Raw genomic sequence first — 136,753 nt, 5'->3', positions numbered from 1 at the left:
ATCATTTGCGGCACCTTCTACAACTTCTTTGGCTCCGGCGAGCGTCAGTTCTGGGACAATCCGGAGAACGATGAGCACAAGCCGAGTCTGGGGAACGGTAACAGTGCCAGCAGCACGAACAACCCACCAACCGCAAGGCTGAGCAATGGCAATACGGCGACGCTGGCCATCACAGCCAGCGAGTCTAGGCAGTAATTACCATTACACTATACTACACACAAGCTAGTTTAAGTTATTGTTTTAGTTCATCATACTCTAAGCCAAAAGTTGTTATTAGCGCATTAGTATTGCCCCAGCCTCAGAATCCGAATACAGAACGTATAAAAGACAATAATCAGTCAGCCAGCAAAAAAATATAAACTAACGAGCACAAAATAAAATTAAAGTCACATTTTGTTAACGTAGTTAAACAATTTTTGGCAGTGCAGTGCCTGAGAAGGGTATTCAATTGTCTACCATTTAAAATGCGTAGTTTCTTATTGTGATAGCAGAGAGTTTAGTTTTTCTTTTTACATAAATAATGTCAATTCAATTGAAGTGAATTAAGTAATAACATTGTTGAACCATGAATAAAATATTATATACTTTACTATACATACATATATATTGATATGCATATATCGTTATGTATAAGCAAACGATTCAACGTACAAGCAAAAAGACACCAAAAGTTTGCAAATAAAATTTATAACTGCTAAAAACCAATTTACAAATGTTTTCTTCTCTCGATTGGCAGCTTTAGGTCAAACTATTTGGGCAATCGAACTTCTATAAGTATTGTAATACCAGGTGACTCAGATCATTGGGCTACTTCGAATCAGGGCGTTAAGGGTGTCCTGAGCCACCGGCTACATTAATTTGATATTAATACACAGTTGTTCAAATGTCAATTGTCAATTGCAACCACGCCCACTTAAGCAGCATATAAAAAGGGAGAGGAATGTCGAGGCTCAAAGCATTCTAGATACAGCAATTGTCAGAGAGAATGGTTCACGAGGAGGAACTTAGGTCGGACCAAATCAATCCAAAAATTTCGCCTTTGCACGGCGCACTGAGGCGCACCTGGTGCGATTTCTGTGCCACGAGCAGCATACACGGATTGAAGTACACACGCGACAAGGACACGAATCGTCTGGTGCAATTTGTCTGGATACTCATCTCGCTGGTCATGTTCATATGCGCCATTGTCATGACGCACACCTTCTATGTGGACTATCGGAGCAGTCCGACTCGCATGAATGTGGAGAGCGATCACACGCCCGTTAGCAAGCTCTACTTTCCGCCCATCACCATCTGCCCCGAGGTGCTGTTCAACATGGACAAGTCCAAGGCTTACATTGAGACACTGTGGGTAAACGCAGACATGCTGCACTGCATCATCTCTATAGCAAACTTCCACTTTTAGCCAGCTACCGGAGGGTGTCCAGGTGGCGGATGTGCTGCAGCATTTGCACATCTTTAGCGGCTTCATGCTGGACGATGCTCGCTTCTCGCCCGCAGAGATTGAACTGATGGAATCTGTGCTGCTGGACAATAATTTGACCATGGTGCAGTTTGTGGATCGACTGCGCTGGGATTGCCATGAGCTACTGCATCGTTGTCGTTATCATGGAGACATTATGGACTGCACGCAACTTTTTCAGCTATCGAAGACCTTCTTTGGGCACTGCTGCTCCTTCAATCTGCGACAGCACGGGTAAGCCTACAAAAAACCGCTTATCGAATGGTTTTGCAATGCTTTCCACCCCATCAGCCTCGATTTCACTGCCCAAGCGGCGGCTGGCGGTCTGGACAATGGGCTATCCTTAATATTGCGCTACAAGGATGAAAATTATGATGCACTGCAATCCTATTCACATGGCTTTAAGCTGCTCATCCAGGAGACAGACGCCTTTCCCAGCGCCCATGCCGATTGCAAGTTTCTTGGTCTCAACACGGAATCCTTTGCCACGCTGCGTGTTGTGGAGACCTTCTGTTCAGAGGCGGTCAAGGCACTGCCCATTGCGCAGAGGAACTGCGTCTTTCGCCAAGAGTTTCGTTTGCGCTACTTTTCGGATTATGTTTATCCCAACTGTGAGCTCAACTGTCGCGCTAAAAATATGGTCAAGCTCTGCGGTTGTCACACCTATTTCTTTGAGTTCAATCGCACCAAAGATCGCGTTTGCACCTTTCGCGATATACCCTGCCTGGTGGATAATTTTCGTAGGTATCTCAAACTAGATTACAGGTATTTGCCACTTGTTTTCTACTTTCACAGTGAAAGCTCACAATCGCTTAGATTAATTAACTCCTTTGCTTTCCTATAGCCGATATCATAACACGGAGGAAAAAGACACAGTGCAATTGTCCTTTAACCTGTGAGCACTTTGACTACGATGTCCAAATGTCGAACTTCGCTCTGATGCTGAATATGCCCGTGGTTGATCCTTTCTAGTGAGTACTTGCTCGGTACTGATTGATCCAATCTTCTATAAGCACTCCGATTCACAGCACCGGCATCGAGAAAAACGATGCCATCGTTCACATTTTTCTCAATTCGCAAGTTTATCGACGTGTGCGCGTCGATTTGCTCTCAAATATGGTCACCCTAGTCTGTAAGTTAAGTTTTGGATAACACTTGACTGTGTAAAAACTCGATCTCTTCCCCGCCAGCAAATCTGGGCAGCGCATTCAGCCTATTTGTGGGCATGAGCATGCTATCCCTGGTGGAGATCATTTACTATTTCACGGTTATACTGCGCAGAAATTATGTTCAGGAATGTCGTGCACGCCAGAAGTTACAAACCTTGCACAGGCGTCCGAACTTTGGCTGGCCAGGTGACAAAAATAGCAATCAGCAGAAATCTGTTTTCTATATCAGAGGTCGTAACTAATCAGCGCGGTTATTGATAAGCATTTTGAACATCAACCATAAATTACAGAAATTAAATAAACTACTCCGGAAAATTAACGCCCAAATACCGAAATTTAAATACGCTTTCGCCAATTTTTGTGGGCGACATTTTATTTTTACAACATTTCAGTATCGGCTCGCAACATTAAGCTAACTCTGCAACAAATTCAACACAGATACATTGTTCGGAGCTTTGCAACATTTTTCTTACCTTAGCAACATTTTCTCCGCTCAGCAACATTTGGCGCGCTTCGATTGCATTTCAGGGTTTAAACTTAAGCACACAATTTAACACACTAAACAAAACAGCTAATTGTTGCTTTCGTTTGCCGCTAACGCACAATACATTTATTTATGGTTTTAAGACAATATTTGTTAAACAAGAGAATGTAAAAACTACTTTTATAAATGTGAATGAGTGATTGTGAATGAATGATTGTATCTCGATATATCGTTAAGGCTGTGCGTGATAAATATATCGCAAGACAGACGCTTGTTGCTATCGATTACAATTATGTCGAACTAAAATTCGATTAAGGCCGTTTGCTGTTTTAAATGTACTGGTAAATTGAAAAATAAACATATATACATAATACATAAACAAATACATTAAGCAGGTATTGAATTACCAAATGTGCGAATTCAAGTCTGCGAATCAGCTCATTTATTAGGTAAGTGCAGAGTATGAAGTGCATAGAGTATATTCTATTCGATTCTGAAGTGTTTATAATTGAAAAGATTGCTAATATAAATGTAACCATGCATAATACAAACTAAAATGTTTTTACTTTATATTTGGGGTATTTTTCTGAGTAATGTTTTGCGCTATTATTAACATAGGTCAACACGCCAGTTGGTTGGGCCTATCATAAATTCGCATAATATTCGCAATTGGCCCGGCTGTAAATTGGTACCACACGAAGCTAACAAATCCCGCAGTCAAGTGATGATTAGATTAGGTCCCACTATAAAAGTGAAGTGTCGCGTGGCATCCACTCACAGTTTCTTGGGACATGCTTAAGTTAACGTTAGTCTGTATGTTGGCCAGCTTGGCGCTGGCCCAGCACAATCCACAATGGTGGGGTAATCGCAACACCATTGTCCATCTGTTTGAATGGAAATGGGCAGACATTGCGCAGGAGTGCGAGAATTTCCTGGCGCCGCATGGCTATGCGGGCGTACAGGTGAGCCCCGTTGCCGAGAACATCATATCCGAGGGTCGGCCATGGTGGGAACGCTACCAGCCCATCTCCTACAAGCTAATCACACGCTCCGGCAACGAGCTGGAGTTCGCCGACATGGTGCGCCGCTGCAATGATGTGGGTGTGCGCATCTATGTGGATGTTCTGCTCAATCACATGTCCGGCGACTGGGTGGGCACTGCCCACGGCACTGGCGGCTCTGTGGCCGAGCCCAGCAGTAAGTCCTTCCCGGCTGTGCCCTATACAGCGCAGGATTTCCATCCCAGCTGTGAGATATACGACTGGAACGATCGCTTCCAAGTGCAGCAATGTGAGCTGGTGGGCCTCAAGGATCTGGATCAGAGCAGTGATTATGTGCGCAAGCAACTTATTGAAGTGCTGGATCATCTAATTACGCTTGGCGTAGCCGGTTTCCGAGTAGATGCAGCCAAACACATGGCTGCCGCCGATTTGGATGTAAGATCGCGAGTCCTTGGAGCTAGAACCCTTGGCTAAACCACCTTTTATAGTATATTTACAGCAACGTGCGTAACCTGAATACCGACCACGGCTTTCCCAACAACGCTCGCCCCTTCATCTACCAGGAAGTCATCGACCACGGTCATGAGACAGTCTCACGCGATGAGTACACACCCCTTGGTGCCGTCACCGAGTTCCGTTTTTCGGAGGAAATTGGCAAGGCTTTCCGTGGCAACAATGCGCTGAAATGGCTCCAAAGCTGGGGCACCGATTGGGGCTTCTTGCCCTCGGACCAGGCACTGACCTTTGTGGACAATCATGACAATCAGCGTGACGGTGGGCAGGAGCTCAATTACAAGTCGCCTAAGCAGTACAAAATGGCCACCGCCTTCCATTTGGCCTACCCATACGGCATCAGTCAGGTGATGAGCTCTTTTGGCTTCGATAATCGCGATCAGGCGCCGCCACAGGATGCCCAGGAGCGCATTATCTCGCCGGAATTCGATGCGGATGGCGCCTGCACCAACGGCTGGATCTGTGAGCATCGCTGGCGTCAGATCTACAATATGGTGGGCTTCAAGAACACCGTGCGTGGCACCGTTTTGACCAACTGGTGGGACAATGGTGACAATCAGATTGCCTTCTGTCGCGGCTCCAAGGGCTTTGTGGCCTTCAATAATAATCTGTACAATTTGTCCGAGCATTTGCAAACGTGCCTGCCAGCTGGCGAATACTGTGACGTCATCTCCGGCAGTCTGGTGAATGGCGCCTGTACAGGCAAATCGGTGACTGTGGATGACAATGGCTATGGCTACATTAGCATTGGCGCCGAGGACTTTGACGGAGTCCTGGCCTTGCACACGGATGCGCGTTTGTAAAATATCAAAAAGAATTTTCACATTTATATGTTTTTCTTCATTTTTTTTTCAAATAACGACATTGAATCGGGATTTATTTCTCAATAATACAATAAAACGCACATAAACCATAATTTGGCTAAACGAATGTTGCGTCCTCAAATACACATACATATGCTTATGTTAGGTTCGATAATTCGATAACTGTAACGATAACGATAGAAACGGTACAAATGCAAAGTATAAACTTGAACTATAGAACACGTTTCCCAACTGCAACTGGAAGAAGACTGGACTTAAATTTGAACTGGGACAATTATTTGTATCTCTCTCTCCCTCTCTCTCTCTCTCTTTCTCAATCCAATATATATAAATTTTTGATTGCTAAGCGTATGATAAAAATGCTTATGGACACGCCTGTGCATCCCACATCCAATAAATCCGCTAGATAAAATGTCTGTAAATAGAAGAAAGTCGCATTTGTGAAATTGTAGTTGGGTGCTTTCTCGGCTCGATCTCCCCTCAGATCTCACTCCAGGCATTCACAGGCAAATCAAAATTTAGATCAGATATCTTATCGCTCTCGAGGACTACGGATTTGTCAAGCGTTTAGTTTTAGTTTTCAAAATCAAGCAACTACAAATCAAAATAGCAACATTTCAACTACTTGCATTCATGTTAGTCATACGAAAAAATTGTTCTACATTTGCATAGGATGGTGTACCATATAGAGTATATAAAATGGATATACCATCATATGCATATGTGGCTCATGTTGATGCATCATGATGTCGTGTAAATACATATGTGTATATATAACTAGAATTAAATGCTTTATATGCGTAAATACCTGTAAAATGTTGATATCTTTTTCATTTCTTTTCTGTCTCATTTCTGACTATTTTAAAAATTATGCTGACAGAGTTGATCATTGTTATTAACTAACATTGATTGCTTAAATGTAGAGTTTTCTTATTTTAGCAAGCAAACACGAAGTCAAAAAACCGCTCGAACAACATGAAATATTATAATTTTATGTTTTGTTGCTCTTTTAAATACATCATTTTCTTTCTAACAATTTTCGGCACAAAAGTTTTTTTTTTTAAGATTTAAGTACGGCCCCAAACCCAGCTTTAAATGTACCTAAACATATACATATATGTATATAGAGCAAATAGCATAGATTAGTTATGCTTAATTCAATTTGTCAGATTTTGTTTGTTTAGTCTTAAGTTTAAATAATAAACGTTGTCCCTTGCAATAGCAGCACTTAAATAGCTTTATAGAATTGATCATTTTGTCTTTTAACAATATTAGTTTTATATATATATAGCTAGTCCATCAAAAATTTGTAATACATAATATATCTATATAACAGGAACCACGTAAAATGCGCACATACTCGTAATATTTGTTTATAATATACCACAAACATTACAACATTTAGTTATCAACTTTAATGCAAGTATAGATCATATATCATATATATGATGTTCTTCTCTCTATTGTTTAATTAGTAATCAGGTAAATCGTGGGAGGAATTATTGTTTCACATATATTTTGTAGATCTTTAGAATATTTTGTGTGTTTTTCTTTTTTGTTCTTTCTATTTTTGCAACAAATTTCTTGTGTAAATTTTAATTTGTACCTTGCAAGCATTGAACCAAACTTTTTTTTCATTTAATCTTTTAATCCTTGAAGATGATAATAATGAAGAATAACTAGCCTAAATATGAAAATGATCTGTCTTAGCCTATATATATATATAAATATTTATTCAAGAGCTTTTGTCATTACAAATACTTAGCATTGAGTTTTGAAACGGCCTAAAACCAGAACCATTTTATAAAGTTTGATGTTCGCATTTTGAGTTTTTAAGATTTTCAAATAACTTACGACTAGAGGCGAGTTGTTGGAAAACTCTTGGATTCAATAACATTTAGATTGTCAAAAATATGTACGCCCTGCTAAATGAATATATTTCCGGCAGGACATACTGAGATTGCTGCCTGGGAATAGTTGATCATAAGATAGGAATGGGTTGTTCGCTTCGTTCGGAAGTCGAACTTTAATTACTTTAAGAATGATTTCAAAATTTCTCTCTCAAAACTTAGCAAGTACGTCTATTAACTAGGCACACAAAACTTTAAGCATTTTGGTTCACTTCGTGCCCCCGATCCGCCGCCTAGAAACTCTTGCCCGCATCTTGGATGCGCTTGCGGCGACTGTCGCGGCGCCGATAGCGATCGATGATGCGGGAACGATGCCGCTCCGGGCACAGCGCCTCCGGTGAGCTGTCAACCTTTTTCATCACGATGCGGAATGTGAAAGTATGCTTGGGCGAGGCGCTCGCGGCTCGTCGCGGTGAGGGAGGCTCGAATTCGCTGCCGCTGGAAAAGCCGCAGGAGCCACGCGAGGCATTTGCATGGGTAATGCCAACACCGACAGCGACGCCAACGCCGACGCCGACACCGACACCGACGCCAACACCAATGGCGGGCAACGGGGCGCCCATAGCACTAGATATGCGCGGTGCATTGGTGTAGCCGGAGGCTGAAGGCGTGGACATGGAGCCCGTGGAGAGTTGCTGTGTGAGCACAGAGCTGGGACGCGGCTCGAAGATCGAGGCGCAGCGCAAATCGGTGCAGAGAAAAGTCTTGACCTCCTCCTCGCGCTGCTTGATGGTCAGCGGAAAGTGCTTCTTGCTGGGATCAGCGTAAGGGCTGCGCTGCGGCTCATGACCATGCGGATACGATGAGCTGGAATCGTAACTATCGCGCGAGCTGTAATTGGAGGAGGTCTGCTGTGAGAGCGGGCTGCGTGCCCGCGAGAAGGCACTGAAGGGCGAGATGTGCAGCTGGCGGAAATGTTCGGCCTTCTGCTTTTTGGTCATGGGAAAATTTGGTGAACGGGCCGGCGTGATGCCGCTCGTCTCCGAAGGCGTGTAGTCGAAGTGCGTCTCAAGCGAAGACTTGCGGCCGCAGGAAGAGCCCGAACGCTGAAAGGTCTCCGCATCGACCAGCTCAATGGAGCTCTTGCGCAGATCGATGTGTCGCCGGCGATCGTCCGTGTCGACAATCTCAAAGCTTGAGGTCTGATCCTCGTAACTGGTGGACTGATAGCGCGATATGGACACATCGAAGCTGGTGTCACGCGAGGAATAGGGGCAATCGAAACTGGATTCGGCCCGACTGGATTTCCGATCGCCCTCAACCATCTCGAAACTGTCGCCGCCGGAGTCAAGGCGCTGCAGATTGATCAGATCTGTATCCGTATCGACGCCCGGACTGCGTAGCTGTTCCAGGAACGGCGAACGCGGCGGATCGAAAGACGAACGACGCGATGGCGGCTCAAACTCAATAGTAGGACACTGCAGCGGTAGCTTCTCGGGCGCCGGCGGCACCGTTGCAGCTGCAGCAGCTTCGGCAGCCGCTGCCACAGCAGCAGCTGCCTCTGCAACGGCACGTGCCACCGCCTCTGCCTCCTCGGTTTCACGCCGCAGCGCCTGCAGATTAACATAAACTGGCTCTGGTGCATAGGCCTTCAAAATCTCCACAAGCTCCGCGCGCAGCTCCTCGGGTATAATCAGATCATTCGAATCGGATTCACGCTCCTCGCTAATCCGCGGCTCAATGGGCTCCCGGCTCTCGGAGCGACGCGTAAAATGATGCACGGCCGGCACACCACCATCGCCATTGAGTGCGACTACTTTGAGGGAATTGGTCACCTCCTCGACAAACTGTGCCATGGCGGCATCCGTTTGCTCAGGCTCGCCATCTTCTGTTTCGTCTTCTGGCTCCAGTTCGGGCTCGACCAGTTCGCGGAGTCGCTCATGCTTGATATAGGACTCACCTACCTTCTCAAAGTGCACATTCGCCAGCTCGAATGGCAGCTCCTCCTCTACTTCAATGGCACCTACCTGCTCCTGTGCATTTCCCGCATTGGAATCCGTGCTAGCACGCTTCGAGCCCGCCGCCGAGCTGACTGTCGATGACTTTTGCTGCTGCTGTTGCTGCTGCTGCTGCTTCTCCTCCTCCTCCCGGCGCGCCAGGCGACGCAACTTCAGCGACATCTTCGTGTAGTGGGCAAACTTAAGTGACATTTTCGGCTCAAAGCCCACCTCGGACATTTGTTTCTGCACGGCACTCTTGGCGGCCGTCGACGAGGCAGCCGGACTGGCCGAGAAGGTGCTCTGTCGTATGAGCGGTCCGCTTGAGGAGCCGGACTCTGCACGCGTGAATGCATTCGCGAAGCGATTGGTGCGCGTGGTTATATGCTTGGAGGGCTTGCGCACGAAGGCCAGTATTTCGCGCATTACGCTCTTCTTTTCGGGCTGCGGCTGTGCCTGGGCAGCTTCCTTTTCCCGCTCCCGAGCTGCCGCCTCGGCTGCTTCACGTTCGCGCTCCGCACTCTTGTAGGTCTCGGCGGGGTTGGACACCGTAATGGGTGGTATAAAACCCATCGGACTACGTTTCTCACTGGCAAAATAGATGGGCGTAAAGAGACTTATCGACGGCCGTTTCATTCCGCTGAAGCCGGATTCCTCCGGCTCTGTGGCCATGTCCTGCACATGCACGGTGGATGTCGGACTGCGTCTGGTATTGGATGGCCCTGCCTGGCAACTAAAGTCCGTGGGTGCCACAGCGCCCAGTGGCGAGCGACGCTCCTGCGTATGTATCTGTATGCTGAAGGTTGGACTGCGACGCTGTGAATCACCCGTTGGACTTCTCGCCGTCGGACTGGGCTGGTCATTGGGCGATCTCAGGCCGCTGCTGGGAAAGAGCGGGCTGCGTCTGCCCTGTGGGCTGCGATCATTCAGACCCACTGGACTACGCCGGCCCTGATTTTGGGCACTCAACGAAATGGTCAACTGGCCGCTGTTCTTGCGTCGACTGGAGGTGCGCAGGGTGCCTTGACGGGAGAGCGTGGTGGGCGTCTTCTGTGAACTGCTTCCGGGACTTTTGGACTCTGGCTGCGGCAACACCGGGCTCTTGGGTGTCAATGGACTGCGTTTCTTCTCACCATTAAGCGCGCTCGTATTCAGTGTGAGCGTAGGTACATTGGGGCTACGGCGTTCGGAGGGGCTGCGGCGCGTGCGGAACGATTGTGACTTGGCCTTGCGTATCTTGGGCAGGGACTGGTGATGGTGGCGATGGCGGTGCTGCTGGTTATGGGACGAGGAGGAGGAGGAGGGGCCGTTCAACCTATGTTAGTTGCTGTGATGCGGCCCACTGGTGGGGTCGCTGCTGCCGCTGGAGCTAAGCGTGGTATTGGAGCCATATGGATCCAGGGAGCTTTGCACGGACATCGATCTGCCTTGATTCTGACGGGCACGCCTTACTCGGCTAGAGTTGGGAGACAGCTTTCCGGGGTCGATGCTTTCTGGGTCTGCCTGCAAGTTGTAGAATCAGACATAAAGGGGGACAACAGGATGGATAGCATGGGCGATGGGTGATAGATGGATAAATAGAACAGATAGACAGATAGATAGAAGCAGATGGATAGATAAATGATGCAGCATGAATGATACTGAGTTAAACACCAAAGCAGCCAACAGCAAATGGACGATTAAGCACACAACCCACCTGGTAGGCCAGAGCATTCATTATGATCGCGTACGGTACAAGATTTAATGGATGGATTTCACGCATCAGTACATTGGCGGGTATCTTATGGAACTGTATGTACTCCAGAAATGTGCCCAGTATCTCCTTGATGTCAATGTTCTAAAAGTCATAAATATATTAGATAATTCGTAAATAGTTCGAAACACGCTTTGAACTTGGGCCCTGCTTTCGAGTATCGCACTGCTTGAGTCAGCCAACATGTTCGGGCTAATACAATCGAAATGAAACTCAAACAGCTCAAGCCAAAACATAGTTCGAGCGGATGTATTGGTTCAAACCCTATAAATAATTTAGGGAATTTTCGCCCACTTACTGGATTGTTGTCAAAATACTTTTTACTCCACATCAGCGCCGCCTGAAACTTGGTAAACTCGTCGGCCCGCAGCTCCTCCCGTGCGAGAATCAAACGGACCACATGCTGTGGAAGCAGCGTGAAGCTGCCCAGATTCAAAACCTCATTGCCATGCTCGTCCACAAACTCCAGCACCTTCTGCACCAGAGTCTTGGTGCACTTGTATTGAATATAGCGCTCGGCGGAGGCCAGCAGGGCGCATACGGTGTCCACATTAATGCAGCACTGCACAAAGCCAGCGCAGGCGCGACGCAGTTCCTCCAGGCCATAATAATCAGCCGCATTCATGACGCCTGAAAGAAACACATTTAGGTAAGGATCCTCAGGGAACACCATCCAGTACTTACCCAGCAGAGTGCGCGGCTGCAGGGTCACACAGCCCGTGTGAATGTACTCGATGAGCTGACGGAAGACATCCGGTTCGAATTCCTCAATGATCAGCGTTTGATGCTGCTGACCAGAGGGCTGCAACGACGGGGTGAGATAAGCAAGAGGCTAGCTAGAGAGCTGTTTATTGACTACGGCCTACAACATACTGATAAGACAGCTAATAAAACTATAAACTTTTAATAGAAGGCAAGTTTCATGTCTGGATTTGGTTGAAAAGTAACCAAACATGAGCTCTCCAAAAGAATGTGGATTATAACGCGGTGTATTTATAGAACTTCATTAAAAGTTGTAGTGCACACGGCAAGCGACACAAAGCAAACGGGACACATACATATTTATTTTTAATAGTAGGTAGATTTAGAAGATATAGAAGGTTTATTTCAGCAGATCAGAGAGAGGTTTTCAAAAGAGCAATAGCAAATCGGAAAAGTCATTTAAAGGAGCTACGTAGAGAATACAAACAAATTAAGTCAAATAACTTTTAAGACAAATATGAGAAGGCGGACTTAATAATGCGGACAACTTTTTCTTAGTTAAAGATAAATCAAATTTGAAATATTTGTAAATTGAAGAGCAATATTTGCTTTCAGTTTACATTTGAGTAACAATTTAATGCACCAAATCTTTATGTGCAATTCAAAGTCAAAATTTAAAATCAGTCAAAATTAATAAATCCACAGCCTTAATTTTTGGAGTCTTCGAGTCTTTATTTAAAAAAATACATAAGGAATCATAATCATAATCAAACATGTATTTGTTTTGTGTCCGATTTTTTTTAAGAGAGTTAATGGACACATATAAATAAATATAATTTATAATGCAGTTCAATAAGTCTCTACTCATATTACTTGCCATTAAGCATATACACACATACTATATACAACATATACACGCACAGCATGTACAGTGAACGCTCGCAAAGTAGACTTTCATTTGCCGAGAGAAAAGCAAAGTAAATAATTGTAACTTTATTAAATAATAATATTATGATTATTTCATTACTTGATATCACAAAGATAAATTGCATTGAATATATAGATTTAAATTTCCAGAAATTTATTAATTTAGCAAGTTCTAATTTCTGAGCGTTTACTGTACTAAGTAGTTACTAGGACACATTGGTAATAACAACTATTTACATTACACACACACACACATACACATACTAGGCGTTTACCTCGGGTATCGGAGCTAATTGTTGGGTGAAACCGGTTCTCTATTATAATGGGTTTTATATTTTTGTATATATGTGTTTGGATGTTTGGGAATGGAGTCACAACAGAGAATGCACAAAAAAATTACATGAATATTATTAAACGTATATTTGTTTCTTCTTCATTTTGTGAATATTTACAGCAATGTACAAAACAATATATTAAAATATAATACCAATTGGGAAAATAACTGAAAAGCTTAACATTATAAATATTCAAAAGATGCCCCAATCAGCCCACACATACACACACACACACACATACACAGCCCATATGCACATACACATACACAGACACATCCGCATACACATGGGCATTATTGTCCCACTCACACAAGCAGCCGACCGCCCACTCTAGCCCCCCGTCAACGTTAATCGATTATGAATACGAACCTGTTGTGCCGCATTCTGTAGATTCAGCAGGGGCTCCGAGGAGCGCTTGAGGAAGAGTCGCAGCTTGTTCTCCTTGGTGGTGGTTTCCCTCTTCCGCTGCGGCGATGGTGCGGCATACAGCATTTTGGCAAAAACGCGCGAACGCGACGCCAGCACAGCCTGCGGGCAGAAGGAGTAAAAGGGGAAGAAGGCAGAGTGGAGAACTGTAATTAAGGGCTCTGATAAACATGGATGCTACGTCGATTACGCAGTGACCTGATTTTCAGCACGCCCGCACATCCATTTACCACCAACCTGCCCACTGACACACACGCACGCACTCACACACACACACACCTACCTTGACGGCGCAGACGGGCTCGCGGGTGTCACCAACGAGGAAGGTAACATCGCATAGCTCGGGCATGGACGCCAGAAACTTCATGTCCTCGGCGAGTCCCGTTTTATTCTCGAACGTTGATAGGTCCGGCTCTGCGTCAGCCATGCCGGGTAATATCAATGCCTCTGGCATTTGGGTTTACTGCAACGAGAGAGAAGGTGAGTCAGAGGGAGAGGCGCCAGTTGACATTTAAGCATTGACTTGCCCAAGCGAGGCGCGTGGGTCGGAAATTGAGCATGAGCCGTGGGTTTAATTGTTGGCCAAAGCGCAATTTAATTGAAAAAAGGAAATATGCTATAAATATACGAGCCTGATTCAACGCAGCTCGCGTTGATCCTTTAAGTCAACGAGGATTTCCAAAGTAATTAAATTGTAATTCAGGCGCACAGACAACTACAGCCACCCGCACAACCACACACTCACAACGAGACACAACACACTGTTGGCAGTTGTCGTCTCTAGCTGTCTGTGTGCTGTCGTGCGTGTAGCACCTGCACTGGATATGTCCTTGAGAGCAGCAAAGTCAAATAAATTACAATTACAATGGCGAGAAGAGCCATGATACAAGGACCACAACAACAACAAAAAGAACGACAGAGACAAGAACAACAATAGTTCCTACAACAACCAGTTAATAAATGTATGGTCAGTCAGTGGAAAGGGCACTCTCGCAGGGTTGTTTCACGTTACAACTTTTTGTGCCGAAAATTGTTGCACATTTTCAGGCTAACAAAACAGAGTGGAGAACATGCAGCATGATATAACTTCAAATTGGGGTCCAAAACTACGTATGATAGATAAGTGAATATAGTAAATATTTTTAAAATTCATGTTACCTGAATTTTCTTATTAAATAAACAACATTTTTGTTTATATTTTAAATTATTTAAAGAAATCTACAAAATGATAACATATTTTCTAATTAAAAAACTTTTCAAGCTTTTGCATTTTACCTGAATTTTGTTGATATTTTAAAAATGGTGAAAGTTTAAAAAAATATTTTTAATGAATGCAGGTTACCAAAAATTTAAAAAGAATATTCAAAGAAATTAATTTACAAAATATTTACCTGAAATTTTAATTAATTAATGATTGAAAACTATTAAAAATAACATTTTAGTTGCATTTTAATAAAAAAATATTTGAAAAGCTTAACATGCCATTTTAACTTTTGTATTACACCAAAAAGTAAATTTAAGTAGGCATATTATTAATCAAAAATTTTAATTTATTATTTAATTAAAGGAAAAGCCTTTAAGTGTTCCGAACATGAAAATTTCAGTCTTATCATAATAAAAATTGAAAATGGTGTAAAAATATTCCCAACAAAAAACATTGAAATTAAAATTATTTACTTACCTGTTGCAAAATGATTTTGATTTCTGGCCCAGTTGAAAAATGTAATAAAGTCTTTTTCCAACGGATTTCAAGATCCGTCAGCGTGCTTAATATTATATCATTTTGACTGCAAGAATTTGGAAAGTTCGACAGAAAATTTGCAAGGCCGCATACATATCGAGCGAAATGAAACATTAAATTTACAAAATCAGTTTAAAAAGATGTGAAGGAAATTAAGTACGTTATTGAATTTACAGCATGCGGGGGTATATATGTAGGAGCGAGGGGGGTTGGGGTGTAGCTGGACGGGGTGACTCCCAAATGTGCTGTGTATAAGTGTGTGCAAAACTTTGTATGTGCTACGCATAAATACGAGGGGGCGCCGAGCAGGGTGCTAGGACGAGGGCTGCTTGGATTAAGATTGGATTTAAAATTGAAATATGCTCAGCAAATGCTGGCCAAAATTTTAATTCTGGGCAAATTACTTTTCTAAGCGCGTTGGCGATGTCAAAAATATATGTATATAAGTATATATATGAATATATATATATATAGATGTATTCAAGGCTCGTCTCGTTCCTCCGAGTTGGGGCTTTCACTTTCACTTTTCACAAATGTGTGTACTTGGCTCTGTACTAGTATTGGTTTGCGTATGTGTCTATGTATGAGTGGGAGTGTTTGTGCGTGTTAGTCAAGCAAAGCAAAGAAAGCAACACACCCACATATACACACACACGGGCGCGTACACACACAGTCGATGACTCGCACACACAGTCAAGCAAATTATATGCAAAAAGCAAATTTATGTGTATGTAGATAATATTTTTAAGGACTATAATGCGACTACAAATGATGACAAATAAACGAGCAACAAATTTTGTTGTTAATTTTTAAATTTTTTTTTTTTATTAACAATTTCTCTTTAAGCACAGGCACACACAAACACACAGTGAAGCGCACTAAACTGTTGTGAACCGTTTCAGACGAAGCACGGGAACGTTCTGCACACGCAGCAGATACTTTTTCAGTGGCATGCCCCGTCGCTGTACGTTATGGCTCGTAATTATTGTGTCTACATCAAAAGGAGTTTCCTTCGATATGTCGGGCAGCAGCAGCAGTCAGCACTGGAGCCCATTGCGCATGTCCTGCCTCAATCGATATATTCAAAATGAGGGGCGCTGGGCAGTAGGTCCCCTTTACCCACGCCACCCCAACCGCAAGGGCAACAGTTTGTCGCGTGCTCGTGACAAGAACACGTGGTGCCCGCAGCCACTTGTTTGCATCCCATCATCACTGGCTGGTACAGGCTGCTCGGCTTGTTTATGTGTCCAGTGCGCAGGTGCCGCCACAAAACGTAAACAATGCTCACAATCTGACAGTTGACAGTTGACACAGGGACACCAGGATGCGGACTGGGTTTTGGGCAAGCGACTGCTTGGCCACTTGACATGCGCTCGACTCTGTGCGTTCTGGCGCCATAAGGCGTGTTTCACAGTTTTTAAGCCAACGCAAAACGATAACCGCAAAAACCAGGGGCGCAAAAAATAAACAAACAAATTGTTGGTGACAACACATGACCTGGCAGCTACTTGAAACGTGAACAGATCCAACACAAAACACAAACAACCCAAACGATCGGCGCACTGTGGGTGTGAATCAATCTAAACTGCACAAAAATAAAATGTGTATATATGGCAATTTCTAAAAAGAAAGACACGGAGCACATTAAAAACAATCTACAGCTCGAATTGTTATACAAATACATTTTTTACATTATGTATATATAAACATCTATAAATCAAACAAGCCGCTACTTCTGTTTAAATATGTAAAAAAAATACAATGAAAATGTTTATTTAAAAATTGAATTGGGTATATATACATTCTTTTCTCTTAATGAGCAAAATACGAAATTAAATAAAATGTGTTATTTATATATAATAGCTCACGGGAAAGGATCTTGGTATGCAACCTGTAATTTTTAATATTTACGAATTCGCTTGCAATTCTTAACTGGTTAAGGCTTTTAACGTGGGCAAAACGTTTTCGATTGCAAAGTTCGTTGGGAGGTACTTGAAAAATGCTAAATTGTTGCTAAATTGTTTGGTTTTCAGGTCTTCTTGTCTTTAGCTTATTAATTATTAAGAAGTTATTTAAAATCAATTCAATATTTATTTTCATATCCCGAACCGATTGCAAATCGGTAAAGAGGGTACAATATATTTGTGCATATATATACATATATGTAACAGGTAGACGAAAGCATCTCCCCGCAAAGTACATATATTCTCAACTGCATCAATAGACGAGTCGATCTACCGTCTGCCTATCCGTCCATCTGCCTGTCTTATATCAGGGTTCTGAATAGTCCATAATGTGCTTAGTATCTAAGTTAAATAAATATTTAGCTGCCAGAGTTGGCATTCCCTAAGCTAATGAGAATTGATTTTGAAAGCGCATTTCTAGTAATTAAGCACATGAACTAAAGGGGTTTTTTCATAAATAACACAGCAAATAAATCTATTTCTTCAGTTTGAGTACTAACTTGACTGAGCTTGATATAGATCACTCTGCAGGCAATATCTATCGTAGTTATTGCTCAATATCATATAGCTGCCATACTGGCTGCTCGTCAAAAAACAAATACATATAGTAGCAAACGATCGTATATCTCCCATATGAACAATCACTCGAAAACAAGCGTCATTATGAGCAAAATCTTATGAAACCGGACTAATATATTATTTACTTTATGGGAACAATCTTTTTTTAATAAATGGCCATGTATCCAAATATATTGCTGATCTGGTTTATGCAATAAATATATTATCTTTGACACTTCAATAATAATCCTACTTTCTCGTAACTCTACCTTTGGCTTTTTATGCACCAAAAACAGCACAGTGTCCACTGTAATTAGCTTCAATATTCAGCTGAGGCACACTTCCGCTTAAGCGGCGTTGGATATGGAGTTGGAGACGGAGCAGAGTGAGAAGTGCAGTTGTCGCCTTTGTGGCAGCAGCTCATTAATTACATTCGCAGCTACCACAAGAAATATTGTCGCAGGCAACACTAAAAATAACTCCGGAGGCTGCAACAATCAGCAACAGTTGCAACATAGTATAAATCTTATAGGGCATGCTTTGATCGCAGGCACAGGAATGCCATGAATTTTCGATGATAGACTCTGCGAGCAGGTAGAAATGTGAGACAAGGTAATGTGGCATTGTGGCACACCCGCTGTGTATGAGTGTGTGTGTGTGTGTGTGCAGACGCTCACAAGTCAATTGCGTTGAATCCACTTGACGCGACGCCAGTAAAAACAAACAAACAAACTAAAGGCACAGCGAGACGCAGCAGGGTTGAGGGTTAAATGACAAGCGGCAACAACAACAGACAAGGATGCTGGCGAGCGGCGCTGAGCGGCGGCGAGCGGCCGTGAGAAAAATCTGAGAAAAATTACAGAAAAACAGCAGAAACAACAACAGCGGCAGCAGCAGCAGCAGCAATAGCAGCAGAAAATCCAACGATTGGGATTTGTCTGGTCGTCTGGGGTCGATCTCGACGTGCTCGGCTCCTCAGTTGCCAGTCGACGGTTGCGTCTCTCAGTTGTCGCCGCAGCGCTGTCGCAAGATATACAAAAAGAATATAAATAAATATAAATATAATAAATAAATGCTTATTTTTATTTGAGCTACGTGCGCGGATTTAAGTGACTATAATTGAATTGAAAGTGCAAGCTGCGTCAGCCACAGATACAGATACATTAACGGCTACTGCTACAGATACAGATACATTAAGAGATTTGCCGTAGACTCGAAACGGATTGAAGGGCGCGTGTTGCACGCTGGCACGCGCCGTATGCCGCTGTGAGTTTTCCTCCCCCCCACTTCCCCCATTCCATGCAATTTTGTGTTTTATAAATAAGGCGTGTTATTTTTGTCGGCAACTGCAGCCGCTTAGTTGCCAAATGCTGTGTATCCATAAGATACACGCACTAAAAACAAAGACGTCGCCCAACTAGTGACGCTTTTATGTGCAATTCACATATTTACAATTTGCGCAGCTCTAAACATTTTACGGCCCCGTTTACGGGCGCAGTTTTTCGTGAAAAAAAATCAAAATAAAGCAAAACATCGGCAAGTACAAGCGAATTTTCCTTGCGATCGGTCTTTGACGTCGCGACTTCTGTTGTTGTTGTTGTTGTCGTCGCTTTTCTTGTCTGCGACACTCGCTAAATATATACTCATGTATAGATAGATAGTCTCTCAGTATATACGTGATTCTATATAAATACAAGCCTATATATCTGCGTGTGTATATACTATCTGTGACTTCCGTTTGCCGCGATCGTTCGAGTTGATGTTTTTTGCATTTTGACTTATTGCCGTGCCACTCAAAAGTGCTTGTACTGGGCGGAGGATTTTCTATTAAAAGCAACAAGAAATGTGCTTCTGATGGAACCTCTAATGAATGCTAATGTCCGCTTGTGTCGGTATGTGGATCAAGATATTAATGATGCGTGCCCAAATGGATTATTTAACTTGTTCTTGTTGTTGTTGTTCTAAAATTGCGGCGGTTGGGAATAGGAGATTATATTATTTTGAGTGGATAAATACGAAGGCATGCCAAGCACTTTAATAAACTGAATTGCATCAACTTCTGACCTTTGCGACTTTATAGTGTTCTTTGCAAACTGTTGATGTTGATAAATATGTAACTTCCGGCTTCGTTTTTGTTATTGTTTACTAGACTGCACTGCATGGTACTTTTGCCTAGGAGACAATTGATATACATACCTGTTTGTTAAGTCTACCTGTCGACATGTCGTCATACACACAATGTTCCAATTTGTCTCTGAATGACCTGTATCAGGTATTTGAAGCAGTCCATTTAACTAAGCCAAGGCTAACTAAACTTTTATTTATGATTCATTTTTTAAATTATTAATTTATTTAAATAATTTATTTTATTGTTATTATCATTATTATTATGATTGTTGGTTTTTTATAGTTTGTATATTCTTTGTTTTGATTTTCTGCAATAGAAATATATGCATGCCTGTCCATCCGTTCATATATATGAACGCGTCTCTCTCAGATAAGAAGTGGATTCTTGAAATTATTCACGAGCTCCACCTAGAGATTTTTTTATAACTTGTCCTGTTTCCATGAAATCGATCCAAATTGATATCGCCATACTTTTAATTGAGCATATGTCAGAGCTTAAAAGAGCTAGACAAATGAACTATTTCTTTCTCTTGAATAACTCCCCTCATTTTTGCAGAAAATTGTATAAGCTGTGCTATTTACACACATTGGGATACCATATCTATGTCTTGATAATTTCATAATGAGGGTATGCTAGTTTTTAAATAGAACTGACCTTTAACTTATATATAACAACTAGCTGGCGATTAGCTGTCAATAGAACTGTATGCAATATCCAATTACTTGCTGGGGGACAACTCGATTCATTGGTAAATTAATCAAATCCAATGAAGAGGCAACAGGATGCAGCAGCTGTTGAGCTGTTTGGCAATAACAAGAAAAACAAGCGTCAACCAGTTGCTAGGCCACAGATTATCCATGCGCGCGAGTTGGTAGCATGATAAATCCATTTATGCCGCATCCGTGCAACTGATTAGATGAAATTACAGACGCACGCGCCCAGGCAGCAGCAGGAGCAGCAGCAGGGGGAGTAGCAGCAGACGCAAGTGGCGGCGAGGACACAACTGAATCCAATACGTTGCCACCATTAAGTCTGAGACAGCCATGAGCATCCATAGCTATATCTTTGTCTGTGACTGTGGCACAAGGCAAGACGGGCCATCGGGCCAGCGGGCCAGCGGGCATTTGGGCCCACTTGCACTTGAGGCGCGTTGCAGGCGCAAATTGAAAAAGGAAACGTAATGCAGGCTAAGCTGACGCACGGCCATGCCCATAGCCAAACGCCCACTGCCGCCAATGGCACTGTTGCCATTTGCCATGCAGCTAAATTAAATTTCCAGCAGCTTGCATTAATTTCCCAAACGCCGACCGACAGAGCGCGCCACTGAGCCAGCATCACGCCCCACCCCACGCAGCGCCTCCGCCATGCGGAGCCAACAGCAACAGCTTTTGCCGCCATAACTTCTACAGCGAGAGTCCTTTAACAACGAGTAGGCAAACGTCTGTCTTTGCATCCTGCACACAGCTCGATTTCAGCGCAGGATATTCGTTTAACCTGCGCCCCGACGCTGCGATGCTGTGACGAGAGCCGTGAGCCGAAACGCTAGACGCTGGTCGTGTCGCTGGCCGACGTCTGCCGCTGGATGCTGCTTTGAAGCTGGGCAGCTCCGCACGAGAATTTCCCAATTTCAGTCATCGTTTGCCGAGCGTCGTGCGCGCAAGTATCCAACAGATACGGATACACCGCATCTTCAACAACTGCAACAACAACAACAACAAGAGCAGCAGTAGTAGCTAAAAAAAAAGAAAAGAAAAGAAAAAATTTTGTCCGCCGTAAGAGCATAGAAAATTTTAGTGAAAAAAAAGTGGTAAAAGGAAAAAGTGTCAAAACGCAAATGTGTGTTAAAGTGTTTTTCTTCCTCGGGAATAAAATTAGTTTAGATATCGGATAAAACAGCACTCAGTATCTGCTCATCTGGCGCGTTATGGTAATTGAAATGATATTTGGAAAAAGTTGCAAAAGGAAACTAAATTGAAAATCCTTTAAAATATGAAAAGAATAAGAAATTTTTGCGAGCTGTAGCAGAGAAAAATTCATTACTTTGCTGGTGTGTGTGCGCGTTGTGTTGTGGGAGTGTGTGAGTGCGTGTGTGGTGTATGCTATATGGTGTGTTTTTGTGTGTAGTATCTTTTGTGCGCCTCTGTATCTATGTATCTGTGAGATACGCAAAACAATTTGTCTGCGCCATTAGTAGCGAACGTTCCTCTTGACGTGTACATGTATGTGCGTGTGTTTGTGTGTGTGTTTGTGTGTGTGTGTGTGTGTGTGTGTGCATCTGTGTGTGTATATCCTGCGCACAGCAGCCGACGCCGACATAGCTGTGCGCTGCGTTTCGCGTTGGGGCTGGTGATGGCCCAGAGCCTTGGAGCTCTACAGGAGACACCACCAACAGTAGCTGCGGCAGCAGCAGCAGCAGCGCAACATTTGCGGCGTTGACGCAGCTTCAACTCGTCGCAGTTGTTGTTACCGCTGTGTGTGTATCTGCAAAATACGCTCACACACACACACACACACACACACACACTCATCAATTTCTAAGCTCGCAGATTTTTTTTGCAACCTTTTATGTTTGCTTTAAATACAAATAAAATAAACATAATTATGTTGCATATTTATATTATTTATTTATGTGCTTCTTATGGCCCAGTCAAAATTTTGCCAATATTAATTTTATAACAAATAAACTAAATCAAATGACTAATTAATGAGCCTACGATATGTAAGCTTTTTATAGTCAATGTCATTAGCTATGGGCCAAACAGACTTAATGAAAGGATAATTGCCAATAGTTTTTCTACAGCTTGTTGATGCAGCCATGACATGCATTATTAATTACATATAATTCCTGGAAAACCCAATCTGCTTTTTCCGATAAAATTGTAGAAGTTAAATGCATTTAATGCACATAATTATGAGAAATTGCTATTGGAATTGCGTTTATGGGAAATGAAATGTGTTCAAATTTTACGTTAATGTAAATTATACAGCTGATGGGCTAATCAGGTTGTTGGTCTCAAATTAACATTGAAACTGAATTCTAAATGTCATTTTTGTTTTTACTTGTATAGCCCCTGACAGACTTTTGATTATGATCTTGTATTAAATTTCGGTTTAAGCTAGGTTAAGGTGGCAAATCGATTCTGCTAAGAGCAGAAATATATATATATTCCGAGCGAGACACACTTTGTTGCGTGCTTCTAAGAATACACAACCAGCTTTCTGGCTGGAAAGTGGTAGGCAACTTCAATTTTTGTACAATTAATTTCCAAGCTTAAGCAATAATATTGAATACGTATTTTGATCAGCTTATGATAATGACGAAAACTATTTAAAGAATTCAACAATGCTTTGGTCGAGCAAAGCCGCATAATATTTGCTTGTGTACCAGCACACAGAACCTTGAGTTATTTTTAATCAACTGCTCTCTATTCTATTAGATTACGATTGTAGTTAATTAAAACTGAAAACCTAAAACCAAATATAATTATAGCGCAAGCCTCCCACCGTCCGCTTTAATTAAGTCGGAAAATCGCTGTAGTTGCAGCAGCAGCAGCAGCTCTGCAATATGCGCTCGAGTGAATTTTCCTTAGAATCAGCGCCAAGTGGCCGCTTCAGATAAACTGACGCTGCCAACTAACTAGGGAGGCGCGTGCGGAAAACTTTTCCGTCCGACCACACACACACACACATACATGCACACACAAAAAGATATAAATAAAATTGACATATTGCTGCAGTTCCTGTGGCCTGGTTGATGATCTCCTGTTCCACTTGACGGGAGCAGCGACAGCGACATGTCCCCAGCTCATGTGTACTTGTGCGTATTTTGAACCCGTTCCGCCTGCCTATCCCATTTTCAATTGCACGCCCACTCCCCATCCACTCCCTCACCCACTCCAACTCCAGCTGGCTGACGTGCTGCTTTGGCTAGTTAGCTCTAGAAAACTTTTTTGCTGCGCTTTGCTCAGCTTCTGCTCGCACAACTTTCAGCTTCAATTGCGTTTCCGTTTTGCACTCGCTGCGATGCGGGATTGCGTATACGCGCCGTGGCACCGAGTCTGAAGGCTCAACTCGCTGCTTTTGACAGATTTCGCCTTACTTCTACTACACATGTGTGTATATGTGTGTGTGTGTGATTGCAAGTTTTGTGTGTATTTACAAATCTGTTTTGTTGTTGTTTTCGTTGTGGTGCTGGTTGTACAACTGCGGCAGCCATTTTTTATAGCATACTTAGCGTACTATGAAGTTACACACAATCGCAGAAAGAAAGCAACTGAGAGAGAGAGAGAGAGAGGGAGAGAAAGCGAGTTAGTTGGCTAAAGCGAGAGAGAACGACAGGGAGAGAGAGAGAGTTATGCACACTCTCACGCATAGCGAGTGAAATTCGCTGTATTTTCTTGCAGATTTTCGGCAGCTACAAACAAATTTCCCAACTTTCTCGCATGTAATGTTTTATTTTGTCTCTTTTGCTGTTTGCCTCGCCAAAAGCAACGATTGCCACTGGACGAACGATAGCAGCAACAACAACAACATGAGGCTACAAGTACTATATACAGGCAACACGAAAATGGCTAAAAGAAAAATTTCAATTCCAAATACAACAAATGCACTTCTGCCTATATCTTAGCCCACCCCCCTCCCTCCCCCACAGCTACACAGGCCGCCAAGAAAGCAAAAAAAAAAACGAAAATGGCGATGTGTGTGTAAGAGTAGCTGCCTATGTGTGTCTCCCTGTGTGTGTGTGTGTGTGTGTGTGTGTGTGTGTGTGTGTGTGTGTGTGTGTGTGTGTGTGTGTGTGTGTGTGTGTGTGTGTGTGTGTGTGTGTGTGTGTGTGTGTGTGTGTGTGTGTGTGTGTGTGTGTGTGTGTGTGTGTGTGTGTGTGTACATGGCCAAAGTAAAATGTTAAAAGTGAAATTATACGACGCCCCAGGAATTGTGTGTAGTATTTGCAGCGAGTAGCTAAGTCAGCCCAAATAATACAAATATAGAACTAGCTGAATAGTTCGAGTCCCAAAAAATTAAATTGTTTTTTCTAGATCAATTATTACTATTATATACCATGGCAATCACATGTGTGTTCTGTTAGGAACAAAGATAAATACTTGAATATTTACAGAAATATGCGCCTTTCAAATTTTCCCAGAAAAAATGTACCCGAAACAAATGTATAATTTACAAAATCAATCACGGAAAGCAACAACATCTGAGAAATGTATGTGGCACATAGGGATTTTCAAATTCAAGAGGCATATTAAGATACCATATTAAATATTTGATAGATGTTTATTAGATTTGTTCATATATAAAGAAAGGAGTAAAGCTCATGTATGCTAATGTTGAGTATGAACAACTTAATGTATTCATATAAAAAACTCAAATTATGCCTGTGAAATTAATTTGTATACATTTTTTGCACACATCATGAAAATAACCTCTGAGAGAATTGCACTTTAATAAATATTTATTTAACGATTCAATGGCTTCAGGAATTATTCACAGAATTTTAAAGTATTCTGCAATTTTAAAAAACCATAAAAACTTTCACTTTTTATTTTCTGTAATATATTTTAGTTGTAATGGCATGTAAATAAATATAATTATTTGTGGGGTTCTCATAATTTTAATTTTGCAATTAACATGTATTTAATAACATTCTGGGAACATTTAACACACGTTTTTTGCTAGACCACAGATGTGTTCCGTTTTAAGATGTTTGCTCATGTGAAGCATAAAGTTTTTCAACAATATAAATTAGCTGAAAAGCTAACCACTGATTTTTGTGGTTGCTTTTTTTTGTTGCTAGCCAAATAAGAGAGATATTTTATATATTGTGAAAAATTTGATTTTGCACTCATGTGCAAGACTTGTTGTAGTTACAAGAAGTCTTTCCCCCCAGAAGGTAGGGGCATTTAAGAGCTTTATCATTGACCCATTTTCGGTTAGTTTTAGACTCCATTAACAATGCAGGCAGGCAGCTTGTGTGCTTGCTTGAGACAAATTACAAGCTGCACTCGGCAAATGTCAAACAAAACGAATTCCAGCATCGATTTTTATTTTATTTTTGTATTTTTGGCCAAATTGTGAGCCTTTGACCATGGGTAGATGGGTAGCAAGCAGCCCTTTTCGCTTACTTGCCGGGCCTTTATTGCATTTTTCGTGTTCTATTGTGCGAAAATTGTTCAATGCCTGGCGGCTGGGCTTAAAGTGCATTAGGCATTTGGCAGCTGACAGTTTCTGGATATTTGATGCTATTTGATGCACACATCCCCCCAGGCCTCGGAGGGGGTAACGGGATTGCAACAGCTGTATTGACTGTGGGCTGTATGCTGTGGGCGATTTGTTGTATTTCAATTGGATTTTTATGCTCTGTTCGCAAACTTACGAAGGGTATATCAAGTTGGAGCAAAGTTCGTCTGACCGTCTATATTTAGAAAATTTTCAAATATTAATTTTTAGAAAATATTTTCTTTTTTTCAGCAAATTTTTGTTTACATATTAGAAAAAGAAAGAAGAAGAAAATATATCTTTATAAAAAGACATTCTGATGGGAAATATGTTTTGAAAAGAACCAACCATTCTATGTCAATATGAATATGAACTGCTTAAAGTTTAAGAGTCACCGCCTTAGAGTAACAGTTTTAGAGTAACAAGCCCAATTATCAATAACGTTGTGCAGCCATCGTTAGGCTGAAAGCCGGGTCTATAAGCGCAGTCGTTGCTACCCGATGCAAGCACTGCGTTTCGCGTAGGTGACAGGTAATGAAAACAGGATGTTAAAGGGTTAACAACATGAAAATGTCAGAACGTGGGCAAATGTAACGGTATCTGTGGCACGTGCTAAAAGTCAAAAGTCATGAGCCGTTTTTAATTTGCATATTTGTTGCTCTTACTCTCATTTACAGATTGTCGCTCAAGTTGCCGAACCACAACAACAGCAAAGCCAACAAAGCACACATACACACGCACACTCCCACACGCTCATTAGCACACGCACATAAACACACGCCCACACACCCACATACACACTCGCATACACATACACATAATAGCGAGCAATGTGCTGCCTGCATCTAAAGAACTTTAAATGCGCGATTCGAGTGCCCGCCCAGCGGTCAGCAAAGACATTGCCCAAGTGCCATAAGAGTTAAGGCGGCAGCCAGTGGTGCCACTTACAGGTTAAAAGCAGCAGCTGCTGGACATAACCAGAAAGCAACAGCACTTATAAATTGTCGCAAATATTCACACACAAGTAAGCGCAACTCACTCGCGCACACACACACACGCAAACATTTTCGCACGCTTAAACAGCGTAAGCTGTACAGCATGCCTCGCCCACTGTTGCTGCTGCTCAGCCTGGTGCTGGTGCTGCTAAGCGGGCCAGTATGGGCGCAGCGTCCGCTGCTGAATCACACCTTCAACTCGCTGCCCATGTCGCAGCACCAGAGCAACAACTACAACAACTACAACTATCAGGGACCGGGCAAGCAGCTGCGGAATGGACGCCTGCACGAGCAGCCGCAGCCGTTGCCGCTGCCCACGCTGCCGGGCCTGGCACAGCCCGTCCATGTCTATGACGACTACGAGGGGGAGGCGAGCGCGGGCACCTTTGGTTCACGACCACCGCCGGGAAGCCGGCGCGATACACGTCGCCGCCTTAATCTGTCGCACGTGGGCGCTGGCGGTGCGCCACGCCCCGAGCGCGGTAACGGGCAGCGCGGTATTGAGTCACTGCGCAAGGAGCTGATGAAGCCATCGGTTGGCGGTCCCGGCGGCGGTATCTCCGGCAGCAGCGCCGGATATGCCTCCTACTCGGCCACCTCTTCCATTGGCAAGATCGATGGCCTGGGCGGCATCGGTTCCGCGGATCGTTACGGCGAGCGACTACGTCAGCCCACAGGTGCGGCGGCCATGACAGCTGGTCCGGCAACGGGGCCATATTCCACAAGATTTCCGCCGCTCTACGCGGGCTTGGATAGCCAGCCGATACGCACGTATCCGCGCAAGAATTCCATCAGCGAGCTGCTCAAGCTAAAGAAGAGCTTTAACCAGGCAGACGAACCGGCCGGTGGTGTCACCCACGGCAACATGGAGGGCGACACCGATGCCGATGTGGATCAAATTGATCCCATCCAACAAATCAAAGAGCGCATTCGGGACACAGCGCCAAAGCCGGTGAGTAGTGGGTAGAGGACTCGATACAGCGGTCGATTGGAAACTCAATCGAACTAAACATTTTTTTTTTTTCTGCTCCTGCGCCACCTTATGCAGAACACATATTCACCACACACGGAATCAACGCCATCTACGGAAATCGAAGATTTGCTGGGCGTCAAATGCAACTTTGAGACCCCCTGCGCCTGGATTTGGACAGAGAATCTGTCCGATGGTTTTCAGGTGCTTAGCGGCACAGAGCTGGCTAAGAAGAATATGACGGGTCTGTTGCCTGGACCCGTGGCGGATAGCATAGATGATGCCAATGGTCACTTTTTGTACGCCCGGGTGCAGCCCACCACAAAGCAGCTGAATCTGACCTCGCCGTCATTCAGCACCACTTTGGAGAAGTGCTATCTGGAGGTTTACATGCATCAAAGCGATATGAGTCATGGACTGTCGCGTGTGGTCGTAGAACCGTTGCATCCGCAGGAGAGCAGCTGGGTGCCGGCAGAAATACAGGGTGACAATTTTCGCTCGTGGACGCACAAGATATTTCGCCTCGGACGCATATCGCGTGATTTTCGCATCGTTTTCGAAATTGTGCCCGAACTGAAGCAGGGCCAGAAGGCGCATGTGGCACTGGATAATCTGCGCATGGTCAACTGTTTTCCGGAGGGCACCAAATCGGAGAAGTGCAGCACCTCACAGGTCAAGTGCATGATGAACAAAGTGCCCGTTTGTATACCCCTTCCACGGATTTGCGACATCACGCGCGACTGCGACGATGCCGAAGATGAGCTGCAGTCATGCGGTGAGTTTCCACAGATCATCTATCTTAAGCTCAATAGTTCAAGCTGTTATCTCTTCCAGACAAAATACCCTATGGCGGTCGCTGTGACTTTGAGGATGACTGGTGCGGCTGGCGCGACTCTGGCAGAACCACATTGATTTGGTCGCGACACACTGGCTCCTCGCCCACTCACGACACTGGACCCGATGGCGATCACACACAACAGCATCTGCTAAACACCACTGGGGGCTATTATATGCTCGTCAACATGAACCAGCACATCAACAACACTGAAAAGAGCTCGATTATTGGCTTTGCCAGCAATGCCATTATGCTCAGCAAGAACTTTAATCCGCCGCCCTCTGTGCACGGTAATCCTGACTCGCCCTATCGCAACTCGTGCGTGGTGCGTTTCTACATCCATCAGTTTGGCAAGAATCCAGGCAGCATTAATCTATCCGTTGTCGAAATGAAGGAGAAGGAGAATATAACCACCACGCTCTGGTGGAGCACCAAGAACCAGGGCAGCGACTGGCTGCGCGCCGAATATGTGCTGCCCAACATTACATCCAAGTAGGCCAAACATACTCATTAGCCCGCTGAAATTCTCCCATTAAACCTGAGATATTTCTCCACAGATACTACTTACAATTTGAGGCGCGCATGGGCATGCGCATCTTCTCGGATGTGGCTGTCGATGACTTTTCTCTAAGCCCCGAATGCTTTGGCCTCAACATACCTGAAGAGCATCTTAACGGATACAACTATTGGGACGTTAGACAAAATCTTAAGAGCCCGACACATCACGACTTTGACCATACCAACTGTAAGTGAAAGATCTTTGTATAGCTGGTAAAATTTTAATTGTACCCTGAATCCATTGAAAATATGTAAAAACGTGTAAAAGGGAAGATGAGGCACATTCGTGTGCGTTTTTGTCTATCTCTATATATTTGTCCTGACTGACAGACTGACTAAATGACTGACTGGCTGAATGACTGGTGATCAACAGCCCAAGCCGTAAAAGCTAGGAAGCTTAAGTTTTTACGTTAAGACGGGGTTTTGGAAAATTCTACCTGCATGTGTGGAAAAATCGCGAAAAACCTTTGTATGAAACGTTTTTGTTTACCATCCGATCGGCCTCAAACTCAACAAAGATCTTTGTTTAAATTAATTGAACTCTTTTCCAAAAATGCATTCCTGCTTGGTGGGAATGAGTGTCAAAGATTTGATAAGTGACGTTTCCTGTTCCAATTTGTTTTCATACAAAAAATCATTTGAGACGCTCCAAGAAACCAAGCTTCAGGATTCAACGATTTTTTGGGCGAAGTTTTAAGTTTTGTCCGATTTGCTTCAAACTTTTTTTCAAAGCTCTACGTAAGAAATTAATGAATACTTGTTTCAGCAATTTGGGAAATTAAACCCACAACAGTGGTAAATTGGCGAAAAACGGTTGTATGAAAGTTTTTTCCCTCAGCTTAAAAAACATTTTCAAAGAACCTTGTGAGAATTTATTTCTTACGTTCTTGGGTGGGTCAAATGATAATAAACGAAAGCTTATGCTTCAAAATTCTCACTGCAAGAATCCAACACTTGGTTCTCTATTCGATGCACTTGAAACATATTTTAAAATAGAATTTTGGATGAAGATGGGTAGATTGCAATTTTCCACGGAAGGGTGATGTCTAAAATTTTTAGCACAAAACGTTTCACGGGCAAGGCCGAGCAATATCCGTTAGTACATGTACATGTAACGCCGTCTCGGCGCTAAGTTCATACTAACTCCTAGTCGGGCACTCCCGACTAGTACACTCTGTTTTTTTTTTTTAAGAAGACCAAATCTAATATTTTATATCTACCACCATTACAGATCTAGAATTGACAACTTGCGACACAAGAGGCATGATAGGACCAACGCAAACGCAATGCGAAAGCGCCTACAAGGAGCAGAATCAGAGCCATGTGCTGCGCGAAGTCCACGTTGTGGAGGATCAGAGCACCTACAAAGGCATGCAAAAATGGAAGGTCCCCAACGAGGGTCACTACACGTAAGTTTTCTTATTCTTACCTAAACTCCAGTTCCTTAACTCAACCACCTCACTCATTGGTTGCATTGCAGCATTATTGCCAAGGGCGCAAGTGGTGGCCTGGGCTCTGGAGGCGTGGGTAGTTCGCGTGGTTCTGTGGCCGTCGCGGTGCTGGAACTGCTCAAAAACGAGGAGCTTTATTTCCTCGTTGGCCAGCAGGGCGAGAATGCCTGCATTAAGTCCATGGGAGTACACAAGGAGGCGGGCTGTGGCACGGAGCATGATCTGGATCTGGGACAATACAGTTTTCGCTCCAAGCAGGACATGGTGAAGAATATTTACATTGAGAATGGCGCTGGTGGCGGTGGCGGCGGCTCCTTTGTCTTTCTGCTCAATCAAGCCAAAAACGAGGCGGTGCCGCTGCTGGTTGCCGGCGGTGGCGGCGGCCTGGGCATTGGCCAGTACATTGACGAGGACTTTCAGCATGGCCAGAAGGCCAAGCCATTGCAGGCGCCCGAAAGTGGTCAGATCCATGGGGAGCAGCTAAACAAGAAAACCGCCGGACCTGGCGGCGGCTGGCGCGCCAAAGAGGATCAGGCGTTAAGTCCCACCTATGGCGCTGCGCTGCTGCAGGGCGGACGCGGCGGACACTCCTGCTACGTGGAGCTGGCTGACAATGGCACCACGGTGCATAGACATGGCCAGGGTGGCTTTGGCGGCGGCGGCGGTGGCTGCAACACCGGTGGCGGCGGAGGCGGCTACGCAGGCGGTGATGTGTACCTGAACGAGTCGAACGGCGAAGGTGGCAGCTCTTACATCAGCAACAGTCGCAGCCTAAGGGATGCCAGCGAGATATATGCGGGCGCCAGCAGCGGCTCAGGTGCCATTATCATAATTCCAGCCATTGAGGGTTGCGGTTGCGACTATCGCTGCGTGGCCCTGGATGAGTTTAGGTCTAAGGTGCGTTGCATCTGTCCGGATGGCTGGAGCCTGAAACGGGACAACAACACAGCCTGTGAGCGACAGGAGGAGGCCGGCAAGTCTTCCTTCCAGTATCTGGTCTCCATACTAATGATCTCCCTGGCCGTGCTCTTCATCTGCATAGCTGCGCTCATATTTATGCTATGTAAGTTGGCGCCTCTCCCCTTCGACAGTTCATTTCATGAAATCTTCTTCCGTTCCATGCAGACAATCGTTACCAGCGCAAAAAGCAGGCCAAGATGCGCCACAAGATGCTCGTCGAACAGGATCTGCAGCTAAGTCGCCTGCGCCACAACGCTGATGACTCCAATCTGAACAATTTTAATCCTAACTATGGCTGTGATGGCATACTAAATGGTCACATAGATGTCAACAGTCTGCCGCAGGTGGCACGCGAGAGCCTACAGCTGGTCAAGTGAGTATGCTTCAGTTTCCTAGCAACCACCTGGCTAACTTGCACTCTTTCTCCCATCTTACCCCAGTGCCTTAGGCAAGGGCGCCTTTGGTGAGGTTTACCTGGCGCTATATCGCCATCGCGATGGCGATGCTGTGGAAATGCCAGTGGCTGTGAAGACACTGCGTGAGGATCCCAAGCGTGAGAAAGAGGAGGATTTCCTTAAGGAAGCTGCAATTATGGCCAAGTTTAATCATCCGAATATGGTGCATCTAATCGGCGTCTGCTTCGATCGTCAACCCTACTATATTGTCCTAGAGCTGCTCGCCGGCGGTGATCTGCAAAAGTTTCTGCGCGAAAATCGCAACACACCCGAACGACCCTCGCTGTTAACCATGAAGGATCTGCTATTCTGCGCCCTGGATGTGGCCAAGGGCTGTCGTTACATGGAGAGCAAGCGGTTCATCCATCGCGATATTGCCGCTCGCAACTGTCTGCTGAGCAGCAAGGGACCGGGTCGTGTGGTGAAAATAGCTGACTTTGGCATGTCCCGGGACATATACCGATCCGATTATTATCGCAAAGGCGGCAAGGCTATGCTGCCTATTAAATGGATGCCGCCGGAGGCTTTCCTCGATGGCATATTCACATCGAAAACGGATGTCTGGTCCTTTGGCATACTGTTGTGGGAGGTGTTCAGCTTAGGCCGTTCGCCATATCCCGGCCAGCATAATACACAGGTCATGGAGCTGGTGGTGCGCGGTGGACGTCTTGGCTCGCCGACCGAATGTCCCGTGTCCATTTACAAGATCATGGCCGACTGCTGGAATCCCACGCCCGAGGATCGACCCACATTCACTAGTCTGTTGGAGCACTTAACCGCCTGCACACAGGATGCAAGCATTATGAATGCCCCGCTGCCCAATATACTGGGTCCCACGGCCTCTGAGCGTGATGAAACTGTTATACGGCCGCCAAATGGCGACGAGTTTTGCCTGGCTGTGCCGGACTATCTAGTGCCGCTGCCCGGCAACGGCATGCCACATGCACCCGGTAGTGTTGGTGGTTTCTATGCACCCACTGTTCAGCGCCAGCAAAACACCTGCACGCCGCCAGCTGTTACCTCGCCCGCCGCACCCAAGCCACCCGCAATGCCGGAACAACTGGAGGGCGCCGCTGCTCTTAACGGCGGCGGCAGCGATTGCTGGGAAACCTCCTTCATACTACCCAATTCGAAGAGCGATCAGCCGCTGCTCAGCGCCGGCGCCATCACAACGATGACCAGCGGCGACTCGCAACGCAACCTGCAAGCGGCTGCAGCCGTCGCATCCATGGCTGCCTCTGCCACGGCCACGCCCATACTACGTTCGCCCACGCACAGCGATGAAGCGAAGTTGATTAGCTTGGATACACCGCAGCCGACGCCGACGACCATACAACCGCCGCTGTCGTTTGCCTCACAACTGGACGGCATCACGCTAGATCCGGCGGCTTTGACCAAGAGCCTGAGCAACGGTGGTGCACACAATGGTGCTACTGGTCCCACAGGTGGTGCAGCTGGTGCTCTTGGTGTTGCTGCCAATGGCATCGCCAAGCAGTCCTATGCCAATGTACAGGTGCAGCTGAAGGGTGAACAGGAGCGGGAGTGCAGCAAACTGAATGGCAGCCTGCCCGCTGGCAATGGAGCGATTATCAATGGAGAGACAGCGACGGGCGGCGCCCATGCAAATGATTCACCCTTCACCATACAAGGCTATGCGGAGCGTTACAAGGACAACAACAATCATTCCGAAATCAGTTGTTAGAGCAGCATAGCAGAAAATGTTAAACACAGGGTGACTGTGTGTGTGAGTTTACCGCTACAGGGTGTCGCACGGCTGCAGGCTCAAAGCTTGCCCCAGGCCGAAGTTATCGATAATTTATCGCAGCTTGTGAATACGGATATGTCTTGTTTAGGGCCCCGGCCCCAGTCACATTTTGTTTGAGAGCTAAAACGCATTATGCATATTTATGGCAAAAACAAAAAAAAAAATAAAAAAAAATCGAGTGAGAAGTTCACCAAAATTGTATTGTAATTTATAATTAAAAATTTGTATGCGTCAAAGAACACACAAACATGATTACATATTTGAAACAAGAAAAGAAATAATAATGCAAATTAGTTGAAAATTAGTTTTAGTTTAGTTTTTGTAAGCCATTAGTTTGCCAATTGCAAGAGGTTGTATATAAGTATATTTGATGTATTTGAATATCTTGAGTTTGCCGCAATTTTTTATAATTGAATATTAATTTTATTTCTTAAGCTGCTGACTGAAATGCTAAACAATATTCCTAAACAACAAAATTGCTTATATTTTATACGTGTAAACCATGCAGTCGATGTGTGTCCAACAGGCAACAATAAAACATACCAACGCATAGCCATTTATTAATTTATTTTAGTTATTTTCCTTATTTATAATTTTTAATGCAACGTAGTCCATATACAAACAGCGAGCATATTTTTTATATATATATTTTTTAGTACCCTTTTGTTGATGTTTATTTCTTTTTACTTTTGTTTTCGTATTTACCTGTAAATAAAAGCTTCCGTCGTAGCATATGAACTTACGTATTTTATATCTAAGCTAAATTTAGCATGTAAAATATATTTATACATATATAAAGATTATAAAAACAAAAAAAAAGTAAAAACTACAATTTACAGGGTGATTTTTATGAAAATTCAGTTGTATGTTTGAAAAACAAAAATTAGCATTAACCAATTACGAAAACCAAAACAAAAACGTATTTTAATTTTAGTTAAAAAATTTTTTTTGGGCGCCATATTTAATTTTTAAAACAACATAAAATGGTTAATGAAATTGAGTGCAAGAAAATTTTTGTAAAATATATTATTTTATTTTTAATTTTTGCGTTGACCAACCGAAAGCGAGCAGCGGCTGCTTTAATTGTGCAACTCGCATTAGTTTAAATAATTAAGGAATAAAATAAAAACAAAAACAAAAAACGTTGTTTCTGCATGTGCTGAATTGCAATGCATTCAAAGGTCGAAGGTCGAGAGGCGGTTATTCAAATTTTTACATTTAGTTCAGACGTAACAAACAAGCTTTAAATTATATAATTTTTATAAAAATATATATACACATGGCATAAAATATACAACAAACAAAAAGAAAACAAAAATGAAAAAGCATACATATTTATATTTAACAATAAATGTATGCATTAAAAACCCAAAAACAAAAACTTGATAAATTATACAATACACACGAAGAAAAAGAATAACATTGAGCAAAAGTGTGCTAATTTGTGCGCCAGGCTTAGTAAAAATATATTAACGAAAAATTTAATTTATATGATGTATATGTACGTATGTATATTAAATGTAAGCATATTCAGTGTGTGTTAAAGCCGGCATATAGGTATATATGTATATGGATATGACATCTAAGAACACAAACCCAAATAAACAAAATGATAACGATATGTATGTGTATGTTTTGCTTATGTACAAGTCTACAGTTATATGCGCATACATCTATATAAATACATATATACTAACATATATAAAAATATGCATATATAAACATAATGTATCTAACTATATATACATACATATATGTATATATATATATATATATATATATATATATATATATATATATATATATGTAAGACAAAACAAATAAATTAATGCTGAATACGCAAAACAGAATACATAATATTCGAGTATGTAAATTACATTCAAATGCATAGGTAAAACATCAACATGGATGTGTACAAACAAAAATGAAAAGTTGAAAAAAAAATAACTTAAAAATAAATATGCAACACATTAAAACACAAAATGAAAAGAAACGAAAATATACTTCAAATATATCTCAACTTTCACAGCTAACAATTTAGAACTTAACTTAAAACTTACTTTTTGCTCAAATGTGAATCGCAAAAAATTGATTTGCATTCGATTCTTTGCGATTGAGAAACTAAATACATTGCATATTTATGTATGTCATGGAGTAACATTTATACTATATGTACTTACTTATATATGTGTATCTATTATGGTTGTGCCGAGGCATGTAAGGGCGTCTCTGAAAAAACCCCCAATACAAATACATACCTACCAAAACAAAAAGAAACAAAGAAAAAGAAAATATGCGTTAAATGTAAGCGGAATACAGAGTTCAGTAACTTGTATGATTATTTCACTTGTATTATGTGTGGTTGTAGTGGATGGGTCGAAATTGCGTATAGTAAGCACGATCATCATTTGAAGCTCCTCCATAGGTTCCCTTAGTTGGCCTCTGTGTGTCCACATTGTACCCTGATGATTCACCTTGTGTACCTAAGTCCAAAACCTGACAAGAGTTACATACATACATATTTATCGCAATTACCAAATACCATTGTTAATGTTGGCGCGCAGTTCATGATCCTTCTTTAAATAGTTTAATTCAATTGCAGACCATCCACTGCTGCCCTGGCCAGAGAACATATTTACATATAGTATATATCGAAAGTAGTTCTTGATCTTGATATCTATGATTTTCAGCGCATATGCCGCCAACCAAATATCAGTAGTTTTTTGGTACACTTCATTGCTCAACAATAATATGTCGCAACGAAATTTATGAAAACAAATATACAAAAACAAATACTATAACAGTGCGAATTATTTAAGCGGAAATAAAAATAATGATAAAGGTATATAAAAAACAATAAATAGTATTTTTTATATACTTAAAAATTAAAACAAAGAAAACGGAAGGAAATTGGAAAAAAATCCAGTTGAATGCAAAGTATAACAAATAAATAAAAAGAGACAAGCGTAAACTAGATCTAGCTATATAAATATTAAATCTAATAAAGTAAAATTGAAGGTTTTCATTTAAATGGTAATATTTATTTTGTTACATTTAAAACAAAACAAAACAAAACATAATAAAAATATAAAGATGATAATGTTGATGAAGAAAACAGAAACGTAAAGACTAGAAAAAAACATTTTGTACGCAAAAATGTGAGTTTAGACCGTGAGGCAGTTAGTGAAAAAGTGTGTGCTAATAAAAAATATTATGGAAATTATGAAAATTATTAACTGCGTGGATAATGGAGTGCTTGAGGGAGACAAATTGATAATTGAGTATTAAACAAATACAAAAATTAACGGCACAGCAAAAAGTCCATTTAGTGTTTACTAAAATTACACAATTCGCAGGCAGAGCACATAAAATAAAAAATGCATGAATACATTTTAAAAAAAAGGTTTTGCTGAAGCAAATTCTCAATTGAAATTCCGTTGAACGAAGGGCATAAAATTTATATTTCTTTTAAAAACCATAAGCTAAACAAAAAGAACTCTTCAAATATAAACAATATGTGCTTGCTTATTATGAAAACTATTTATGATTTTCGCAATTTTCACTGCAAAGTAAATACGAAATATATTTAAAAAAAAAAAAAAAAAAGAAAAACAAATGGTAACCACCCTTTCTCAAATACTCTACATGTCTCAATATCAAGCCCCTGTGAACCAGTTTGTGTGCAATTTAATTGAACACAAACCGAATTTCAATATATGTATGAGCTAAGTAAAGGCATTCTTTGTATGGAACATTATTAGTTTGTCCTGGTTTTGTCTATGCTGAGAATTAAAATGGCATTGCTCTTTTAATTCCATAATCACATCACAAACGCGACAAAGCTAAAATTAAAAAACCACAAAATAATTAAATTAAAAAATGGCATATGGCATATTTAAGTATATTGAGAAATCGCGAAAGCCAACGTAAAAGACAATTTTAAAGATGGTAGCGTGTAAGCGCATGAATTGTGAAAAGAATATATAATAATAAATGAGAATTCATGTGTACAAAAAAACATTGAACCGTGTTTTCATATCAGCCGAACCCATTGAAAAAAAGCCAGTATTTTCTTTTTACAATTTCCTTAATGGTTTTTATTTTTTATATATTTTTTCTTTAGTTTTTTGTTCAGTTTTCTGCATCTTCGTCTCTAATGAAAAATTACTAAATTTAATTATTTGCATGCCAATAAGAACTAAAACCGTTTAATAGCGTTTTACAATTGGTTGTATAGATTTTTTCTCGTATTATTTATTATAGTTTTAGTTTATATTTTCTCTAGGCTCTACTTTTTATAACTGTTATACAAAAAAAAAGAGGAATAAGTCGAGTTTTGTAAATGTAAAAAAACGTTTTGAGTGAACTTCAATCCGCAAAGATATTTTAGCAATAAAAAATTAAAGTTTATTCATTATATTGGAAGTGTTCTTGTTGTTGTTGCTTTCTTTTTTTTATTGATGCGCTCCAATTTACAAAACGTATTTATAATCGTTTAAAATAAAATTTAATAAATTCTAGGAGTAAGATAAAGATAATTAATTGCACGAGTTGTCTTTGTATAGGGCCAGACCCCAAACTTATGAGTTATATATCTTTTTACCCAATTCATAGTTCGGACAACAATTTTGCGTAGTTTGAGCTAATGAGAAGCGGAAACTGAATAGATCTAGTAGAGTTTCGGATGCCCCTGTTTTTGATACTAATTGGATGGAATGTTCTTACTATATGTTTCTCTGTGTTTCAATTTTAACTTTGCTGTGTTAGTTTTTTATTTAATTTTTAATATAAATTTAATAATGACGTTTCGCTAATTGTGTATACAATCTCATGTCAAAAACTTCGATCAGCTATATATATATATATATATATATATATATATATATATATATATATATATATATCTAATTGTATATATATTTTTGTTGTTTATTAACTTCACTTTGCGTTTTCTTTTTGCTTTTAGGCTGATTACGCTTAATTTGTAGGCTGCAAATGCTAAGAAATTATGTTTGATGTTTATATAAATATATTTTTCGTTTAATTATTTATTGTTTTGTTTTGTTTCATTTTCGCCATATTTTTCATAATATAGTACATATACATAAATTGAATTTTGTATATCTATAAACTGCATATTTTGTTTTTCAATTGTTTTTGTTGTTTTTTTTTTTTTTTTTTTTTTTTGTTGTATATAATTCTGTTTTTGCTTTGTGGGTTTTTGTAATATATAAATTGAAAACTTAATTGTAATTGTAAAAATGTTAAAACTAGTAATAATATTTATAATTAATTAATTAGCATAGTTTACGTTACGTTTATGTAATTTAAAGCAATAACAAGCCATTTTTATAGTTTTTTTCTTTTTTGTTCATTTTGTTTTCTCTCTAATCGTTTGTTTTTGTTTTTTTTTTTTTTTTAAATTTGCTAAATAGTTTTGTTTTCTTTGTTTTGTTGCAAAAGTATTCGGAATTACTAATTACTGCAAATTGCTTCATTATCTTTGACATAGATTTGTTTTGCCATATGCGTACGCATATATTCATAATTAATTTAATACGAATTTATCGTCATGCCAAGTGTTTGTTTTTGTGTTCGCGAAGGTGGAATATTTTATTTGTATATATTATATATACCTTTAATTTAATTTGTGTTATATTAGCTTTACTTTTACTTAGTTGACTGCACAAAATTTACAAAAATTACGTCTTTAACTCGCCAACGAGAGAACCGACACCCTGGAGAGAGGCATTTAAATATATCTCAAAAATTGCACAATTGAGTCACACCTGACAGCGGATAGCGGACAGTGGACACACCTGTGTGTGGGCTGCCATTCCACCACCTGCTCCTGCATCTGAATCTGTTTTTGTTTTTTGTTGTTTTTTGGTTGCGCGCAAATGCCATTTTATTAACCCGATGCATTGTTTGTGGTTGGTTTTCGTTTACTCGTTTAACATATATAAAAATATGATTATAATTATTTGCTAAAAACCTCTAAAATGTACGCCATGTTTAAGGCATTTAGAAATTGCAAAGAAGAACATCACCAGACAAGATTTATGCTGTTGTTGTTGTTGTTGTCTCCGGCCATCAGTAGAGCCGGATTATTACAAAAATGGTATTAAACGCGCGATTTTAAGCACGTTTTCCAGAAATGCGCTCCACAAATCATTCAATCGCTTCGAACGTGACATCAGAAAGCGCCAGGTGAGTAGCACGGCGACCACTTTTATTAACTGATGCAGATAGTACAATCTACAAAAGATTGATACTCCAAAGTTAATTAATAAATTTTAAAATAACATTAGTTTTTAAGACTAACCTGACCATACGCTTTCTGCTGGCGGGCAGCGATTCGGGCCGCTGTTTGAACAAAAATTCCCTGAAGCCCAAAACATAACGCTCCACATATTTATCCCAGTTAATGTTGCGTACATCAAAGACAAAAATCTCACGATCCTTGGGACTGAGCGTATGCAGCAGACCATTCACATTATCGTCCTTAAAACGCCATTGACGCGTGGCAAAATATTCTAAACATTCTACAGCTTTGGCAATTTTGTTTTGTACGTTGACAACACTAAAAAGTGAAGAAGAAGACCTGATTAAAATGCCTGCATTGGTATTAGCTGCTTAGCTAATGCCTATGATAGCTGTGAGTGGGAAAGATCCTGCTTGATAGCTTTTTGCTTTCCCAGCTTGAAGTACTTACAATGGCTTCTTGCCCATTATGCGCGCCACTGCATCCAGTATGTGAGCTGGTAGAAAATGTTTTAATATACAATTCAGCGTGTTCATGGGACGATTCATGCGCAGGTCACCAGTTGGATACCACAGACAACCCTCTATAAGCAATTTAAGAGTAAAATATTAAATTAATTTCTATGTTGATATATTGGACAAAAAAAAACCTACCCAAGGGATGTTTGCGCACACTGGACATGGCATATTTGACAAACTCAGACCATATGATGGGATTACGTTGACCGGTACAACAATTGTATATGAGTAAATTATTGGATTTACGCGTCGCTGTGCGCCAGGCAGCGGCAATCATTAAATTAATCACAATATCAACAGGTACCATATCGGCCACATAGTTCTTTTCGCACATCATTGTGCGGAAGAGGCCCTTGGCCAGCGCCGAGACTAGACCCGTTGGCCCATTGAAGTTATCCACCCAACCGGCAAAGGGCTCATTCAGGCTGGCAGTCACTATATAAATATATATATACATATATATAGTTAACTATAGAATATTGTCTTCTATGACAGACTTACCGATTGAGGGCCTCACAATGGCAACGGGCAGATTTCCAGCCTCTTTAAGTAACATATGCTCCGCTAAGGCTTTTGTAAATGTGTACGTATTTGGGCGCTTGCCAATGAGGCGCGGTGTCAGCTAAGAAAATATCAGTTAATAAACATATATAACTATAATTCCAGTGATAATACCTGATCAAGTATATCCTCCGGAAGCCAGTTGATTAATGAGATGATATCATCGGGATTATAGGGTGGTGCATATATAACCTCTGATACGTCGGTTCTATCGCAATTGCAATAGGCAGTGGATACATGAATAAGTGCCTGAAATATATGTGCATCGGTAAGGGGTAATTGCGAAAAGTTCGACAAGGCGGGCTACTCACGTCTAGGGACATCATGCGATGACAGAGTTCGACCAAACGTTTAGTGCCCAGCATATTGATTGTGACTGACAATTTGAGCTTCTCATCGAATTTCACAGTGGCAGCTGAATGAAATACAACGGAAACGTTGCGACAAAGTAGGGTCTGTATAAAGAGAGAAAGAAAGTTATGGTTAGTATCAAGGTCTATAACTTGAATTAGAGAGCACGCACCTGATCGCTCTCTGAGATGCCCAGCTCCTCGGATGTTATATCGCCGGATATGGGTATGACTTTGCTTAATTCCTTCGGCTTCTCGCGACGCAGTGATTCAAAAAGCTGTCAATTAGACGAAGATCGGTTAGTTAAAGAGCTGATTTGATATTTTGAAAAGCTATGCATTACCGGCGCATTTAGGAGTTCCGTGAGGCGCGCCGAAACTTCCTGGCCACGTTTCGGTCGTATCAGCAGATATATGTTTCTTATGTCCGGACATGAACGTAACAGTTTCTCAACGAGCACCTGGAAAGGAAATATTAATTATTACTTAATTAATAAAGTGTTCCCATAGCCAAGCCATAAGAGCAACAAAGCTGAATTCTTTTAAAATGTAGTCCACAATTTTCGAAAAATCCACCCATATCCTTATTTCCGTAAAAAATTTGGTGGGGAAAGTTCAAGTTAAAATTTCTTATCAAGCTTTTTGTGAACATCGCACAGCTCAAACGGGGCATCTTTAAAGGAAAGTAAGCTTCTAGGATGTAAGCAAGGGGTGCCACATATTCTATATTTTACGCAAAAGGGTGGAATCTGTTTTCACAATACCTACAGCATTTAATTTTATTGAAAATCACTTTGGCCGGAAAATGTTTGCTAAGTGGACAGCTCGCAAAGTCTGCCGAACTCAACTTTTGATTAATCAATTTCAGTTAGTCTTTGGGCAGCTAACCCCTTTACAAACAAGACGCATCCATTAGCCCAAAAACTATAATTACGGTCAGCCAATCAGACAGGCCTTTTCTATAGACTTGGGAGGGGCAGCAGTTCAAGTGGCGGCCAAGTGAGCAGTTAAACAACATCAAATAAATGGGTAAATGCCGAATCGAGTGTTATCAATGGCCATTCACGAATATTGTTGAAGGACATTGACTGGAAGTGCACGCAGCCTGACACGCCTAAAATAACAAAGTGAAAATTGTATGGAAATTACAAGCATACAATTATAGTGACAACAACATGGACTGTAAAGGGGGAGGGTCTGCTGTGACGTTCAGGTAGCAGGTTGTGACATTTAAATTACAGTGCCTGGCAACTAGATTACAAAATCGATGAACGCTGCCCCAGCAAATGGCAACAGTGGGTATAGTACGCGCAAAACAAATAGCGTTTGACACACTGTGCAATTGAGTGGCAGAGTCTGAGCGGCGCCGGCGCCAGCGATTACATGTCATAATGGCACAGGCAGGAGGCATGCAACGCACAAACACACACACGCACTCGTATGCAAAACAATGGCTGAAATTGGCACAACAGCCGACGGATATGTAAGGAGTCTAGAGGCAGAATCCAAGTTGTATGCACACACACACACACACACTTGAAGAACAATTAGCGCTGATGTGACATGTGTGTTAGTATGTGTGTGTTTTTGTGCACGCTAGAGATGTGCACGTGTCTTGAAATTCATTTACGAGCAGACCCGTGACTGAAAAGACACAAGTCCAAGAAACAGTTATGTCAAATATTAGACTGATTAACAGACTATCACAGCTGAGCTCGATCTATCGATACAAATAATTGAAAGAAACTATCATTTGTATTTAGCAAAACCCAATAAAAGTGACGCACTTAAATAAAATGACTGAACAAAATATACAAAAAGTTGTGCGTCAGAAAACAAATATTTTTTTATATTTTATATGCCATGCTCGAAAATGAGCTCGCGCCCATCTCTAGTGCAAATCATGTGACATAGACATGCCAGGACGATGAGTCAACACCAGACACTCTGGCTGAGATGTCAATGCTGGAAAACGCGTCAAACACTCAATATCTATTTGGGCACACACACCGAGTTTTTTGTTTGAGTTGTCGATTTGCATATACTTAGTACGTTCCGATGAATAGAGTAACCTCATTTCATTCGTGTGTGACTGACAGGCGTGGCCGGGGCCAAAGAGTTCAACACTCCATGATGCAAATGATGCGAATAACAATTGCATGCAGCGCACGTGGCGTATGCGTGATGCGTGCTGCGTGCTGCCCACTAAAGTAGGCAATAAAAATTGCTAAAGCCTAGCAACAATCGAATTTTCGGCTGGTAACAGGTTGAGCAAATGTTATTGTTAGTATTTTAAATGTATTTGCAGCTAAAGGGCAAAGTTGAACTTTAAAGCTAAGGGATAGCATGACCAGTAAACAGTAAAGTTGAGCACTTTATATTCACCTTGCCAATCTAATCTGAAATCTCAAATGTCACGTGCCCATCTCTATTGGAAACATTGTTAAAATCGATTTTTCGATTGTTTACTTAATCAACACAAACGCAAAATCAGACACGGCTTTACGTGATTTCCGAAACACATCCTTCCAATCGATTAACCCATTACTTGTTTTTAGCATAACCAAAATGGTCTTCATGCTTCATGCTGCTCCTAAACAAACACTCGGCTAATCGCTTTATGTAACTACTCGAATACTCTTGTCTACCATGAACAAGGCGTTTTAGAATAATAAATCCATTAATAGATAACTTACCTTGCCCATAAAACCGGTCCCGCCCGTAATGAATACACTCCGTCCAGCATAGAACTGTCCGATGGGCACATAACTGGTATCATCGACTCTGTAGCTCTCGTACGGTGACTGCAGGCCGCCATTGCTGGGCAACGCTGTGGCCGGCGCGCCGCCGAGCAGCGCCGCATTGTGGCCAACTGCGGCCGCACCACTTCCGCTGCCGGCACTGCCCGCACCACTTCCGCTGCCGGCGCTCGCATAGCTGACAGCTGCGTGCGCCGCAGCAGTGAGTCCATTGCTGCGCGGCTGATGCGACGAGTGGGTGCCGTTCAGCAATGAGAACGCTGCATCGCTGTTGTTGCTATTCTTGAGGCAGTTGCTACTGTTGCTGTTGCTGTTGCTATTGCTGCTGCTGCTGTGCGGTTGCTGCTGTGCGGGCTGTGGCGTCTGTTTGAGGCTGTTGCTGTTGTTGTTGCTGCTGCTGCTGATGCAGTTTTCCGTTTCTGTTTTGTTGGCGACGGCGTGTGACATGTTCGTTGCGTTGTTGTTGCTGCTGCTGCTGCCGTTACGTGTGGTTCTTGTTGTTGTTTATTGTTTCTTTTTTTTTATATTAGTTAGGAAGCAGTTCAATTCATTTGCAATGTGCGCTTTACAATTTGTTCTTCAGCTAAAATTAATGTGTTTTTATTGTTCAAGTTTCGCTTCGCTTTTGCTTTTTTGCCTTTTTCTGTGGAAGTTTTGTTTTTATTTTCTGAGGGAAGCTTTCTGTTGTTTACTTGGAACACACTGCAGCTAATTGGCTCCTTTAGCTAATTATTGTACTGGTTAACATAAATATATATATTTATATATGCAATTCAAATTTCACAGAATTTTGCTGAAAATGTTCGTGCTGTTGCCGCCGTTAAGCATTCTTCCATTTTCGTGTTGCTATCGACTTTAGTTGCTTAGCAATTGGAAATTAGGTTCCCGTAGATAAAGCCAAACAGGAAGAGTCCTGTCCGCATGTGTATCCCACTAGTTGTCCTTATGGATGTGTGTTTCTTGTGCTTATGTGGAAGAGGCGATAAAGGCTGAAGAGCTGCTAAGTTCTGCTGAAATTATAGAGCAAAGACACACAATTATACTTAGTTATTGTTAACATTTATTTAAATAATTAGAAAAGCAAAAAGAAAAATTTTAATAAATTCAATTTATTTTTCCAAGTCATGGATAACAAAATCAAAGTGACATCTTTATATTTAGCTCAAGCTGCACGTCGAAAGTGAGGCGGACAACCAGCGTTCAACTGAGAGAACCCACATCACAGACTGCCTGCCCTGCCAGCCGTTGCTGTCTATCTATCAAATTGTCATGCGAGCCTGTGCCTAAAAATAGTTGCCTTTGACACATGTGGCATGTGCGTGAGGAAGCCCCAAAACGGATGTCACAATGTTTCTCAGGCTGGCACAAGCATCAATTTCGGCCAAATGACGTCGATGGTACGATTTTTATCCTTGGACGGCAGCCAGCAATGCCTTCGCCATGACGTCTGAGGCAAACACAAATTACAGATGCTAACACACGCGGTCTGATATCCTTTTACACTCACGGGCTCAACCGCAATTCAATTTAACGCACAATAGCACAAAATATGCAAAGCTCTTTAAGACTTTAAGCCGCTTAAGGGCAGGCCTCAGCCAATTGAGAAACTAACCAAACAGAAAAGCGGCTAAAACCATACACACAGCGTTCGCCGAGACACTGCTGTCGATATCGATGACAGATTACGAATGCGCACTCTGCCGGTTGTGGACGGGCATTCTATATTGAAATGTCCAAGTGCGAAGCGACAGCGAGGTTTTTGGGACTGCTGAAAGCGACGAGATGATTGGCACATTTTCGCACATCGTCAGACTAGGAACAGAGTTAGATTCAAGCGCTGATCCAGCATAGCTGCTAGTCAGATGCGCTGTAAAAGCTGTCGCGCAAAGCTTTTCATACAGACACAATCCATGCACACGCCAAAGCTGGGCGCTTAGCAGGGCGGACAGGGGCAGCTTGCAAATGCTCGCCAATACTAGTGCAGCCAGCAAATGTAGAGCAGAAAACGATATTTAGTCGTAGGGTTTAACTGCCCCAAAAGAACCTATACGCTCAGCCAAAAGCAATTTGACGTATTTACAAATCAGGCCCACGTCATCTTTTTACTAACTTTAAGTTGTAAAAATATTGAATGAATCTGTCAACAAAATGACAGCTACAGCAAAAGCCAATGCAAATGCCGCTAAGTGATTGTTGTTTTGTTATTGTACACAAACAAAAATTACCATTTCGTTAGAACTGTGCGTGCGTATGCGTATGCGTGTGTGTTTGTGAGTGTGTGTGAGTGAGTGTCTGTGCCCGAAAGAAACGATTTCGTAACCCGAGGGCCAGGAAACACACCCTACGCAAGGTACGTATATATATCGATCAGGGTTCAAGTTGTCGCATGTCAACAGCATCTGAGCTACTTCCCCTTCCCTCTTTCACGGCGGAGAAAACTTTGCACCTAGGAAATTATTGCCGTAATTGCCTTTGCTAATTACCATAAACGGCAACAACAATGGAATTCAAATTAAACACTGTCCAAATATTGAACATAGACAGGAACTGTGAACGCGACACGTTGCGGCGATTAACTCATGTTTGGTTTCTTTTAAGTTTTTTTTTTTTTTTTTTTTAGGGAACATCTCCGTAATGCGGACATTTGAACGCTGCTGCTGCTGCTGCTGTCTGAAATGCGTCTCAAATTCAAGTCCAAAGCTGGGCCAGCCCATGGCTTTCACTTTTAAATATCTAAATTCCGCAATATGTTGTTATCTTTTTTTACGTATTTAAATTTGGTAATTTTTTTGGTTGAACAAAATGTTTAAACTTTCGTTTTCATTTGGCGTGCAGCAAAAATCTATTTCCATAGAGAAGCAGAGAGAGAGAGAGAAAGAGAGAGAAAAGGAGAGAAAGAGAGGAAGCGCGACCCACGAAGCGTATGAGAGAGATTTTGTCTTTTTGTTGATTTTGGATATTTTATGTTTTTGGGTTCATTTGTATTTTGAATTTCTTTCACTGACGCAGCGTTTATTGTTTATTTGTTGTTGTCCGATTAAGAAATGTGTTAAATGCGCCACGAAATTGGCACAGCTTTTCTCATGATATTATCGAATCATATCCGCTGCTCCGAGTGGCCCATCAAACGAGCTACGAACTACTGCTAATAGCTGCCGTATAATTAAAGTTTAAACAACTCGATGCCATCTGGACAATCGAGCGGTCTCATCACGTAACTGTAAATTTATCAATGGAGCTTCTTAGGGAATCCAGTTTTTTTAGTCAGCAACATCTTCTGCAGGCGCTGCCGCCGCCTCATTCTAAAGTGAAATTTCTTGAAAATCAACTTTTTCATCGCATGAATTCGCGTTCTCTCTCTCTCTCTCGCTCTCTCTCTCTCGGTGTTTCTCTCTCTCTCTCGGTCTTTCTCTGTCACGCTCTTTCTCTCTCTCTCTATTTGTCTTTCTCCAAGTCTTCCGCTCTCTGCGGAGAGATATTAAAAATTTGCGCGCCTAAGCAAAGACCAGGCTGAGACCCAACATGTACCACCGCGCACCACTGCACCGCCAAACGAACCACGCCTCTGCGCGTGTTAACCAAACATGAAGACCAATCTGTAACTGCAGCTTTGTGTATACGTGTGCGCGTGTGCGCGTGTGTGTGTGTGTGTGTTTGTGTGTGTGTGTGCTGTTAAACGGTAAACATTCAACCTGCCTTGACAAGGTAGTTACACTGTTGTGCCTGTGTATTGTCTGACCCATTTCCTATAATCGTGCCGCATATCATCATCGTCAGCGTCATCGACATCGACAGCAGCGACAACAACAACAGAAACAACAACAACAATAACGACATCGGCAACTGGCCCTGGTCTCTTATACACAAGCCAGCTCGTCTTTGTCTGTCCATTACTGGCCACATTTTAGGCCAATACCCTTGGCAAAAATCAGACAACAACCATTTAATAACCAGTTTTGTAACCCCACTAAATCTTTTAAAAATGCATTAACTTTATAAATTAAATAAATATAAAAATTAATCTGCGATCATTAAATGTCCCATTTAAAAAGTGCTGACAGTTTTATTTTAAAATAATTATATTTATAAAAAAAAAAAATGTTGTGCACTAAATAAAAGCAGGTAAATATTTTAGGCCCACTGTCCCACTGTGCTTGAGGCTGTAAAAGCGCAAAGCTTGAATTAAATATAGATAATTGATATTGAATTAATAAGATAAATATTTCTAAAAACGAGCACATATTAAAATAGTTATGTGCTCTAGCCTATGCCGCTTTAACGTTAATAATACATATACTAAAAGAAATTCCCCGGCGTTGCTCGTAAGTATACACGACATACATGAATTTTCATCGTTTCGATGTAAAAAAGTGCAGTAAATAAAAAAAAAGTTTAAAGTCTATTAGTTTCGGTTCTTTAAACAGCGCTTACTATAGAAGAAAGGTAAATAACCAAAGCAAAGCTTAATTAAAAGCTTGAAATAACTAACATAACACTGATTCCATATATTTTTATTGTTTCACGTTTCGTGATTAAATATTCATTTAATTTTAAAAGCTTGCAAATTTAAGGTAGATTTTATTAAAGGAACGACTAAAATAAATAAATATAAATAGCCATAAAATAGCAAAACTTTTGCAAACATGTTTTACTGTAGTGCATACATTCTTCGTTGGGTCAGCTTCAATTCTTTCAGTCTGCTTTCCGATTGCACTAAATGCCGCATTTGCTGGTTCTCTATTTCTGAGAGACCTTGCTGCTTTCGGATTACAAGTCTTTTAGGGCTTGAGGAACACGCGGAAGCTCTGCTTGACATATCGTATAGACTCTGGCCGTGGTCTAATAGTGGGTTCTACTGTTTGTTTTAGCAATCCCGAAGAGTGTTTCATCAATCAGAAGACGAGTCGACTACAAACGAAAGTTCAAATACACATATTTTCACTTTTCGACAATGGGGCACATTATGTAAATGTAAGTCCCGAGCGGATGCTGGGCACAATACGGCATCATAATGGGTCTGTGCCCTCTATTCTATTGAACCTTTAGAGTCTGACGAGTGTCTCGTTAGTGTTGTTGTCTATTGTGTGTGTGCGCGCGTGTGTGTGTGTGTTGGTTGTGTGTGCCTCCACCCGCCGTTCTGGCTGATTTTACAGTTATCGTAAGTTATCTATGCTTTGTGTGTAATTGAATAAATCTGTGACAGACTATGCGGCGAGCTAATCTGTGCCCACAGTTCTCTGCAACTGGTGCCTCCACCTCAGCCTGTATGCCCATAATTTGCGCATTTGATTAACAAACAAAGCGCTTCGCAGTTTACAGCATAAAAGTTAAATTTAAGTGTGTATAATGGGGCCCCCCGGCAGAGTGAAACCGTTGTCGCTGCGCTGTGCCGCACAAGCCCCCGCACTGCCCCTCAGTTTCCATATGTGTCCCAGCAGCAAATTTCCATTGCCCCAACTCATAGCCAGCGAATTCAGCACAATTGAAACTCAGCTGACGGCCTCTCAAAGTTAGATATAAAATAATTTACAATTAGAATTTATATGTATTTATTTTTAGCCAGCGCATGAGCTAAGCCTCTAAGTTAAGAACAATGTCTAGAGCGCCAATTAAAATAAGCCCGACTAATTAACCAAAACAAAACGAGAAAACCAAATATATATTATAAAGCCGCCCACACACGACAATGCCACTTTTTAGGCACTTATGATTTATAAAATTGCGTTGCAATTTTTTAAAATTAAGATTTATGAATTGCGCGAGAGCACGTGAGTTTGATTAGAGCACAGAAAATGTGTTGTGCGGCGCAGGGGAAAAGCTGAGCAACTTGGCGAATTATAATGCCAGGCGATTGACGATGATAAGAGCTGAACGAAATGTGCCTAAAAACACTGAGCAACAGGAAAAGTGCAAAGAGAGAAGATTATCAGCTCGCATGGAAATTGGGCTCATGTGATAGTTATTCAAACTAACAGGAAGAACGAAATAATCAACAAATGAGTGAGAGGCCTGCATGTGCTGTTGATACTGTAAAGGCTATAGATAAACCATATAATTGCCTAGGCAAGCGTACCAAAGTGCGTCACAGGTAATTAAGTAGGCCATCAAATATGCCAATTGAGGTCGTGCTGGACAATTTTATAGCCAACTTTAAAAATGGATTATTAAGAATTCTGGTCAAGTGCAGGGCTAAGAATTCAATAAGGTATTCATAAATGCGAAAGTGCAAAAGAAATTTCGCTAAGCTGATCTGAAAATCACAGCACGTAATCGATAGAAAAAGTCAATGAAATCGAGTGGCACCTATATATATTTACAGATAAACATATATATATTTCTGGGGCTGAGAGATGGCCGAAAGACACAGTTAAGTTTTGGAAAACCCCTTGGAATTTCGACTGCATTTGCTCATGCGCTGGCGCGACTTAAAGTGGGTCAATGCGGTCGGACTTGATGAGCCCGCGCAATTGCCAGCTTGTCAGATTGTCGGACATTGTCCGATATATGCTTATATATATATATTCAAATTGTTGTAGATGTAATGGCATTTACGACGAGCTACGCATAAGCCGTCAGCGAAACAGAGGGCTAAAGGTAAATAGCTCCGAAAAAAAGAAACAAATTCCATTAAATAAAAAAAACCGTTTTCGCAACTGTTTAAAACGGAATTGCAATGTGTTCAAGACGCAGCTATAGAGTTGTATCTGTATCCGTAGCGCTGTGTATCTTATAGTTTGTGTATCTGATACGGTCTCTAGCTCGCTGTAGCTGACCGTGATCCATGTTTATTTATTATGCCGCGTCTTCATTTTCGTAGTGAGTGTGTGCAGGTGCCTGCGTGTGTGTGTGTGTGTGTGTGCAAATTTTATTTGTAAATATGCAATGATTAATATTACAAATACCAAAACAAAAAAGAGGTTTAAAAAAAGGTTTCGAAAATATGTATTTTGCTGTTGTTGTAGCAACTTTCTCGCAGTCCTCAGCGTCGTCGCCGTCATCGTCTTTAGTTTTAGACTAAATATTACGTCAACGTTGCATAAGTCGAATCGCCAACCCCGCCAACCCCGGCACCCCCGCCAACCCACAAAAGGCAAATATTTGCCGCCGTTTGCATATTTTTAGCCACGCAGTCGGCCTTACACTTACTTGTCAAAAAGCGATATGTTAAGAAACAAAAAAAACCACAACAAATCAACAAAACGCCACCAACTGAAGCTTGTAGATGCGAGTTGCAATTTGCTTGCTTATCGATTATTAATGATCGATTATTGATTGTAGTTGTGGGTGCTGCTGTTTCCGGCTGTGAACGTTGCGCGAGTTCAAAATTGGGTCAATGACATTTGTAAGCAAACACTTTCGTTTTAGGGGGCCAGCGAATCGTAAATTGTTTCTGTTTCGTTGAATTTGAAATTAAAATTAACACTATTATCGGAGCGGGTCAATCATTGAATAAACGTGATTATAATTTGTTTTTTTTTTCCGCTATTTTTGTTATTATTTTTTGGTTACTTATTAAAAGCTGACACACAAAAAACTGGCAACTGAAATTCTGCTCAAGAAATTTCTCCAAATATTTTCACTTTTGCGCGGAGTCGCTGACGGCGACGGAGACGGAGACAGCGCATGCGTGTGTTTGTCTTCGACGCTGCGCATGCGCAAAGAAATCGAACGGGCGAGAGATAGAGAAAGAGAAACAGAGAGTGAGAGAGTGAAAGAGAGCGAGAGAGAGAGGGAAATGGAGAGAGTGAAAGAGAGCCACGCACGCACACACAAACACACACACTCTGCGACAGAGATATAGATAGAGAGAATCAGTAGAAGAGAGAGAGACGGAGAGAGAGAGATCGCGTTGCGTTCTATGCTCGCTTTTATCGTTTATCGCTGCTAACTCGATTATTTCGATGTATCCCGCTGTCGGATCGATCTCGCAAGACGCGTGCGCTACGTACGCCGGCTGGAACTGAACTAAACTTGGATGGCAAAGAAGTGAAAGACTTTATGCAGCGTCAGCCAGCGTCGACAGCGGCGGTGGCAGCGACCGAGGCAGCGGCAGAGACATCGCCGCTTTATGGACAAGAAAGGCAGCCACAAAGCGCACAAAAGAAAGCCATGGACAGCAGGGGCGGCAGCGGCGCGCAGTTCGGGTCGTGAAGAGCGACACGTAAACGACGACGACGACGACGACGCCGACGTCAGCGCTGGTGGCATGCAACAAGCTTTAATTGAAAAAGCCGCAAAGAACTGTGAAAAACGAGTCGTGGAAATGATGCGAGTGTGTGTGGAAAAACCTGCCTGAGCATGCAAAGAAATTCAATCTGCTGCGACTACAACTGAGACAGACCAAGTCCAAGTCCAAAGCCACTAAACAGAGTCCACCGACTAGCACTGACATTGACCACGACGCAACGCAGCCGACGTCCAAAGAGGTCAAAGTACACACACATAAGCTTTTAGCCGAAGAGTCTTCCTCATATATGGCACACACACATAGTCTGTGTGTGTGTGTGTGTGCGTCTGTGCATGCAGTTGGTAACGGTGTCAGCCCACAAAATGTGTTGCTATCTAATTAAAATTCGTGGCACACGTGGGAGGAGCTGAAGTTGTTGGAGCAGCAAAGAGAATCCCCCCATTGACGCCGTCACTGTCTTGCGCTCGAGCTTAACAGTTCAATGAACTAATGTTTCCATCGGAGTCGACGCTGCACAGGTGATCGATAAGTGCAGCGATTAGACTATGATGCGATATGAAAGATGCGCGAGCTACGATAACAACGGCAAGTGGACTTTAATGCAGATCTAGAGATACTAAAGGATCGATAACATTGGTATTCCATAACAGTGGTAATTATAGATTTAATAATAAGTATAAGAGATGAATAAGCTTCGAACGGCTAAGCGGCGGCAACATGCAAAAATGCAGTACATGCAAAAATACATGCAAAAATACAGACTACCTTACAGCATCTAGGATGAATAAACTTGAATAACAGATGCCATTATATGTAACAATTAATCGAGAAGATATTGCCTTAGTGCTATAAATAGCTTATATGCAAAACTATTTGTTTATTCTTTGCAGTTCCATTTAACAACTTTATAAGTAAATCACCTTTTCAAGCTATTTGTTGAGCCTTTAGCAGCCCAGATATTGACCCAGCGTAAGCTTTTGTAAGCTGCTGAGCGCTGACCTCATCAAAAGGCAAATAATGATCGACTACTGCACTATGGGAAAATTTTCACTGATGGTGTTTTGCATACTTTTGTTTTGCTGCTCTTATAAGCCATTGACGGCCTACAATTGCGTTGCTTATTGACAAATGTCAACAGCGACACGACGACAACAACACTCAGGTCTGAGAGCAGATTGTTGGGCGGATGCAGCTGGCGGAGGATTCTTGAACTTTGAGCTTGTTGTTGATTTGGTAAACAACAACAACTCTGAAAAACAACTCAAAACTCAAAGCGAAACACACCTCAAAACGTGAATCACACGCCTAGCTCAGCAATTCGACTCGTATGAGCCAGTATAAACGTAAGTATTTGCCCATTCAAGGACATACATCACCGCAAATGAGCTCAGGTTAGGCAAATTCTTAAAGTGCTGTAACTTAGCTGAACCGAAGCTGGGGCTCTGGGCGTCCGTTCAGACAGACACGTGCCAGGGCAGCGCTGCTCTAATCTGTTAGTTAATATTTAAGTTGATAATTGAATTTGCACACACGTTGGTCAAAAACGGAAATCGCCGGCAACTGTTTAGTTTGCTTAGCCAATTGACTGGCTTAGGCGACGCGCTGGGTGTGTTTCCAGTAAGAAGCACCAGCTGATTTCGCACAGTGCACCAAAATATTGCTTAGTTGCCAAGCAGAAAGTGGGTAACAAAAAGCATTGCCTACTTTCAGGCAGCGCGCATAAATTTCAATTAAACCGGAAGTAGGCCGAGCGCTGAATTGTTTGCAGCTTTGCTTGCCAGATAGCTGCCCACCCCCAAACACACACACACACACACACACACACACACACACAGACTGACATTAACACTATGCCCTACACATATTTATGCTGCCAATTTAATGTATAGTCCGTATATAAAATGCGGCACTTGCTCCCACATGCTGTGACCCTTTTAACCCACAATCACCCGAGCGTCAAGCGCTGCCGCCCAGACCATATTTCAACAGCCACACACACGCACACACACACACAAACACACACACATACCGAGTGTGTGGTCAAGCCGTTTAAATCATTATGATGACGCCTTGGAGCTTGAATAAAACCAGCGGAAATTTCAATTTCTGCATAACATCAGTTTCAGTTGGTTTCTGGGGCGGAAATTACAATTTTTTGCTGAATATATATATAAATATATATAAATATATATATATGGATATATATATGAATATATATTATTATTAACAGCACTCATATACACACTCGAGTGATAGTATGTGTGTGCGTGTATCTATTTATGTGTAGGTGGACATTATACCCGCCTTGTTGCTTGCTCTTTTTTTAATTACACAAAGTTACGGCATTAAATGGCGCCCTGTTGACAGACAACGAGCGCTGTGTCCTCGTCCTCGACTGGCAAAATGGCAAACACTCACACGTATATACACACACACACACACACACACACACACGCGTGAGCACATACTGGAAGAGACAGGTAGACAACAAAACGAGAAAAATGACATAATGCACTTGAAATGTTATCGCCTCGTTTGTGGGAAGAGTACAGCTGCTGATGATGAAACCGATTGCAATTTAATGTCAAAACAGTTTGGCAACAACAAAAACTACAACTACAGCTACAACTACAGCAACAAAAATCACACTAATCAATAACAGAAATCTCAGCTATGCATTGCATTCAGTTTTGTGTAGCATACTTTTTGGGCTGTCATGCGGTCGCTGCTACGTTGAAGTTGACACGGGGCTTGGGGCGGGACCATGCTCTTCACGTACTCACACATTTTTATGCAATAGGCTGCCTAATCGAAGACTGCGAATGAGCCGCCGCTGCTGCTGCTCTCAAGGCTTGCCAAACATTTCTCACGCATTTTTGCATACATTTTCGAAATGCCAACATCACGTAACTTTTTGAAAATAACTACAATATATGTTTCTTTTTTTTCCTTAATTTTTACGTCTACTAGTATCTTAAGTCAATTATTTGTTATGGCACTGCAGTATTTATATTGTAGTAGATTTTTTGCACCACGTCGACCGCCTTGAAAATCAATTGGGAAACTGCCTGTTTTATTTTGTAGTCTTTTTACTGCTCCTTTGCTTTGTAAGATTTTTCACGCGCCTGCTCTCACCAACACACTCACAATCACACACATACACTCATGTACACCCACACGGAGAGTCGCTCTCGCGCAGCTGGCCCCAGTTACTACTAATTTTATTTTACTGCTACAATTTTTGGTTGCTCCCAATTTGCAGCAGCGTACTTCGCACGGCCGTTGCTGCCGGCTTTTGGTGCGCGCCGCAAGGGTGGCTACCAAAAACTGTCTGTTATATAATATATTCACTCATGTGCTATCTATATTGATTGATTCGCTGCGCTATCTGCCAGACATATCTAATCGCAGCAGCAGATAAACTAATTGCAGCACTAAGTGTTCTGTTATGAATGGATATTTAAAACTGAAAGTGATTTTTAGCGCGCTTCTTTCAAAGGCTGGCACAACTGTTTTTTCTTTTTGTTAACAATTTTCTGTCACATACTTTTTGTCGGATGCCTTAAATGAGTGCAACACGGCAACACTGCACACAGAGGCTGAAGAAGCTGCTGCTGCTGCTGCGGTTATTTTTGTTGTTACTCTTATTTGCTCTGCTACATGGCTACACTCTTCGTACTAACAAGCTCACTCTCGCTCTCTCTATCTCTCTCTTTCTCTCTGCTACTCTCGCTCTCTTTGGCTGCTGCTGTTTGCGGAAACCAGCAGCGGAAATGCCAGATTTTGCGCTAAATTTTTTATGACCGCCGCCGCCGTTTCCAATAGCGACATCGGCATTGTCGATGAGATAATAAACCCAGCGACATACATTCAGTCAGAAGACTCATGCACTCTACCCCCCACCCACAATGCTCATTCACACTCTCTCGCTGCGGGTGTCTGTCCGTGTGTTTGTGTGTGTGGGGCGTGCTGCAAAGGTGTCTCGAGGCTCTAAAAATAAATGCCTGCTGTAAGTTCTAGCTGGCCACAAATTTGACAACAAACGGGCACATAATTATGCACTATAAATACCGAATAATTTTTTTTTTTTTTTTTTTTTTGGGTAGTGGGGGTATCGGGTAGAGCGTCCTACAATGGGGCTCTGGAGCCAGGGGTGTTGTACATACCGGCACAAAAGTGAGGTTGGAATCGTCGCTGGATGCTGCCTGGCGCTGAGCTGAACTGAACTGAACTGAACTGGAGTTGGTTGATGAGTTGGCTGTGCTGGCGTTGTTGTTGTTCTTGTTTGTGGTGGTGGTGGTGGTGGTGGTGATGTAGGAGTATTCACTTGTTTCTTACAGCTGCTTTTTTTCTTAACTTTTTCTTTCTCAAAACAAGTGACACACACACAAATTTCACACGCGACACGCGTTTAAGAATTTTGAAAAACAGCGCCCTGCCCAGTTTCCGGCTGCGGGAGGGGATATCGTGGGAATGTTGTAGAAGACGCGTATTTGTAGTTGTTGTTGCTGGTGTTGGTGTTGGTGTTGCTGTTTTGTTGCTAGTTGCTCTTAACTTTTTGTGTGGTGTGGCGGCAGGCGCTTGAGCAGCACAGCTCGAAATGCGACTAGCGACTGGCGACAGGCAACTGGGCGACTGGGCAACTGCTGGGCCGCAAAACCGGGCCGCCAGCAAAATTTCACCAAGCAAATTCACGGGGGCTGGCGGCTGCGCGCACATACACACGCACACACAAACACAAAGGCAGGCACAAGCACACGCGCTCACTCACTGAGGGCAACTCCACCCTCTTTTCGCGCCCCGGTGGTGAGTTTTGGCCCAACAACAAAACATGCACACCCTTTCACCCTTGTTGTTGTTGTCGTTGCTTTTTTTTTTCCTTTTTTTTTGTTGGTTTGCTGGCTCGTGGTTTGCGCAGTTTGCGCAGTGCTCGTCGCTTCCGTTTTGCGTTCGCTTTGCCTGGTTTTTCCACCACCGTCGTCTGAGGTTTTCCTATTGAATGAAATACACTTTTCGAGCTTTTGTTGTCGTTGTTGTTGCTGCCAGCGCATGCGTTTTTCAGCAGCCCGAGAAAAGAGAACATAAAAATTATACGAGACGAGAGCAAAAGAAATTTTGTTTTTGCCTACGACTTTTTGTACGATATAGTACTCATATCTTAACGTTACAAAACTTTTGGCGCATGCTGAGTTTCAAATTTGTCACACCAGCCAGCGTTGCCATCTGCCATCAAGCAGTACTCCGCCAGCGTTGCCACAGCATAACAGCATAGTCTCCGCGCTGCGCGTGGTGATTTATTATAGCTTAAAATACCAAAATCATTCAAATTCACTTAAAAGCAGTTCACAAAAAAAAAAAACAAAACAAAACAAATAAACAATACACCGCAGATACACACATAAGTCTTAAATCTGTCATCAATTTCAATTAATCTGCTCTGTAAGTCAACAAAGCCGCCAACCTTCAACAATTAAATATTTGGACAATCCCGAAGGTCGCATTCCAGGCGATGATAAGTGCATTGTCATCGCTCTGAGTTTTCGAGTCCCGGCTTTATGGTCCACTACGCATAATAATCAATTTCCATTTAGTTAAAACAAAGCCAAACAACAAATAAAACGAATGATTAAACTCGCTGCTATTATACCCTGTAATATATAATATTTATTAATATCAGAATTCACTTTTAGTTATTGCAAAGTTATTTTGAATATAATTAATATAATTCTTGGTAATAATTATGGTATTTTATGAGGTATATTAATACACACCCAGTTTTTTTTCCATGTTTTCACTACTGAGAAAAGTAGCTTAAAATTAAAATTTGAAAATATATTGATAAACCTAAAATAAAAATCAGGCGACCTTTAATGAGCTTTTCAGTATCAAGCAACTGATAAAGCAAGTAACAAAAGCTAAACTCATTACTCATGCGCCTTGTGTGACGTCGTCTGCGACAATGACGCCAGCCCTCCCCTGTGTGTGTGTGTGTGTGTGTCACAGATCCAAGTGCAAGCTCTACTTGAAGACGTGACGCGGCAAAAAGTTGCTGCTGAGCCCCACAAGTGGTCGCCAGTTAGCAAGAGCTGTTAACCAACAACGAGACAAGCTGGCAAGTGCCGGGTGACTAGCTGAAAATTCGATAAAATCATGAGGGTTTTAGTGCTCGGCTTTGGTAATGAAATGCATTTTCGAAATGGCCACTCAAATGTAAATTAATGTTAATTGTATGGCTAATGTGCGGTTTGTTGTGGGCCATTTGATTAGATATAGGCCAGAATGTGAAGATGCTCGTGAGTGAGATATTAACGGAAATGCCTTTGTTTAGGTTAACATAAAACTGTTACCTATCACAAACGCGCCGCTTTGTGCGAATCTCATTCTAAGATAAAGTACCGAGGGCCCAGCAATCAATACAAATTATGCTAATTAGAAATTTGCTGCTATTATCATTAGCATAAATTAAAAAAAAAAAATAATCACGAGTACAAAGCTAACAACAAATCCTACCGCATAGTCATCAATTCCACCAATTAAAATTACAAGTACCTATCAAATTAAAAATGCAGTCGGTTAAAAATAAATATAGCTGGAAAGTTTTCTTATTCTAACTAATGGCAAAAAATAATTAAAGGCTTCGTATTGGCAAATTAACTTAAATATAAGACGGAAATTCCAGCTCTTAGCTCGTTTTCCGGTTTATGTATACATTTTATACATTTTATAGATTTTAGATATTTTCCTTCAGCTGTTTTATGTTTTTGTGACCCAACTGCATGTTCGTATTGAACGGCCTTGCATAAATCATAATAGAAACCACGCTGAGCCGCAGACAAACACTTCCAGCCCACACACACACGCACACCCACCTACACACTTTCGACCCGCCCACTTTCTTTCTTCTGCGTGTCGCACAAATTACTGTCAAATTTTATTTTAGGCATTTCTTTTGTCGGTACTCCGCAAAGATTATAATATACACAACTGCTGGCTCGAGGGTAACCTTTGTTTGGGGCTTTAACGGGAAACTTACAGCCGTGTGGGCTTCTTTTTTTTAGGTCATTTGCAATTGAGAGACAACTAAGTTGGCTTTGGCAATAGATTTGCTGTGCCATAAAAACAACAAGGGTTCACGAGGTGATCGTATCACATTTCATAGAAATCTATTAGAGAATTAGTTGCATTCGATATCTGAGTTGTTATTGACACACACGTTTACCCCATTTCTAGTTCTCTCTAGAAACAAACAAGCATACATATCATTGACACCAATTAAATCAGCAAGAATTGCGTTTAAGCGGGAAAATGCAAGCGTTGGCAGAATGTGGTTAAAATGAGCAACAACTGAAATCGAATTGGCCTCGCAGTCGCCTCCATTTCGAAAGCTGTTTTCGGATTATATTCTCAAGTAACCATATGGAAACTGCTGACTAGAACAGCTAAACCAAAAGGAAAACCTAGGAAAATCATATGAAAACATTTATAAATTATTTAGTTTGATTGCTTGGTTTACTTTTGTTTTTGGCAACACTTGTTATTATGGCTTAAATTCATAATTATTAATTCAGTCATTTGCATTTAAATAGCTTGGTACAAAAGCAGTTCATTTGATCAATGATTTGTTTTGTTTATCATAAAAGTGGCTCAAGACGATGAGTGAAACATTTAATGGCCTCAAATAAACACACTCAAATGCGTTAAGCAAGCTGCTCAAAAGCTAAACGCACTCTCGTAATAGATACGGCTACGAAGATAAAGATAAACATAAGATCTCCAGCTTTCTCACTAACCAACAAATTACGAGCGCAAAGTAGCGGTACTTTCAAGTGTTGTTGTTGTAGCTGCTCAAAGCTCTTTGATAGCTATTTTGACTCTGGTCTCTGATCTTGGCTCTCAAGTCTCTGCGCACAATTTTATTGTAGCCCCTTGAAAATGGGTCTATTGGTAATGGGCATATGTATGTAACAGGCAGCAGAAGACACCTGTGATCCCATTGTTCCCATCGGCACAGATTCAGAATACTTCAAATCCTCGGTAAGTTAGCCCATTCCTGGGAAATCGATAAAAATCGTTATCGAAATACGCTTATCATTTTCTTGAAAATTGGCCTATTTGCATTGTGCAATTGTATGTAAAAGGGCAGAAGAGGCATCGAAACAGATTCAAATCGTTTAAAATCATCGACAACTTAACCTGCTTATGTGAACTCGATAATAATCGTTATCGAAATACGCTGAGCCCATTATCCGAAATGAGTCTATGGGTTTTGTGCATGTTTATGTACCAAAAGAAAAAGGCACCTCCGATCCCATTGTTCACATCGACGCAGGTTCAGATCGCTTCAAATCATCGATAACCTACTCCGCTTCTGTAAAATAATAACCATTATCGAAATACTATTTTTTGAGCATATCTAGATGCTTATAAGAGCTAGAGACTCCAAAATGTCATGTAAAGCATGCACAACTCAGGATAGCACACAAGGACTCATAACGTTTTAGTCACCTCCCCCCTTTGCATCCAGCATTAAAAGTAAATAATTTTGTAGACTTATAGTCTTATGCTTAGGTATTTATACACATTTGGATGTAAAATTTAAGCCCAGATAATTTTCTACAAAACGGAAAACAAGCAGCGAAGCTAATCAAGGCCAATGCTGTGTTTAGGGTATCTGCTAGTCGTTCATTTCCGATCAGACAACTTATTATTTGCTGCGTTTGCGTTTGGTTTTGTGTTTTTCTCTCTCTCTCACTCTCTCGCTCTCTTAGTCTGTCGCGCACGCTCGCTTGGCTTTTTTGAGCTTATTATTTAGTGTTCCGATTTTCATTACGTGGTTTCGTTCGCCATGCGGACGTCTTCGTGTTTTTGTGTTGTTGTTGCTTTTTTTTATATTTTTCACTGCCTGCCTGGCGGGTATTTAAAATTTCCTCATGTCGATGCCGCTGCGCTCAGTTTCAGTCAGTTTCAGTTTCGGTTTCGGTTTCAGTTCGAGTTGAGCGTGCGTCGGCATTGGCAGCAACTTCTTCTACAGCGATATTTGTGAAGCCGTCACGACAACAACAGAAAATTGTTGTTATTTGGATTTTGATTGAATCCAAACTTTTTGGTTAGTTTACGCCACAAATTTGTTGTACACTGTATATATAAAAAGTAATTTAATGAAATCAAGTGAAACTCGCGTCTCTCGTTAAAGCCTTGAACACATGTGCTTGCCAAATTGTGCTAAAAAAAACTATTCGATATCGAATTGAGAATCGATTGCCAAACTAAATCAATGCGAAACGGAAGCGCTCTGACGAAAGCCGCCGCCGCTTCCTCGCCCCCACGCCCCACAACTGATCTGTGCTCAGAGTTATTCTGTTATTTTATTTTGGAAAATATTTGACACCAGGAAATTAGCTGATCTATTGATCTACTGTGCCCTGTTGACTTGACTTGCTCTTCTATTGACACGCTGCCTTTTCACTTTACCTGCAAAGGCAATTTTCAATTGTTGTTTGTGTTTTGTTTTAACTTTGAGATAGGTGTGTGCGTGGTTGTGTCTGCTGTGTGTGTGTGTGTGTGTGTGTGTGTAGAGTTTTTGGCGACGCAAGTCAAAGATGGTTTGTTTTTCACGTTTTGCGCGCTCTTGCTGGAAAATTCATTGGCGTTGCGTTTGGGCATTTTATTTTATTTGAAGGTTTCGGGCTTTTCGGTTATTCGGTTATTCGGTTTTCTGTTTTGGCCTGCGCCGCACAATTTCTGTCGACATTTTTTTCGACAGCGTGGCCAATTTTGTTTTATATGATTTATTTAATTTCTGCCCGACGGCTACTTTTTTTTTATGATGCCACAAACCGGTTGGCCAAAATGTCCATTTAACTGTGTTTTATTTATTTATAATTTCTTTTGACTTGGCAGCATCCCGAAACAGCAAAATCCCATTGTCTATTTGTTCAACGAACAAAAAAATTTATAAAAAAAAAATCAGAAATAAAGTGCGAATTGCTCGAGTATCAATCTCTTTTTCACACCCATTGGCGGAAGGTATATTCAATGAGGCGCGGCAGGTTCGTTGCCTAAGTCTTTTGATTTAGACAAGTTTGCACGCGACATTGAAAGCATCAATTATGCGAGCACATAGACACACAGGCAAACAGACAACAATTTGATTGAACCCGTCAAGCGTTTGTAGTTTCAATGTTAAGGTCTGACAACAATATGCAAATGCCAGTAACAACAACAACAGCCAAAGGCGGCAATGGCTGAAACAAAGACCCAGCCCCGAAAGTAAAGTGCGCGCACTTAATACGCACTATAAAAAAGCAATTGTTGTTACTGTTGTTGTTGCTGACGCTTTGTTTATGACGACTCGCCCCCAAAAACGGCTATCAAGTTCAGCCAACGCGATGCGTTGCATACAAAAACAAATTGTTACACATTTTGTTGCTATGCCGGAAGCTGCGAATTTCAAATATATCGAAATATATCGATAAGTATATAAACTATAATAAAGCCCAAAAAAGTGAGATTCATGTTGACAGAGAGATCTTGCATCGTTAAATAGAAAGTGACCATAAAATGTGTTTGGCCCTTTTTTTTTGTATGTTTTTTATAAATTCGTCACAGATTTTTTTCTTAAATTTTTGCCAGCCCTTACAAACGTCACCAAAACGCTTTCAGACAGTGTTCGTTTGTTGTTTTGAGTGTTTGCTGTTTGCTGATTGTGGTTGCATTTACGAAATAGGTCAAATGGCTAAACACATAGACGCGTGTGTGTGACTGAAAGAAATTTCAAAAGATTTAATATGCATAAACGATTTTGCTCTCTCGCACATTCGAACACATTGTTGCCCATAGATACCCGCAGTTGGCCATAGATACAGATACTCAGCGACTCAGACGCTCTGTCATTTTGCTAAAACAAAATTAGCAAGCGAAACGCAAACGTAGCAAAATTATGCAAATCTTGAAAAATTTACCAGACACATGGGCTTTTGTATATATATATTTTAACGGATGCATAGATATGTATATACACCTATATATATTTATATATGTATATATGCATATATAGGCAGATGCACACGCGCATTTACGGGCTTATCTATATACTGGGCATAAGTAGAGTTTGTCCTGCCCGAAAACAAATCGCATACAACAATCCTTACGCTCTATTGCGATTCCGGCTGTGATGAATGCATTTATGCGAATCTTCTGAGACTTTGCTTAATAATTCTTGGCAGGCAGCCGTAATATAATGCAAACTTTGAAAAATGCATTGAAACAATGCAGGCCCTGCAAAGTTAAGCCAAATCGAGCAGACCTTACAATTCAGGCGCAATTAGAACTTTTTACCTTAAATCTGTTCGTCACATTCTAGGGATCGCCGGTTCAAATCCAGCAAATATTTAAATGGAGAGCAGTGATAATATCAATAATGAAAAATGAGTCGTTATCAACAATTATAATTGTTTTATTAACGACAATGCTGTCCATATGAAAGATAGTAGAAGATGACAGACAGTATACATATATATTTTTAAATATTTAAATTAGAAAATGTATGTTTCTTTAATAAGTCCAAAGCTGTCGCTTGACCACTGACATTTCAACATTATTGATTTGAGCCGAGCAATGCCGGGTAATTTCAACCAACAAACTTTTTAATTTCGCTCTCAAAGTTTCTACGTGTTTTAAGTGACAAACCTCACTTATTCAAATAAGGGTTTTTCAATCCAATAATAATCAACTCATCATCAAATAAAAACTTTAATACATTCATAAAATAGTAAAAGAAAAAAACTTTCAGGCATTCTATATATAAAGCTTTGAGCAACGGTTTGGCATACAGTTCATTGACTTTGAGCTGAAGCTTAACCGATAGCGCATATAAAACATGGCGCCTTAGGTCAGATAAAATTATGCTGATATTGCCCAAGACCTAGTCCACATAGAGTTTCATTGGTCGATGCGAACGAAACCAGTTTCTGGGCATTGAATACAGTTTGAACCCAGAGCATGATGCGGCATTTTGTGCGAGATCTTAGTTAGCAATTCAATAATGCACCGAGAAACCTTAGTTTACATAATTCTCAGCTCAATGTCAACATTTGAAGTGCCTTGAAAAAAACTCAAATAAAAATAAAATATTTAAACCGAGTCATTGGTCAATTAGCCAATCAGTTGGGTAAAAAATTAATTTTTGACGGCTTTTCATATGTGAAAATTGAAAATTAAGCGAAGGCTATTGTTGTGGCCTGCAATTCGCCAAGCACGCCCCTAGAAATCGGTTGGCTAATTAATTACAAAACAACTGAAAACCGCAATTACGAAAACGATTTAAATGCTAGACATGTTTAATTAGCGTCAGGTTGTCAAAAAAACTGAGGAAACCAAAAATCAAACGATTCGAGATACTATCTGGGGCATTGCTTATCGCTGCGCACAAGCTGGAAATCAAAAAGAAACTTGGCCCTGACCGTGCATCTTAAGTTGCAGGTCTTAACGAAAATAAAAAAAAATCAAAAGAAAAAATATACGCATACATATAAAATGATAAAATAATCAACAACAATTCGACTAGCGTCAAATTCAAAAATGTTTAAATCTTTTATGCTATTCGAATTACTTTTCAACGCGGCCTTGACACAAATTCATGCGTTGAACAAATCACAGAAAATGATCAAAATTAATCTCAAAATGGCTGCGCAGTTTTTGGCCACAATACGCCTGGGACCTTAGGCAACCACAAAAAAAAACGAAAAATAAAAATAAAATCAAATTGGTGTGCGGCACACAGATATACAGCATGTGGCTTGGCTTTGTATATTACACATATTCGCGTAATTAGCCACTAATTCGATGAAGGACTGCGGCTAGCACGCGCAATATTTTAACAACCAAGATAATCAAACTACCTATATGTACATTTATAAAAGACAGTCCTTAAATTCTCACTAAAGCTTCCTTTTAGTTAGCAAAACAGGGCTTTGGAATATTCGACTTAATAGAGAAAGGTTTGTAAGAACCGAGCAACGAACTAACAAACGAAATATCGCTGGTTCTATTTGAGCAACAATTTCCACAAAGAATTTTTACACAATTTTTACACGCTGTACCCATTGAAAATAAGTATAAGGGTATATTGTATTTGTGCAAAATCCAAATGTATGTAACAGGCAGAAGGAAGCATCTCCGACCCCATAGAGTATATATATTCTTGATCAGTATCAATAGCCGAGTCGATCTAGCCATGTCCGTCTGTATGAACGCAGGGATTTCAGAACCTTTAAAAGCTAGAGACTTGAAATTATTAGATGTAGGTGCTTCCTAGTTCCCGCGCAGATCGAGTTTGCTTCTGATAATCAATAACTTGCTCCGTTTCCAATTAATCGATAAAAATCGATATCGATATCCTGTTTTTGGCAATTTTGGTAAATAATAACAAGTCACTAAACTTGACATAGCTTCTAAAATAAAATATATATATGCATTTGATGTTGGAAGAAGAGGGGTTCAGGGTATCCCCTAGTCAGGAGCTCCCGACTAGAACCTCTTACTCGTTAGTATATGTATGATATGATATTGAGCAATAACTACGATAGATATTGCCTGCAGACTGAATATATATGTATGTCATTTTATACCGATCGCCACCCTTATAAAATATGCTAAGCTATTCGACCAAGTAGGGGCAAAACAACTTTGATCTAACAAGTAAAAGAGCGCTGGTTCAAATTCATACAGAGAATTTGTACACAATTTCGGTTTCCCAAAAGTGCAACGTTTAAATTTATTTCTCCATACGCAAATAAATTTTATAATCGTCGAAATGACACTACAAACTTCGAAAACTAGTTAATAAAAGTATAAACTATCACAAATAATACTCTTTTTACCTGTTTGTTTATCATTTCCAATCGAGCTGTTAAAATACCCATCACTTTATCCCCTGGCTCTTCAGTAAATTGGCTTCAGGTTATGCACATTAGTGAAGTTTTGCCAAGCATCGCAGACAGTCTGACGGCCATAGCCAGTGTATTCGCTGTGCGGTGTGTAGTTTGTGCTGACGGCCAACAAGCTGGAAAAGCTATCAATGGGCGTTGGCTTGCGGCTCAGCGTTTTGCTTTTGACGGTCATCCGGAAACGTGGAGGCTCCACGCACTTTCTACATTTCTTGCGCTGGACCTGATCGTTGCGAGCAATTGCGCGATTGACGCCATCAAACCGCTTGTAGACAGGTCGTGGCAGGCCCTGCCAGGCTAGCTTTCTGCGCGGCGGCTGCTCGGGCAGCTCGATATCCTTCAACTCTTCTCGACGCCTCTGCTCGGCATAGACCGTCTTCGGCAAATTGAACACGTGCGACTGCAACAAGGATGATGGTCGATTGGTGGTCTCATCTTTAACGAAATTCAAACGATTGAAATCCCGGGCCAGCAGAAATTGCTTCTCCATGCCGCTGGGCCGACGACGCTTAGGTTGTCCTTGATCCATCGCAGCATGCTGTGGCGGCTCCATGGGCGGCACGTCATTCTCAGCCAGCTGCAATGAGTGGGTCTGAAAGCGACGCACGCTGCTGTCATAGGGCAGAGTGGGCTTAACGAAACCCCGACGCTCGCTGGGGTTGTATTTGGGTGCACCTTCATCCTCCTCCTCGTCAGCAGCAGCGTCCTTCGCCATTTCTTTGGCTCGGCGCTCTTCGGGGCAGGTTGTCCAGGTGTGCCAGTATTGAGCCTCATCCTCCTGATCGCGTTTTTCCAGCCAAGCCTCGCTAGCATAACGGGTATCCAAATTCTCAGGTGGACCTTGCTCATCCTCAGACTTGGGTATATTGTAGCCCTTGCGCGATTCGCGCAACTCGCGCTCCTGTTCCTTCGCCTCCTTCAGGCGCTGCTGGCGACGACGACGACTGTATTCCTCGGCAGTCTGGTCCTCGTTTGCCTGCTTGCTAGGCTTACGAGGATTTTCAGCGGAGAAAAATGTGTGGTGTGTGTATTGCGACACAGGCGTTTTAGGCTCTGCACGTTGCTGCCACCTGATTTTGTTTTCTTCAATGATGCGCTCCTGGCGACGCTGATGATCCATTGTGTCCTGCGTGATGCGACGCCTGGATTCCGGATCCTTGGGGCTGCTGGGTACGCTCTTTGAGCTACCATCAACCATACTATCACCGCGATAGTAGCTCTTGTAGTGGCGATCATCGTAACGCGGATCGAAACGCCTATCTTCGCCATACACATTCTTCATCTGCACACCCGCATCCTCGCCGCGCTTCGACGACCAGTCGGAATCATCCTGATAATTGCGCCGCTGATCCAAACCAACACAACCCACCTGAATATCCTGCGGTATTCTTCGCCAGCCGCGCTGCCGCATAGCACGCGCGCACTGCTTCAGACTCTTTGCCACATTCATTTTTCTTGTTCAGGGACTATCACTGCAGCTTTTTGGGTTCGTTGAATTTTGAAAAACTTTTGTTTGTTATTTGTTTTTGTAAATAATATTTTCCAAAAAGTAGACCAAAATTTTGTGAACTGTTTTCCCCGGGAGCTGAACAAATAATAACAGATCTGATTAACTGTAAAACTCGAAATACAATACTCCTTCAACTTAGACAAGCAATAGAGGCACATTTCAAGGCCTGCTTCGTAAACTTGACTCTAAAAAACTAACAAAAATCCGAAATTTAAATATAAACTATCCATAAGTATTTAACCCCTACCCAATTACAAAACGAGAATGTATGTAGATATACAGAATCTTGTAGATAGGATGTCATATAAAAAAGAGATTTCGAAAAAGAAGAACCGATTCCATAATATCGATCAAATTTGGTCTTGAAAGAGAGCTAGATACTCAAAGCTGGAAATAACTCGTTTAAAGCTAATTTTTTATAAATAAAACGTATACCATACGCAGAACGAATTAATAATTTTAAGTACATCGATAAAAAGTCGATATCTTATGTTATCGGTAAAAATCGAAGTTTTACAATATCGTTAAAAAATTATATTGTACAATATCGATAAAAATTGATATTTACAGTATCGATAATGATCGATTTACCATAATATCGATAAGAATCGATATTTGATAATATCGATAAAAATCGATTTTGAGTCATAGCTCAGATCTTATAAGAGCTATATGCAAAAAACGGTAGGTAATATATCGTATATATGAGGAATATGTACTTTTTTCTTCTCCCTTCCCAATCAAAATGAAGGAAGACTCATGTTAAGTTAATTGTTTTCATAACTTTCAGCGTGCAACCATAGACAAATCCAGCAGCAAGTTGGCGCCACCCACAAATCTAGAGCCCTACACCATGGCCGTCATAACGGAGCATGGCAACAGCAATCACAACATCATCAACAACAATAGTAAAATCGGGATCAGCAAAGCTGGAACTGCATCGCCGAACAGCAGCCAGCGTCAGCTAAGCACCGCCCTGACAGTGCCCGAATTTTTTGCGCACAAAAACATTTTCGTGACCGGCGGCACCGGATTTCTGGGCACGGTTCTAATCGAGGCGCTGCTGGACACACATCCCGATATCGGCACCATCTATGTGCTGGTGCGTGGCAAACGCAACTTCGATCCCAACGAGCGCATCAATCGCTTGCTCCAGAAGCCGGTGAGTGTTAGATATATATAAAAAATCACTATACATCGTCGAACCGCAACCCTTGCCACGCCTCCGACAACATTTGACCGTAGGCTGACCCATTTCGACCCGGGTCTATTATTCAAGACAATTACGGCCGCCTTCATGGTGCGTTAATTTGTCGAAGCCGAAGTGTCTTCCGCTCCGGCCCCTTAGCAGGCCTCTTTAGCGGCTCTTTATAATGCCAACAATTGTAATAACCGCATATGTGAGTACTACATAACATATGTAGATACGCATGTCTTTTTGGCCAGATCTCTTGACACTCTTTCCATCATTATAATTTTAAACGCGCTTTTAATAGCGTAATAACAAAATGTACTTTGTTTCTTTTTTTATTTTTCTATTTTATACACTCTTAAGCAGACTCCAAACATACAGCGTGTTATAATAAATTTAATGAAAGTTCCAGTTTGTTTTCGGAGTACAGAGAGTTTTTATTTCTGTGTAAGGCGTGGGCCTTATTCCTCAGTATTTAGGAGTAGAGCCATATAACGTTGAAAATGCGGATATGAAATATTCTGGCATTGCTCAATTTTATGGTATTGCGAAATATATTTAGACTATCACAGTGTCATAGAAATCAAATTGATCAAATTCGTTTTAAGAGAACATTTTTAAGGCTCTTCAACTCGAACTTTAACAATCGACCCTAATGAAAATGATCACTGAAACATCCATGCCATGCATAATATTAAAAAATGATATATACAAAAGAATCCCATCTGTATCTTCTCAACCCACAGATCTTCCAGAAGTACAATGAGAAAACGCTGGCCAAGGTCGTGCCAGTCGTGGGGGAGCTGACCGAGCCGAACTTTGGTTTTGGCAACGATCTGCTACAGGAACTGATCAATCGTGTGAATGTGATCTATCATAGTGCCGCCACGATCAGGTTCAATTCACCTTTGCGCACTGCTATATTCACGAATCTGACGGGCACCATGCGCACCATTGAGCTGGCCAAACAGCTGAAGCAGCTGTCCGCCTACATCTACTGCTCGACGGCCTTTTGCAATAGCAACAATCGTGGCTTGATCACCGAAGATGTGTACAAGTCACAGTTCGATCCATACGAGATGATGAAAATGGCGGAGAACGAAGAGACCTGGGTGGATTTCACGCAGCAGAAGTGCAAAAGCTACCTCAAGGATCATCCCAATACGTATACGTTTACCAAGAATCTGTCTGAGAATCTGCTCATGGCGGAGATGTCCGGTCTGCCAGCAGCCATAGTTAGGCCATCTATAGGTGAGTCCAGCTACCAACGAAGCTTCCATTAAGAATCAACTATGTCCCATTCATAGTTTACGGCACACTGGAGCATCCCATGAAGGGCTGGGTGGGCAATGCCAATTCGGGGCATTTGGGTTTCCTGGCCGGATTTGTCAAGGGCATCTTTCGCACCATGTCCGGCCGTGCAAATGCCGTGATTGACATCATACCATGCGACTATGTGATCAACAGCTCCCTGGTCATGGGCTGGTATGTGGGCACACGTCATGTGGATAAGCCCGAGATAATACACTGCACATCGGGCGAGGTGAATCCGCTGACACTTTCGCAATTCTGCAACATAATCAACGACAGCGTGGAACGTCATCCGCCCAACAGCTTTGTGTGGAAGCCAAAGACGAAGCTGCGCAATGGCTGGCGCTATAATCTGTTCTTCTATCTTTTTCATCTGCTGCCCGCTATGATCTTCTATATACCGGAGAAGCTCTTTGGCATTGGTATGCCGCAGCACACGTAGGTGGACACCCATCTCCAAATGTGAACTCTAAATAATCCCATATTTAAATTCTGCAGCGCCTACGAGTACATGCGCGTGTTCCAAAATGGCACCAAGGCATTTGATTATTTCCTGGACAAGGATTTCCGGTATTCCATGAAGAATGCCCTGCGCGTCTCCTCACTGATCCATGACAGCGATCGCAAGCGCTACAACTTTGATGCCAGCCGCTGTGATTGGTCCGAGTTTATCGATCGCTGCCTGATCGGCATTAGACGCTTCTACTTCAAGGAGTCGGCGGTGACCACACAATGGCATCGCAACTATTGGAAGGTGTAAGTGTTTTTAATCGGAATTTCCAAGCTCTTCATCTAATTGGCCTCAATTTCAGCTTCAACGTCCTGTACTATGCCGGCTTTGTAGCGATCTTTGCAATTCTCTACTTTGCGCTGACGCCTTTCCTGGGCCTCCCAGTGGGCCTGACGTTGGCTGTCCTCATTTGGGGCTTCCTGGTCTGGTTGTAGGGCTCGCTATGAGAGGATCCTGTTCGCTCATATTGTGCAATATTCAGTCCAAAATAACCTTTCACACCTTCAGCTCAGTCGTCTTCATCGTTGTAATTGTTCTTCATAGGATATATCATGTATTTTTACTTTAAGTTCTCACACTTGAGTACAAGTCAATTGCGAATACGAGTATAGTAAAAATCGAGTAAACAAATCAATCAATATACACTGCAATTAAAACAAGCTTAAAACTTAGCTCAAAACGTAGTCACATTTAAACAAATAGTCCTGGTATATAGTCAAGTAGTCAAATGTTTGTGCACTTGTAAATTACGAAACAAAATGGTAATGATAAAATATTAACTATGTAAACTATTAATGAAATAAAAATGACAATCATAAATGTTAAGCTAAATTTTATAAGCGTTTTTTTATAGTCCATAACATACCTAACACTGACCTGAAAGAACTCTCTTCCATTCCTACTTTTCATCGTTACGAAACTTTTCAACAAATTTATTAATTTCGGATTCGATTCCTAATCGGAGATTAGGTTAAATGCCTTGGCGTGACTTACATACCATATAAGAAATTTGTTTTCTTTCACTAGTCTTTTTATCATCTTTACAATATATTTAATTTACCTCTGCAGTTTCCTATAGTCCTGTACAGCAGCTGAAAAAAAAACAAATTTATTGAACTTGTTTCTAAAAAATACAAAGGATAAGCTTTGGTCCACATATTCCAATTATATTTTATGATTCATAGTTTTGTCCTGCTTGTAATCCTTTTTGAGTTATTTACATAGAACTTATGAAAGGCTACTTAAATTTTCTGTTTATAAGTTAGTTTTCAATGTCAGCCCCAAAGTATGCTACGATCTTATCTTATTTTTTCAGCTAATTTTTTTTTTTTACTTTAAAGCATTTGTTGGCAATAATTAACATAATCTGTTATTTGAAACAGTCTGCTTGGAAAATATTATTGTGCCCAAAGTTAATGAAAATTAATTTGTTAATCCATAAATTAAAACTGTTCTAGTTATTTTAATTTTTTTTTTAATTCACAACTGTGTATAGTTCTGTATAAAAATTATTTCTTTTCAAAATTAACCGTTACGGTTGAGCAAGAAAAAGTAGCTAATCCCCTTGCTATAGACGCCACTGCATAACTGGTTTGGGGCTGAACACGATAATGACGATTTTGATCATAATGCTGATCATTGGCGTACCGAGAGACACGAGACGCGATCAACGCGAGCCGATGAAACAGTTTCGCTTCGGCCGGCAAACGTGCAAGTTGTGAGTAGTGAGCGCACGATCCACGAAGAGTTCCTAACGAGCACAGCTACCCACCCATACACAAGCCAACGTAACTGTTCACAGATACATATACACACATATATATTGTGTGTTTGCATGTATGCGCGCATATTGTTTACTACCCGCAGCAACAGCGCTAAAACAAACAACCAAGTGAAAAGAGGAAGAAGCAACGTTAAAAGAAGCTAAGTTTAGAGACATCGAAAAAAAGAGAAATTTGGTGCATTTCTGCTGCGATAGATCGATCTATATAGACGATATAACATTGAACTGAATATTCGCTGCTTCAATCAACAGCTGCTTGATTACAATGGCCAGGTAAGCATATTTGGACATGGACTTGCACAATAGGGCCTCATCTAACAAATACCTCTGGCTAGTTTGACAGTTAGTCAGCGTGTGTGTGTGTGTGTGTATGTGGCTGTGTGTGTTACAGTGTTTCTGCTTTTTAATTTAAACATGTGGTGCAAAGTTCAGAGCTGTTTGCCAAAATCACAACTACAAATTTCAATCTTTGAAGTTTTAAAGCTATAAATACCCTAACAGCTGCACGCAGTCTACATTTTAGAGAGTTTCTTAATATATGCATGTGGCTGATAGCTTACGTAAAAGATCTTACAGTTAGAAGCAAAACCATATTAAATACTATTTGTGCCATAAAGAAACACTACATAAACTTTCTTTACTATTTTGTAATCATCATTTTATTTGTAGTCTAGGACAATGAGTAAATTGTTCAATACTAATATGAATACTATATGAGAATACTATATGAGAATATGCCCAAAATATTTCGAAAAACTAATATGCTTTCTCAAATTGTTAACATGCACTTAGCTGAAGCGGGAATTTGTTGAACAAATTGAACGTTTATTTTTCTCACATTCCATACGCCTCTTAAACTTTGACCTGCGCAACACCTAAAGCGCAAGCTCTTTATATATGTACATACATATATGATCTGCTGCACTCTGAGTGGCGAGAACTGGTTGCTCTGCCAGCATCTCTCTCCCTCTCTCTATCTCTATCTCGCTAGACCCTCAAGCTGCTTGGAGGCGTTGTTGATATATGAAGCAGGAACTCTAGTGGAAAAATACAAAACACGCCAAACCCAAAGGTGGCCAATCCCAATGGATGCCCAGTGAAAACAAGCTCCATTACCAGCAATTATGTCCACAAATAGCAATTTATGACCGTCTCTATGGCCGGCAACAAGGTCGGTTCTGTCCGCACGGTTGTTCAGTTAAAAGCGGCTCCTGTTGATGTACGAACCTAGAATTAAAATTGAGTTGATTAAAACTATTTTTAGACGTAAAACATATCCATATATACTATCCGGCATGACTTGGTGGCGTAGAGTTACGTTTTTCAAACTGCCGATTTGTAAACTATATAAATGGTCTATTGGAGTATTATAGAGAAATGCATTACTGTAATACAACTATGCCACATAACTGACCTGTTTGCATAAATCTAACTTCCAGTGGCAGCTTGGCACTTGTTCCATTTATAGCGCCCACAATTAATTGCTATAGATAAGTGTTCCACTTGTCCAAGTTTGAAAGCCTCAGCCAAAATCTAATCACTGCACTGCGCCACTCAAGATAAAAACACAATTTACTGTAGCGTCAAAATGTTTAAAAAATATAAATAAAAATTTAATAAAAAGTTAACAAAACTCAAGAGCCAGTAGCAAATTGGCTAAGGGCTTGCGTGGCCAAAACGAAAAATTAAATTTGCAAATTTGCCAAGCCAAAACCGCAACAACAATTTTAATTTATGCTAAGTTGTTGCCACGTTAGAAGCACAGGTGAGTGCCAAATTAAGTTTTGGTTCAGCTGCCAGGCGGTCGCTTGAGTGTGGCGCAAAGTGAAAGCTTCATGTGGTTGACAGCTAGTCGAAGCGTTTCAGCCGAATCTGAAGTGGGCATCAAAACTTTTTGTCATGACGCAGCAGCTTGCATTGTGTGGCAGGCAGCGAGCTGCAGCTGCAGCTGCAGCGGGCCGAGCTTTGAAATGAAGGGCCTCAAAATTGCACAGAGTATACAAATTGATCAAGTGCCCATTGAAGCTAAAGATTGCACACATCAACAACAGCCAATTGCCATTTGCGGGCCAATAGACAATAAATAAAAAAAGAAAAAAAGCAAACAAACAAAAAGCAAATTACGCACGAATCATTTGCTTTGTTCATTATAAAATCATTTGCCACGACCAGCCGCAGCGTAGACAAGCCGGAGACATGTTGGAGAAACAACGACTGGAGCATCATTAGGGCCAAAAACAAAGCGAAGTTCGAAATTAGCTAATTAAAATTACTGTTGCGTGTTTTGAAAAAAAACACAAGTCTTGGGTCTTATCCAGAGCATCTTACAACTTAAATGACCTACTTACTACTAGCATATGCAACTTTGATGTTAATTTTTGTGAATTTGTCTAGTTATTATACCAGAGGTTGCAGAGATTATTATAATAATGTCACGATATAGTTCCCACATTGAACCTAACTCGAAAAACACGATCTTGTAGAAAAAACAGTAGAAATTATTATCTACTCACATATGAAGGGTGTACAAGATATAAAGATAATCTTCAGCATTAATTCAAAGATCTGATTTTTTGACTTCCGACAGTTTTCAAGTTAATTAGCGATATATGGCTGGTCAATATTAAAAGCCAATGTACAAGCTATAGAATATAGATACTTGTTTGCCTTTGTTTGCAACCCCAATATACCCTTTTTTTTCTAGTTATATAACAGCTTAGTTATTACAGCTTAGTTTTATATTAGGCTTCTTAATGGCATGATTTTCCCTTATTAGTACTGCAATTTTTCACATCGTTTCGAGTGTTTGAACTTCTGTGATCCCACTTATATCATAATACTTTTGCCATTGATTGTTTCGCTATTTCTTTACGCTAAAATCAACACGCCCACAGCTCATTAAAAGGCCGCCTAGGAGTAGTCGTTAGTTAGATAAACATTGGAACCGACAGTCAGCAGCCAGAACTCACATATATGAGATTCCATAGCTATTTCCATATAAAGAAACTAGTTTTGAGCTTTGGACATTGGAGCACTACGTTAGGAGAAATGCGACGAACTTGTTGTACGCTCCCAACTCGAATTTGCTGGTGCGCAGGCGCATTTTTGTTGTCATAATCAAAGCAACGATTGAACGTGGGGAAAGTTTTTCTCTTATGCAAGAGAATCTGTTAATAAATAAAACAGCGTTAGTTATATAAACAAGTTATCATATTTTCACTAAATCAACTTTACATATGCAGCTCGCCCATCGCAGATTTCTATGCGGGTCGCAATGTTTTTATTACGGGCGCCACTGGCTTTGTGGGCGTCACCATAGTTGAGAAGCTGCTGCGAGATGTGCCCAATGTGGGCACGCTGTACCTGCTGATGCGCGCCAAGAAGGGCAAGAGCGTGCAGGAGCGTCTGGAGGAGCTGAAGAAGAACTCAGTGTTTGATCGCTTTAAAGAACTGCAGCTGGAATCGCGCCTATCCAAGATTGTTCCCATTGAGGGCGATGTCGGCCTAGAGCACTTGGGCATTTCAGCAAAGGATCGCGAAACTCTTATCGAAAACGTGAACGTGGTCTTCCACTCAGCTGCCACCCTTGACTTTTTCCAATCCCTGAAAGAGACAACGAACATTAACTTGCGTGGCACACGTCGCGTGGTGGAACTATGCAAGCAGCTACGCCACTTGGACGCCCTGGTGCATGTGTCCAGCGCATATGTAAATGCATACATTACGGAAGTGGAAGAGAAGCTATATCCCTCGCCCGATGATCCAGAAAAGATTATACAGCTTGCGGAAACGCTCAACGATGAGGCGCTTAAGGCGTTGGAGCCCAAGTAAGTTGCTGATGTATTTAAAATTATTATAAGTTATCAATTTTAAATACGTTTTATAGATTGCTCAAGGATCATCCTAACACTTACACGTTCACAAAGCATCTGGCAGAACATGAAGTGGCCAATGTGGCCTCACAATTCCCCTGCGGCATTGTGCGTCCCAGCATGAGTAAGTTTTACCATTTACCACAAAAGCTATTGTTATCATAAAGCCATTAATTCATTGCAGTCACAGCCGCTTGGAAGGAGCCAATACCTGGCTGGACCATATCCAAGAATGGACCTCAGGGCTTCTTCATGGGCGCATCCAAGGGCATTTTGCGTCGTTTGCCACTGGATCCCACTATAATTATGGACTACATTCCCATCGATGTGGTGGTAAATGGCATTATAACCACGGGCTACTACGTCAATTCACTTAAGTAGGTATTATGGCATGGAAATATCCTGTTAGCTAACATTTCCATCCCATTGCAGAGTGAAGAATGCGGATCGTCCCGCAGAGCTGCAGATTTTCCATCTGACATCAAGCACATACAAGCCATTTCGTTTCGAGTTTTTAAAGGACAAAATAAATGGATACTTGCACGATTATCCACTCAATAGCGCCGTCTGGTATCCCAATCTGCGCCTGGTTAGGAGTTTGATGCTGTTTCGTCTTGGCGCTATACTATTCCATTTCATACCAGGTTTCTTCCTCGACTTGGTTACCAAACTTTCCGGTGGCAGGCCCATGTGCGTTGCTAAGTCTTAACAAATGAGTACAATGAATTTCGAGGTGCCGCAGGTTATCTTTGCAAACTGACCAATTCTTCCAATTGAAACTAAATGATATGGAAGTCCGTTGTTGATAAGATTTGGCTCGAATATTGAGAGCATAAAGGCGGGGATATTTTAGAAAATCAAAATATTTTTCACACATAAACTTTCCTATCGCCCGATCTTTGCCAACTATCGTCTAATTCTGCTTCCAAAAAAAGAAAAGGATTTATCTCAAGTTCGAATAAGATAGCTTTTAAACGGACAGACTGATCAAGGATTTAACAACTTAAGGGGGTCGAACATGTCTTCTGCACCTTGCTAGCACGCTTTGCAAGCTTTTAATTTAAAATTGATCTTCACAATTCTCTTGCTCACAGCTTGATACGTCTTCATAAGAACGTTTGGAACTCGTTGAATACCTTGGAGCGTTTTATATTCACCGAATGGCATTTTGACAGCAAACGTCTACTGGCGCTGTCCAAAACAATGAATCTAGTGGATAAGAAAAAGTTTACAATTGACATCGGGGAACTGACATGGGATGAGTACTTTGCCAACACAATCCGAGGAGTGCGTCAGTATCTGAGCAAGGAATCGCCCAAGAATCTGGAAAAAGCACGTCGTAAAGATAAAATGTTAGTAAATATTATTTGAATTCACTTGCAATATTTAACACCTGCCCACCTGTTTTACAGCCTCCTGGGTCTGCATGTGGCGCTCCAGCTATTATTCTTCTACGGCGTTTTCAAGCTGATTATTGGCGTGACCGGCATTTCAGCTGCGAAGGCGGCTCTTGTCTTGCCCTTGTTTTACTATCTCTTTGGACTGATTTAGGGCCATTTTACATCTGCGAATGTATGTTAAATATATAGTTGAACAATTTCTCAAATATTATTTATGGTAAATGTAATTTGATCAAGGTTTGGTATTAAAGCTCTTCATTTATTCTAAACGCAAATATAAGACAATCAAGTTGCTTATGGCAGTTTGAAAGCAAACCAAAGGCTGTGTTTAAATTGTTTAATTTGTAATGAAAGATCACCTAACGGTAAGATCGTGTGCCCAATTGTCTTAAATAATTTACCTGTTGTGTTTAGTCATTCCAGATTCTTCTCAATGTATCAAATGAAATATCGGTATATGTGGCTGTTGATATATCGATATTTATTTAATAAAAATCTCCTGCTATTCATCGATTATTATTAATAAGAGCTGTTAATTCCATTTTAAGCCGCGATGCTTTTTCTTTAAGCAAACTTTAGACTGAATAAAATTTTGTATTATTTAACCATTATTGATTCAGGGCTTAACTAACAGTAAACAGCAACGACAGCTTTCAAATTACAAAGTTATCGCTGTTATTAACAGTTCAGCAAAATGTTAAATTTTACTCTCTGTTATCAATCAATCAGCTGTTCCATTTGCCACACAGTTCGCGGATCAATCGGATCGCGTAGAAATAAAACGAAAATCAAAATAATTATTATTAAATACCAATAAACGCTTCGCAAAAACGTAACGTAACCGAATAAAAAGACGAGCGAGTGCATGTGCGTTTTTTTGCAACAAGTGCAAAAGCAATAGTGAAAGCCAATCAAGCGCCAACGCAAGGGCCATAAAGAGAGAAAAAGTGAAAATACAAGTTGATGCAATCGCAAAGTGCTGAGCAATAAACACAGCCCAAAGGCGCACACTTTACAAATATACTAATAATTAATATTGGTAAGTGGAAAATAGAAATAACAATATGTAAAGCGTTTACGTTTATGAACGCAACAAGTTGCGTCCGCCCCCAACTCCCGCTCATAAATCCGTGTGTGTACACACTGGCTATGCATTTTGGGCCATGTTTCGTGTAATTTCTTAACCTGGCTGGCACTTTACATTTTATTTGAATTATGTATTTTTTTTTTATCTATTATTGCGTAGTGCTGCTGCCAATGTCACCTGTTTTTATGTGCTTGCTCTCTCGCTCGCACGCACACAGAAACACAACACACACACACAGACGATCTGGCTGGTTTTTATCTTGTTGTTGTTGCCGTTTTTTGCCGTTAATACAGCAGCGTCGTCGCTGTTGTCGCTCTCTACGTGTCTCTTTCGCACACTCATGCTCTTATTTCACTGTGTGTGTGCTTAAGTGCACGTACATACGTACGTACGTACATTTACGAGCGAACATGTATATGTTTGTAGGTATTTTTATATGAATATTTCCGCCCCCGCCCCATTCGCAAGTGATAACACACAAAACTCAGACAGGGCCCGGGCTTGGAAACGACGGGGTCCGACGTGCAGGGTCCGGCCCATTGCCTATTTGCCATAATGGCCTTAATTCTTATGAAAATATTTAAATACATGTGCGCCCTAGTACGCATGTATTAGTTATTATATTTTTCCTCATAATTTCTAATCTAAAAGTGCAAATATTGATTTTCTATGTATGTACCAGAGTTTTCAACATGCTTTTATCAATGGCCCTCATTGTTTTTTTCCATATACTTTTTTATTTGCCTAATTTCGGCGCATACAGGTGCCAGTGTTGTCAGTGGATAGTAAGAAACGTTTCACGACTTTTCGTGTAAATGTAAAAATATTTGTATGTGATTTGACCCGTGATGGATTTATGATATAGAAGCACGATGTCCGCTGAGTTTGGTTAAGATGTCTTGAATATATTTTAACAAATTTGTTCTCTTGACGTGTTTTGGACTCCCGGGGAAGCTAAGTTAGTGATGGTTATAAGATTAGTCCTAAGCTGAAATATTTCTAAACTGAATACGATATAAAACATGGATAAAGATATCGTTTGTCCCTTGCTGGTGCATTAATCGTTAATTTTCGCTAATTGTCATCTCTAGGCATCTTAATTTTTTTTGTTTTACATTTTGCAATTTACACCAGCCACAGCGTTGTTTGTGTTGTTGTTTCCATTTTACGTCTTTGTTTATATGCGTCGTTGTTGTTATTGTTGGGGCTGCTCTCGCGCTCTTTGTTGCTGTTAATGCGGGAAATTCCCTGCATATTTACACACACACGCACACACACACACATGTAAAACTATGCATACGTATGTATACAGTTAATAGTTTGAACTGTATACGCGATGTTTGCAATTGGCCTGACTTCATGAGCCCCTTGGCTTATCAATATCGTTAGAAATGTCAAAAAAGTAAAAAAAAAAAGATTCCAAATTGTCGCCGAGCACGAAAGCGTTTCCCAGGCTAGCGACGATAAGCGGCAGCCCCACCTGCTAGCAACCCCTCCAAGTCGCGCTGCCCCCTCTGCTGATTGTCATTTATTTATTTTTTACGCCCAAATGAACATCGTCTAAATATAACTCAAATTGTTGTTGCCTTTGACTCCGCGTTGATTATTTGCACATTTACGAAGAACCAAGATAAAAAATAAAAATTAAAAAAAAAATGTAAAAGAGAAGGAGAACAACAAATGTTCATGGATAAATAAATATGTAACCCGTATTGATGTCTGTGTGCGGCATAATCGCTTTTATTCTCGCACAGCGCCCAAGTAATTTTCAGGCAGGAGCAGGACAGGAGATTCGAGCCACGTTTCTTCTGTCTTGTTTCCAATTTGAAATTCGCGCTAATGACGTCAGTCAAGGCCTGACGTCTGCAGAAAATTCCGCAAAACGCCTCTTCAAATTATTGGCAAGCAGCGGGCGCACAAAAACAAAAATAAAAAAAATTAAAAGAAAGAAAAACAAAATAGATAATATAAAATAAAATTATTCTCGTTCCATTTTTGCGTGTTGTTTCCATTTCATTTCATGTCTTTGCATTTGATTTATAATATTTCGTTTATACTTATACATTTTTTTCATCCTAATTTTTGTATTTTTTTTTCGTACGTGTTCCCTACACAAAGTGAAAGTTGTTTTCCATGTAGTATAGCACTGTTATCTAGTTATATTCCATCTAGTTTTTCTACGCATTGTCTTCGGCCAATCCGTATGTTTTCTGTTTCAGAATTGAGTGTCCCGAATGTACAGCAAGAGACTGCAGCAAGGGGTAGGCATTTTTTTTGGTTTCATTTTTTGTGTTCAAAGTTTCTTTGTTTCATATTTTTATTTATTTATTTTTTGACAAGGCAGACAACTAGATTTCCGGTCAATGCATTGATACTTCAAATAGTCGGCCTTCGAAGACGGGCAATATAGTTATCTACATAAACATATCTCTTTAATGTGGATTGCTTAATTGATAAAAATAGACGTGAAATTGTTTTGATGATAATACAACGGCAATACACGTAACTCTACGGTTCAGTTCAAGGGCTGCTTAACTATTTTCATCTGTGTTGATAAGCTTTCAAGAATAGATTGGTTTCGTAGATGTTCTATGTCTTGATTTGCAACGATAACTCATCCATATAGCTTGTATCTAACATAGCATAACATAAACACTATCTTTAACATTAAGGTTAACATAAACTTTAACATTAACATTTCATTGAACATTTATCTAAAAACAAACATCAGATGCTCAACTTAAACATCTGCTGATTGACTGGTCGGAAACCGAACATAACATATCGTTAACATAAGTTGTAACATTTATGTTACCATCAACTTTAACATTAATATGTTATACATTATCAAAAACAAACTATGTATATACTGAATTGGGATAACCCCAGTGAACATCAGCTGCTCAACTTTAAAATCAGCTGATCGACTGCTCGGAAAACCCAATAACACATTTAGTTTTTCCTTTGGTTTTTTTTAATGTTAATATTGCGAAAAACACGCGAAGCGCCGCCAAAGTTTGCACAAAAGCATTTTAATGAATGGAAATTTTGTTCCGTCCAATTACAAGAAGATTCGTTCCGATCCGAACCGAGCCGCATCCACCATAAAACTTATATGTGTTCCCATAAATATAATTACTTTGTAAACTTTTTTTCTGTTAATTTGTGCATTTTTGTGTTTCTCTTTTTTGCGCTCTTAGCACAAGTTTTATGTTTAGGCATTTGCGTGTGTCAAAAACCATTCGGTTACCTGAGCATATTATATATAGTATGCATATACTCTCTGTTTCTTCTATATACTAGCTGCACTTTTTGACGTCGATTTCCTTTCCGAGATGAAGACTCGTGCATATCTCGTATATCGCACAGATATATACACAGTTATAAAAATATTTGTATATATGTGTATCTATTGCATATATCGCGCTAATTGTGAAGGTCGTTTACGTCTGCAGTCGTTCGCATGTTTGTGTCTGCGCTACACCCTCGCTATAAGCCTCACGAAACTGGCAAACAAAACGCGAATACGAGAATTAATTGAAATTCAACAAATTTTCATTAACACCGCCGCCGCGCCTCCCATTCTCACTCCACAAAAGAAACCCAGAAAAAAGAACCGAAAAGAAAATTGTTGTGTTTAAATTTGTGCCGATCATATTATACACTTTATATGGTATTGAATAAGTAGCATTGCAAGAGATAAGAAAATATCCTCTTTGAAATGTGAGCAGTAGCTTGCTGGGCCAAGCACGAAGTTTAGAGTTCGAACCCCCGAACCGTAAATTCGATACACTTTTTAAAGCCAAACTTTTCAGGGCAAGCGTCGGTAAGAAATTTAAGATTCGAACCTCCAGAAAAAAAAAAAATGTTGAAGCGTATTAAAAATTCGATATACTTTTTGAATGCCTGCTCAATTTTTTGGCTGGCGTTCCGTTCATTCCCTAGCGTCAAGTAGCTGCAAAATTTTGGATTGGAATTTTATGGAACGAAAAAGAAAGACGATTTTTTTTTATAATTTTAGCCAAGCATTTTTTGTTGTTGTTGTTTCTGCTAATTTTTGTATTTTTGCATTTTAATTGCTGCTTAATTTTGGGTTTTCTCGCATTTTTCGTTATGTTGTTATCATGTTTGCTTTTGAGCCAAACTTTCAAATAAACAAATTCTGGAATGTATGTGTATGTTCGTGTGCGTGTGTGCGCGGGTGTGTGTGTCTCATGTGTGCATGCGTGTGGACGGCTAGAAACAAATCTTGGCTGTTCTCTCTGGATATAAAAATATAAATATTATTTATGCCTGTGGCCAGTTTAATGGCGCCATGTTTAATGTGCCATATCCAAATTTAATGCCAATGCTTTATTGTTAATACGTTTTTTGTGCATAAATGTTTGATTTTTATTGCCATACTCGTATATTTCATTTTCCACTTGCGTGTGTGCGTGTGTTCGAAGTTTATTATTTGTTTTTATTTATTTTGTCAGTAGTTTTTTCTATTTCTCCAAAGCCCATCAAGAGCTCAGGTGAGCCGCAAATGCCGCCCGATAAAAATACGAGGGCCGTTCCAATACTTATTCAATTAATTTCTATTTAATCCTTGTGTTGATGTCCGCGATTAATTTTCACATGGCTGGCTATTAAGTGCCCGCATACATATCTATTTAATAGTTTTCTGCGAGACATGTTATTTTGATTTTTAATTAATTTCATTCTTAAACAACTCTTTCACCTCGCACATAATTTATATGCTGCTCATTTGTGTTTTGATACCCTGAACCCATTGAGCTAAGCCAAAGAGGGTATATTATTTTTGCGGGAATTTATGAAACAGGCAAGGGAACCAAACACCAATCCGAACTGCACCAAACCCAAAAAGTATATATGTTCAACGATCTCGGAGACTAGAGCTGAACTCTTTGAATATTGAACTTAGATCATCCTAGTCAAGGAAATATATCGAGTTTAGCGAGATTTCGTCCTGTTTTCACTTTCTCGATTGAAATCGATTTAAACATCCTGAGTAAAACCAAACTTGGGCTGTCAGATACTTTGGAGCATATCCAGATATACATATATGGAAGCTCGAAGGATTTTGACAGCAGCTACGCGCTGGGTGCAGGGTATCTCCCGGTCGCTATTAACCGACTAGAGCATTCTTTGTTGTTGTTATTTTGCTAGATTTCAAAGATTTCATTCAATTTTCGATGCTTTTGTGCAACACCCACTCAAAAGTTTATTTTTAAGAAATTTATAAGAAAAACCAAGAAAGAGAGCGAGAGAGAGAAGGAAAACACATTTCAATACAAATATAAAATAATTATTTTCCTTTATGCTTACGCCAAAATGCTTGACTGTGTGCGTGTGTCAAAAATATTGAATGATTTAATTGATTCGTTACAGTTGATCTTAATGTTGCCTTCTGCACTATAAATAATACGGCCCGACTTGGCGCGCAGCTTAAAAGTTTTTGTCGGTTTTGTGGCTTCATTTGCGAATATCGCGAATATTTTTAGTTTTCGCATTACGCATACGTCACATGGTTCAGTCGAGTTTGAGAAGGAAATTACAATTTGTTATTTGTTATTTGAGGGCATTCATTCGGTTCAAAAAATTTGTATGTATATGCTCTCACAAATACATAGGCACACACGCGTGTGTGTGTTTTGTATGTTTCGAATTCTTTTGAATATTTTCGAAATTCAGTTTATCGCTGGCATTTAAAGCGTGCAAACGCGTCTGAAAACATTTTTCGAAAACTGCGGGAAAATCCGTTTTGATAAAGAATTTTTCTGCATATTAAAATAAATATCTTTATATATATATATATATACATTAGCTCCTGCTGTGTCGTATAAATTCGTAACTGAAATGTGCGTAGAAACGTCCAGAAAGCAAAGTTTTAAATAAATTTGTGAAATAACTTAACAATTAACTGAATATGCAAAACGCACAAATGCAATACAAACCAGCTGTCTATTAAATATACAACTAATGGAAAACTGGCAAAAATAAACAAGCAAATTATAAATAAATAATAGAAAACTTTAAAAGCCAGCAAAAGCTGCAATTATTTCGTTCGAGGCGCACCGAACTTAAATTTTAGTCAAAATAAATGTAAATTATGTTCAAATGAATGAGCTATACTTAAAAAAGGTTCGAAAAATTGTTTGCTAAAGCTAAAAACGAAACACGACAACTGAAAATAAAAGCTTTACAAAAATATACATAAAAAATATAACTCTAAAACGTTTAAAAATAAATATAGTTATCTATATAATCAAACAAGTAATTAGAATTGTTCGCTAAATATAAAAAACATCATCAATCAAAATAGTAAAAAGCAGACTTCGCATTTTCAACTTCATACAAAATTCAACTGTTTGACCTAAATCAAGATGTAAGTGGGCTAAGGTTAATTATATTTGTACGCCTTAATCAACTTTTGATAAATTGTTGCCATTTCCCATAAATCAATGTGCTCCATTTCTATCGATATGCCTGTATTTGCTCAAATATGCATATTTATTAACAATAGTATTTTATCCATGAATATGCACAAAATGTGCTCTATTTGTTATTCTGTATCTAACTTGGCTTTTACATATACATACATCTATATAGTATATATATTTATGTCATCCTTGACACTGTCCTACAACAGCGGCACGCGATATCAAGATTTAGCTAATACGACTCTTCTAATTTTTCACTCTTAATATTATTATTTATGTATGTGATTTGTTTTTTTGTTTTTTTTTTTTTTTGTTTAACCTGAGCAATTTTTTATGCGGTCTATTGTGTCATAAATATTTTTAAATTTTCTCTGTCATTTGTTTATCGTTTTCGGCGCTTAAGCAAATTGTTTGAAGCTCTTTGATTTTCGTGATTTTGTGATTTTCTTGACTTTTGCCAGGTTCTTTTGCATTGAATTTGCCGACTTAGTCGCTGTGCTAAATCTGGCTATGACGATTGCCGGTTGACGTTGGCTTTTCCTGTGCCTCTTATTGTTTTCCATTTGCTAATTGAATTAGCTTTGACAATGCTTGCGAAATGCGCCAACTAAAACCGAAATTTAATTGCAGGTCTGCAACTGTGACAAATGATGGCCTAAAATGGCGGCCACACCACCAATACCGCCCGGAGCAAATAATTTCCAACTAAATGGCAATCCGCAGCAGCAGCAGCAACAACAACAAACGAATCATACAACAAGCAACAACAACACGCCCGCCATAGTCGAGGAACTGCAGCAACACTTTCAATTCAAGGCACTGCTCAACGCCGACGAGGATCAGCAGGAACAGCAACAGCTTCAGCAGCAACAGCAGCAGCGGAACAACAACAACATCAACAACATTAGCCGCAGCAGCAGCTATGAGCAACTGGAGGAGTCAGCGTGCCGGCCAAAAGCAAAGCTAAGCTGCCAGTGCACCAACATTAGTATTATGCATTTGTTCCATGAGATGAAACAGGAGTTTCCCACGCTACCGGATGCTTTGGTGACGCAATGCGTCAATGAGAATTGCCATCAGCGCGACAATTGCATACAAATGTTGAAAAAGGAGCTGGTGCTGCATCCCTCACCCGTGCAGTCGTATCCCGCTAAGGTGGTGCAACAGCAACAGCATCTGCAGCAGCGTCAGGTCAAGCCGCCCACGCCCCTGAAGCCCTCACGTGCTGCGCCCACACAGCCGCCCGTTGGTAATGGCACGTCTGAGACACCACCAGGCACGCCCATTGCACGTCCGCGCCCAACGACGTTGAATTTGCCGCGTCAGCTAAACGCACAGCTGCAGCAGAAGATACAACAGCGACAGCAGCAGCAGCAACAGCAGCCGCAGCGACAACAGCTGACGCCCAGCGCGCAGTACAAGCCGCTGCGTCGCGCGCCGCCATTGCCGCCGCTGCCACCCAAGCCGCATGCAGCTGTCTCGCTCCCACAGCAGCAGCAGCAGCAACTGATGAGCAGTTTCTCCAATGATTCCTCCTGTCTCACCAGCCCGCTCAGCTCCAGCGAGTCGGAACTGTCGCTCAACGTCTCCTTATCATCGCCAACGACAACAACTACAACGGCGGCAGCTGTTGCTGCTACTGCGACGCCAGCAGCGCTGCCCGCCTCACCAGCTACTGCGCAGTTACGCTCACCCGTACGACATCGATCAGTTATAACGCTGCAGCCGGAGCCGCCGTATGCGCGAGAATTTCTTAACAACGCGGTGACCATTTCGCCAGCGCCAACGCCGCCATCGCCCACATCCGGCGCGAGCACGCCCAGCGGTCGCAAGAGTTTCACCTCGCTAAATCTCACGTTGCGCCAGCCGCAGGTCAGCAGCAACGGCGCTGCACCCTCCACCATAGACATTACGGCCGGACCGGCGCCCAGCGGCAACGGCAGCAGCGGCATCACCTATTCGAGCAGCAGCTTTGATGCGCGTCGCGGCACCCACAAGAATTTCCAACTAACGGTCACCGACGAGGGCAGCGTCTTCAGTGCCGGCTGTGTGCGTCCGCAGGCGCCGCTATATGCGCCCTGTCCGCCGCCCCCAGTGCTAGCCACCGATGGAGCAACGCCACCGCCAGCAGCTACTCCGACGTCCCGACAACTGCAGCTGCAACTGCAACTGCAGGAGCAGGCAGCGGCAGCTTCTGCCGCAGCAGAAGCATCAGAGATGCCTGAAGTATTTCCATATCCCACTCAGGCGCAGAATCATGTTGTTGCCTCCAACTACAACAACAACCATCTGCACAACATCAGCAACAGCAGCGACAACAGTCCCAGCGTCACACACATGCCCCTCTACGAGGGCGTTGTGCCCGAATGCGATCGAGAAGGTGAGTCGAATCATTGAGGTGGGGACAGGTATATCGTCATCGGCAAGTGTCGACATGCCGTGGCATATGAAATCATTTTATCGCCCATTCAGTTCTAACAGACAAGCATTCTTGGCAGTCGCAACAGTAAACGGCGGTTGCTGGTTCAAATCTCTGGCTAGTGTACAAATGATGAGCGCTTTTAGCCACAGTTATTCAATATAAATTAATTGGTTTTAAGTGCGTAATATAACTTGTGAATAAAAATTGTAGCTGCTTAATCGCCGTAGATTTGAACCAGCATCCTTCTTTAGTTCCTTTTGTAGTGTTATCTTTAAATTTTACTTTTTCTTACTCTTATGTCGCGTATTTTGAAAGTTTTCAACTTCTAACACATAAATAGCATGATAATCGCCTATATAGTATATTATGAAACGCAAATCTGATTAGAAATAACCCAGCCGTACCTCAAATTATACTTAGACCTCAAAATGTTTCGCATGTCTGAAATCGCCTGTTATCTACGTCGTCGTTCTGTTTCTGTTGCTCCATAGGCTTTATTTATAGGGGGATTTTTTTTCTTCTCTGCCGGCCCTTATCAGGCCATTTTGTTTACAATTGATAACAAATTGAATTACGCCCCAAATATTGCGCTCCGCGAAAAATGCTCGTTGTTAAATGGACAGCTTTAAAATAAACATTTACCTTGGTGTTGAATAGAATAAATAAGCTAATTGTCATTATAAAAGAAGCTCAATCGTATCTAAAATATAAAGATTCAGTATTAATATTCGGTATTGTGTTAAATGAGGGCCTAAATGATAGAAATCGATATTTATCGATTTTCGGATAATGGGCTGAAATTATGATATACGAGAAGGTTCGATTGTTAGTTCCAATCTTCATTCCTAAGATCTTAGGGATCCCTTTAGCCGCCTCTTACGACAAGCGGGAATGTACTGTGGTGGAATTCTAATGCCCGCCTACCACACGGGCCAGATAAATGTCTATGAGTAAATATGCATATCAGGTTAAGTCCTGCCATCAGAGAACTAAACCTTTTAATGGCATGCCAAATCTTCAAAATTATTAAGAAATTTTAGTATATTTCTTGCTCTTTAGAATATCTAAAAATTTTCCATATCGTTAAATTGTTCTATAAAATTAATCTTCGAATTTTAAGTAGTATTTTCTTAATTCATTTTCGACAAATAAATAATATCGGCTGACTTAACTGCCAGCGAATAGAAAAATCAGACATAATATAAATTATAGATAATACCCAAATAATCTTCTCATGCATCTTATAATTATGATATTTTTTTCGTTTTCCTTTTCGATTGCTGCATTATGTCCACCCTTCGGCAATAAAACAGATAGCTTACCTATATATCCAATTTACCTACCTATATATGAGGTATATATGTATGTGTTATAATATGGCGCGCCCACGCTTCAATATTTATGTATGTACATGTATATAATACCTAGAGTCCGGCACATTATATTCTGTTGAAATGTCTCTTGTCTGGTTTCTTTGGCCTTTGTACATTTCATCTCATTTGTTTCTATTTCGTTTCATTTCGTTTCGTTTCGTGTTTTTCTCAAATATATATTTGCTTAATGTGCCACCCCCACCCGCCCTGCCGTCCACGACATTTTATTTATACAACAATTTGGCTCTCTCTCTCTTTTCCTTTTCTGCAATGCTATTGTTTTTGCGACTCGTTCAAGTTCAGGGCGAAAATGCGACGACGACGACAACAACAACAGAGCCCAATTCCGAATGCATATCCGTATCCGAGTCCGAATTCCGAATTTCGAATTAGATCGTAGAAGGCGTTTCACTTGACACATTAAGCATACGCAGCGTGGGCAGTCCAAATGCTTTTCTAATGCCATAATGTGGCTCCGATCCTAATTATGAAAATTGTCGCGTTGAATTTTAATCACGAGTTTTAAAAGCACTTAAGCATTTGTCTATCCTCCCACTGAAGAAAGCATTTGCTTTTAGCCAAGTATTTTAAAGACGACAGTCAATCAAATTGAAATAACATTTACACTTATAATTTTGTATGCTATTCTTTTGGAATTCGGCTCGCAACGGCCGCATTAATGAATTAATTTATCAATTAAAATGTCTGCAAAATACACGCAAATGACGTAAATTCGAGTTGTTATATACATATACATATATATATGATATATATACATATACATATACATATATCTGTTTATACATATATATATGTATACGAATTTATGTCTATGTCTGTCTCCTCCCTTGGCCCATTGCCCTGTTTGCTATTTCCGCTAGAAATCTATCAAAATGTCTAAAAATATTTTGCTTTTATTTTATTTTATTTGAACTGTTTTTTTTTTTTAAGTTTGTTAAAATCAAATTCGAAAATCGTTTGCGCTGCTTATTTTCAGCAAAAATAAATTATTATTAGATTGATTTCTCGTGTGTTTGCGCATTTTGACTATATTTAAAATTGTTTATGAACTTTAGGCAGCGCAAAAATGCGCGTCATTATTTTTAGCAACAAACAGAGTAATAAAATGTGAGCTACTGAGCCATATAAAAGACCGAAACGCACACAAAGACACCTCATCTATGTATATCTATACATATGCATAAATACATTTAAGTTAAGTAAATATACAATGCGTTAACTTTTCGATATTTTTGGCCAACTCTGCTTGCAGCGCATGCGGCGACCATTGAGCGGCAAAAGACGCGACGCGACAAGCTGGCGAATGCGCTGCGTGACAACAAGAAGCGTCTGCTTAGCCTGGAGCAGGAGATCAACATACTGACCGAACCGGTGCCGGTGGGCGAATCCGAAAGACTGGATAGAGATATCAAAAAACTAACTGAGGACTGTCAGCGGCTGCTCAATATGATCAATGGTAAGCATTTATTTGTATTTAACTGAAATTGATTTAAACATTAATCTCTGTCATTGCAGATCCCCAGCTAAATGGCACTGCGGCCGCATCCAATTCCATGAATCGTCAGCTATCGGCGCCTGCCGGGCCACAACAGCAGCCATTTCCACGACAGCGCGCTGTACCTGGCAGCGGTCGCACTCTGGCACCGCCCAATTCGCTGCGATTGCATTCGGTGCCCGCCGCGCCGACACAGTCTCATCTAGATTTTGTGCAACATCACAGCAGTGCGCCCAGCTCGGCCTGCCTGACGCCGCAACAGCAGCAGCAACTGCAGCTGGAGTTACAGCCCCCGCCCACCTATGCACAATACTGTCAGTTTCAGCAGTTTCTGCAGCAGCAGCGAGCAGCTGCAGCGGCGGCAGCGACAGCATCGGTAGCAGTTCAGCAGCCACGTGTCAACCATATCAATCAGGAGGAAGAGGAGGAGTCCCTGTCCGAATCGGAGGTGGACGAAGGCGAGGAGCCACTGGATATGTGGGCCTGCAACTTGTGTACATTCCGCAACCATCCGCAATTGAATATTTGCGAAGCCTGTGAAAATGTTAGGATCCAGCCGGGTATGATACGCATTGTGCATAGCAGCAGCGCTGATAATGCCACGGCCACGCCCACAACAACAAATACAGCCGGCGCTGGCCTAGAGACCGATGCCAATCGGCAGCAGCCATACGCTTTGCACACGTGATCGATTGATCGACTGATAATATAGAACGCACGATCGATTGATCGATCGCTGGCTTGCCTGTTTGTTATCATTGATAAGTGTACTAATTGTCAAGGACCCAAGCTATGTTCTATATATATATACGTATATATACAACACAAAGTCTCTCTAACATGCATTGGCTTGCGCACGTTGTCTGCATGTTGGCAACTTTGAAACTGTGATAGCATATTTAAATTAGTTTCCAGTTAAGCAAATGAATTGAAAAAGTCAAGGCACGCATGCAGCCTCCATAAGTATATATAAATAAATGCACTAAATGTGTGTTACGAACCGAAATAATTGCTCGTTTCAAAAGCACGACAAATCTTTAAAAAGAAATACAAACAAAAACATATACGAAACAGATAAATGGAAATAATTACAAATTACATTAACCTATTTAACCTATCTATTCACATATTGTTTATGTTTAATTAATATTTATGTCAATGCATATGCCTCATTATCTGTTTTATTGATAGCGCCTGTATTACTAAGCAAACAAAGTTTATTATTATTTTAAGCAGCTTGCATAAATAAAGAAGTTATTTAAATATTTACACAATTCGTTGTTGTTGTAGTTGCTGATAATCAACTTAAATATATACTAATTGCAATTGTTTTATTGCAGCGCCGATTCTTAATCGTGAGGACATACATATAACGCTCTCACCGGGCGAAAATCGTAAGCATTTTAATTATTTAACCTAATTCTCATAATTATTATGGCTTTCTATTCAAAGGTATTATACACTCTTGGATACTATCGTGACAATCGGCGAAATTCTAGCAATCAAAACTAGACAACACACACGAAGTGTTACTTTCTAATTATTAAACTTATTTAATTTGCTTTTGTATTATATTTGCAAACGCTGCTGGCAGCATTTTTTGTATATAGATGCGTAACATATTTTGTATGCTGTTCGTTGATTTTCTGACATAAGAATCGAAGACTTTTAGTAGAACAACTGTAAATTGAAACTAGTTAATTTAAGTCATAAATTGTGTACATTATGTAAATATAGAAACAATTGTGTTAGGTTTTCTACAAGAAACAGCAAACATGAAATATGCAAATATTTTTTTTAAGCTTTGCTAAAAAATAATATAAAAAAACGTTATAATTTACGAAATTAAAGTACGAGTGAGAAAACATTTGGACGCTGTTTTATTTATAAATTGAATTACTCGATAGGTGAGTGTGATTGCCGGGAAATCAAAAATTTAAAAATAAATATGTATTTTTCAATTCACCCGCTATCGATATAGGTACATAGTTCCGAAAGCTAGAGATGAGCGATAACAAGTACCCGATAACGTAAGTATCGTTTAACTCTATCCGACAGACGTATCAAGAACAATTTCGTGCAACTGCAAGAATCAACAAAAGTCAAAGCGCATATGCTGTAGGGGCCCTCCATCGTATAAGGAAATTCTACAGTATATGTAGCTGTGCTTCAATTGTCGTAGTAGAATTTACAGCAGAAAAAATGAGCGCTATTCAAAATTTTTTAAATATACGTGGCTCACGTGCTTATAGAAGGGTCAACGATTGTCTGCCGACGCACAAAACCTATTATTTTCAGGGCGATGAAGTCTACACCGAGGACAACATATTGGTGAAGAATCTTTTTTTGAATAATGTAGCACCAGGGGTAAGCGATTGGCAAGAATTTCATATTCCTTGAATATTCAAGATAACCGAATTTTCCTGCATTAGCTATCGGCGAAGCAATTGAGAGCCTATTTCAACACCTTCGGACGCGTCGAGCACTTGCGTCTCTTTGGGCAGGCCAGCAACCATTTCGGCTCCAAGGCCTCAAATGATAGGCCAAAATCAAAGAGAGGCTATGTCGTCTTCGCAGATCCGCGTAGTGCTGCCAAGTAAGTGAATCAATTATACTGCGTACATCTAAAATAAACATTTTGCCCTGCAGAGCATTGCGTCGCAAATTTCACAATGTAAACAAAGGCCGTCTATCCGTGCAGCCCAGCGACAGCTGGCATCAGCCAGACGCCTATGGCATACCACGGAAGCAGTTGTCGTCCGATCCCAACGAGCCGCCGGCTGCTATTCTGAATCTGAACGATCATTGCTTGGATTATATAGTGCGACTACTGGCACTGCCCGATCGCATTCACTTTGCGCGCACCTGCATCCGTTTTCGAGAGATCTATAAGCGGGCGTCACCAGCCTTGGATAAATGCGTGAAATTTGAAGAATTTGCAGACATGACTATGTGGGATGTGCGTGATTTCTTTGTGCTGTCCGGTCGTCATGTTCGGAAGATTGAGGGCATTATACCACAACGCCATCGCCAGCGTCTGGGCGAATTTCTGGGCGCCCACTGCACTAATCTTACTACTATGCGAATTACGGCCAATAAGTTGACCTTTCGCACCATGAACAAGATCTTTGGCAAGCTGACCCAGCTGGAGAGCCTACAATTGCGCGGTTGCGACTTGCGTAATGATGCTCTGCTTGCGCTGAAGCATTTGTCACAGCTCAAGATACTCGATTTGTCTAACAATGACAAGTTGACTGGGCAAAATATGAATCGCTTGCCGATAAGCATTGAGTCGCTGACACTGACCAGTTGCACTGGACTGCAGTCGAAACTATTGCCCCGGGTTTTTAAGGCACTCAAACAGCTCAAGGAGCTGCACATGAAGGGTGTTTATACCATTGGCTCGGCCTTTAAACAGCTAGTCAACAGCCAGCGCTCCAATACGCTGGAAACTATCTCAGTTAGCAATGGGCTCGGCTTTGGACTGAATAATCAATACGAGCACATTGCTAGGCTGCCCAGCCTCAAGAAGCTGACTGTCCACAGTCATGAGGAGGATGCAAAGCTGCGCCCCGAGCTGCTCACGTGGCTGGTGGAACACAGGTCCGAGCAACTGGTACACTTTGAAGCACGCGGTCAGAACTGCATCAATTCGGAGATGGTTTCACAAATAAGCAAACTACGCACACTGCGCACGCTTATTATACCCAACAACGATGCGATCAAAGATCGTGAATTAGAGGCTTTGAGCAGTCTGCAAGAGCTGGAGGAGATCAATCTTAAGTATTGCAGCAATGTTAACGACAATGCTGCGCTGCGCTTGATACTTTCCTGCCCAAAGCTGAGGGTGTTGCATTTAGAAAATTGCCCGCAGCTCACAGAAAAGCTACTATCCGATATTATTTTTAAAATGCGCTTACAAATTCGCCAAAAAGAAATCCAGCGTCAGCTACCCATCAAGCTTAGTTTATACGGATGCAACATTAACGAGGAGAACATGAAAAATCCAGATGTGGTTTCCAAGGATATAATTGATGCATCTCTTGCGCCACCCTCTTCATCTGATCTTTGCTTCTTTGACCTATCCGATTTGTTGGTATTCGACGATGATATGTACTTTGGTTCAGACGAGCTAGACACAGAACATGATCATCGTTTGTATGATATGGGTTTCCTAAGCGATACTGACGATGACTACGATTTTTCCGACGATGATTACGACGGGGATTTTGACGAATTGGATGGGTTTGACGAATTTGGTTACGATTTAGAAGATATGGATTATTCAGATATCGAAGATTATTGGGATAGTTTATAAACAATTTAATAAATTTAATATTATATGCTAACACTTACCCGATATTTTCAGATATTGGGGCTAATTCTAGTATATCCATTTACTGTAAATTCGTATTACACTAAAATTCGCCAAAAAAGATAATTATTAAAATATATATCAACAATATATCACTACGAAAAATATATTAATCTCGTTATGAAACGCTAAACCAATTGTTTGTTGCATATTGTTAACATTCTTTATTATTTATATAATTATATTTTAATACATTTGTTTCACATAGTAGTTTATGGTGTGCTTGCTTGTTTTTAAAAACCATCTCTAGACGCATTTCAATGTTGAAAACCTAAAATCGTTGTTTACTTTGCTATTCTTGTTTTTTTTTTATGCTATTGTACGTTTAATAATTACGTTAATTTCAAATCTCTTTTGTTACTTTGATTTAGCGCTAAGTCTGGCTTGGCTTGGTGTTTGTTTTTTCTTTTTTTTTTGGGCATATCTTAAACATTAAATAGCAACATTTAATTGACTTTTGGGGAAAAATTGCACCAAAATTTAACAAAGGCAGGTAAAGAAGACAGTTAAGGTGAGTATATTTAACCTAAGATAAATTATTTACTTTTGAATAGTAGTATTAACAATCTCGTAAATGTATATTTAAAGAACACTTTAAATTTAACTAACGAATAAACAACTAGCAAAATAACACAAAATATAATACTTTGTTCAATGTGAGATTGAGAAGCTTAATAATTAATAAAGACTTCTTTAGTTTAGCAACAATAATAAATGTTTGGAATATTTTGCACTATATAAATATAAGTTTAATAAAAATAGTAAATGTATTTCTTTTTTAGATTTTGATAATTGAGTTTTTAGGAATTTTAAAAAACAATTGCATTTAATTTCATATTTAAGAGGAGATTCTTTATATCCGAATTAGTATTGATAAATATATTAGTTATTTAAATATTTCGTTTAAAAGCTGAGCAAGTAACAAGGATAGGTCATTTAGCTATATGTATATCTAATGCTGGGTGATTGGAATGCATTTTGTGGATTACATGAGGCACACTGATCAAACGACACGGACTAAGCTAGGGCTATAAGCTATAATATGTGTGTGTATATATGTTGTATATTTTATATGTATATTCTGATAAATTATTGTACTCTCTTGCATAATTTGCATATGTATGTATTATGTATGAACTAAGTATGTTGTAATTGTCCAATTGCATTTGCTTTAAATGTTTATGAGTATTTGTTGCTTTTAGTTAGTTTTGTCTAACATAATTGTTCTCTTGATTATGGGTTTTGTCTTTTCATTTTGGTTGCTGGCATTCAAGACTATCCACTTAGAGAGTTACCTCATGTTCCTCATCGAGCATTTCGACAAAGGCGCGCGGCACCAGGCCCTTCATCAGACCCTGCTTACCGTACATGTAATCCTCATTTACAGGTGAGCATTCGGCGACAAAGATGACCTGCAAGTTACGAAATCGAAAGAGGTAAGAAGTTTGATGGGAAAACTATGAATAATTTCAACTGCTCACCTCGTTTGCGCTTAAATTCAATTCGGTGTGATCCTTGGCATCATAGGAGCACAGGACACGCGCGCGCTGCATTTGATCCGTGTTCACATTCAATTGCATGGACTGATTAGCTTTGTGGCCGGCACTGCTGCTGTTGTTGTTGCCAGGATTACGTGCTCCACCGCCCATGCCGCCGGCGGCACTGGACTTGGCGGCATCATGCAAATCGATCGGTGTGTAGGGTGTTGGGCCTCCCAAGCTGATGGAAGACGCAGAGGCAGAGAGCTTAAATGACTTGATTGTGGGTTTTGAGTTTGTGGGTGTTGAGTTTGAATTGAATGGGTGCTTCTAGTGAAACCGCTTTGACCAAAAACAGAAGCAAACGACTCTACGACTTAACGACTATTTGATTAATGACAACCAATATTAAAGTTATGCCTAGTATTCGTATACAAATGTTAACCAAAGCTCGTTTCAATTTTGATTCAAGGCGTTAATTAAACTGTTGTTATTGCGCTTGTATCGAACTCTATCTCAAAGTCCTCCAGCAGATGCGTGAGCGCCTTGACCGGACCGATATCAATGGTCTTATAGCCCTCAATATCATTATCATTATCATAATCGTAATCGCTATCTAGTGCTAGTGCTAATGGAGTGGAATTGGTATCTGAATCACAGGAATGAGCCGAAGCAATGCTGGGAGGCCCATCGACATCTTCGCTATTGATGCGCAGGCGTGGCTTCGCTGGCTGCATTCTGTAAGACCACAAAACAATACAAACCGAAAGGTCAACAACAACCAAAAGGACACACATGTACACACAATGCCAACCACAGTGCAAGAATTGTTAAGTGCCACCTACTCAAGTACTCAAATTGCATATAATAACTAATACATATATTGCATGTAAAGAAAACAAATCTAAAAGGATAAGCTTATATTCATAGTAGAGCCCTGCATCGAGTCAATCGAGACGCGTTTCGGATGCTCAAACAATTATTTCGAGTCAAGACTTAAATATGTTCGCTTCGAGCTGTTTGAATTGCACACAAATAATACTATTACCGATAAGCTCGAACATGTTGGCTGGGTGTTGAATTTGTGCCCGTCGATTTCAAACTTTCTTTGATTGAGTGATTAAGTCAACCGATGCATGGCTCTTATCCATAGCTGTTACTACTTACTTGGCCAGCTCGCGCTGCAACTGATCCATGACATCGCCGCACTGTTTGTAGTACCGAACCTGGGTCTGGATGAAGGCGTGCAGATGGCGCAAGTGCGATGCCTGCGATGTGCTGATGCCATCCAATAGCAGTTTGGTAATCTCCGACTGTCGATCGAATTCGGCCTGAGCCACGCGCAGGTCGCGCTCCGCCTGTACGAGAACAAACTTAATTGTTAGTAAAAGAAGATATATAAATATTTCGTAAAGCGTTTAAAATAGAGCATTGAATAGGCGCCTCGATGGGCGATACCTGTTCCAAGGCCGCTTCTGGCGAAATGCCATCTTTCTATAAATTACATAAAACACATCCACATAGAAGAAAAGCAGCACAAAAGTGTAAAAGCAGAGGCAAAAATCTATAATGAGCTTAATGCGACAATTTTCATGCCGACCCACACTCACCGCCTGTTGACCCAGCATGCTGCGGGCCTTCTTCACGCGATTCTTGCACGCATCCAAGTCCAAGCTGCAAACAACAGAGACACACATTTATCATATGTCTAATCTTTGGATGGCGTTAGACTCACCGCTTCGTCTCCAGTATGCCGCGCTCCTTGCTGATGGTCTTCATTTCCCCCTCTAGAAATTTACGCAACGGTTGCGTAAAGCATATGCCTGAGGTGGCAATGAAGTCGTGCTCGCACTGTCCCAGCTTTTGCTCGGCCTGGCCCACTTTGATTAGTGCCTGGCCGTAGGGCAGGTCCTGGCCAAAGTCGCCGCCCGCCTCGATCATGTCTAGCGCCAGATGCTCCAAGTTGCTGAGGCGTTTCGGTTTCGATTTCTCAATCTTCTCGAATATGTAATCCTCGACGCGATTCTGGGGATTCGGTATCAGCACCGATTCGGTGTCGCGCACCAATTTCTCTGTCCATGTTTTGGTCACGTCGGCACGTTCTGCTAGATTTTGAAAGTGCATATCATATTCGGTGCGTTCGGTGGTGCCCAATTTCTCCTCCGTTAGCTGCAAAAGGGCAAGGGTAAACGAAAAAAGTGAATCGCGTGCGCAAGGCCCAAAACGCCACCCATATCCACACCCACAGTCAGGCCCCAACCACAAGTTTGGTTAGCTATTGGCTAAGTCATGACTTACCTGGACCACGCGTGATATTGTGCTACCCGCCTCCTTGACCAGGTTCTTCATATTAAAATTGGGCAAGTTTATGTTCATTTTCAGGTGGAGTTAATTAAATCAAATTAGATTTTTTGCAAGCCAATTTTTGTTTGTATTTATCAATAGTCTAATAAGAAGCAGAGATTCCAAGCAATCGATTGGAAAGTACCTACAACTATCGATGGCACTGCAAATTTTATCCGAATGTACAACTATCGATAATATTGTAATTGATATCAGCGATAACAATTATCGCTGAAAAAGAATCAAATTAACAATAAAAAAAATCAAAATTTCCGTAGCACAAAATAATTGTAATAATATCTACTAACATATAAATTTATACTCCCGAAGGTATATGTTATAGTTGTTTAGCAATTTATATTAGTTATTAAAACATAAATACACTACATAAACTTCTCTAGATGTATTTATTAGTTTAATTACGATAGCTATATAGGGGAATAATAATTTATTTCCGTTTGTTTAAGATTTCCCATAACCGGGCAAAAGCACCGCGGGGTTACGTGTTTGAGTTTTCAGTGTTTATGTACATCTATTTACAAAAATCTATTTAACCCTTATTTAATTTTTTATTAATTTAAATCCTAGAGCTCTTTAATTCTAATTCTAATTTGAATTCTAATTCTAATTTGAATACTAATTAATTTGCTTCCAAAAGCCGCCACAGTGGCAATGCAACCACTTGTTGCACCAGGCTTTCAGTGCGGACGTTTTGGCCACTTTGTTGGCGCTGTTAACGAAACCGCAGCGGGCACAGCGTCTAATGGTGCTGGGATTGGCGCCCAGTTGGAGATTACTAACGCCATCCTTGACGCAATTGGCAAAGACAACCTGCTCCATTTCAATGTCCTGCAGTCCGACTGGCTCCACCAACGAGGTGAACGTTAGCTGTCCAGATTTGACAGCCGCATAGCCCTGGGCGCTCAGCAGCGTTGTCGGATTGTATTTGGACGGCTGTGGTATGAGCAGCTGCTTGGACAGCAGACTGCACTCGTCCAGCAGCAGCTCGTCCGGCTCCGCGGCATTTTGTGCCAACCGCGTGAGCAGTCTGAACAGTATGGCCAGCACATCGATGTTGTCCATGGTCTTGGTATAGACAGGCAGGCACTGCGGATTGAGCAGTCCCCATATGCGAATCATGACGAGCAACTCGCGCAGACTGCCAATGGCCACAATGTCGCGACTGATGTCGTAGCTGGCACGCTTGCCGGACAGCTTGCTCTTCATGACCTCCTCGGGCAGGCGATTGAGCATGTTGAGTGCCAGGTCAGTGACCCATTGGATTAGCTGTTGCAGGCTCTGCAGCATCATGGGCTCCACGGTAAAGTCCTTGGGATCTAGATTAAGCAACACCGTGTCCACGTCCGGCACCGATTCGGCCAATTTCATGGCCAAATTATCCGCCGGCCCCTTGTCCTGACAGCCCAAATCCGAGGGACGCAGTAGGCTCTTAAATGTGCTCGAGATGGCGTGCAATATGATCAGATTATCAAATTCCTGCTGCTGCGCACGGCACAGATTGCTTTTCAGCGCCAAAAAGTTGGCATAGTAGAACTGACGCACATATGATGGCTGTCGTGTAAAATTGTCCGTCAGCTTCTCCACCAGCGCCTCTAGGTTGCCCAGATTGAGCAGCAGCACATCGCTAGCGTCCACTCCGGTGACAATGCAGTACTCGAGCAGCAGCAGCAGCAGCTGCATGGTGCTCGCATTTTGCTTCAGCATGGGCGTTTGCATTGCATGCAGCTGGGCGTGGCTGTCGAAGATGAGCAACATCTGGCTGGTGGGCGTAAGGTCGGCGCACACGAATCTCGTCTCCGCATCACGTTCAAACTGCGTGTGATTTAGCTGCTTCAACGTGCCCGGCTCCAGCACCTGTACGCTGTTATCATAGAGTATGGCATACAGCTGCTCACAGTCTGCGGCGATGAGGCGCGAGCTGCAAAGTTGCGAGATTTGTGCATTCAATTGCAGCTTGGCCACCTGCTCCCAGCTCTCGCTTGGCACATAATCAACGGGCTTGCTGTTGTTAGCTGGCGCGGCTGACGACTGCTGGAGCAGCGCGTGCACATTCTGATGGCGTCGCGTCAACGTCCATTGCTCCAGCAAACTGGCGCTATCGGCACAGCCAAAGACCACATATATGACATCCTCGTTGGCCACGCGCGTCCATAGCAGCTGTGTGATGCGTCTGCTCTCCAGTGGCGAAGGCGTGGTGTTCAAAAATATACTGGCCAGAGACTCGGACTTGATGGCAATGCGTTCACCCTCCAACTGCAATGAGACCTGGAAAAAGACAAGATAAAACAGTAATATTCTGAAGACCAAGGATTAAATAGAATATGCCCACCTTAAAGCAGTGCACCAGCTGCTGATGCTGCTGCCAGCCAATGCTGTAGGCTATGTTGAGAGCTCCACTGGCGCTGGGCACAATGCTACTGTGCTCGATGTAGCTGCGCGAGATGCCAATGCTGTGAGTGGCAGGCGTCAGCTCGATTTGTTCGTTATTGACGGCGCTGAGCGGCGGCTCTGGTACAACGCCGCTGTTGCTGTTGGGCGCCAGCTTCTGAAGCTGGGGCAGCGTAAAGGCGGCCAACAGGCCGGAGGAGCTAAGCAGTATGCAACCTTCGGTGGCAACGCCGCCAAAGCCAGTTAACGTGGGTCGCTGTTCGAGTCTCTCAAATTTCTCGGCATAGTAGGTATGATCCTTTTTCTGTGTATTGAAGACAACGCCTTTGCCGTTGTGAAAGAACTTCGCTTGGATGATGTCCTCGCTGGGTATGTTGACATGGTACTGCAGCTGCCAGACGTTTAGCGCCTGCTCCTTAGGCTGCCAGATTTCCACACGGCCACCAATGTAGCCCAGCATCAGCTGCTCACCGCTGGCATTCCACTCCAAAACATTGATCAGCGATTTTGAGGTGCACATCTTATAGTACTGCCAGGGTGTCACAATGTCGCACACATAGACGTGACTGGAGAGGCTCTGGAGTGCGCTGAATGCAATTATGTTGCGCGCGGATACGGCGCATAGCACGACCTTGTGCGGGAATACGCTGCTGTCCTTGCCATTACCAAATTCACGCCGGCTTTCAACTTTGTACAAAATTGTCATTTTGTTTACTTCTGTTTAACTAAAAGCGGTGTAATGCTAGTGATGTGCAAGCAAATAATCGATAAATTATTGTTGTACTTGTGAATGGCGATAAAATTGTCAGCTGGGTATATACCCAGCAGACACAAAAACAGTGACGAAAACTATCGTTAACAAATTGCGCCAAAATCACTCAGCAATCAAAATCAATTAGTAATTTTAAAATAAATTCAAATCAATATACTTTAAATCAGCATTTTCATCTAAACTGATGCATGAATACCCAGTAACCAAAGGCTGCCATCAAATGTGAATATTATGTTATGTACGTATGTTTGTTGATATCGAACAGGCCAGTTTTCAGTTGGTAACTTCCTAAAATATTGTTTTTTTTTGTTGTTACTGTATATTTATAAGATTGTGCGTGAGTTGTACAATCATCAGCTGACGATAACAGACCAGACGCAAACCGGCTTGATATGTATTTGTTTGGTATGAATATCGTTTTCTGTTTTACAGTTTATTGAACTTTGACGCTCGTACATTAACTTTAAGCAATAAATACACAATGATTACGATTTAATTAACCTAAACAAGAGGATCTAAACTAAGTTCACATAGCGCAGTCCCTTCAGCAAACAGCCGCTGAAGCTGTCGCCGTCGATGAACTGAATGCCATCGGCCAGGCAGGACTGCAAGCTGCATGGATACTCGGCGCCATAGGCGCTGCTCTCCCAGCGCAGTTGCAGCACGTAGTGCACCTCGGGCGTCAGCACGCAGGCCTGTTCGCGGCTCCAGCTCAGATGCAAATCACAATTGTATTTTGTTGTCTGATTTTGGATAAGATGCGTCCACACGGGCTCCCCGCCATCTGGATAAAGATCAATGCGCAACGATTCGCGATACTCTTGCGGCACATGGCCAATGTTGCACGTAAGATTTGGCGCCAGGCGACTGTTGAGCACCAAGCCTAGCACTGAAATAAATCGCGAGCACTTCAAGCCCAGCCGCCAAACATGCGACTCGGCGTCCACGGTAAACGGACGGCAGGCCTTGTAGTAGCAGCGTTCGACGAGCGTGGCAGGCGTGGGAGCAGGACAGTCTATTGTATCCGCTGGAGCCGCCGTTACCTGCCAGGTGTTGGTGGCATCACCCAGCCCGGCATCATCGCACTCCCGCTGACTCCATTCGTAGATATACCAGATCAACAGCTTGTGCGGCTCCTTGCATGCGGCTATGATGGACTTGACGCACTCTTTGGACACGTGCACATAGTGCATCTTCAGATAGCTCATGTACTGGTCATTGTTGACGCAGCAGCGCATAAAGAACGACATACACACATCTAGCAAACTGTCCAGACCCATGCACACGCTTAGCTCCAGCGCTGGCAGGACATTGGAGAAGCGCAATTTCTGAGTTATGGCCAGCAGTGCATCCGATATCAGCTGATCCAGCAGATACTTCTCGGCGGCGTAGTACAACTCAATGGCGGCCTCCAGCTGCATGCCCTCGTAGTCAACGCTGCCCGTGTAAATATACTCCAGCAATACTTTAAAGATTGGCGCACTGATATCATGTATCTCTATTTCCGACTCCAGCTCCTGCAGCGGCCCATAAAACATGGCCTCAAAGACCGGGCTGGCAGCACTTAATATCAGCTTGTGTCCCTTCAGCTGCTGCTCGCACACATGGAACACACAGTCCGTGTGTTTCTCGGCCTGCAACAGCTCCGCGTACCGCCGGCCCAGCAAGGTGCCCACGTTGGCCTGTTCCTTGCGATGGGCCACGGCCAATTCGAAAGCAGCGGCGGCGCTCATCTGAAAGCATAAAAAAAGACATGCATACATATATAATAATTGCGTTCTGGAGAAACTAATGACAGTTTGGCTAATAGGAAACCAGTTTCCATACAGCATCAATCATTTAGCAAATTTTTAGAAATTCTCTGAGTTCTGCCTTTCCCCTAGTTTGCATAGCAAATTAGGGGACCCCGAAACGTGCACGCCCTACACACTATACACTTTGTATGCTTACGCTTCCTAACTTTGGGGAAAAAAAAAACAATATAACTTTATTAGAAGTAATTGATATGTTTGATATTTAAGATTCGCACATTTTTCATGTTATCACTAGATAGCCTTTTTTTTTAGAGAGTTTTGCCTCTTTATAGTGTCTAAGTTTTGGTCAAAGATTATATATTAGTTTTCTAATCTATGTTTGTGATAAGAAGCCCCCTACTTAGGCATAAATCAACTTATAGCCTCCTTAAAGAGTCCATGACGTAAGTGCTGGCGAAATAAGATTGAAATTTATTTTGATCGTCGGCTAGGCGTAACACAGTCAATCGCATATATATGCGATACTTTGTTTATCAATAACACACTCAAATATTTATATATCTACGTATACTACTAAATCATGTTCTACCATTCTAATGCCGGCATGTCGCGCCCATTACCCGTGCTTGGCTCGGTGTGTGTGTGACTCTCGTTAATTATATTTCGCGCACGGGTTATAAAAAACCGGTTATAGTGTTTACATAAATGATGCAGCATGGATGTTGGGGACGCTCAAGAAATTAGAAATAATTATTATCAAAGAACTGACACAACCAGTACCTAGTTGGTTCATTGAAAACTAATCCACGTTGTTTATAAAAGAAGTGATAAGGCCAACTCATGTAGAGTATAAGCAAAATATTTAGACAGCATGGCTTCACGGTGGAGGGAGAAAATTTCATACTTCGCACGCAAATTCAATTGAATTGGTTGACACTCAATCTGAGGAGCTGCGATATTTACCTTTTATTATTCTTATAAATTATATTATTGATTTCCGAAAGCTGCTGCGCAAATTATTTATTATTCTCTGGGCATCGATTGGCGATCGGGTAGCGTAATTACTAATGCTTCGAGACAGCCAGAACTTTACATAAGCACGTTTTTGTTGTTTTTTGTTTCGTTGTTCCTTTGCTTGTTCAATTTTTGTTAGCGACCTTTGAAATATATTCCGTTGATAATTTTCAATGGATACTAAAGCACACCTTTTATCTGCGCATAATAATTGGCACTGTGACAAGTTCTTGAGTATTTATATTTTAATTGCTACGTTGAAACTTTTGTTTTTCTTTAGTTCGGCAGAAAAACTGAATTGAAAGCGTCTTTCACTGAGGCTTGTTGAGCTTAAAGTTAATTATTTTGTTCTGGAAAGGAGCTGAACTTGACCGATTTTGCCAGCTGCTCACTGGCGGCTGCACGACGAGCGCAGTTAAAGCTTTGATGGACGCACGTACTGTTCAGCGCGAAGCGCCACCTTCAACTGATCGCTTGGAGAACACAAACGATACCCCTACCTCTGGCTGCTCTCTGGAAGGTGACCATACTCTCTGGTGCTCTGGTTCTCAGTCGCGCTCTTGCGTTAGCCGTAGACTCTGGCTACTGTTACTGTTTGTCACTCAGGTGTCGAGCCTCTCTCTCTCTCTCTCTTTATGAAATGGGGACCATTTAAGCTGACCCATCATTATTCTCTTTTTCTCTCTATTGTAATCTTTAATAAGAATCATGTGCCTGTGCTCATCCAGCATCTAGTTGAGATTACAAATTAAGCGGCGTCATTTTGTGCTGCCAATGATTGGCATTGCCGAGGCGCAACCTTGAACCCTTTAATAGCCTCTTCTGCAGCCAAAGTTATTTCTGTAACTCATACATATATATACTCTACAATAGCTGTGGCTTATTGAAATTTTGAGAATTGTAACAAATGTATTTAAATAGCAAATTGTTTAAAAATTCACAAATATAATGAAAGTCATATAAATATCTTCTACAATAGCTAAATCATATTGAAATTAAAGAAAATATTTACATAACTTTTAACTTTTACCAGACTAATCAGAGAACATTAAGGTTTTAATCTACTATAACTAATATTACTGATTTCAAGTTAATTAATTACAAATTAATTAAGTATATTAAAAATATATTCAATATCAAGTCAAACCGATTGTCATTTTCTAAAGGATCTAACGGAAGTAAGAGCAATGGCGATTCGACTTGACTGCGTGATTTGCTATACCTTATCGCTTGTTCATGCCAGTTGCAGACGCTTTGCCATGGCTTTGACTTTGGCATGTGACTTACAAACTGGTATATGACCGACCGTTGGAGGCTGGTCCCTCAGCTCATACACGTGTGCTCGTCTACTTTTGGCCAAGGTCTATGCCTTACTCTCTTCTTGATTTCCTCTCTTTTGCTACCCGAAACACCTGCCGCGTTTTGCACAAATTGAAGTAGAACATATGTAATTATAATATTTCGTATTAAAAATTAAGTAGTGTACACGAAAATGCGAACTAGAATATACAAATTACAATATACATATCTATATAGTTTAGTTGTTGGTTAACAAAACGAAATAAAGTAATTGTAGGGTGAAATCATATTTATTCTATTTTGTATATCCTTTTCCATATACTATATTTCATGATCCTGTTCAAGTATGTGAACAGAAGATGATTGCCCGCACAAAGCTCCATATAAGGTTCACCCCATTTAATCATGCGAGTAAATTATAATATATTACATGTTAACTCAAATTTAAAGTCTAAACGCAGCAACTAATTTCAAGGATTTGAAGGATGCAGTTACGCAGATTAAAAGGGTAGCAATAGCTTAGGCTTATAAGAAATATTTTTAGCTAAATATGCATTTGTGTGTGTGTGGTATGGCTTGTGCCTGCGCTTAGATAATATCACGTGGTACACTGAGAAAGTGTATGGAATTGGACACATGGTGTGTGATGTCCGTTAGCGTCTCCTTATGCACGCCTCCAAATAATATCAGCTCCCCGTTGCCCGCTATCAGGCTGGACAGTATGAGGCGATCGGGTGCCCCGCTTAAAACACCAAAATTCTTGTACTCCACCCAATCCAGGCCAGGCTCACTGTTCGCATCACGCTGCAGCAAGCTAGAGATGTCGCAAACGAACAGCGACTGGACATTACATCGGACACGCTTCGGAGAGGGGGCTCGCAATGTTTGCGGCTCCACATGGGCGGGTGCACTGCGTCGCGAGTTGCGTATAGCATTCATTTTCTCCTCCATGCGACGTATACGTTCGCTATGATCGCGCGATGCACTGCGTGAACGTCCGGGTAAATTGAATGCGGCCATGCGAAAGGGGTCCTAAAATAGGTAAATTCTTGTGTTAATGGCAAAAAATCATTTATTTAATATGGCTCGCTCACCTCGTAGTGCTCGTCAAAACGCTTGGGCAGCAGCGGCTCGTTGTCACGACAGCGCAGCGCCAGATTGCGTTGTAATCTCTGTGCAGCATCTGCATCGCCATCAGATGCAGCAGGTGCTCCACTTGTCGCTGCAGCAGGCGCGGCTGCAGGCGGTGAATGCAAATCGCTAAGACGTCCAGAGCGCGGCTGGTAGTTGTTGTTGTTATTGTTGACATTGTTGTTATGCATAAATTGCTGCGCCTGTTGCATGTTCTGGTCCAGTATGGCCCGCCTGTTGGCCAAATACTGCTCCTGTGGTGGCAAGGCGGCGGCAGCACCGAAACGTCCATTGTTGCCACGCTGATGCTGTTCAGGCAGCATGGCGCCTGGTCTACGCTCCGGCAGTGGTACTCGCTGCCCGGGCTGCTGCTGTTGTTGTTGGTAGAACGGCGGTGGCGGTGCCGGCACCTGGCCTAGCCCAGCAAAACGTAATGCGTTGCCGCCCACAGCTGGCACACGGCTCTGCTTCATTATCTGAAAGTCAAGGGGCATTTTGGGCGATGGGCCCACCACAACCAAATAGTTATTAACCCTGCAGCCAGGATTGCACCACATGTGGACGGCGCCAAAGTGTTTGTTGCGTACGTTCAGCTGCTTCCAACACCAGGCATCACGCGTCATGTCCAGCAGCCAGGCATCTGTGTAAACCCGATTGGCGCCGCCGCAACCGCCAACGATGAGTAGATGCTGCTTATCGAGTTCCACCTGAATTTGACCGTAACGCGGCGCAGGTCGCGTGTTGCCTACAAAGATTGGCTGCCACCATCGCTGCTCATCCAGATCCAGCACCCAGGTATCATTAGAGTTGACATTGACGTCATCCTTTATCTGATAGCCGCCAAACACAATCATGCTATTCCCATGCACACTGGCCGAATGACCTGCCATGGGCGGTGGGCATGGAAGTGAGTTGCGCGCCAGCCAGCGGTCTTTGGGCAGATCATAGTAGTGTAGCTCATCGAACAGGCACCACGGCTGATACGGTGGATGTAACGAGGGATAACGCCAGCCGCCAAACAGCACTAATTTATCCCGCCAGGCCACCATGGAAGCGCTGCCCTTGGGTGAGGGATATGTACCCGTCGCAAGTGGACGCGACCAGCGCATATGTGTTAAATCGAAGCGCCACAGATCATTAAATGTTGTGTCCGACGAGGAGCCGCCACCAAAGACATACATCGAGTTACCTAGCCGCACTGCCGAGTGTGCAAAGCGTCCTGCTATAATAGGCATGGGCATACCCGTTGGTATGCTCGGGCAGTTTGCTTCCAAAGAGGCCGCCGTCTGTTGTGAGAACACCTCCCAGCGCAGCCGAAAGTCGGCCAGGCCCTTTTCCAGATTTAGTTGTGAGCGGCGCACAAGATCTGGAGTATAAATTATTTGGATTATTATGGCATTATACTCTGCAACGCACTTACTCTTCACAATCAGTTGCCAACGCTTGCAGACCAGGCTGCAGTGCTCCAGATCGCCATAGGGCGGCAAATAGGTGAATATAAACTCGAGTATCTCGTCGGGCAATACATTGAGGCTTACAGCAAGTGGAGGGCATTTGGTGAGGCATGTTGTTGTTGCCGTATTGTCACAGTTATCATTCAGATTTCGATTGCACGTGGCCATTGCGTGGCGTCCTGTCCTTGGCTCCTTTGTTGTCCTTCACCTTAACTGCAGCTAGGAGCGTAACACCCGTGTGCCCGTTGCTCACACCGTGCAGTTCGTTTTTTAATTGGTGCTGACCTTAAATACACAAAGCGTCGCCTACGCACACTCTTAAATAGCTGTAAATGTCCTTTTTAAGCGATTTTCAGCCTAAAAAACTGTAAACAGCAGCAGTTGTTGGTGATGGCAATTACTTAAATAAATATCGCGCAGACGTGACAAGCATATATCGATAACAAACATCTGTTTAATGATGGCGCAAAAAAAAAAATAAATCGATATTTAGGGCTACATATTTTTTAAGTTTTCAAAAAGACGTTTTATTTATTTGTTTTTTTTTTGCCTTATTTTACATTTAAAACCCTTTTGGATGATATAGCGTATATTATTGAAAACTTTAATGGGGCCAGTCAGGAAATAATTTCACTTTTTTAAATCTCGCCAATAGGCAAAAAAGGTAAGATCTAGTAGGCCAGCACATGAAGCCACTTTACCCTTTCAGTGAGAACATTCCATTCACACAAAACACTTCAAAGACATAAAATATATAAAAATATACAAAATATACAATATATATACTATATACATTGTTGCCACCAAGGATACATTTTACATACAATTATTAAAATGTCTTTTCGTTTGATAACAACCATGCAGAAGCCGGTCCCTCACATTTCAATGTCCGATTGGAATTCCAACACGGATCGTCTGCGAAATGTGGCAATTGCACGCCGTGCTGATGCCTTGGCCATGCGTAGTTCATCCCGGCTGCTCAGGAATCAGTCTCACATCGAGTGTGATTGGGCAAACTATGAGTCGAACAACGCGCTGGATGCTCGGTAGGTTGTTGTCAGAGTCCTTATGATTTGCCTGTGACTAACATATTTTGGGTGCCAGAGTTATCGAAGTGAAAACCTGGCGAGATATTATTTCCAAGGTATTTGAATGCTTGGTGCGGGAGATCCATGCGCTGGAGTCGGAGAGGAAGGCTGCGGAACATGAGCTGGAGTGGCAGGCAGGCCCCTTATCGCTTTTAAGAGAGATGCATTTTGTGCGCGATGATCGAGTTACTTCGGAGTTGACCTACGATCGGGCCGGCCAGGAGTTATTGAATGAACTCTATTTGCTAGAGAACAATGCGCGGTTGCTGTCAGATCGCATCCAGAATGCATGGGAGAAGTTGTCGCGTCTGGAAGTAGTGCGCTTTAAGGTTGAAAGCGAGCTGCGAAACAAATCAGAAACTGTAAACATAGACACAACACAACGGGCTCTAGATTGTAATTCGGATTCCATATCCTTTACGGTGGATCCGACGCTTGCGCCCAAAAAGTAAGCTTCTTTAAGCAAACGACAACGGATCAAATTAATTAATGTTGATTACAGCTTCCGCTCGTACGAGAATTGGCTGACGTGGACTCACAATTTGAAGCAGATGGCTGAGAACGAAACGGCCGACACAGCTGGCATACGGGAATCACTATTTGTGTGCCGTGAAAAGGCCCGTAGCATGCTGCTAGCCCAACAGGAGCGCACCAATCATTATTTGCGCCTTCGAATTTTTCAAACCCAGCAGGCGTACAACGAGCTGGAGTGGCAGCGCCTTAGGATGATGGACGACTTAAAGGCATCTAATTGTGAGATACAAGATATGGAGGATGCGCTGAATGACAAGACAAATAGGATAAAGTTGGCTGAGACTCGCCTTGAGAATCGCAAATATCGTTGCTCCACTGAACTGTGTCTGGACGAAGTGTACGAAGTTCTATGCTTAGAGGTTCAAAAGCTGCGCGAAATCCAGCGTTGTCTTATGGAGAAGCTCAACGAATCTAGGGCCAATTTCAATCTTTTATCGAATCATGCTAATAAGATCGAGGACGATCTGGCCAAAAAACAGCACGCAATAATTACTGACAAAAAAACTGTCGAGTTGCGGCAGCGTTTTTGGGATGATGACGCTGGAATACAGACGCACAATCCATGTCCTCAGACTGATCGAAATATAGAACTCACCCACTCAGAGAATATTACTGCAAAAAAATGAAAGAGTGTATGGTACCATTTTTTATTCCTATTGTTTCAATAAAGTGCCAACAATAAATGTTGGAAATTAAATATTTTTATATATAATTTCATGCTGACCATTAAGCGAACCATCTTTTTTAAAATGGTTTGCTTTACTTCCGAAACAATTTACGTTTGTCGCTTTTGGATATATAGCTCAATTCTATGTGAAACAAGTAAGAGGTTCTAGTCGGGAGCTCCCGACTATGGGATACCCTGAACCCTCTTCTTCCAACATCAAATGCATATATATATTCTATTTTAGAAGCTATATGTCAAGTTTGGTGACTAGATCTTATTATTTACCAAAATTGCCCAAAAAACAAGATATCGATATCGATTTTTATCGATTGCTTGGAAGCTGAGTAAGTTATCGATTATCGGAAACAAACTCGATCTGCGCGGGAGCTAGGAGCACCTACATCTAAAATTTCTAAAAGTCTCTAGTCCTTATAGGTTCTGAGATCCTTGCGTTCATACATACGGACGGACGGACGGACGGACGGACGGACGGACGGACAGACAGACGGACATGGCTAGATCGGCTATTTATGCTGATCAAGAATATATATACTTTATGGGGTCGGAGATGCTTCCTTCTGCCTGTTACATACATTTGGCTTTCGCACAAATACAATATACCCTTATACCCATTTTTAACGAGTTCAGGGTATAAATATGTGCCGCTTGAAATATTTTAAGCTTGATAAAAGTTTCATCGAACCTTAATCAAGCTTGATAACTTTCTTGTTGGGATTTTCATCCCTGATATTGTTTGCTCTTTTATTATCAAAATATTCCTAAAGTTCAAAGAATTCAGCCCCAATCGACTGCTTCATTAAGTCAATGCCTAGCAACAGCTTTTAATGGTAACGTTGCTATTAACAATGGTCTAAAGGACACACATTGCCGATCTAGTAGCCATTGCATAAGTATATATACAACGTTCCAACAAACCGAATCGAAAATATATTCATTCCCTTCGTGCCCTTCACAGAGTACACAAACATAAAAGATTAAAGATTTTACATAATATATTATTATACGAAAAGATTACATATTGAATTAAGAATGGCTTTCAATTCGGTGGTTACTATGGAAAAACCCTTGCAGCACATCTCACTTTCCGACTGGAATGAGCGAGTGGGGCGTCTGCGAAATGTGGCGACTGCCCGACTCGCTGATACCTTTGCCATGCGTAACTCATCCCGAGTGCTCCGCGATGAGACGCGCATCGAGGATAGCTGGGCTAACTACGAGTCGAATGTGGCATTGGCGGATCGGTAAGTTCCTTTATTACGTAAGAAATCGTATGTGTTTGATACTTGCATATTTGCAGAATTCTGGAGCTTACTAGCTGGCGCGAAATCATATCGAAGACCTATGAACGCATACAGAACGAAGTTCACGCATTAGAGCAAGAGAAAATTTTGACGGAACGCGAACTGGATGCACTCTCGGGACCCATAATGGTGATAAGCGAGATGCTCAACATGCGCGATAGCCGCTTGGGCTCTGAGATAACATACGATGAGCCAGACAACGAGATAAAGAAGGAACTTTACGTGTTGGAGAACAATCAGCGATTGTTGACGGATCGTTGCCGGAAGGCATGGGAAAAGCTGACACGTCTTGAGGATGTACGTGTCAAAATAGCCATGGAGATTGAGAACAAAATAGAGGCAGTGGATCTGGAAAGGAAACAGCGCGAACTAGATCGCAATTCCACAAGAATATCGTCCAAGACGGATTCCATGCGTTATCCCACAGAGTAAGTGATAAAGTAAAGTGAATGATGTCTTCGATTTTGTGGATGTAATTGCGCAAGTTTAACGCGTTTTAGTTGACTTGATGCAGGCATTTACTTTTGTACTTAATCTTGCCTGGCTCCCAAATTAAAAGGCAATTACAAATTTAAACTCTTGCTTGCAGATGTTGCACATACGAGGGCTGGCTGGAACATACGAAGAACATCAAGTTTCTGGCCGAGAACGAAATGGCCGACACGGTCGCGCTGCGAGAATCCTTATTTGTGAGCCGTGAGAAGGCCCGTAGCATTCGACAAGCTCAACAGGAGCGCACCGAGTACGTCATACGGAAACGCATTTTTGAAACTCAGCGAGCACGCAACGAGCTGAAATTTCAAATGGACAAGATGAATGATGAATTGAAGAATGCTGCGATTGATATTCAGGCGTTGGAGGATTCGTTGTGTGATAAGACAAATAGTTTAAAGTTGGCTGAGACGCGCCTAGAAAATCGGGCACAGCGCCGGAATATGGAGCTCTGCCTGGATCATGTACACGATGTGCTCTGCTTCGAGGTAAAGAAGCAACGTGAAATTCACCGTTGTCTCAAGGAGAAAATCGAAGAGTCCAGGAAAAACTACAATTTACTTGAGGAACATGCCCTAAAGATCGCTACGGATCTGGAAAAGAAGGAGCACGCACTGATGACTGACAAACGAGCGTTACAAATACGGCAGGCCTTTAAGGAAAGCGAAACTGGACCGAAAGTCTTTAATCCGAGTACTGGTACCGATCGCAATATTTTACTCACTAACACGCAGGATTTGATTCCCAAGTCTTAGAGCTGGGTTATAATATTTGTACATTCGATGAATTTGTAATCGATCAGGGCAACAAGCCTAGAAATGAATTGAATACAAGGCTACATTTAACTTCTAATTTAGACCTTAAGGTAATACGATGTCACAAGGAACTTTCGAATTGTTCTATAGATCAACAGCGATTATCCTCAATCGAAGGAACTGAAATTGGACAACAGTCCTCAAAGGTTTACTCAAGCGATCTTTGATAATCTACTTCATGAAATCATTTAACTGTTGACTGAGTATTCTTAATAAATGCTACCCAAACTAAATAATATTATGCCTATTATAACTTGTCCGATTTAATATATTAAGAGAAATAAGATTAAAAGCATATATCAAATTGTACTGAAATTATTTCTGTTTCTAATGACAAGTTCGGCAAGCGGACTTATGAAGTTGTTTTTCATACCAACTAAGACCAATATTTTTCCCCACTTGCAGGTCGAATTTTCAATAGCCCCGTCACTGCCTGGCAACAAGCTTGAAGGCAACACCTTGGTAATCTAGTAGCCATCGCATAAACAAAATTGACATGACATGAAAATTGAAAAATTCCATCAGTTTCTGTTGTGTTTTCGTTGTGAACACAAATACCGTGAAAAAGAGCAAAAATATTGTTTTTCTATAAAATAAAAATTGATTTCAAAAGGAATACACACATCGCATTAAAATGGCTTTTCATTCGGTGGTAATTATGGAAAAACCACTGCAGCATATTTCTCTGGCTGACTGGAATGCACGAGTTGCTCGTCTGCGAAATGTGGCCGATTCCCGTCGTGCTGACGCCTTCGCCTTGCGTCATTCCTCCCGTACGCTTCGGAATGAGACGCGCATCGAGGGTGACTGGGCGAACTATGAAACGAATGAGGCGTTGACTGATCGGTGAGTTGAGTGAATCCTTATAGACACTGCCACTGACTTTTGTGTGTGATAGTATTGCACAGCTGAATAGCTGGCGTGAGGTTATCTCCAAGACCTTTGAGCGCATTGAACTCGAAATTAAATCGCTGCAAGAGGAAAAGGCTTTGACCGAGCGTGAGCTGGACGCACTGACTGCGCCCATATCTGTAATGAGCGAGGTGCTCACCATGCGTGATAGCCGCGTCGGCTCCGAGATGACATATGATGAGCCGGACAAGGAGATCAAGAACGAACTATACGTTTTGGAGAACAATCAGCGATTGTTAGCGGACCGTTGTCAGAAGGCATGGGAGAAGTTGACACGCTTGGAGGAGGTGCGTTACAAAATTGGCATGGAGATTGAGAACAAAATAGAGGCAGTGGATCTTGACAATGTGCAACTTGCGTTAGACCGTAATTCAGCCACATTGTCCTATAAGCCGGATCCCTTGCGTAATCCCAAGAAGTAAGACCATGATATCGGATTTTGCCTTCTGGGTTAACTTTGAATTCTGAATGTTTGCAGCTGTTGCTCCTATGAAGCCTGGCTGGGCCATGTGAAGAACATGAAACAGCTGGCCGAAAATGAGTTGGCTGATACATCAGCTATACGTGAGGCGCTCTTCGTGTGCCGTGAGAAGGCCCGTAACATGTTGCAGGCGCAACAGGAACGTGCGGAGCACTCCATACGTAAGCGCATCTTTGAGACTCAGCGGGCGCGTAACGAGCTGGAGTGGCAGCAGCTCAAGATGAAGGAAGAAATGGAGAGTGCTGTGTGCGAGATTAAGACGCTGGAGGATGCGCTGCGTGATAAATCGGATTCATTGAAGCTGGCTGAGACGCGTCTGGACAATCGGGCACAGCGTAGTGGCATGGAGCTGTGCCTCGATCATGCACATGATCTGCTCTGCACGGAGGTTGAGAAGTTACGCGAAATACGTCGTTTGCTCAAGGCTAAAATCGATGACGCCAAGGCCAATTTCAATTTGCTATCGGATCATGCCCAGAAGATCGATGTGGATCTAGAAAACAAGCAACACTCGTTGATGACAGACATTCGTGCACTGGACTTGCGTCTGCGTCTTAAGGGCGGCGAGTATGGACTGAAAGTGACGAATCCAAGTGCCCAGACTGATCGCAATATTGTACTCACCCGCATGGAGCAGGAGATACCCAAGTCCTGAAACTGCTAATATTTTCGATGTATTCCCATGTCTTGTCTAAATTCTTGTGCTGAAATCGGTTTTTTTTTATTTGGTTTCTTCGGGATTCGCTTGCAGCGAAAAGTTAAAATTCAGCTCGCCTAGCAGCGGTCTGAACGTTGTACTCCAGTTTAGGTGGGTTTGGTCATCCGTTTGGCTGGTGAAGTGCACGCCCTGACGCACAAACATATCCCACTTGACGAATTGACCGGGCACAACAGGTTCAAGAGGTCCACTGCTGACAATTGATTTGGAGCTGTTGTTCGGTGCCAGCTGCCAGTCCACCCACAACGCAATGCCATTGCAGTTTCCCTTGCTGGTAATAGTATGGCACAGAGATTAGGGCATAGACTCTTTTGTATCAGCTTATTAGGGCAACTCACGTTGTTAGCTCCAAACAGCCCTGGTTATGCTGTTCCACGCCAAAGTTGGCAAAGTTGACGTTGAGTAGCAGCTGCGGCTCTGCAAGAGCACGGCAAGGGTATTCCCAGAGCGGTTGCGCCTCCACCTGGGACAGGGCCTGTTTCGCTGATCGCTGAAATGGATACATCATTTTATTTGTTACTGAGATGACTAGTCAAATATATTAAACTATTGCTTACCTGCACCATTTCGTCGAAGAGCGTCAGATCAAAACCTTCGCAGCTAATAATGGGCGTGCGTATCTTATGCAGATCCAGAAACTGCACGGGCAGCGCATATATGCGAGCCGCACAAGGCGAGATTTCAACAGACTCGGACAGCTTCTGCTGTTGCTGCAGCTGCAACAGCAATGTGCCAAAGTAAAAGTTATCCCACGGCAGGATAGCATTCAGAAAATATGGTTCGGCGAATATGTGTGTTATGGTGTTTAGTTCCTCAGGCTCCAGCTGTTGCAGGCTCTCCACAAATCTGACGTTCTTCAATTTATTGTGCTTGGCAACTGACTCGAGCAGGCGGCGCGAGAATCGATGGGGTTCTAGGCAACGTACACTGCAGGCACCCAAAGCAGAGCTGGCAAGTCCGAGCAGGCAGCCATCGCCCATGACCAGTACGTGTGCAGGTTTTGCCTGCTGCACCGCCTGCTCCAGGTAGGCCAGGTAGCGCTTGTTTCTAGTGCCCTGATTAAGCTGGCCGATGCGATTGCGAGTGTAGGTCATATGCAGGTCACAGCTGCAGCTATGACGCCGCGCCGGCTGCTCGGGCTGTTCCTTGTGTGCGTCAAACCACAGCGAGTACTCGTCATGGTAACATCTTAGCCAGAACTGTTCGCCAGCCTGCTGCAGCTGCAGCGGTTTGGGTATGTAGTATATGGCCTGCATCCAGTGATCTCGCCAGGGCACAATATTGGGCAGCGGCCGGTCTGCATCTTTACAATTTTTCTGCAGTTGCTGCAGCTCCGGATGGGCCCAATAGGGTGCACAGCTAAGCAGCTGCTCGCCGGCATCGTCCAGCTCGATTTGCCACCAGTAGAAGATTAGCTCAACGCTGCCCGGCTTGCTTAGCTGAAGTCGTAGCACATGCTCCCGCTGTTGTTCGCGCGGCTGCTTGCGCTGAAAGTCAAACTGAAAGATCTGTGCGGGCTCAGTAAGAGTGTGAAATGAATTGGGTGGGAGCTGGGAGAGCTGCACATCGTGCAGAGCGGCCTCGCCGCGGCACTCCAGTAATTGCGTTGGTGGGCGCAGCAAAATGTCGCCATCTAGATTGGGCAGAACTTTTAAACTGTTCCATTGCGCCGCCAGCGGCGATTGAGCCACCTGAGCATAGCAGGTGGCACGTGCGGGTATGCACAGGGCATCCTCGGTGAGGAGTTCCTGGTGCGCATGATTGTAAATGCCAATTGCACCCTCGCCAATCAATTCAGTGTCCAGCAGCTCGGCCACCAGCAAATTGGCTCTGTGCGGCATATCGATGCCCATTTGAATGTCCGTCGAGCGTTTGCGTATGAGCCTCACCTGTGCGGCATCATTCGCAGTCAGAATGCGTGCCGCACAGTTCGCCATCGGCATGAAGGCCTCACAGGCTGTCACGGTATCGGCGCCAGCCCGCAGCGCCATCATGGCTAATATGCCAGTGCCGGTGCCAATGTCCAGCACATGGACTTGTTTACCCGCCTTGCGCATGGCTGCGATTGTCTTTCGCAATGCCGCATAGTACTTCTGGTTGCGTTCCCAGTCGTGCAGCATGTCACCAAAGCCAGCATTTGCCACCTCCTGATGGTAGTCGTAGTCATCGCCACGCTCTTGCCATGTGTTTTGGCCTGTCATCGGGTTGATTACTTGTGAAAAGCTGGCCATTAATCGTGTGTGCTGCAATGTCAGACGAAGAATTTTCTGCATCGAAAAAGAATGTTTCATCTATACTATATTTGCATATATGTATATGTTTAAAAATATTGTTTTGAAAATAAACACACACGGTTTAGCTGCGTACAATCCCGCCACAGGTCACATTTCCATCTAAAACAGTTTGCTATAACAACAAAAATGTTAAGGTTAACATGTTCTGTTACGCTTAACATATATCGATATATCGATATGTGAGGAGAATGCCAAGCTGATTGTACGACAAGAAACCGTTAAATTTTGTAAAATGTTAAATGTGCAATTATTCTTTTGTCAAAAATCATAAGTCGTCTATAAATAAAACACATAATCTTCAACATTTAAATTTATTTTATTACAACGATTCAAAAGGGTACATCTGAAAATTGAGTACTTTAAAATTGTTTATCAAGTCTTCGTCGAACACCCGATATAAGCCTTACACGCTGCTCTGAGCTAAGATATTTCATGGGCGTCTGTGGTTCACGGCCGTAGCTCATATCCTTGCCTATACATTTCCAGCTTGACATCCTTGGAACAGTATAGTATTTACTGCTACAATTGGCTATGGTCACAGAAGTTGGTGTTTTATTGCTCAACCCAATATTGTAAGCTGGCCAAAGATCAATCAGATAGTCCAGAACAGTAAGCCCCAGAATAAGCACTATAATATAGCCTACATCGATCTGCATAAATGACAGTGGGCTTTCCATTGGATGAGAAATGTTGACGGTTCGGATTTCCAAGAACGAATGATGTTAATAGGCAAAGGCGTTCCCTTTTATACACATTTCAGGCAAAATAGTTTACTTAACACTATTTGTGAGATAAAGGGTGTTCCAGGTGGCTGCGTTACCTGTTAAAGGGATCAACAAGTGTTAAAATGCTCATAAAATATTAATTTGTTTGTATTGGACAAATTAACAACAAGTACTGAACATATTATATATATAAATCTACTTATAATCAACGGGGACTTTACTGAGCAAAGAAATAAGTATGCTGATAAGCTTCAATTTTTGTTAAAATAAGCTCGCTTTTAGCACATTTTCGTCAGTTTTGAGAGATTCATTAATCAATCGTTATTGCTAAAATGCTGCTCAAAATTATTTGCATAATATTTGTAGTACACGTATCAGTGTATAGGTGTGAAGAGAATAATGTACACAATCTTGGAAAACAGGGCAACTTAACAATTAAGTATGGACATACGGCGGAAATACATTTTCAAATTATAGACCCTAGCAGCAAGTTGCTGCACTCAAAGATCGACGCATTGCAGTAAGTATTCCAGGTTGATATTTTATGTAATATCCACAAAATAGTACATATTTTTAGACTAGAACAGTCGAAACTATTCGCTGAACTTACGGCGAAAATTGACAAATTGGTGTTAGGCAATTTGCAGCCACCTCAGTTCCCGGGGAGTTGTGCGGAGGCAACAGCACTGAGTCGGCGTAGTGGTGTTTATGAGATTGTAATACCAGCCTATAGTGTGCATCCGTTTTTAGTCAGTTGTAATGAGGATATACAGAATGGCGGCTGGACTGTCATTCTGCGGCGTGAGGATGGAAGTGTTAATTTCTTTCGCCATTGGAATGACTATAAACATGGCTTTGGAAACGTCAATGGCGAGTTCTTTATAGGTTTGGATAAACTGTATGCTCTGACCAAAGACCTAAACCAAGAACTGCTCATAGCCATGGAAGATTTTTCTGGCAGAAAGAAGTTTGCAAAATATGAACGATTTGCGATCGGAAGTGAAACAGATTTCTATGCTTTGAATACATTAGGCGAATACTCCGGAGATGCTGGAGATTCCTTACGAGGACATCTAGGAATCAAATTTTCAGCACGCGATAAAGATAACGATAAAAATAACGGCAACTGTGCTGAAATGTATACAGGCGGCTGGTGGTACAAAGAATGTCACCAAAGGTTGGTATTTCCTTGATACCCAAAAATTAGCATACATATTAATATTTTTTCAGTAATCTAATGGGAAAATATAATGATACCACATATGGAAAAGGCATAAATTGGTATCTACTTACGGGCCATAATGCCTCATTGAAAAATGTGCAAATGATGATAAGACATATAAGATGAGCCACAATGAGAATTGCGAGACCAGTTTTTAATATAAAATTTATATAGTATTCAGCTTAAATAAATATTATATAATTTCTAAAAATATTTTATGTATTACACATGTGTGTGCATTTTGGGAGGATGATAACGGCATATTTTTTCAATAAACATCAGGGAATTGTGACTATATTTTCCTTATCAGCACTTGTTTGGTAAAGCTATAGCCATATTTAAATTCATTTGCTCACCACTCAGTTTTTTAATTCATGTGCGATCTGTGCTGATTTTAAATACATATCGGTGTTCAGCGGATTTGAGTCGTCGGAGTGGCGTTTATCAGATTCTCGTACCTTGCTATAGCTTGCATCCGTTTATAAGTAGTTAGATGCGATGAGGACACAGGGCGGAGCATGGACACTGGTCTTGAGGCGTGAGGATGGCAGTTTTGGAAGGACTATTAAAAAAGGATTTGGCAATGCTACTGGCGATTTTTTTATAGGGCTCGAAAAACTGCATTTCATGACGAAAGTGGTGGTACAGGAATTAATCATAACCATGAAGGACTTCAAGGGACAACACAGGTTTGCTAAGTATGATTGGTTTGCTATAGAGAACGAAAAGGAAGCCTATAAAATGAAAACATTAGGCAAATACTCCGGAGATGCTACCGACTGTTTGAGAGAACATGCGGGGCAAAAGTTTTCGTCACGAGATCGTGATAACGATCACCATGCAGAAAACTGTGCTGAAAAGTTCACAGGTGGCTGGCTGGTGGTACAAGATGAGTTATCATTTCTATATATTTAGAAAAGTCTTTGTCCTGAGTGACGGACGCTCAGCAGTAAGACCTTTGACTAGGCAAGGCTGGAATTTACCAGCTATTTAAATGTATACAAATATAAGCTACAACCGAACTAATTTAAAATACAAATATATAGATTGACTATGCAGCACACAGCGTCATTAAAACGTGTGCAACTGATGGTAAGGCCGAGCAGGTATTAGGCTACTCTATCTCTTTTTAGTCTCTTTTAATATAAAAGCGAAAAGTGAACAATAAATTTGTGAATACAAAATATTATAATTGGCTTGGGATATTCATGACGAGCTGACGGCATAGACAGCAGCACATTAGGTAATTAATCGTACGGAGGGGTGACAAAATCAAGGAAAACCATACTCAGATCTGACTTCTACAGTGGTACCACAATTACGCTCTACTCCTGGGCGTTGCCTCGTACAGGCTGGTGGCCGGCAGATTCCGCCAGACCTGGCTAACACGTCGCTATGCCCTGCTCATAAATTCTTTTGGGATTTTAACATTGCCCCTGTTATTCTGTATGGTAGCATGATTCCTTGAGTTGGTCAGCTGGTGACCGAATTTTATCACATCCACCAGCTATATACTGAACGCGGTAATCTATGTTACCATAGTCTATACTGTAATATCGCGTGCCAGACGGGACAGCGTTCTGGTGAATGTGGAGCGTATTGTTGCTTAGGTGGAGCGACATGGCCTGCTGCTGCCCCATGAGACAAGGTGGAAGGCTTTAATAGGCAACTTTTTTTACGGCAATGCCATGAATATTCCAGTTATTGCCACCCAACGATATTTTCCGGCTCTGTGGAGCTTAGCATGTTGCTATCAACATGTAAATCGCCACCTGAAAGAAATAATTCGATCAGCGCATGCGAGAAAGCCAAATAGCGTACACCTGGCCGAGTTGCATAGGTTGTGGGCTCTGCACGCCTTGCTGGGACGCTGCACTCTGTGTCTGAACAGGCAGCGCGCTTCTGAAATTTCACCTCTAGTGCAATTGGTATTGAAGTATGCTCTTCTACTTTGGCATTGATGCCAATTTGTATCTGCTCGTTTATGGCACATTCATCTTTTGGATACGTCTGATTGACTTTTTCCAATTGGATGACATGTGTGATCTGGCGATCAAGTACCAGAGCTCTCCTTATGATGCCGTAAGTGAAGGCTATTGGTTTCAGGAGGTGGCTGAAAAGGCTTATGTCCAGCTGAATGTCTATTTACTCTATGCAAGTACTTCGAGGATACGTTTTTGGGCTTTTGGCCTCTATAAAGAGACCAGGAAATTCTGGTTCCAAATGCTGGGCGCCATTGTGTGTTATTCTATACTGTTGCTGCAATTTCATCTGGTAATGAGGGACTGTCCCTAAGCTATAGAGCAGTTGTCTATAAAATTAAATAATGAATGCCCTCTAACTAACATATTTGGGTTTATAACATTATTTAAGTATTTGTTTTGTTAAACGAACAATAAGTCTCAATTCTTTTGTGGACATGACATGCCCTTAGTATTCTTGATTTGAGTTATGTGAGATTGCTCTCCAGTGCCATTTGGCTCCCTAAACACTCATTAATAGTTTTTCCGATACAAGTGAATTGAGGAAAACGCTAAGAAAATTGCTATTGTGGAAATTTCACGCTCACGTTTTGCTTTACTGCGATATTTACAATATTTTTTATTTTGTAGCATCAGGCACTGCAAAAAAAAACAATAAAGGGTACCGGGGTGGTGTAGAAGCCAATAATTTCCTGCTCGATAATTTCCAAATGAATGCGTTTCGCAAATAAATTTTCCTTTGACAGCAGCAAAGCGTTGAAATTTTAAAACGAAATCACGTTTTGCTGTTGCATACTTTTTGGCGTATGCACATCTGCTCAGCATGTACGTGAGAAAAGTTATGTTATACACACACACACACACACACAAACTTATGTACATACTATTTATACATATTTGTATATATTTTAATGTTCGTTTTTGGCTGAGACCCAGGTGAGCAACGCCGTGGCATAAATAAAATGAAATAAAATAAATCACAACATAATTTCCGCAACAAATTCATTTTTACAAAGCGCTGCATGCAAATCTAATTCCTTTCGTTATCGAACGTGTCCAAATTACATTACATGGACTTTTTAACTCTTCTTACCAGACAAACTTTTAAATTGAAAGCCAAGTTTTTTTGTACTATACTTTCGAGGTTAGTGTATTTTTGGAATTAGCTCTTTTTGTTTGTATGAATGTTTTTTCAGACTGGACTTTGAGGCTAGTCTCTTTTTGTTAGAGCTTAGTGTGATGTTTAGTATATCTATGAAACACGTTCCTTACGTTATTCTCTAGTTCATTGAATGCTTAGTTCGTTTTGTTGGACTGTACTGTGAGGTAGGCATAGTTTTGGAACTAGTTTGTGTTCTTGCACAGACTGAGCTGTTTTTCGTTTGTGTTAAGTAAGTACTTACTTAACAGATGAAAATCGGATTGAAAATCTACTAAAATCCATTTAAATTAGCATTCACATGTCAACACAATTATGTTGGATAACAAGGGCAACGATTTATGTGCACGTGAGGAGGGCTCAAGTTACACAATGCATACGCACTCGCACACATATACACATACGCCCAAGTACCGGATGCGGTGCTGTTGGGTGGTAGGCGTGGCCCGGAGCTTGGCAATTGTCAAAATTGCCACCATAATTCACGTGTTGCCAGCAGCAGAAACAACAACAACAACAAAGTCAGCATCGTCATTCAATTGAAGCAAATGCTCAAAATGCAAATTACGCAATGATTTACATTTCGATTGACATATTTTAGGCGAACTGTTTATAGAACTGCACCCTCTGGTGGATCCACCCTTTGCTTGTCGCCCCATGCATTGGCAGTAATTTAAAAATATCACCAACATCTTATCAATCCCAAAAATTGATGTCTCTGACGTGCGTTGACAGACAGATGCGTACATGTCGCATAAATATCGAGCTCAAACTGAATCGGCCTTAAATTAAGCCAGCTCTGATCATAGACACGCCTTTACAAAATTTTAGAGCCCCTGACTGTCTTTGTTGCAAAAAATCGTTGTACTCTGTACAATGTTAATACTTTTGTGGCGAGTATTATAAATTTATCATGCGATTTGTAATGCAAAGAAAAACACATCACATATATAAATTCTTAATTAGTGTCAATAACTGATTCGATACAGCCGTGTCCATCTTTCTTTTTCTATGTAAAATAGTCTCTCTGTCCGCCTTTTTGAACCGTAAGGATCGATCGACTATTCTTTCATAAAATAAGGTTTTTAGTGTCCTTGATATCATTATAAAACATGGGCCATATCATATGGCTATATGGACTTATAGAAAACATTCCCGATTTTGCAATATATCGTAGGCAAACTCTGCGAGCATATTAAGACGTCGACGGTTCTTTCTCGTTTTTGTGCGTCCAGCTCGAGGCCATTCCATTTGTCCCATACATAACATGCAGGCGCTGGCCAGGCAGTCGTCATTAGTCTGGGTTTCTTATTGGCGGGCTCGCAGATAGCACGACAGCCAGGCATCATAAAATGCTGAAAGGACATAAGCGCGTTATTATATTACGAATTTGAAAGGCGAAGAGGAGCTGGGGCCACTTGAATGCAGAAGCCAAGAATGAGAGCCAGCACAATGGCCGACCTGGACGGACCTCAATGGTAACGCCGCGACATTTTGAATAGCCCACAGCTGGTGGCCAAGCCGTGACCGGGTGTGGTCATCAGTGCAACATGGAGTCGAACGTAAGAGCATTCTGAATGGCTTGACTTGCATTTTGTCGTCGTTGTCGTTGTCCTGCGCATAAATTCCAAAATAACAATATGGCAGGAGCATTGTGAATGCTGCGTATGTGAGTCCTGGACACGGACAAACTTTGGGCCGGCAATGCAATAAAAGATGACAGGCCAAAAGTTTTAATGATGCAGCAGCAGTCGTTGAACCAACTTGCCTGCTGTTTCGACGAAAACTTTTAGCTCTGAATAAGTTTATAAGACACAACAAGTTGAGTCCACTCAACTGTTCCAACTGCTTGCGGACATTTTTAGGCGCTACCAAAAAGCGGGAAAAATATTTAAGAAATTACAAATATATTTGCCATATTACATGCTTAGTTGGAGCCTGGCCAAAAACACACGAACCTAACAAAAGCATCCCATGAGTGTATGGAGCATTGCAGCAAGGATAACGCTGTATCCGGCAAGTGTTCACATAGCTGCCTTGTGCTCGTGTTTGTTCTGATGCTGTTGGCTCCCATTTGGGTTAAAAAATGTGTGTCAACTCTGTTGGGGCTGCGGGAGCAAAGTGAAAGTTCATTTTGGCCAGCAGCCGCTGCAAACTTTTATTTTTTCCGCTTTAAATATGCTTGTGGGTTGTTCATGAAAAGTTCCTTACTAAATGCACCTCAACACACACACACACTCATATACACACAGAGGCAACTGTTTTGTTTTCAAGTGCAAAACTTGACACCAACTTATGATGGAATTCCATTCCATGCCACACCAGCAATGCCAGTGCCCAAAAGAAAGCATCCATATAGTAAAAACTTGCGCCAGACAGCCGCAAAAATGTCTAAGACAAAAGAAAGCAAAAATAACAGCTATCTTTGGCACGCCGAAGTTTAAATACCCTTGTGGACATGTGGCTCACGGTTGTGCAGATATGATGTCGGTAAAGCCTGCTCAATGTTTTATTCAATTTCACAAAATCAATATTCCCTTTTTAATCAATTTCAATGGACTCAGGGTATATAACAAAGTAGCGTCTGGCAGCAGCAAAACTTTACTCTAACATTCACTTTATTTAGCAACTTAAACTTAAGACTACGAAATGGAGTTAACTAATGGTTCCTAGCGGCCATAGAAGCCACCACCACCACCTGAAGCCGATGCTGAAGCGGATGCACTGGCACTGCCTCCGCCGCCGCCGCGATATCCGCCATAGCCGCCGGGGAAGCCGCCAAAGCCACCGCCAAAGCCACCGGGATATCCGCCATAACCGCCCAAGCCGCCATATCCGCCTCCAAAGCCAGGATAACCGCCTCCATAGCCACCATATCCAAACTGTGGCAGTGCCTCCATCACGCTGAAGAGCGCGAATATCGCAACAATGAAAATAATAGCAGCTCGCATTTTATGCTCTGATCTCAAATCGTATCTACTTTGAAATGTGCGTGTCCATTTCAGATGTGGTCTATTTTATACTAAAAGTTAGTCTGATTGCCAGCAGAACTGGATCTGAGGACGGGATCATGATTGTGTTCGCATTTCAAATTTCATTCTTATTAATTAATTGATGTAGGCCCCCCTTTGGAAACCGGTTGAGGGTTAAGGTTTTCGCTCGGTGGTAAATTTGGGGAATCACTGTGTCTACCACTTTGTATTTTTTGTGTATAATATATTCAACGACGCTTTGTTCGTTTTTGTTTATCACATTCATATAGGTAGTCACACGTTCATAGAGACGTTTGTAAACAAATGTTAATCAACCCATCAATCGGGTTTCTATAAATTTCCAATTTCTATTTGAAGAGCTTCTTTTTTGTTTTTGTTTTTTTTTTTTTTTTTTTTTGGCGAATCGTTTTGTTCACAGTGGCTGGTCAAAATAAAGGTCATCTTGATATTGTGTGAAGTCATTGTCATTTCAATTCCTTTCTATATTTTGCAAAGATTTTTGTTAATTATGTGTGATGATCACCTAATATAATAGGCTTATTCAAACAGATGTTATCCGTTATTTCGAGCCGTTGAATGCTTAAATATCTTTATATACTATTGTAGACATGAAAAACCAAAGTATGCTAGGTTACATAATTCTAATTCAGAATTTTAGTGTTACAAAATTTTAAATATGCCAAACAAAAAAAATTTTTCCACTCCAAAACCTCCTAAGGGTTGTACCGATATCTTTAGTCCAGAATGGAGTCAGATTTGCTCTGGTGACTTTCCGGAAGACCTTCAAAACGAATATAGTGGCTATATGTTGGAGGATGGCGATCCTTACAGCGTGTTCCAAAGTGATGTTAAGCCACAAATATATTTGATAGTCTTTCGCAACAAAAAGTTTGCGAAATGTTTTGCACTGGATATTCTCACTTCCCTTACATATAGATGCGTTCTATCATCTGGGGTGCCGGTAATGATAAAACTCGCAAGCAGTCGCATTACATGCGTGAATTATGCCTTCAAATTGGCGGATGATTTGGTCAGCGCCTGCCTCGCTTCAACTAAGTATTTAAACGAGATTTCTGTAATTATCTTTACTGAACAAGAAGCAGCCGTTACTGGTGGAATCATACATAGTGGCACATGCTCAAACTTTATTTTGAATATCTGGATAATATCGTTATTGGTGTTGATTTCTATACTTGTTTTCTTTCGCTTCAAGTAGTTGTAAAAATGTGCGTACAAATACGTTAACAGATTAGCAACCCCATAGTTAACAGATGCAAATAAAGATTAAATGCTACAGGTAACAAATATGATTTTTCTATACAAGAACATATATGAATGATTAGCTTGTTCTGCGTATGGTCTACCAGAATATATATTTTTTATGGGGTCTCAGAAGATAAAAACTAAAATGGAACAGTTAGACCTGATATGCAAAACTTGCACTCATACACTAATTGAATTAGAATATATTTTTATACAAATACCATTTTGAACTGGGCCTTGAACTATATCTTATATGTTATGTATGTGATACTCTCCCAGGTGACGTCTTATTTTGACAGAGCTCTCTGGCCGACTGAAAAACACATTGTGGTGTATTCGTCATCAAGCACATGCCCAAGTATCTCGGCGACGGTAGGAAATCTCATCACCCTCATCATAATATCTATATGGGTTGCAGTAGCTGTCAAGGAGGCTGCGGCTGCGCCTTTCATGTGACGGCACAGAGGGCGCACAGAAGTGGCTCTTGTCATGGTTTCTCCCTCTGTCAGACCCGTGTCATATGCATATGTGAGGCCTGCTTGTGCCCCTATCCAACTATTTTGATGTGTATGAATAATTGCTTTTTAACAGACGCAACATTATCACCCAATTATTGAGATTGTCAGCAATGAGCTGAGTTAATGTGTTTACTTAGCATTTAACTTACCTGATATTTATTTGCTTTACATTGGATCCAGAGTTGAGTAGCTCATAGAACAAAGCTACAAATTATATTCTAAAAATAAACCAATATAATATTCTCGGAAATTTCCTTCTAGCGCACTCATAAAATGCGTCAAGTCCCACTTGAGCCAAATATGGGTATACGGGCAAGCGAATTGTTTGTCCTGGAATTCCGTCAAGACATTTGATTTGACAGAGCTCCAACTGCCTCTTTTACTTTCTCGCTCTCTTTTCACATTCTCTCACTTGTGTGTGTTCCGCAAAGTTTTGCAACATGTAGCATGTCAGCAAATGTCGTGCCTCGGTTAATTTGCCATCCCTTTGCGTCTTGTCTGCAACTATTTTGCCGCATCGCAAAGGAACAAAACGCATTTTTCCTTTGTGCTTCTTCTCAAACAATATTACAGTTTTGTAAATATTGTAAAAATGTTTAAGACACATACACAAGCGACACTCATCGCTCGTTGTTTCTCCCTTTATCTGACTCTGACTCTTACCCTTTATGCAAATTAGTTGCAGATATCGCTTACATACCAAATGGTAATTTGCATTTTTATACCCTGAACGCATTGAAACTGGGTAATAATGGGCATAATGGTTTTGTGGAAATGTATGTTACAAGACAAAGAAAGCATCGCCGCTCCCATAAAGTATATGTAATCTGCATTTGGATATCGAGCTGAGTCAATCTGTGAACGATCTCAATCTCGATCACGATTTAGGAAACTAAAAGAGAAGAGACTAAATATTTAATTTATACAAGGAAATCATTTTTCTTTGATGCATTCTCCCAGTACTCTCGGAGAATAAAATAGCTACATTCACTACCCCCTAGGTATAATATACACCAAATATGAGATTTTTCTCTTGGTAAAGTTGGAAAATCTCAATTGAAAAGGTAGCATCTTCGGCTTTGGTATAGTCGCACTTATTTATACTATATTTAAGCCTTCGAAATTTCAGAAAGATCGGACTATAGGCACCAAAGTTAATCAAGAACACTCTTACCAAACAGGGCTCATCTTGTGGTTTTGAGGGAGCTAGAATGTTTATAAAGGCATCTTTAAGCTGGCTTCAGGGTATCTCGTAGTCTGTCGCTCTCGAGCAGATCCCTCTTACTTGCTAAAGTCTGTCATGCTGGTTGAAAAAGGAATTTTTATTTACATTTAAACTTTTACATAGTACTTTTAACCTTTTGTCTATTAAGCACACACACTCCGATGTGTGTGTAGCAGAAATTCCCTGAATGTCACCTTATTGCTTTGTGTGCTTAAAAAAGTAAAAGCTGCCTCTATAATACATACTTATTCATGTATGGAGATGTGCCTAGGCTTTGCTGTATGATAAATTAGATGGGCTTTTTAGAGATTTGCAGGAATTCCTCTGGGTAACTTTAACTGCGGCGCCTTTAACTCTTTCCACAATGTAAATAGTAATTTGAAACTCAATCTAAGTTCCATATATTGCTTAAATTTACCTGCTTGTCGTTGCTGTTTGAGCGTTGTAGTTTGTATTTATTATGCCAATCTGTCTTTTTAATTGCGTTGAACACCGAGTTGGCCACAATCCTAATGTACTTGAATGGTGTCGGCACTTTGCCGATGTGTTGTGGCTTTGAAAACTTTGCTTTGGCTTTCCCTTTGTTTGTTTGCCGGTTTTCTTTGACTTTAATTAAGTTTTATTATATAAATTTACACATGCGGATAACAGACACACAAACACACACACGCACACGCTTAAATCTTGTTATCATACGCATGTGCTTGTATGCGTATGAATTTTTAATTAATTCATCTATCAAAGTAAATAATTAAATCAGTAATGTTAATTTGGCAAACCAGAGACAGCTTAATAATTGAAAAGCTTAAAGAATTCATGATTGGGCAAATTATGCATAGTTGATGATTATAAATTGGCTGTTTTTTTTTTGTTTTTCTTGTTCAGAAAAGCATTGGAATATACATATATATATGTGAGAATAACTTGAATTTGGCTTGTGAAAATTTGTGTATAACCAATTTATGAATGTTCCATAAGCTGAGGTGTTTGTTAATATATAATATAATAATAATGTATGGGAGAATAACTTGAATTTGGCTTGTGAAAATCTTTACATGAGATGTTTTTAATATATAATAAAATAATAATATACATATATATGAGTAGGAGTATATGTTGTATTAGGCTTATAACAACTGAACCGAAAGCTGAAGTGAACAATATTACTTTTACAAAGCAAACTATATTACTTTTACAAAGATGGTTAAGTTCAAAATAAAATTGGTTGATTTTTAGACTGATATCAAATTTAACCTGCAATTTCTCTATGAAAATATGTACGAAGTGCAATATTTTCAGTAGAACGGGCAATAAAAATTGCTTTTTCATTTAAATTTCTTGAGTTTAGTGCATCATATTTAATGTTATATAAATATAATATTAGTCAGGTAAAAATCTGTTAAAATACATTCTATCAAAAATAATAATAATAATAATGCAATTTAGCTAATTAAAATAATTTGAATTTGTGTAGAATCTCTGAGGGAGCCTTCATCAGAGCGACGGATATGTGTTCTTAGCATAGTTGGCAGCCACACAATAGTTGGGCGCTCCAAAGAAGGAGCAAACGCCATTGCTACTGCTTGGATTTGGACCAAATCCACTATAGCAATTTGTATAGTTCTGGCAGGAACGCAGCTCAAGTGGTGCAAAGTTCAGAGCGTAGGCACCAGGAGGTGCACTGTGCGTCAGATTTGGATACTTGTGTATATTGTTGGGCATCGGAGCAGGCACTAGCTGTGTCGCCGTATCCAGGAGAGGGCGGCCGATGCTGACGCTGCGCTCATTGCGACGAAACTTGGCGCGGCGATTCTGAAACCAGACCTAAATGTGTGCGATGCATGGTTCAGCTTCAGACGTGGTCGACAAACTAAGTAACCTTAGCTTATTTATTACAATAACTCTTCTAGCTTACCTGTACACGCGCCTCACTCAGATGCACCTTGGTAGCTAGCTCCTCTCTGACAAATGCGTCCGGGTAATGGGTTCGCTCGAACACCTTCTCCAGAGCTGTCAGCTGAGCCGAGCTGAAGGTGGTGCGGTTACGTCGCGGCTTCCTTGAGTGCCCCGAGCTAAGATTGTTGGGGTAATCCACGGCGCCGCTGCCTGCAACGGAAGACAATTGTGGAACCATTAAAGAAAATCTTTTACTTTTATTGAGCTACGTCGAAATGGTGCAATTTTGATGGCGATGCAAGGCTGCCTCATAAATAATCGATAAGAGCGTATAGTATATGGAATTAATTTGGCAGCCAAGGAATTTTGGTTTTATGGATGTGAACGCATTAAAGTTTGCATACTAGTTGATCCTTTTGCTGGCTTATTGTCATCACGGAGGTCATAAACAAATGGCATGGGTCATAAAATATATTTTCGACAACATCGTCGCGCCAGATGTCTACTAATTTTAGGTGCCCAAACGATGGCAAGCAAACGCAACAAATTTACGATCTATTAATTAAACTGAAAGTGTGACATTAAACAGCAATAAGCGAGCATCAACTTTCACTAATTGATTCTCAGTTTAGACGTTGGCTAAGCATTTCGGTAAACGTTCTCAGAAATTTTACACATGTATATTTGGAAAAATACACATACATTTATGGCGTGGTATATAGAAACAAAAATACAACAATTTTCTTATTGAGAAAAGAAACTGTTAATTTTCCTCAAACATCTCGTAAACATATTTGAGAATTTTCTATACATTATTTAATTTTCCCTATAATGGTAGGTCTCTTACTTAATCCATCTGTTTATATATATAACCTACGGAGCTCTTTGAGCATCACCCATATTTCTCATTACCTAATCATTTTCATATTAGAACTTTATGGCTTACTTAGTAATATTTTGTGCATTCGACTGAGAACCGCGTTATATACACGTATGTATATATATAAGTATGGTGCTCGTAAATGATAAATTTGAATTGAAATGAGCTGAGAATTTATGATATTATGCGCACGCATGCAAAAAGCAAATGAATGTACATAGATTCATACATAAATTTATACATTCAGCTAGCATGGATAGATACGTATGGATGTATGTATGTGATTTATGTAGGTAGTTGCATCTGGCTGCACATTTCTGTGTGTGTGCGTGTGTGCGTGAGGCGAACTCATGCATGTCATCTAGGTGCCATATGTGGGCGACATTCGCTCATTTATGCCGCCGCCAATTGCACATCCAAATGGATGACAGCGTCATCCTTGTGCATTTTTGCTGCTGCTGTGGTTAAGGCTGAGCTGCCGTTTCACATTTGCCCCCTTTAGCCAGCCAGCGACCCAGCGGACAGGTTGTCAACATTAAAGGCGCTCCTTCTGATGGCGACATGTCGTCTCCTGGCCTGGTTGTAGTCCGTGTTTCGCTTGTCAGCGGCATAATTTTCTATGAAATATACGCGTCTCATTGTCATTGCTGGCAATGGCAATGCTATCAGAAGCGAACAGCTCTCAATCGCTGGCCAGTCACAACGTCTTTTTGTCCCCTTTTTGGCTGCATTTCCGACGGCAGACAACACTTCAACATTGTCAACATGACAAAACGTAATCAAAGCCGACATGATATTCCCTCAGAGGCCGCATGCCTTTGAACAACCGAAGCGCCCAACAGCCCGGCCCAGTGACTATATTTTCCAAGTGGAGCATAAAACGAGCCAGCCTTATCCCAGCCAGTCGCAGTTGCAGTTGCAGTAACAGCCCCTATCCCGCGTGTGCTGTAAATGGTTGAGACCAGAGGCGTGTGTTTATTTTTATCATTGCTTGGATTGTAACATGTGCCAGTCTCAGTTGGACTCCCCTTTCTCTTTGCGTTTCCCATGGCCATGCCCTTCTGCGTTTGGCGCACAAATCTGATTGAGGTTTCCCTTTCGATTTCGAGATGTTGTGCTTCGTTTTTTATCTTGCCTTCTTTTTATTTTATTAAGCTGCAACTGTTTTTTTATCGTTCGTTGCTCGATTCGCTGGCAATTCAAATTAAACATCTCGTTTTACCCCCCCACCTCCCTTGGGACCTCATTGGGCACTGCAGTTGTTCTTATGGAGTGCCTGGCATACTACACACAGGTCGCTGCTGATCTACGATGCAATCTTGTGGACAGCTCCGCTGACAAATTGAGACAAATGGCGTGGGTAAAAGATTTGGTTGGGTTAAAAAAAAAAAAGATTACATGAGATGTATACCACCCTGAAGCAGACGTGGGGTATGCTGAGATAAATAAAAACTATAAGCTGCCTTCAAAAAAAGAAACAAGTAAGAGGTTCAAGTCGGGAGCTCCCGGCTAGGGGATACCCTGAACCATCTTCTTCCAACAATATATATTTTATTTTAGAAGCTATATGTCAAGTTTGGTGACTCTAGCTCTTATTATTTACCAAAGTTGCCCAAAAAACAGGATATCGACATAGATTCTTATCGATTGCTTGGAAACGGAGCAAGTTATCGATTATCGGAAACAAACTCGATCTGCGCGGGAACTAGGAGCATCTACATCTAAAGTCTTCAAGTCTCTAGCTCTTATAGGTTCTGAGAACCTTGCGTTCATACATACGGACGGACGGACGGACGGACGGACGGACTGACGGACGGACGGACGGACTGACGGACGGACGGAGAGACGGACATGGCTAGATCGACTCGGCTACTGATGCTGATCAAGAATATATATACTTTATGGGGTCGGAGAAGCTTACTTCTAACCAGACTTCATGTCAGCAAGCCGTCGAGCCGTAGGCCCTGTTAAAAATGATGAGACATACTTATAAATCATGAACTAAATCTTCTATACAGCACTGTCTACTATATATGTGCTTCAGCCTGGGACTCGAACTTGAACTCTAATTATAATTTAATTATGTGGCCAAACCTTACCAAAGTTGTTTGACAGCTCCACGGTCAATTTGCTCTTGCCAAACGCATCCTGTTTTAGTTCAATGAGATTGTCTACTGAGAAACGATGCATTTTGTCTAGTTCTCTGCGATTTGCAATTTCCTTGTCCTTGGCATAGCCTTCCTGGTGCAGCTTCTGTTCCAGCTCTACAGTTTGTGGCTGTGCGGTATATGCAGCATCCACGGATGATAAGGTGTGTGCTGCAGACGCTCCGGATCCGGGTGCGGATGTAGTGGACGCCACCGACGGCATTGTCGTTGCGGCATAATAGAAATTGCCGGCATTGCCGACGGGTATGGAATGCAGTTGCTGCTGATAGTTTAACATGGTTGGCAAATTTAATTCAAAACTTGTTAAATCACTTGATCAATCGCTGCTTTGGCTAATTGGGCAAATGCTACGCCGGTGACAATGATGATGATAATGCTGATGATGATGAGAGCAGAGGAGTGGCTACACAATTCAATTAGTCGTGCGAATTGTGCGAATAAGACCGTTGAAAATTCTTCATTTGTCTGTCTAATTGGCTGCTGATTGAATTAATTTATTTTCTTTTCTTTGCACTACATCATCGGGGGCATCCTGCCGCGAACTTGGATAATTGGATTAGCACACAACACATAAACGAGTTAATTACAATAATTGTCGCGACGATACTAAACCGTGCCAAAGTCGTGTGCCCACTGAAATTAGCCTCAAGATGCAGCGGTCTCCTCAATTCCTCGAGATCCATACACAAACACACATGTTTTCACTTTCTTGGCGATGAGCATCTCAAGCATGTTTGCTCTCGTTCTCTCGCACGATCTGCTAATTATAGCCGCCATCTGCCATTGGCTGATCCAACCAGATCAACGCCTGCATCCGACATTTTGGTGGGCGTTGCTACTGGGAAACTCATATGAAATACGAGGTGAAAAGTAGCAACAAGTTTTGGGGCATTTAAGTAGCAATAAATACCAATTAGTGAGCAGTAGCTGCTGTACCGCCCGCGGCTCTACAATTGTCCTTGTTGGGCATCTGTTGTTGGTGTAGTTGTTGTTGTTGTCGCTTGTTTGTGTTCCATTTTCGCAGGATGCGTTGCACCATGTTCTTGAATTTCGTGCCCGGCATAAATCTTGGTACCCACGACATTTGTCATTCTTGGGAGCTAATTTCCATAACCACAACATGGTGCTAATGTCTCAAGTCATTGCCCAGGCATGTTGCATATGTGTCAGCGAGTGAAACGTAGGCGGAACTGCCAGTTAAGTGCATTATGCGGCTGTTGTCGGGTCTCAATTGCAGTTGACAGAGTTCTGTTTGCCTGAAGGTGCATCTATTTGCTGCATGAAAATTGATTTCGAAGATATGTGATCAACATTTACAATGCTGTTTATGAGAAGTTTGCCTAGTTTGTTGGGTTAAGAGAGTCAGACGAGGTACAACCTATTTGCGTTCTACAATTCCTGCGTTTATAAGCTCGGCTACTTTATCTACGAGCCAGTGATTAACATTCAGCTCTTTAACTTACATTTGCTCATTAGATGCCAGCATGGGGCTGCAAACTATCATCCGAAATTCTAATATTTCTAACATTACCGCATAAAACTCACTCCTCATACGTTTTGCTTCCCTTAAATTGAGCTGTCACAAAAGTTTATCCAAAGTACTTGACACTCTACTGCGGTAAGCATGGCACCTACTGCCTGCCCTCGAAGACCAGGCTCCAGCTCATGCTCAGGCTTGCCAAATTATCTCACGTTTACGTGTGCAAAGTTCTTGAGGAATGTTGCGGTGTGTATTTTTAATAAAACTTCAAAGTTTTGCGCTACTTGCGGTACGCTTTACAATGTCTCTCCGACGTTTTTCTTCAGTTTCAGTTTTGAAATTCTTTGTCACGAAACATTTCTCGCGTGCAACTGAAAGAAGTTGGGCAGGGCAAGGGGTTTTCTCATCCATGTCTTGGCCCGAGTAATACGTCTTACCTGAACACACTCACACACACACACACACACACACACCCACCCACAAAAACAAACAGACAGACACACACAAAAACCGAAATTCTTCTGGCAAGTTAGAAATTTGAGCAGACACTTTTAATGCTGTCAGATAGCAGAAAGTAACTGCACTTGGCATGGTCACAGGTAAGTATGGGTAAGTCGGAATATTTCAGACAACGGACAGGCATCTCAATAATACAGTGGAATGCTCATGATGTTGAATTATATGGCAAGGCGCAATCATTTATGTATACGGCAAATATGCATAAAAATTTTATTCAAATTTATGCAAAAAAAATTGTGGTTGTCTTGCCAAAAATATGCCAGAAGTAGAGTTTTTCTATAATATACCAAAAGAAAATTTCCATTTCTGCTGC

General features: G+C 41.5%; 21 protein-coding genes and 1 long non-coding RNA gene across 32 annotated transcripts in view; 13 read left to right on the top strand and 9 right to left on the bottom strand.

Moving 5' to 3' along the window:
• Nucleotides 1–694, top strand: part of LOC115766620 (putative inorganic phosphate cotransporter) — a 15,323-nt gene extending 14,629 nt beyond the window's left edge. For both annotated transcript variants that reach the window (XM_030710611.1, XM_030710610.1), the window contains one exon: nt 1–694. This exon is cut by the window's left edge and continues 51 nt beyond it. In XM_030710611.1, the coding sequence (XP_030566471.1) occupies nt 1–195 (195 nt within the window). In that variant the 3' untranslated portion in view covers nt 196–694.
• A 162-nt stretch (nt 695–856) lies between these two features.
• Nucleotides 857–2,873, top strand: LOC115766528 (sodium channel protein Nach). Its single transcript, XM_030710494.1, has 6 exons — nt 857–1,347; nt 1,406–1,696; nt 1,754–2,202; nt 2,307–2,433; nt 2,491–2,594; nt 2,653–2,873. Exons 1-6 carry the CDS (start codon nt 986–988, stop codon nt 2,871–2,873), a joined length of 1,554 nt encoding a protein of 517 aa, XP_030566354.1. The 5' UTR covers nt 857–985.
• Nucleotides 2,874–3,900: 1,027 nt separating this feature from the next.
• On the top strand, nt 3,901–5,754 carry LOC115766550 (alpha-amylase-related protein). The gene is made up of 2 exons (XM_030710525.1): nt 3,901–4,551; nt 4,605–5,754. The coding sequence occupies exons 1-2, from the start codon at nt 3,907–3,909 to the stop codon at nt 5,430–5,432; spliced, it is 1,473 nt and encodes a 490-aa protein (XP_030566385.1). The 5' UTR covers nt 3,901–3,906; the 3' UTR covers nt 5,433–5,754.
• A 1,319-nt stretch (nt 5,755–7,073) lies between these two features.
• LOC115766549 (serine-enriched protein) lies at nt 7,074–16,767 on the bottom strand. 2 transcript variants are annotated; one of them, XM_030710524.1, is made up of 10 exons: nt 16,044–16,767; nt 15,125–15,230; nt 13,727–13,906; nt 13,387–13,545; nt 12,958–12,996; nt 11,738–11,855; nt 11,352–11,683; nt 10,997–11,137; nt 10,753–10,803; nt 7,074–10,575 (listed from the first exon to the last, which is right to left on the bottom strand). In XM_030710524.1, exons 3-10 carry the CDS (start codon nt 13,895–13,897, stop codon nt 7,597–7,599), a joined length of 3,990 nt encoding a protein of 1,329 aa, XP_030566384.1. In that variant the 5' UTR covers nt 13,898–13,906; nt 15,125–15,230; nt 16,044–16,767; the 3' UTR covers nt 7,074–7,596. The 2 variants fall into 2 exon arrangements, with proteins under 2 accessions (XP_030566384.1, XP_030566383.1); XM_030710523.1 differs by lacking the exons at nt 7,074–10,575; nt 12,958–12,996 and having other exon boundaries at nt 10,691–10,799.
• A 10,047-nt stretch (nt 16,768–26,814) lies between these two features.
• Nucleotides 26,815–34,834, top strand: LOC115766586 (ALK tyrosine kinase receptor). The gene is made up of 8 exons (XM_030710572.1): nt 26,815–28,006; nt 28,103–28,799; nt 28,859–29,351; nt 29,417–29,604; nt 30,649–30,826; nt 30,898–31,931; nt 31,994–32,201; nt 32,269–34,834. The coding sequence occupies exons 1-8, from the start codon at nt 27,158–27,160 to the stop codon at nt 33,983–33,985; spliced, it is 5,364 nt and encodes a 1,787-aa protein (XP_030566432.1). The 5' UTR covers nt 26,815–27,157; the 3' UTR covers nt 33,986–34,834.
• A 4,500-nt stretch (nt 34,835–39,334) lies between these two features.
• Nucleotides 39,335–57,809, bottom strand: LOC115766542 (putative fatty acyl-CoA reductase CG5065). Of its 3 annotated transcripts, none has more exons than XM_030710512.1 (11): nt 56,856–57,809; nt 44,439–45,511; nt 42,087–42,203; nt 41,916–42,020; nt 41,704–41,847; nt 41,507–41,641; nt 41,333–41,453; nt 40,967–41,266; nt 40,764–40,896; nt 40,374–40,631; nt 39,335–40,306 (listed from the first exon to the last, which is right to left on the bottom strand). In XM_030710512.1, exons 2-11 carry the CDS (start codon nt 44,946–44,948, stop codon nt 40,159–40,161), a joined length of 1,971 nt encoding a protein of 656 aa, XP_030566372.1. In that variant the 5' UTR covers nt 44,949–45,511; nt 56,856–57,809; the 3' UTR covers nt 39,335–40,158. The 3 variants fall into 3 exon arrangements, with proteins under 3 accessions (XP_030566372.1, XP_030566371.1, XP_030566373.1); XM_030710511.1 differs by having other exon boundaries at nt 44,439–45,508; XM_030710513.1 differs by lacking the exon at nt 56,856–57,809 and adding an exon at nt 46,114–46,175 and having other exon boundaries at nt 44,439–45,508.
• A 3,859-nt stretch (nt 57,810–61,668) lies between these two features.
• Nucleotides 61,669–71,974, top strand: LOC115766511 (putative fatty acyl-CoA reductase CG8303). The gene is made up of 6 exons (XM_030710472.1): nt 61,669–61,795; nt 68,936–69,307; nt 70,084–70,588; nt 70,645–71,086; nt 71,147–71,404; nt 71,461–71,974. Exons 2-6 carry the CDS (start codon nt 68,999–69,001, stop codon nt 71,591–71,593), a joined length of 1,647 nt encoding a protein of 548 aa, XP_030566332.1. The 5' UTR covers nt 61,669–61,795; nt 68,936–68,998; the 3' UTR covers nt 71,594–71,974.
• On the bottom strand, nt 66,403–68,240 carry LOC115766512. The gene is made up of 2 exons (XM_030710473.1): nt 66,570–68,240; nt 66,403–66,515 (listed from the first exon to the last, which is right to left on the bottom strand). The coding sequence occupies exon 1, from the start codon at nt 68,083–68,085 to the stop codon at nt 66,631–66,633; it is 1,455 nt and encodes a 484-aa protein (XP_030566333.1). The 5' UTR covers nt 68,086–68,240; the 3' UTR covers nt 66,403–66,515; nt 66,570–66,630.
• Nucleotides 71,975–72,853: 879 nt separating the features above from the next.
• LOC115766561 (putative fatty acyl-CoA reductase CG8306) lies at nt 72,854–78,534 on the top strand. Its single transcript, XM_030710539.1, has 7 exons — nt 72,854–73,215; nt 76,185–76,769; nt 76,829–76,938; nt 76,999–77,191; nt 77,247–77,504; nt 77,909–78,166; nt 78,227–78,534. Exons 1-7 carry the CDS (start codon nt 73,208–73,210, stop codon nt 78,363–78,365), a joined length of 1,551 nt encoding a protein of 516 aa, XP_030566399.1. The 5' UTR covers nt 72,854–73,207; the 3' UTR covers nt 78,366–78,534.
• A 443-nt stretch (nt 78,535–78,977) lies between these two features.
• On the top strand, nt 78,978–92,314 carry LOC115766513 (ataxin-2 homolog). Of its 2 annotated transcripts, none has more exons than XM_030710474.1 (4): nt 78,978–79,253; nt 86,378–88,127; nt 90,816–91,019; nt 91,079–92,314. In XM_030710474.1, exons 2-4 carry the CDS (start codon nt 86,408–86,410, stop codon nt 91,744–91,746), a joined length of 2,592 nt encoding a protein of 863 aa, XP_030566334.1. In that variant the 5' UTR covers nt 78,978–79,253; nt 86,378–86,407; the 3' UTR covers nt 91,747–92,314. The 2 variants fall into 2 exon arrangements, with proteins under 2 accessions (XP_030566334.1, XP_030566335.1); XM_030710475.1 differs by lacking the exon at nt 78,978–79,253 and adding an exon at nt 85,630–85,692.
• A 239-nt stretch (nt 92,315–92,553) lies between these two features.
• LOC115766514 lies at nt 92,554–95,523 on the top strand. The gene is made up of 4 exons (XM_030710476.1): nt 92,554–92,965; nt 93,040–93,425; nt 93,491–93,654; nt 93,708–95,523. The coding sequence occupies exons 2-4, from the start codon at nt 93,261–93,263 to the stop codon at nt 95,374–95,376; spliced, it is 1,998 nt and encodes a 665-aa protein (XP_030566336.1). The 5' UTR covers nt 92,554–92,965; nt 93,040–93,260; the 3' UTR covers nt 95,377–95,523.
• Nucleotides 95,524–96,228: 705 nt separating this feature from the next.
• LOC115766608 (endophilin-B1) lies at nt 96,229–99,365 on the bottom strand. 4 transcript variants are annotated; one of them, XM_030710597.1, is made up of 7 exons: nt 99,210–99,365; nt 98,647–99,080; nt 98,522–98,585; nt 98,370–98,405; nt 98,079–98,269; nt 97,397–97,649; nt 96,229–96,845 (listed from the first exon to the last, which is right to left on the bottom strand). In XM_030710597.1, exons 1-7 carry the CDS (start codon nt 99,285–99,287, stop codon nt 96,717–96,719), a joined length of 1,185 nt encoding a protein of 394 aa, XP_030566457.1. In that variant the 5' UTR covers nt 99,288–99,365; the 3' UTR covers nt 96,229–96,716. The 4 variants fall into 4 exon arrangements, with proteins under 4 accessions (XP_030566457.1, XP_030566455.1, XP_030566458.1 ...); XM_030710595.1 differs by lacking the exon at nt 97,397–97,649 and adding an exon at nt 96,915–97,152; XM_030710598.1 differs by lacking the exon at nt 98,370–98,405.
• Nucleotides 99,366–99,687: 322 nt separating this feature from the next.
• On the bottom strand, nt 99,688–102,540 carry LOC115766529 (mediator of RNA polymerase II transcription subunit 16). The gene is made up of 2 exons (XM_030710495.1): nt 101,605–102,540; nt 99,688–101,540 (listed from the first exon to the last, which is right to left on the bottom strand). The coding sequence occupies exons 1-2, from the start codon at nt 102,367–102,369 to the stop codon at nt 99,891–99,893; spliced, it is 2,415 nt and encodes an 804-aa protein (XP_030566355.1). The 5' UTR covers nt 102,370–102,540; the 3' UTR covers nt 99,688–99,890.
• Nucleotides 102,541–102,608: 68 nt separating this feature from the next.
• Nucleotides 102,609–102,987, top strand: LOC115766531. Its single transcript, XR_004018219.1, has 2 exons — nt 102,609–102,673; nt 102,766–102,987. It is a non-coding gene; the product is annotated as an uncharacterized LOC115766531 (long non-coding RNA).
• LOC115766530 lies at nt 102,941–105,666 on the bottom strand. The gene is made up of 2 exons (XM_030710496.1): nt 105,153–105,666; nt 102,941–104,168 (listed from the first exon to the last, which is right to left on the bottom strand). Exon 2 carries the CDS (start codon nt 104,166–104,168, stop codon nt 102,951–102,953), a length of 1,218 nt encoding a protein of 405 aa, XP_030566356.1. The 5' UTR covers nt 105,153–105,666; the 3' UTR covers nt 102,941–102,950.
• Nucleotides 105,667–106,886: 1,220 nt separating this feature from the next.
• LOC115766587 (F-box only protein 42) lies at nt 106,887–109,490 on the bottom strand. The gene is made up of 3 exons (XM_030710573.1): nt 109,054–109,490; nt 107,597–108,999; nt 106,887–107,534 (listed from the first exon to the last, which is right to left on the bottom strand). The coding sequence occupies exons 1-3, from the start codon at nt 109,253–109,255 to the stop codon at nt 107,091–107,093; spliced, it is 2,049 nt and encodes a 682-aa protein (XP_030566433.1). The 5' UTR covers nt 109,256–109,490; the 3' UTR covers nt 106,887–107,090.
• A 374-nt stretch (nt 109,491–109,864) lies between these two features.
• LOC115766607 (tektin-2-like) lies at nt 109,865–111,390 on the top strand. Its single transcript, XM_030710594.1, has 3 exons — nt 109,865–110,133; nt 110,192–110,623; nt 110,678–111,390. Exons 1-3 carry the CDS (start codon nt 109,922–109,924, stop codon nt 111,333–111,335), a joined length of 1,302 nt encoding a protein of 433 aa, XP_030566454.1. The 5' UTR covers nt 109,865–109,921; the 3' UTR covers nt 111,336–111,390.
• A 966-nt stretch (nt 111,391–112,356) lies between these two features.
• Nucleotides 112,357–114,244, top strand: LOC115766602 (tektin-B1-like). The gene is made up of 3 exons (XM_030710587.1): nt 112,357–112,638; nt 112,695–113,126; nt 113,288–114,244. Exons 1-3 carry the CDS (start codon nt 112,427–112,429, stop codon nt 113,943–113,945), a joined length of 1,302 nt encoding a protein of 433 aa, XP_030566447.1. The 5' UTR covers nt 112,357–112,426; the 3' UTR covers nt 113,946–114,244.
• Nucleotides 114,245–114,544: 300 nt separating this feature from the next.
• Nucleotides 114,545–116,072, top strand: LOC115766544 (tektin-B1). The gene is made up of 3 exons (XM_030710517.1): nt 114,545–114,851; nt 114,904–115,335; nt 115,396–116,072. The coding sequence occupies exons 1-3, from the start codon at nt 114,640–114,642 to the stop codon at nt 116,051–116,053; spliced, it is 1,302 nt and encodes a 433-aa protein (XP_030566377.1). The 5' UTR covers nt 114,545–114,639; the 3' UTR covers nt 116,054–116,072.
• Nucleotides 116,073–116,100: 28 nt separating this feature from the next.
• On the bottom strand, nt 116,101–118,575 carry LOC115766543 (protein arginine N-methyltransferase 7). 3 transcript variants are annotated; one of them, XM_030710515.1, is made up of 4 exons: nt 118,469–118,575; nt 116,674–118,383; nt 116,455–116,606; nt 116,101–116,387 (listed from the first exon to the last, which is right to left on the bottom strand). In XM_030710515.1, exons 2-4 carry the CDS (start codon nt 118,345–118,347, stop codon nt 116,120–116,122), a joined length of 2,094 nt encoding a protein of 697 aa, XP_030566375.1. In that variant the 5' UTR covers nt 118,348–118,383; nt 118,469–118,575; the 3' UTR covers nt 116,101–116,119. The 3 variants fall into 3 exon arrangements, with proteins under 3 accessions (XP_030566375.1, XP_030566376.1, XP_030566374.1); XM_030710516.1 differs by having other exon boundaries at nt 116,674–118,359; nt 118,469–118,492; XM_030710514.1 differs by lacking the exon at nt 118,469–118,575 and having other exon boundaries at nt 116,674–118,442.
• Nucleotides 118,576–120,855: 2,280 nt separating this feature from the next.
• Nucleotides 120,856–121,272, top strand: LOC115766526 (ficolin-1-like). Its single transcript, XM_030710493.1, has one exon. It carries the CDS (start codon nt 120,856–120,858, stop codon nt 121,270–121,272), a length of 417 nt encoding a protein of 138 aa, XP_030566353.1.
• A 9,719-nt stretch (nt 121,273–130,991) lies between these two features.
• LOC115766593 (ALX homeobox protein 1) lies at nt 130,992–134,718 on the bottom strand. The gene is made up of 5 exons (XM_030710580.1): nt 134,575–134,718; nt 134,368–134,514; nt 133,277–133,286; nt 131,413–131,603; nt 130,992–131,321 (listed from the first exon to the last, which is right to left on the bottom strand). The coding sequence occupies exons 1-5, from the start codon at nt 134,716–134,718 to the stop codon at nt 130,992–130,994; spliced, it is 822 nt and encodes a 273-aa protein (XP_030566440.1).
• Between the last annotated feature and the right edge of the window lie 2,035 nt (nt 134,719–136,753).

This window comes from Drosophila novamexicana, unplaced genomic scaffold, assembly GCF_003285875.2.
Source record: "Drosophila novamexicana strain 15010-1031.04,08,12 unplaced genomic scaffold, DnovRS2.1 tig00001209-arrow-arrow-pilon, whole genome shotgun sequence".
Classification (NCBI taxonomy): domain Eukaryota; kingdom Metazoa; phylum Arthropoda; class Insecta; order Diptera; family Drosophilidae; genus Drosophila; species Drosophila novamexicana.
This window is presented reverse-complemented; position numbering and strand designations above follow the sequence as displayed.

What these genes read in the sequence shown, in the direction of transcription:
- LOC115766528 (XM_030710494.1), top strand. Translation starts at nt 986, where the DNA reads ATGGTTCACGAGGAGGAACTTAGGTCGGACCAAATCAATCCAAAAATT. An exon ending in TTCAATCTGCGACAGCACGG is followed by an intron (nt 1,697 to 1,753) that starts GTAAGCCTACAA and finishes CCACCCCATCAG; the next exon opens with CCTCGATTTCACTGCCCAAG. An exon ending in AAATATGGTCACCCTAGTCT is followed by an intron (nt 2,595 to 2,652) that starts GTAAGTTAAGTT and finishes CTTCCCCGCCAG; the next exon opens with CAAATCTGGGCAGCGCATTC.
- LOC115766550 (XM_030710525.1), top strand. Translation starts at nt 3,907, where the DNA reads ATGCTTAAGTTAACGTTAGTCTGTATGTTGGCCAGCTTGGCGCTGGCC. An exon ending in TGGCTGCCGCCGATTTGGAT is followed by an intron (nt 4,552 to 4,604) that starts GTAAGATCGCGA and finishes CACCTTTTATAG; the next exon opens with TATATTTACAGCAACGTGCG.
- LOC115766549 (XM_030710524.1), bottom strand. Translation starts at nt 13,897, where the DNA reads ATGCCAGAGGCATTGATATTACCCGGCATGGCTGACGCAGAGCCGGAC. An exon ending in AGTATTTTGACAACAATCCA is followed by an intron (nt 11,138 to 11,351) that starts GTAAGTGGGCGA and finishes TATGACTTTTAG; the next exon opens with AACATTGACATCAAGGAGAT. An exon ending in TGTCTCCCAACTCTAGCCGA is followed by an intron (nt 10,576 to 10,752) that starts GTAAGGCGTGCC and finishes TCCCATAACCAG; the next exon opens with CAGCACCGCCATCGCCACCA.
- LOC115766586 (XM_030710572.1), top strand. Translation starts at nt 27,158, where the DNA reads ATGCCTCGCCCACTGTTGCTGCTGCTCAGCCTGGTGCTGGTGCTGCTA. An exon ending in CGACTTTGACCATACCAACT is followed by an intron (nt 29,605 to 30,648) that starts GTAAGTGAAAGA and finishes CCACCATTACAG; the next exon opens with ATCTAGAATTGACAACTTGC. An exon ending in GAGAGCCTACAGCTGGTCAA is followed by an intron (nt 32,202 to 32,268) that starts GTGAGTATGCTT and finishes ATCTTACCCCAG; the next exon opens with TGCCTTAGGCAAGGGCGCCT.
- LOC115766542 (XM_030710512.1), bottom strand. Translation starts at nt 44,948, where the DNA reads ATGTCACACGCCGTCGCCAACAAAACAGAAACGGAAAACTGCATCAGC. An exon ending in CGGAACTCCTAAATGCGCCG is followed by an intron (nt 42,021 to 42,086) that starts GTAATGCATAGC and finishes TCTAATTGACAG; the next exon opens with CTTTTTGAATCACTGCGTCG. An exon ending in ATCGCATGATGTCCCTAGAC is followed by an intron (nt 41,642 to 41,703) that starts GTGAGTAGCCCG and finishes CATATATTTCAG; the next exon opens with GCACTTATTCATGTATCCAC.
- LOC115766512 (XM_030710473.1), bottom strand. Translation starts at nt 68,085, where the DNA reads ATGAATGTGGCAAAGAGTCTGAAGCAGTGCGCGCGTGCTATGCGGCAG.
- LOC115766511 (XM_030710472.1), top strand. Translation starts at nt 68,999, where the DNA reads ATGGCCGTCATAACGGAGCATGGCAACAGCAATCACAACATCATCAAC. An exon ending in ATCGCTTGCTCCAGAAGCCG is followed by an intron (nt 69,308 to 70,083) that starts GTGAGTGTTAGA and finishes CTCAACCCACAG; the next exon opens with ATCTTCCAGAAGTACAATGA. An exon ending in CATCGCAACTATTGGAAGGT is followed by an intron (nt 71,405 to 71,460) that starts GTAAGTGTTTTT and finishes CCTCAATTTCAG; the next exon opens with CTTCAACGTCCTGTACTATG.
- LOC115766561 (XM_030710539.1), top strand. An exon ending in CATTGTGCGTCCCAGCATGA is followed by an intron (nt 76,939 to 76,998) that starts GTAAGTTTTACC and finishes AATTCATTGCAG; the next exon opens with TCACAGCCGCTTGGAAGGAG. An exon ending in CTTTCCGGTGGCAGGCCCAT is followed by an intron (nt 77,505 to 77,908) that starts GTGCGTTGCTAA and finishes TCTTGCTCACAG; the next exon opens with CTTGATACGTCTTCATAAGA.
- LOC115766513 (XM_030710474.1), top strand. Translation starts at nt 86,408, where the DNA reads ATGGCGGCCACACCACCAATACCGCCCGGAGCAAATAATTTCCAACTA. An exon ending in GCCCGAATGCGATCGAGAAG is followed by an intron (nt 88,128 to 90,815) that starts GTGAGTCGAATC and finishes CTCTGCTTGCAG; the next exon opens with CGCATGCGGCGACCATTGAG. An exon ending in GCTGCTCAATATGATCAATG is followed by an intron (nt 91,020 to 91,078) that starts GTAAGCATTTAT and finishes CTGTCATTGCAG; the next exon opens with ATCCCCAGCTAAATGGCACT.
- LOC115766514 (XM_030710476.1), top strand. Translation starts at nt 93,261, where the DNA reads ATGAGCGCTATTCAAAATTTTTTAAATATACGTGGCTCACGTGCTTAT. An exon ending in TGAATAATGTAGCACCAGGG is followed by an intron (nt 93,426 to 93,490) that starts GTAAGCGATTGG and finishes TTCCTGCATTAG; the next exon opens with CTATCGGCGAAGCAATTGAG. An exon ending in GATCCGCGTAGTGCTGCCAA is followed by an intron (nt 93,655 to 93,707) that starts GTAAGTGAATCA and finishes TTTGCCCTGCAG; the next exon opens with AGCATTGCGTCGCAAATTTC.
- LOC115766608 (XM_030710597.1), bottom strand. Translation starts at nt 99,287, where the DNA reads ATGAACATAAACTTGCCCAATTTTAATATGAAGAACCTGGTCAAGGAG. An exon ending in CAGAAGCGGCCTTGGAACAG is followed by an intron (nt 98,270 to 98,369) that starts GTATCGCCCATC and finishes GTTCTCGTACAG; the next exon opens with GCGGAGCGCGACCTGCGCGT. An exon ending in ATACAAGCGCAATAACAACA is followed by an intron (nt 96,846 to 97,396) that starts GTTTAATTAACG and finishes CGTAACTTGCAG; the next exon opens with GTCATCTTTGTCGCCGAATG.
- LOC115766529 (XM_030710495.1), bottom strand. Translation starts at nt 102,369, where the DNA reads ATGACAATTTTGTACAAAGTTGAAAGCCGGCGTGAATTTGGTAATGGC. An exon ending in AGCTGGTGCACTGCTTTAAG is followed by an intron (nt 101,541 to 101,604) that starts GTGGGCATATTC and finishes GTCTTTTTCCAG; the next exon opens with GTCTCATTGCAGTTGGAGGG.
- LOC115766530 (XM_030710496.1), bottom strand. Translation starts at nt 104,168, where the DNA reads ATGAGCGCCGCCGCTGCTTTCGAATTGGCCGTGGCCCATCGCAAGGAA.
- LOC115766587 (XM_030710573.1), bottom strand. Translation starts at nt 109,255, where the DNA reads ATGGCCACGTGCAATCGAAATCTGAATGATAACTGTGACAATACGGCA. An exon ending in TTGGCAACTGATTGTGAAGA is followed by an intron (nt 109,000 to 109,053) that starts GTAAGTGCGTTG and finishes TTTATACTCCAG; the next exon opens with ATCTTGTGCGCCGCTCACAA. An exon ending in GTTTTGACGAGCACTACGAG is followed by an intron (nt 107,535 to 107,596) that starts GTGAGCGAGCCA and finishes TACCTATTTTAG; the next exon opens with GACCCCTTTCGCATGGCCGC.
- LOC115766607 (XM_030710594.1), top strand. Translation starts at nt 109,922, where the DNA reads ATGTCTTTTCGTTTGATAACAACCATGCAGAAGCCGGTCCCTCACATT. An exon ending in AACAACGCGCTGGATGCTCG is followed by an intron (nt 110,134 to 110,191) that starts GTAGGTTGTTGT and finishes TTTGGGTGCCAG; the next exon opens with AGTTATCGAAGTGAAAACCT. An exon ending in CCGACGCTTGCGCCCAAAAA is followed by an intron (nt 110,624 to 110,677) that starts GTAAGCTTCTTT and finishes TGTTGATTACAG; the next exon opens with CTTCCGCTCGTACGAGAATT.
- LOC115766602 (XM_030710587.1), top strand. Translation starts at nt 112,427, where the DNA reads ATGGCTTTCAATTCGGTGGTTACTATGGAAAAACCCTTGCAGCACATC. An exon ending in AATGTGGCATTGGCGGATCG is followed by an intron (nt 112,639 to 112,694) that starts GTAAGTTCCTTT and finishes GCATATTTGCAG; the next exon opens with AATTCTGGAGCTTACTAGCT. An exon ending in TCCATGCGTTATCCCACAGA is followed by an intron (nt 113,127 to 113,287) that starts GTAAGTGATAAA and finishes TCTTGCTTGCAG; the next exon opens with ATGTTGCACATACGAGGGCT.
- LOC115766544 (XM_030710517.1), top strand. Translation starts at nt 114,640, where the DNA reads ATGGCTTTTCATTCGGTGGTAATTATGGAAAAACCACTGCAGCATATT. An exon ending in AATGAGGCGTTGACTGATCG is followed by an intron (nt 114,852 to 114,903) that starts GTGAGTTGAGTG and finishes TGTGTGTGATAG; the next exon opens with TATTGCACAGCTGAATAGCT. An exon ending in CCCTTGCGTAATCCCAAGAA is followed by an intron (nt 115,336 to 115,395) that starts GTAAGACCATGA and finishes GAATGTTTGCAG; the next exon opens with CTGTTGCTCCTATGAAGCCT.
- LOC115766543 (XM_030710514.1), bottom strand. Translation starts at nt 118,407, where the DNA reads ATGAAACATTCTTTTTCGATGCAGAAAATTCTTCGTCTGACATTGCAG. An exon ending in TCTTCGACGAAATGGTGCAG is followed by an intron (nt 116,607 to 116,673) that starts GTAAGCAATAGT and finishes TATCCATTTCAG; the next exon opens with CGATCAGCGAAACAGGCCCT. An exon ending in GGCTGTTTGGAGCTAACAAC is followed by an intron (nt 116,388 to 116,454) that starts GTGAGTTGCCCT and finishes TACTATTACCAG; the next exon opens with CAAGGGAAACTGCAATGGCA.
- LOC115766526 (XM_030710493.1), top strand. Translation starts at nt 120,856, where the DNA reads ATGAGGACACAGGGCGGAGCATGGACACTGGTCTTGAGGCGTGAGGAT.
- LOC115766593 (XM_030710580.1), bottom strand. Translation starts at nt 134,718, where the DNA reads ATGTTAAACTATCAGCAGCAACTGCATTCCATACCCGTCGGCAATGCC. An exon ending in CAGCACACACCTTATCATCC is followed by an intron (nt 134,515 to 134,574) that starts GTGGATGCTGCA and finishes AAGCTGCACCAG; the next exon opens with GAAGGCTATGCCAAGGACAA. An exon ending in TGAGTGAGGCGCGTGTACAG is followed by an intron (nt 131,322 to 131,412) that starts GTAAGCTAGAAG and finishes GCACACATTTAG; the next exon opens with GTCTGGTTTCAGAATCGCCG.